Source organism: Ochotona curzoniae, unplaced genomic scaffold, assembly GCF_017591425.1.
Source record: "Ochotona curzoniae isolate NIBS_2020 unplaced genomic scaffold, NIBS_Ocur_1.0 contig_43, whole genome shotgun sequence".
NCBI classification, from domain to species: Eukaryota; Metazoa; Chordata; class Mammalia; order Lagomorpha; family Ochotonidae; genus Ochotona; species Ochotona curzoniae.
This window is the reverse complement of record NW_024466218.1, coordinates 10,877,967-11,002,036: the sequence shown is the minus strand read 5'-3', so window position 1 is coordinate 11,002,036 and position 124,070 is coordinate 10,877,967. Positions and strand designations below refer to the sequence as shown.

The window sequence follows — 124,070 nt, the reverse complement described above, 5'->3', positions numbered from 1 at the left end:
CCCGTTCCTGGCTGCTACAGCCATTTTGGAAAGTCAACAAATGGATGGAAAATTTCTTTAAGTCTTTTCTTCATTTGTTGCTTAGTGTTTCAAATAAATAAAAGCATGCATCAGGATCTAAACCTATGTTGTAGTTAATTTGGCACCTGATTGAAGAGCAAACATGTTTTCAATGAGACTAATTTCTAAAGCCTTTGGGAAAGATAGTAGTCCCATAATACTGTTCTTCAGTGATTATACCTGTTCCGTTTCAGATTGTATTTATTGAGTGTTCAACTAGAAAGTAAAGGACAAGGAAAGAAGCTGATGGAATATGGGAGCTGACCCATCGTCAAACAGGACACATACCTTGAGACAGGTTGAAAAGATTTTATCATATTCTGTCTGCTGGGAATGTGTAGACTATTTGTGTCCCAGTTCAAACAAAAAAACTTGAAATATTGTTGAGACAATTAGAATTTTGATATTTGAAATATGTAGGAGTTCTTACTAATACTTCTAGTTGTGATGATAATATTGTAATATTAAAAAGTGCTTGTTTTAAGAGACATACTGGAAGTTATATGGATAAAATGATATGCTATCAGGGATTTGTTTCAGGGTGACGTGGGCAAGGGGAAGTGGATAGGAACAGTGTTGAAACAAGATTGGCCATGAGTCAGTTATTGTTGAAATTGGGTGATAAGTAACGGCTCATTATTCTCAACTTTTGTAGGTGTTTGAATATATCAGAAATTTTTAGAGTATTGAATGTTTTTATGTGATAAAATTGGTACTCTGCCTTAACTTGAACTGACTTGTATACACTTAAAGATGCTCCTGAATGGTACGAGGTTGTGAATAGAAAAAAATACCCTGTAACTAAAGATGTTCATGAACAATAGATTAGAAGTTAGAAGGAAGACCCACAAGGCAGATGTTGTCCTTTACATGTTCTTAGTAGAGATCTCATTGTGTGTTTGTTGTCCTGGAGTGCTGTTGAATATTTATAAATATTTCCTGTGGAGAGGTTAAGTAGTAGGAGGAATAGGGAGATAAAAAACATCAGCTTTTGAGTTTCTTTTTGGGTGTAAATATATTGAACTGGGCCCAGTGTACTGGCTAAATTGATTAATACTCCTCTTGCAAGCACCAGGATCCCACATAAGCACCATACAGATGCAGGGTCCCAAGGCTTTGGCCCATCCTTGACTGCTTTCCCAGGCCTCATGCAGGAGCTAGATGGGTAGTGGGACCACTGGGACATGAACTGGCACCCACATGGGATCCCAGTATGGGCAAGGCAAGGCTACTGTGCCAGGCCCAGCATTGTGATGTCTAAACTCCTGTAGAGTGCACCAGGGAGAGGAAGAGATGGTAGATAACACCTACTGGCCCTTAAAAAATTGTCATTGCTCTCTACCTTCTTGGGTGTTCATCGTGTATAATACCATTGGTTGTTTCCTGCATAATAATAGGACATAAAAACTTTAGAAAAAGGTTTATTTTGGTTTAAGGGCTTAGTAGGGGAATGAGAAGTTGTTTCCCTAACCCGGTCTTGTTCCCCCAATTTGCACACGAACCACTCCTGAGTCCACCTGATTTCCTTCCATGACTCAGTGGCCTGTCCTCTGGTACTTCTGTTTCAACTGTGGACAAAGCCTTTCCTGGGAAGAGTCAGTATTTTCCTGGCCTACAGGATGCTGACTGCTGACAGGTGCACAGTGTGTACCAAACACTGCTCTCCCCAACTTGGGATCAGGAAGATGAGTCACATCCACCAGCCCCTGTGACCTGGAGCCTTGGATCTTTCCAGAACTGTGAGGGGGGCATGGCCTGGGGTTTTACAATGTGAAATAATGTGAAGGCTTTTTTTTTTTCAGAGATCTAGCCAAGGCCTTGGTGACTGATATCTGCCCTAATAACAACAGGGGAGGAAATTGCTAAGTTAGAGATAAAGATGAGAGTTTCTGATCTTTTCAAACAAAAAGTCCCTTCATAGTCAACATCAGACCCTGGAAAATGACAGTGTAAAAGTACAGATTTATACAGTTCTCCTTAATTCCTTGCTTGACTAACTGGAAGGCTAACCTAACAATAAATACCAACTCAACTGTTGTTTTGTTTTGTTTTGTTTTGTTTTGTTTTGTTTTAAGATGTGTTTTTAATGGAAAGGCAGATTTATGGAGAGAACAGGAGTGGCAGATCTTCTGTCCGCTAGTTCACCCCAAATAGCCATAATGGCCGAAGCTGAGCTGAACCAAAGTCAGGAGCTTTTTCTGCATCTCCCACATGGGTACAGGGTCCCATGGCTTTGGGCCATCCTCTATTGCTTGTTCAGGCCACAATCAGGAAGCTAGATGGGTAGTAGAGCAGCTGGAATACGAACTGGTGCCCATATGAGATCCCAGCAAATGCAAAGTAAGGATTTAGTCACTGAGCTACCATGCTCAGCTCAACTCAACTGTTTTCTGTGAAATGTGATGCTGCCATTTCTTTGCTTATGGAGTAGTAGAGCTCAGAAGTTTTAGGTTCAACCTCAAGCATGGCTACAAGAATGAGGAGAATAGCCAGGAAAGAATACTCCAGAAGGTACATGTTGAGGAGCACTTAAGGATACACTTGGACAAGAAGGGAAAAGCATGGTATCATTGCCAAGGCAAGGGTGTTCTCAGAGTTGGCTAAGATGCACATTTGCTTTCAGAAAGCATTTTCTGGGGCAGGTATACGACATAGAAACTAAAACTTGGGGTACCCACATCCAATATTGTAGTGATGGATCAAGTCCTGACTGGAGTTCTGGCTATTCACTTCCTGGCCATCTTCCTGCTATTGCATGTTGGAGGATAGCAGATGGTGACTCAAACACTGGAGCCCTTGCCACCCATGTGGGAGACCTGGGTGGAGTTCTAGGCTCTGGGTTTGGCCTGACCCTGCCCCAGCTATTATAGATATTCAGAGAGTGAACAAGCAGATGGAAGATTCCTTTTTCTGTCACTCTGCCTTGCAAGCAGATGAAAATAAATAAATAAACAAAAAGAATGTCCTAGACCTATAGTGAGGACCATTTTATTTGTAAGAAGCTTTAAAAATTATTTTCATCTTTTATCTTTCGTCTCTATTTAAGAGAATATAGAATAGAAATTTAAAGTCCAAAATATAAATGTCAGATTTAAAAGTGAAAAAAATCATCTGGAATGTTGCCAGATGATAACAAAAACAAAGCCATAAAGCTATAGATGAGCCCATTTTTGTAATTTAAAAAAAAAATCTTTAAGATAGAATGTGAAGGCTTGGTATTGTAGTGAGTTAAGCTGCCGTCTGGGACACCAGCATTCTGGATAAGCTCTTAGCCCCTGTCTTTGGCCTAGCTTAGGCTTGGCCACTGTAGCCTTTTGAGGAATGAACCCAGAAGGAATTCTCTCTCTCTCTCTTCCTCTTTCACTGCCTGTTTCCTTCTCTTAATGTAACTTTGCCTTTCAAATGGATAAATAGATCTTTAAAATAAATAAGTAAAGTTGAAAAATGAATGGATTCATGCCAGTTGATTGATAGTTGTCCTTTTTTGAGAAGGGAGCATAAGCATTTGCGAAATCTTGGAAAGAACAGAGTTCTGCGTTGACAGGATTGCTGTTAGTTTTCTATGGAACTTCAGCTCATCCTAGAAGTTGGGCCTCTTTTTGCTGCTGATTTCCCCAGGTTTCAAGGAAAGCCCACTGTATACCTTAGGACACAGGACCTTCTCTGTGCCTGCTCTCTACCAGGTACTCTAACAGCACACTGACTGTACCCAATAGGATACAAAGCACCCATGGACACCATTTCCCTCTAACATCAATACTAAGCCTATCAGGTAGACATGACAACATGCTCACTTTACACTGAAATAACCGAAGTTCCAGGACAAAACTGCATAGCTGCTTGGAGACATTGGGGGACAGATGCCAGAGTCCTCTCCACATGGGCAAGAGCCTTGCCTCCTCTGTAGAAGGTTGGCCTGAAACTACCTCAGAAGAGAGAGAAAGAGCACAGGAGCACTGCCTGCATGCACATGAAAACACGAAAATCAGTGTACAAAGGCGTCAGCCCCGTCACGTTCTCTGATTTTTATGCATCAGTTTAGCTGTGAGCGTAAGCTGGATGTTTGGTTAAATGTGTCTGGCTGTTGCTGTGGCGGTATTTTAAAGTTTCACATGGAAACCAGTAACACAGATTACAGCATGGGTGGACCTTATCTGTCGTGCCCACGTTTCTTATCGTCCCGCAATAAGACGCAGACGCGAGTGAAGTCTTCTGCGGTAATCTTTATTGCGCGCACCAAGATGAGGAGGGAAAAGGCTGCGACCCCGGCAGGCTGTCTGCTCTTATGTGCTGACTGGCCCCGCCTCCGCCGATGATAGGTCGGCGTCATGATTACGCAGGGTCCTGGGTGACTGGATTCGTCAGTCCCAGTGTTCATGCGCGGCCACGCCTCAGCTCACTGCGCATGTGCTAGGCGCCTGCGCAGTACCGTGAAAGCTACGTAACTCTCCATCAGGAACCAAGGTGTGGCTTTTCTGGCCAGCGCCATTTTGGGTACGGCATGTGGCCAGTACATACAGATGCGGCTGGCAACACTTATCTACTCAGTTGCAGGCCTTAAAGAAGGACTAATGTCACCTGAAAAGGAAGGAGTTCTGCCTTCTGCCTCCCTTCAGACTCACGTCTTCCCTGGTCTCCAGCTCACCAGCCTTCACTTTTCAGACTTACTGTCCCCTACAATCTCAGGAACCATTTTCACTAAATTCAAGGGGGCTTCAAAAAGCCCATTGAAGAGATACATAATGAAAATGTGATTTGTGGATTTTAAAAATGTATTAAGGATTTTAAAAATATGTAGATGTATCAGAATAGCGCCCTTTTATTTCCATTTCCCAGGAGCTTCTTGAGGTCTCTTCGTAAATACACATACCCTTCTGCTTCTGTTTCTTGGGAAAGTCCTGCCCAACTCAGTTGCTTAAGATCAAGAGCACACATTTAATCTAAGCTTCACTTTCTGTAACATTGCCACGCCCATCAGTGAACGCTACACATCTTGTGTCCTATGCAAATACTGAATGAAAACAGTGAGATTACAAGTGCTGTGTGACTTTGCCAAACACGATATGCATGTACAGTTGGGTTGCCTTATGAGTCATAGAATTGAATGGAAAGGAACAGAAATCTTGTTGATAAAATCAGAGAGGGTTGGGAATCAAGGGGGTGGTGAGGTACCTTGCATTTCTCAACATTCTGGGAGTATCCTCAATCCAGAAACTGTAGCTTCTGTTGTGTCTCTTAAATCGAAGTAAACGGGGTCTGGAAGGACAGAAGGGCAGTGCTGAGGCAGATACAGCCTACTCTCTCCAACCCTCCTGTACACATGCCACCAGGTGCTGCAAGCCTCATGCAAGCCACACCCTTCCTTAGCAAGGTGCCTGCTCCCATTCCGTCCTTTGGCACAAAAACCAGTTATTGGCCATTTTCATGGCCTGAGCCCTTTGTTGTTTAGCATCTGAGGCAAGAATTACTGCTGCTAAGTACACACACACAATTTTAAAGGCAGAGAGTTCTTACCTCCTTGTTCACTTCCCAGATTCCCTCAATGACTGGGACTGGGTGATGTAGAGAGCAGGGACCCAACTACTAGGTCATCATTTGCTACTTCGCAGCATGCACTTTAGTAGGAAGCTTATTTCAAATTTAGCAACTGGCGCAAAATATATCTTCCAAGTTTTTTAGTTATAGGTACCTTAAATATTAGATTGAATATGGCATGAGTCCAGGAGTCTGCTGTTTATACTTCAGATAAATAAGATCTACCTGGTCACAAAATGTATGGTCCGTTTAAGAGCTTCAAAATGACTGAGGGCCTGATGCAATAGCCTATTGGTTAAATCCTCATCTTGTGGGTGCCAGGACCCTATATGGGTGCCAGTTTGTATCTCAGTGGGCCCAGTTTCCATCCAGCTCCCTGCTTGTGGCCTGGGAAAGCAGTTGAGGAAGGCCCAAAGCCTTGGAACCATGCACCTGCATGGGAGATCTGGAAGAAACTCCTGGTTCCTGGCTTCGGGTCAGCTTATCACTGACCATTGTGGCCTCTTAAGGCATGAACCAGTGGATGGAAGACCTTTCTCTCTCTGTCCTTCTCTCTGTAAATCTGACTTTCCAATAGAAATAATAAATAAATCATGTAAAAAAAAAAAAAAAACAAAATGACCAGGTTGAGGTTCTTTGCTTGGCATCATATTGACCACCTATTTTCTTCCTCTCATTCATTCCTGCCTCAGGAGGGTTTAAAGGGTGGTCAAGGAGACAAGAAGATGCCTCGTGGGAATGAGAAGCCCAGGAGTGCAGCAAATAGCAGACTGAAGCATAAACCACCGTAGGCTTTTGATCCAAATGGTATGTGAAGAGACAAGGAAAACTGGGTAAGAAGCCACTTGTAAATAATGTAATTAAAAATGAAACCCAACAGGGATGACATAGGCAAGGTTAAGAATGGAAATTTTTTCCTTGAATAATGTAGTCATTCCCCATGGGCAATACATATAAATCTGTGGTGTTTTCGGAGAAGAAAAGGACAAGCAAAAGATTGAAAGGACAGAGGCCTGGTCCCTAAGTCAAGTGAGAGGCAAAGCAGCCCTGGCCCAGAGCGATGACTCAGACCGGAGGAATGTGGCTCAGGCTGCTGCAGCTGTGATAAGCAGGACAGGATGCCCTGTAGAGGACATCCTAAAGCTGCCTGGGGACTTTCCACGCAGAAGCACACATGGAAACCCAGAGCCTGAGAACCTTCTGGCCTGTGTAACAGGCAGCGACCTTGAACATGAGCAGAATGAATGGAAATACTGTTTGTCACCAAGGTACAGTGGGCTTTGGAGACAGGCATGACTGTCTACTTGTGCTGCCCACCCAGTGTTATAATCGAGTGGCTGGTTCCTACCATCCTAGCCCAGCAGCCCTGGAGCTGTGCCCTTTCCAAGAGAGCCTGAAATGTGTCCATGTCCTGTAGCTCCTGACCCATGGATTCGTATCTCAGGCACTTTTCTCCTACCAGTTTGGTTTGTGCCATGCCTGTGTGATGCTTGTACCTTACAATGTAAAGGTTGTCCTACATAATTGACTTAGCATATTGTCTTCAGTGGACTCACAGCTTAAGTTTAACCTAATTTAAATTATGACTTCCTCCAGAACCACCACAACTGCTACCCTACATGAGTCCTGAGCTTCCTTGCAGTATAGATCAAACTATTTCTGGGCATCCATTTGCCAGACAACAGGCAGGAGGGGTAGCAAGGTACGTCCTTTCTCCTTGGGTTTAGTCTCAGTTCAGCAAGTTATTCAATGAGATATCGTGGAAGAATGTCTTTCTTATGAATCCTGTCATCTTTCAAGCTAGAGGCAGAATAAAAGTGCCAGCTAGTTTCCAAGTAAGGACTCACCCCTTGACCCATATTTGTAATTGCTGTTTTAAATATCTATTATACAGTTTGCAAGCATCTTCATTAGTATATACTTTACAATTCTCGATTTTATTTCTGATTCAAAAAGTAACATGTTTACCTGGTGGAAAGAAGAAATTATTGTCCAACTATCTCTACCCTGTAAATAGTGTTATTTGCAGAATGTCCCTTAAAATAATTTTTGGAAGTGAATCAGAATGCCCATTCACCCGACCTCATTCCACGTTGCAGGTATTGTGATAATGAAGCAGTAATTTCCAGTGATAGTTATGTGCAGTAAACCCCACCAAGCAGATTCTGTGTCTTCCTGTGACCTGCGAGTCTAGCTCCTTCTTCCCTGCAGTGGTTTGTGAGGTTATAAATATATGTTCCTCTGATTGTCACCCATCATGTTTTTAATGTTGCTCTCGTTTTTTGGGAAGATGGGGAATTTGCAAAGAGATTATCAGGTGGAGGGTCAGGAAGACCAGTTTTGAATCTGCACATCCTAGTTTGTTTTACCTGCTATCTCTCTAGCTCTGCTCTCCAACTTTTTCCACCCCAATCCTGGCACCTTGTTTTCTACCCTTTGACAACATCCTTCTGGTTTCATGGTCTGCCCTGTCAGTAAACAAAACCTTGGGTTTTCCTAAAGCCTCAATGTTTCCTTGACTGCTTATCCAGGACCAAGGCACATTGGGTTAGGCAAATGTGTCGGGTTGATTCCATCAGCATAGTATAAATCCTGCCAAACACTGTTTGCACGTGTGTTTGCACATGGATCCACCCAGCAACACCCCTCCCACCTCGCTAAGCCCCAACCCCCCCATACTAATGAAGCCATGTTAATGAAAGGATAAGGGAGAGGAAGGGAGAGAGGAGAAAGATCTTGCATCTGCTGCTTCACTCCTCAGCAGCGAGAAGGCCCTTTCTTGATGTGGGTGCCATGCTCTCGGCTCCCAGCTCAATAAACCTAAATGTTACTTTATAAAGAAAAAATAAATACTCGGTCTGTGGTATTCACTGATAGCCACAGGAAACTGATTAACACAGCAAGCTTAGGTACTGTTCAGGCGGTTTTAGAATTGTTAATTCTGTCATGACATTCAAAAGATCACCGTTCATGCCTTTAGTGCCTGAAATTTGACTACCAATTGAATGTCAGAAGGAGAGTAGAGAAAACCATGGCAAATTGATATTTGCAAAAATGTCATTAAAGGTGTAGGATTTTTTGTCAGGCAAGAACATTTTTGAATTGGTCAGAGCCACATTTCATCCTTTACAACTTGCCAATCACTCCATCTAACAGAGAGAAGAGATGGGTAGATGTTGACAAGGTCTTTTAAGTGATCTAAACCTTAGGAGTGGGAGAGTGGTCAGATGTACTACTAAATAGACTGTGGTAGTCCTCAGGGCTGTTCATGCTTCTCTTTCTCTAAACGGTATCTTTGGATGAGCTGAATTTTAATTTCGTGCCCTTTGGAAATCACTTTAAGAATCGCACTGTTACTGTTTTTGATGTCCTGTTCAAGAAATCTTTACCTGTCACAGTTATGAAGATATTCTTTTATGGTATCTTACATTTGCTGGGTTTTTTTTTTTTCATTTTCATTTGAAAAGTTGAAAAGAACATGGAGAAGGAGGGAAAGTTATCTTCTGTCTGTTTTCGTTCCCTAATAATTTGTCATTGCTAGTGCTGGGATTCTATGGGAGTGGCAAGGACCTAGCCAGCTCCATGAGCCATCCCCCTGCAGGGTATCCATTAGCAGGAAGCTGATACGAAATGCCCCCATAAGGTACCAGGCAGAGTCATAACCATCTTCCAGATCTCCCATGTGGGTCCTGGGTCCCAAGGCTTTGGGCCTTCCTCGACTGCTTTCCCAGGCCACAAGCAGGGAGCTGGATGAGAAATGGAACTGCCGGGATTAGAACCAGCACCCATGTGGGATCCTGGCGCGTTCAAGATGAGGACTTCAGCCACTAGGCCACTGCCCAGCATATACTTTTTAAGGCTTATCCATACTTCATTCTATAATAGTACTTCAATCTTGTATATGATAAAATAATATTCCATGGTATAGATAAGCCATATTTTGTTTATTTGCTCATCAGTGTACACTTGAGTTGTTGCCACTAGTTGGCTATTGTAAATAAAGCTTCTGTAAACATTTTTGCCCAAGTTTTTGTTTGAATACTTGTTTTTGTTTCTTATGATTCTGTTTCTAGGAATGGAATTCTTGAATCATATGAAAATTCTATGTTCAATTTTTTCAAGCATCAATAAATTGTATTCCACAGCAATGGAACTAATTTGCATTCCACCAGCAATGTATGAAGGTTCCAATTTTTCTATAAATTTGCTGGTGCTTGTTTATTTTGGTTTTATTTTTATTATAGCCATCCTAATGGGTTTGAAGTAGTATCCCATTATGGTTTTGATTTACATGTCTCCAATGATTAATGGCATCAAACATCGTTTCATGTGCTTGTGGACTGTGTAAATATCTGTTAGGGAAATGTTTGTTCCAGTCCATTGGCCACTTTAGAATTGGATTGTTTGTCTTTAAGTTATTAGTTTGTAAACTTTTTAAATATGCAGGATACTAGACCTTTTGCAGGTGTCTGATTTGTATATATTTTCTTCTGTAAGTTATTCTTTCAGTCTCTGGGTAGTATCCCTATTCTTAAAAAAAAATTAATTTTTTTAATTGAAAAGTCAGATTTTCAGAGAGACAGATCTTCCAATTGTTGATTCACTCCCCAAGCTGCAATGGCTGGAGCTGAGTCAATCTGAAGCTGGGAATCTGGAGCTTCTTCCAGGTCTCCCATGCAGGTGCAGGGTCCCAAGGCTTTGGGCCATTCTCAATTGCTTTCCCAGGCCACAAGCAGGGAGCTGGATGGGAAGTGGAGCTGCCAGGATTAGAACTGGTGCCTATATGGGATCCCAGTATGTGCAATGCATGGACTTTAGCAGCTAGGTTACTGCGTCTAGCCCAGTTTTGTAGTATTATCTTTTATGCTTCAATCTGAAATTCATTTTTTCTTAATTTTTATATGCGACGTTAGATACGGTTCCCGCTTAATTCTTTCACATATGGATACCCTGTCTTTTTTTTTTTTTTTTTTTTTGCTCAGCATTTGTTATAATGTTATACTTTCTAAATTAAGTTGTCTTTGCACTCTTGTCACAAATCAAATTTATTTCTGAGCTTACTATTCCATTCCATTGGTCTGTATCTGTTCTCATGCCAGTACCACACTGTTTTGACTACTATAGATTTTTAATATGTTTTGAAATCAGGAAGTATGAACTTGAGTTCTCCAATTTTGTTCTTTCAAGCTTACTTGGCTATTTGTGGATCTCTGAACATTTCTTTTAATTTCAGAATGCCTTTGATGTTCAATGGGAGTTGTTTTCAGGCTGTAAGTTGCTTTGGGTAGTATTATCACATTACTAATGTTAAGTCTCACAGTGCAACCCAGGAAAATGGAATATCCTTCTATTTGTTTACATCTTATTTCAATTCTTTCAACAATGTTTCTGTAATTTATAGCATACCAGTCTTTTCCCCCACATGATGAAGTTTATTTCTAAGTATGTTCTTATTTTTGATAGCATTGCAATGGAATTATCTTCTTAATTTAATTTACAGAGCATGCATAATCACCACCATAAAGCTATTCTGACAGTCCACCAAAGAATTCCCTCTATTGAATCTTTGTAGTCAAATGGTATTTTAAAATTTTAATTTTCCTTTTATTTGTTGATAGCATATAGAAATACAACTAGTATTTATACATAAATTTCATAAAACCCATTCATTCATCCTAGAAAGTTTCATTTTTTCCTGTTTTTACGCCTTTGTATCACCTTTTTTTGTTTTTTGGCTCTATTATTCTAGTGAGTGGCTTTAAAGGAAGTAGTAAAAGGGATGTTCTTGCTTCATTCTCATCTTAAGGTAAATTTTTCAGTATTTATTTTGTATTTCTTGAAATGTCCTTTACCATGTTGAGCAGTGCCCTTTCTATCCTCAGTGTGTTAAGAACTTCTATTATGACGAAGTATTAAATTTTTTTCAGGTACAACTATGGAAATGATTGCATTTTTGTCTTTTATTATGATAATATGATGAAATACATTGGTAGGTTGATATTGAAATGAGAAAAAAAACCTTGCATTCCTAGGAAAACTTCAGTTAGTCTTGTTGTGTTATCCTTCTTTTAAAAAATGCTGGAATCAATTTGCTAATATTTTTTAGAGAATTCTTGTGTCTATTCATGAGGGATGTTGGTCTGTGGCCTTCTTTCCTGGCAATGTCTTTGTCTGGTTTTGGTATTAGAGTTGTGGCATCAAAAATTTATAAAATTGGTAAGTGCTTTCTTTCTCTTCTAGTCTCTGAAAATATGAACATGGTTGTTATAAAGTCTTTATTGCGAGTTTGATAAAAATTTATGTGAAGCCATCCATACCTGAAATTTTTTTGCAGGGAGCTGTACCTTCAAGTTTTTTAAAGATTTACTTATTTTTATTGAAAAGTCAGATTTACAGGGAGAAGGAGACAGAGAGAAAGCTCTTACATCCATTGGTTCATTCCCCAAGTAATCACAACAGCTGTTGCTGAGCCGCTCAAAAGACAGGAGCTAGGAAACTTCTGGTTCTCCACACAGGTGTAGGGTCCCGGCTTTGGGCCGTCATTGACTGCTTTCCCAGGCCACAAGCAGGGAACTAGGTGGGACGTGGGACCACTGGGATAAGAACCAGTGCCTGTATGGGATCCTAGTGCTTGCAAGTTGAGGAATTTAGCCCCTGGGCTACCACACCAGGCCCTAAGTGTTATCAGATTTTTTAATGTAGCTGCCTCCATGGCCTTCATTTTCAGTCCTGACATAAATAGTTGCCATAATTTATCATTTTCCCTGTAGTTAAAAACTTGCCTGCCTCATTCAATTGGTTGTGACATAATTCACCTGTTCCTTATTCCACCTACCTAAAATGTAACACACTCAATAGACTGTGATAAAACCTAATGGACAACCTTGGAGTCAAGTTAATAAGCTCTCACCTTTACTGGTGGGTTCTTTCTTTCTTTTTAAAGTTTATTTATTTGAATAACAGTGTTTCAGAGAGAGAGGTTCCCCCCCCACCCTCCCCCCCACCACACACACACACACACTGAGAAGGAGAGGGAGAAATTGGAGATAGAGGGATTCATTCATTGGCTTATTACCTAAATGACTCAATAGCCAGTGGTGGGGCAGGCTGAAACTGACCCAAGCACTGCATCCTTGTTTCCCATGTGGGTGGCAGGGGTCCAAGGACTCAGGCCATTCTCTGCTGTCTTCCCAGGCACGTTTATTAGCAGAGAGCTTGGTTAGATTAGGTGTGGTAGCCTAATGGTTAAAGTCCTTGCCTTGCATACGCCAGGATCCCTTATGGGCGTTGGTTCACATATCAGATGCTTTACTTCCCTTCCAACTCCCTGCTTGTAGCCTACGAAAGCAGTAGAGAGCAATCCCAAACCTTGGGACCCTGCACTTGTGTGAGAGACCCAGAGGAGGCTCCTGCATCCTGGATTCAGATTGGCTCAACTATGGCTTTTGCGGCCACATGGGGAGTGAATCAGTGGATGGAAGATGTTTCTGTAGGTCTGAGTTTCCAGTAGAGATATGTAAATCTTAAAAAAAAAGTTGAAACAGCCAGGACTCTAACCAGCACTCATAAGGACTAGTATACAACCACCTCTTATTCTTGATATTTGGAATTTGTATTTTCCTTCTTGTTGACTTGCTCAGATACCACTTCCTACCAGCCTTAAGGATTTTGTTTAACACTTATATTGTGAATCTATTAATAGAGATGAGTCTTTCTATTTCTTTATCCCGAAGTATTTATTTTGTCATATTTCTTTATTTGTTGTATTAATATTTGCAAGATATTTTCAAGAAGGAAAGTACTACTCCATTCATTCTGCTTATGACTTACTCAGCTTCTTGGGTCTGTAGATCTAAGTCTGTCTTCTTTTGCCTAATCATAGTCTGTCATTGAAAACTTTGGTGCTTCCATTTATGTGATCATCCTCTATTGCAGGCCTGTTCTTCTACCATCCTGTACCAGACTAGATGCTTTCCTTGACTAGGGCTTTTGATTCAACCATGAAGGGATCATCCCAACCTGGGATTCAGTTCATCGGGCTTCCTTCCATCTGCTGTTCACTGACCAAACAGAAAAATGTGATTTTTTAAAAAATTATTTATTTGAAAGGCAGAGGAAGAGAAAGAGAGAGATATCTGCACTTGGCTTATTCACTCCCCAGTGGGCACAAGAGCCAGATCTCCTAATGGTGGCAGGGGCTCAAGTACCTGCGGCATCTTGGTCTGCCTTTCCTGATGCATTAGCAGGAATGCTGGATCAGAAAGAAAATAGCTGAAACTTGAACCAGCGTGCTGATGCCAGCATCGCAAGAGGCCAATTAGTTACTGTGCCACAATATCAGCCCCAGGACAGTATGATTTTTATTTTTTCTAGATTTATCTTGTTACCATGGTAGTGGAGGCTTTTTGTGTTCATCTTCAGCCTAGTCTTGAAGCAGAGTGCAAAGTGTTTATTCTTGTTTCCCTCATTCTGTCTGTGTGGAGAGATTGTTCTTCATGCCTACAGAATTACATGTGGCATGAGGCTTGATTGGCCGGTGAAATGAGAAGGGAATGAAGGTGCTGCTTCTGAGGAGAGTACTTGAGCTTTGCATGTGATTGGAATGCTGTCACTTCTCTCTATGTGAGATGCTTAATACCCACACTGAGGCTGTTGTAGCATAGTGGATAAAGTTGCTGCCTATAACACTGGCATTCCTTATGGACACCTATTGGTGTCCCAACTGCTCCATTTTCAACCCAATTCTCTGCTAATGTCCTGGGAAAAGCAGCAGACAATGGTCCAAATACTTTGGCCCATACACCCATGTGGCAGACCTGGTGAAGCTCCTGGTTTTGGTGTGACCTTGCTCTGGTCATTATAGCCATTAGGGAATGAGCAGTAGAAGAAAGACATGTGTGTGTGTGTGTGTGTGTGTGTGTGTGTGTGTCTGCCTTTCTCTGTATCTTTGTCTTTCAAATAAATAAGTGGGTTTGTTTTTTTTTAATGTTAGTTGCCTCCATCTTAATCCCTAGAACCTGTAAGCATGGTGCCTTTTTTGGCATAAAGCAGATGACAGTTGTGTCCTACATCAAGGATTTTGAGACCGGATTATCTTGGAGTATCCAAATGGATCCCTGTCATCACATGTGTCTTCATAGAAGGAAGCAGAAAGATCAGAGATGTGGTTTTGATTGCAGAGATGAGAGAGAGATTTGATTATTCTGTGTTGCTGGCTCTGAAGATGGAGGGGAGCGGCCTTGAAAAAAGGAAAACAAAAGCCCTCTAGGGGTGGAAAGGGCAGAGAAATGGGATCTCCCCTAGAGGTCTTAGAAAGACAGCAATCTGACAAGTTGACTAGCAGGTGAGACCCATTTCCAACTCGGATCTCTAGAGCTCTAAGATAATGAGTGTATGTTATTTTAAACTGCCTAAATTGCACTGATTTGTTACAGCAGTGATGGGAAACTAATGTGGACTGTCTGGTTGGGGTTGAAAGGAGGCATGTATGTCAGCCTGCATTGCTGCATTAGAGTGATACAGAGCAAAGCAGGAAGCTTCCAGCTGACCCCAATGGACCCAGAGTCTGAGCAAGAAACAGGACATGCAAGCAGCTGAAATCCTGTTGGTGTTTGCTTTTACAGCCTTGCTACATGTTTGGGCAAATACCACGTAAAGATTTTAGCCTGTTCATCTTGGTTGTGGGACTTCAAAATTGTTTTCAGTGAGCTCTGGAAGTGATGAAGCATTGAGCTGTTCTGACAGGAATTTGAGAAGCTGTTTCTGATGAGTTCAGCAAGTTTGTTGAAACCTGATGAATGGTCACTCCTTGGTACTGCAGAGGATCCATAAACATTACAGAGATCTGTGGTGTTCTGCTTCTTCCCTGAGAGATAACAGTCTGCTTAGAGGGAGAGTCTGTGCCAGGATGAAGCCAGTGACTGTGTCACATGTTTATGAAGTATGCTAGAGGGCTTTGGTAACAGTGGGGAAGATTGACTAGGGGAGAAACCTTGATCAGAGAAGATAGCTTCTTGAAAAAAAATCATTAATGAATTTGAAAAGCAGGGTGGCAAAGAGGAGAGCATGGGGAGGGAGGAAAGGAGAGAGAAAGAAAGAGAGATTTTCCATCTGTTGATTTACTCCCCAAATGACTGCAATAGCCATGGCTGGACCAAGCCAAAGCCAGGAGCCAGAGACCCCATCTGGCTGTCCTACATGAGTGGCAGGGGCCCAAGTATTTTGGTCATCTTTTGCTGCCTTCCTAGAAGCATTGGCAAGAAGGAGAGTTGGAAACAGAGCAGCTGGGACTTGACATTTTTCTCTTCAGTGCGATGCTGGGGTTGTAAACAACAGTTGAACCTACTGTGCCATGTTGTTGGCCATACATAGCCTCTTTGAATAGTGATAAGTTTCATTGAATATTGTTATTCTTTGGGGCAGAGGGTGCAATCTTTTCATTTGATTTTTTGAACACAAAACAGGTGACAAAAACAAGAATTCAACCTGAAAGCAAAGGCCTCTGGGAGCAGGTATGTTTTAAGGTATGCATGTAACTGTGTATCTCATTTGCTTACCTGTGAACGAGGGCATTCCAGAGAGTGACCCAAGCATGTTAGCACATACTGGTAATTAGGACTCTGCCATTTGCAGAAAGATAGAATGTGTCCATTGGACAATCCAAATGCAGTAAGGAGTACATTTTGTTGTGACAGATATACCTTAAAATTGTGGGGGCAGATCTTGAATTTATCTAAGCAATCATGAAGCCTAGTACCCTGTTGGGGACACAGAGTTCAGGACAGTTGATTCTCTGGATTCTGAAGAATATGATTTTAAGGGCTTGCCTGGGCTGGGGAGATGCAGGCAACCTCGAGGAGTGTAACTGGAGACAGAGTAAGCCAGAGATTGGTCATGGGCTTTTGCCATTGTGATAAAGCTTGCCTCCACATGGTGATGGCTACATAAATATGAGCAGGCCTGGGGCTTGTGCAACTAGTAGATAAGTGAACTTCCTGAGTATCACAAGGTGGAAGACCCTATAGATAGCCATCCTCTTTCCATTTTCTTTGCTGGGAAGACTAGCCATGAGCTGCACTTACCTTTCTCAAGGTCTTTGCATTGGCTCTTGTTTCTGCTTGGAAAGCTCTTACCCCAAATATCCACTCAGCTCACGCCTGCCCTTCTTTCACAGTTGTAACCTACCCCACCTTCCCCACCACTGCCCTTCTTTTACTTTTTCCATGGCTTGTAGCCAACCCTCTGGCACACAGTGTAATTTTTTTTTTTTTTACTTCTTTTTATTATCCACACAGTGTAATTTTACTTCCTCACTCTGTTGGTGGCTCATTGCCTGTCTCCTCCCACTTAAGTACATGTTTCATTGGGTGGGGACTCAGGTCTGGTTTACTCTAGTGCTGGCCCTTCACCCAGGCACGTCTGGGGTCTCAACAGATGACTGCAGAATGGGTGAAATGAACATTTCCTAATATCATCCTGTTGAGACCAGCAGATTTCATGAGCAGTTTAGGTAACTAAGGAGTTAGTGTGCTTCAAATAATACAAATTAGGGCTGCCAATAGTACACGAGAGACTCCTGACACAAACTGTCAGCATCCAGCTCCATGGATCCTTTCAACAGAGTCCTCTTGGTGCCTCATACCTGAAGTGGAAGTAGGCATTCCACCCCCATAGCTAGAGGTGCTGGCTCAAAGCCTGGCATCTTTAGAAGAGTGAAGGTTATGGGTCTCTGTTTAGGCTTCTTCTTAGGTTCCCCTCCTAGAGGAGCAAGAAGGATCAGGGTTACTGTATCACCCCCACCCCGCCCCCTCTCATTCATATGCAGTTGTGAGCTCTAGGGATCTGCTGCCTTGATAGCTGCCACAGTGTGTGTCACTACTGGCGCTCCATGGCTCCCACAGTTTCTCTGACATACCACAGACACCATAACTCCTGTCCCATCCACATTTAATGGCATTGTCCTAGACCCAGGCTGTGTGGTCCTTTGAGAACAGTGAAACCCGAAGCTGGATCTTAGCGTCAGTTTGAGACACATTTCCAGCCTCCCAGGGTCATGGCTGACTGATAAAATGACTCATGGTCACAGCCTTTGTTTCCAATACACACCCCCCACATATCACCTTTCCTGAGGCAGGTGGCCCTCCTTCTGGTGCATGACAGTTGCACCGTCCAAGCTGCCCTGAGCTTCCTGCCTGCATTCTACTTTGCTGTTTGACTAGCAGAAGCAAGGGCAGCAGCCTGCCTCCCATTTTGTTCACCAGGCATATGGGGGCTCTTTCAGAGTGTAGGTGTAGGGACAGAAATCAGTAAGTCATAGTGCTAGAAATATGGCAGCAGAAGCTCCCAGCTAGAGCAAGCTTCCCCACTGGTGCCCTGACAAGATGAGGAGCCCTGGCTCCTTAATGCCTCTGCCCCTCAAGACTCCTCCCTCTGTTCCAAGGGCTCCATGTACAGGGGCTCGTGCAAGTGCCACAGCCACATGCAACGTACAATGTTTGTGGCATTACAACCACGGCATATGTAAAGGAAGGGGCCTGGTTTTCTCACATAGAGGCCTTGGGCTGCACACAATACCCTGTGCCTGACTCCACCCCTCCTCGCTGTTCTCTGCTGTCAAGACTGAGGGCCAGCAGACAGCTACCACTTCTTTTGCACATCAGCTTGATTTGGTGGGAACTTACATAATATTACTGCCCACATTTTCAACTGGGCACTTGAGGTACTGTAGCTCATTTATGTCCCTTTGCCCCACACATAGCAGTAAGCCATTGCTCAGCATGCTTCCCTGGGCAGATCCTAACAAACTGGTGATACCTGGGAATCCCTGGCCTTCTTCCACTAAGGAAGAAGTCACACCCCCGATTAAAGCTAAGTAAGGTCATAAAGACAGAGTGCTGATCTGATAGAATTCGTATCCTTAGAAGAAACACCACAAAACTCTGTCCCTGTACCTCTCTCCTCTTCTGCCGTGCACAGGAACCAAGGGAAGTCATATGAGGACATAAGAAGACAGTTGTCAACAAGTCAGGAAACCAGCCCTGGATCCTTCATCATAAACCAATCTGCTCCATCTTTCATTTTGGATGTTTTTGACTCCAGAAATGTTTCTGTTGTTTAAGGCACCCTGTGGGTAATACTTTGTTACAGCAGCCAGAGCAGACTAATAGAGGAGCAGAATGGCCTGGCTTATGAATTCAGATTCTAGCACCTCTGGTGGATTCTGAGGACCTTGGGCCCCATTATGGTTACCTGACTTGAGGCTATGGATTTGAAAAGGCACCTACCTTTCTTCCCATCTATGCATGCACTGCTCACCGTGTAGTTTTAGTTTAGTCTTTGGAGATTCCTTGGAAGTAGATTCTGATTTCCTCTCACAAGCTGATAATCTTCCCCACATTGGAATCCCACTATTGAATCTTCTTCCTCAGACCCTCACCCTCCACCCCAAAGCACTGTTAGAGACAAGAGTGAGTGTCCCCTTTAGTTGCTGTGCTACAGTGCGGGGCTGGGGGAACCGGGGCTGCCAGGACAGGTTCCATATGGTTCTTGGTATGGAAAGGACCTGGGCAGGGGCAGGTTGGGATGGCTTGGAAGGCAACTCAGAGCTGCACCTTGGCATAAGTCACTCCTGGGTGCCCAGATACCTTCTCTTTCTTCTGTTGCCAGTACTAAGGGCCTGTGGGTTGGGATTTGGGCCCTTTGCTGAGGACAGCAGTTTATTACATTGAGCCTGCTGCTCCACCTCCATGACGGAGGCTGGAGCTTCAGGGCTGAGACCTAATTTACTTAGTTGGTTTAGCTTAGGATAAGAGGGGAAAGGAAAGGAAATGCAAGGATAAAAGGTAAGCAGTAAAAGAAGAGGGAAGGAAAGTAGGAAACAGGAGTAAAAGCACTTTGGTCTTCAAATCCCACAGGGCCATTTGGAGAAGGGACCTAGATACTATACACAGCCGTGTACCAGCAAGCTTGCCTGCCAGTCGCTGCTCTCCTCTTCATAGCCTGGGGCATGGGAGTCCCCAACATCCATAGCTGCTGAACCCTCCACAGGCACCACACCAAATTAGGCTTAGTACCCAAAGGCTGCACGGTGAGGCCCGTGTTGTAGACAGGAGGTGTGTTTATGGAGTAAAAAGCTTCTCCAAACCTTGGCTCATTTTAAATCATCAATGAGGTTTTCTTCAGTCTAGTATGTTTCTGAAAAAGCAGCACAATAGTGAGACTGACATCATCTGGTGCTAGTGAGAATGTTATAAACATTCGCATTTTAAGTCGGGCCAAGACATTAGTTTATGACATAATTTCTTCCAGTATTCACCCAGTGAGTACAAATGTCAAGTGAAGCTCAAAGGAAAAAATAAAACAGTATCTTAATAAATAAATGAATTTGTGGTAATAGTAACCACCACCACCTCCCCTGCCCCCGGGCAGCCCAAGTGCATAAAGTTCTGGATTCTTTCCAGGGGCTTCCACAGAGCTCAGGAATGCTTTCTCCATCTACTCACAGCTGAGCTGGCCCCGTGCCCTGACAGGGAGCTTTGTTTATTTGGTTTTCGCTTTTGAGCATGAAATACAGGCCTGTCTTAATTCTCCTTCCTCCAGGGCTCTTGAAATGTCTCTAAGTAGAGTCCTTTCTGCTCATTTGTAAAGCGACTCCCTCCCCCGGGACTGGTGGGTGCCTGGAAACTGATGGGGAGACCTAGTTCTAGTTGGACTACAGCTCTGCTTGGTCAGCTCGTAAATCAGGAGAGTCTCTGAGTTAAACTTTCCCGCAGTCCTAAGTATAATGCAGGGATAGTGCTGATTTGGCTTTTGAGTGCAGTGTGACTCTTGTAAACCCAGTGGGCTGCTTCTTCTGGGGAGTTCGTGCACAGGGGCTCCATCTGGCCATCGACAGCACATTACGAGGCTTGCGGGCCTGCTGGCCTTGGCGTGCCCTGATGATCCTGAGGAAGTGTTGACCTGCTGAAGAATGCTGATCAGGGTTGTGTCTGCGCCAGTTCTCCTGAAAGGTAGCTAAGGGACCAGGTGTCTGATGTTTGGGGTGCTGGTGGGTAGGAGACATGCAGGTTACAGTTCCAAATAAAATAGCGAGAGAAATGGAAACTTGTGTTCCCTTGAAAACCTACATATGGATTTTCATAGCAGCTCTATTTGTAGCAGCCCCAAACAGGAAACAACCTTGCTGTCTTTTGATGAGAGAATGACTCAATACACTGAGGTACAAAAAAGAATAAACTATTGATACACACAAAAGCCTGATGAACCTTCTGGTAATTATTCTGAATGAAAACATTGGATATCCAAAGGTTACATTCTACATGGCTCCATTTATGTAACATTCTTATAAAGGACACAATCATAAAAACAGTGAACAGAAGAGGGCTTATCGTAAGTTATGGAGGAAGTGGGAAATGAGGGAAGTGTATATGGCTATAAATGGGCAACACAAGGGGTCCTTGGGCTGTAGAAATGCTTGTTATCTATCTGGGTGAACCAGCTCAGTTTCCTGGTTATACTGTTGGATGAAACTGGGTAAAGGGTACAGGGAACTTTTCTGTGTTCTTACAATTGCATGTGGAGCTACAGTTATCTTACAGACAGTTCAATTAGAAAGATAAGGTAGCCAGAGTAGGCAAATAAAAAAGGTGAAATTTGAACTAAAACTTGGAAGAGGTCAAAAAGGCATTCAAAGATTTTCCTGGAGAGACTCTGTCTCTAGCAGAGGCCAGAGTGCTGCAGGCTCAAAGACACGTGGTGGTCAGTATGCTGAGCCCAGGAGATAAACGGGAGAGGTTGTCTGGGGCCTAAAGAAGTTCTGAGAAGGTCCAAGGCCTTTTACAGTTGACTCTGAGTGATAGATTGATGTGGGCCAACCTCCATTTCAACAGGCCCTTCTGGCTGCTGAGTGGCGGAGTACAATGTAGAGGCCGGAGTGGACATGGGTAGACAGTGAGGAGACTACAGTCACTTCGCTGCAGGCTGCCCCTGTGTACAGTCTCCCAGGCCTGGATGTGCTTAGAGCTTTGATAATGTGTGTGAGAGTTTCAGGAATAAGCCTTGACCGCTAAAGCTGAGAGTCTATACTGATGACCATAGAGCACAGCAGGGCAGTGGAGGATGAAGGTCTTAAAAGTGGAGGAGAGGAATCACCCAAGGACCAGAATCTTAAGCTGCAACTTACTTAGGCTGGTGGGCTGCCATTCTGAAAGTGGCCAGGATAGTGTAAATGCCCTCAGGAGTGTGTCAAGTGTGTGTGTCACTTAGCCTTTGCAAGCAGAAATCCATTCTGTGGGAGTTCTGAGTTTTCACTGTACTGGGAACTGGTGCTCGGTGTCAGGAGTGCCATGGGGATAGAGGAGGAGGTGGCTGTCACACTCTGAAAGCTCCATGACAAGGGAGCAGACAGGTTAAACACTAAGAAGTCATTGTGAACATGGTGACAGAATCAAGGAATGGAGTGGGAGACGGGAGGGACATAGTGCTTTCTGAAGTCAGAAAGGGTCACTTAGGCTCTCCCAAAGTGGGAGAGCGAGTGGGTTAGAGTGCTTGTGCAATGTCCCAGAACGGGGTAAGAGGCAAGACAGGGCCCAGAGATGTGGACTAGGCACCATTGGCACCAGCCAGCTGTGCCTGATCTCCCTTTCCCAGGGACAGACAACACTTTGCATCCATGCCACCAGCCTCACACTGCTGTCACTTGTCTTATGGAGTCTTGGGGGGCCAAGGCCCCCCAGTTCCTCACTAGAGACCAGGAAATGGCTGTGACTCTACAGTGAGCATGGGAATGTGAGAAAATGTAGGAAATATGAAGTACAAGTTTAGCCGATGTGCCTATTTTTCAAAACCTCTAACCCACAAGTGATGGGATGCCAAAATAAACATTCCATTCCATTCCATGAACTTTTTGAAGTACCCATGTATGTGTAAAGTATTTACCAATTTTCTAGAGCTGACAAACAAGATGCCACCAATCAAAGGACTTAAAGTACCAGAGTCATTCTTTCACATTTCTGGAGGCCAACGGTCCAAATCAGGGTCCTCACCTTGAACATGCCAGGATCCCATATGGTCACTGGTTCTAATCCTGGCGGCCCTGCTTCCCATCCAGCTCCCTGCTTGTGGCCTGGGAAAGCAGTTGAGGACGGCCCAATGCTTTGGGACCCTGCGCCCGCATGGGAGACCTGGAAGAGCTCCTGGCTCCTGACTTCGGATCAGCATAGCTCCAGCCATTCCTCTCTTTGCATCTGCCTTTCCAATAAAAGTAAATAAATCTTTTTTAAAAAAAAAAAAAAAGAAAGAAAGAAAGAAAGAAAGAAAGAAAGAAAGAAAGAAAGAAAGAAAGAAAGAAAGAAAGAAAGAAAGAAAGAAAAAGAAAGAAGCCCAGTGTGAGCTCCCAGAGAGACTCCAGACATGTGTTCCAGGTCTGGCCCCAGGGTCACCACCTGTCACAGCAGTACTTGGAACCCAACTCTCCTGGGGCCACGGGGGCTCCTTTTGACATACTTTGACAGTAGTTTGGGGAAGAAACAAAGCCATTTCTGCTGCCTTTCTGTCCCAATTCCTTCCCACGAATAGATGCTCCTGCCTACTGCCACCCTGTGTCCTGCCTTACATCTGTGCTCTGACCTGCTGCAGAGTTGAGATACCTCATGAATTTAGGTCTGCATGTGTGAGCGCCTCTGTAGGAGACACAAAATTTGTATGACTTGGGCAAGCCTGATTTGTTTGGCCTTTAAGCCTCCCTCCATGTCCCCTAACGTTTATCCTCATGTCATCATTTTCGTCTGAATTGTGAGAAGTTGGTGATGCGGTGGCGACTTTAAATGCAGTAGTGACCAGGTCAACTCAAAAGAGTGTTTACCAGAGATCAGGAACAGGGACCCAAGCAGGTCAAGCCCATTTCTTCCTTCTGCTAGGATCTTTGGGACTACTGAAGATGAGAGCTGGGTGCTTTTCTGGATTGTGGGGCCACCAAGAAGGGAGCTCCTTCTGAGCTCTTAAGTGTCTCTCATGGTATTAGAAAAATAAATCTGTACAACAAATTAGTGGCAACAAGTGAGAAAAGCTTGTTCCAAATCTTAACACATTCCCCAACTAAACACATCCATAAGTAGAGCACGGTCGTTTACCACAACCTCTGATCCTTTACTGAGGGACCATTAAGTTATGCAGACTCAGAGACTGCGTCTAAGAAACCAGTCCCTGCTCCAAAGGTACAAATAGTAGCTTTTCAAAAACTAAGTAGAGAGGGCCCAGCACGGTAGCCTAGCAGCTGAAATCCTAACCTTTCATGTGCTGGGATCCCATATGGGTAGCAGTTCTAATCCCAGCAACCCCACTCCCCATCCAGCTCCCTGCCTAAGGCCTTGGAAAGCAGTTGAGGGTGGCCCAAAGCCTTGTGTCCCTGTACCTGCATTGGAGACCCAGACGAGGCTCTGGTTCCTGGCTTCAGGTTGGCTCAGTTCCAGCCATTGCAGCCATTTGGGGGGTGAAACATGGATAGAAGATCTTCTTTGTCTCTCCTCTTCTCTGTAATCTGACTTTCCAATAAAAATTTTAAAAATAAATAAATAAACTGAGACTTCGACAAATGCACTTTGCAGGATTGCAATTTCTTAAGAGAGTGTCTGGGAAAGTAACAGACAAATAAAAAGTAGCATCAAGCAAGACTTGCTTGATGAATAAAGAATAAAAAGAAAACTGATTCTAGAGTTGTTATATTTTCTGAAATGCTCAGTTTTCAACAAAAATTTACGAGTTGGTGCTAAAAACAGGAGTACGTGATTCTTATTTGGGGAGAAGAGGCGGTGAAGACTGACTTTGAGGGAGTTAGACACCCAAGGTTAAACAGACTTCAAAGCTGTTATTTTAAATATTCTGAAAAAGTTGAATAAATCCATGTTTCAGGAATTTTAGGAATATATGAAAATGACTCAACAAGTAGGAATACCAATAAATAAATGTTTTTTAAAAATAACCAAATTAAAATTCTGGAGTGAAGAATTACAGTGACAAAATTGAAAATTGATTATATGTGGGGATGGTGCAATGGCTCAGCTGGCTGATTCTCTACCTATAAGCATCAACATTCTACATGGGCACTGATTTGTGTCCGGGCTACTCCACTTCCCATCCAGCTCCCTGCTTGTGGCCTTGGGAAGCAGTGGAGGATGACCCAAACCTTGGGACCCTGCATCCACATGGGACCCAAAAGAAGCTCCTGGCTCTTTAGCTTAGGATTGTCTCAGCTATGGCTGTTGCAGCCATTTGGGGAGCAAACCAGCGAACCAGTCCCTCTGTCTTATCTCTGTAAATCTCTTTTTCCAATTAAAAAAAAACTTTAAAAAAATTAGAAATGAAAAGTGATAGTATATGATCAGCAGTATTTATCAGAAGAAACAATCAGGGCCCGGCGCAGTGGCGCAAGTGGTTAAAGGTCCTCGCCTTGCACGCCCGGGATCCCATATGGGCGCCGGTTCTAATCCCGGCAGCCCTGCTTCCCTTCCAGCTCCCTGCCTGTGGCCTGGGAAGGCAGTCGAGGACGGCCCAAAGCTTTGGGACCCTGCACCCGCGTGGGAGACCCGGAAGAGGCTCCTGGCTTCGGATCGGCATAGTATCGGCCCGTTGCGCTCACTTGGGGAGTGAATCATCGGACGGAAGATCTTCCTCTCTGTATATCCACCTTTCCAATAAAAAAATAATAAAAATAAATCTTAAAAAAAAAAAAAAGAAACAATCAGTGAATCTGAAACAGAATGTTATTTGATCAAAAGAACAGAGAAGAAAGATTGAAGCAAAGTGAACAAACCCTCGAAGACCAGTGGTATAACAGTAAGCATATCAGCTACATAATGAAAGGTCCAGAAGAAAGAGAAAATGGGTGGGGAAAAATTGTTGAATATATAATTGCCGAAACTTCCCAATTTGATGAAAAACATTAATTTATAAATCCAAGAATTATAATAAACAACAAGCAGGAAAACAGTATCTTCATTTAGTCACAGCAAAGTGTTGAAAAAAGGGCCGGTGTGGTGATCTTACAGACAGTCTTCTGCCTGCAGCATCAACGTCCCATATGGGTGCCAGTTCAAGTACTGGCTTTCCCACCTCCAATCCTGCTCTGTTTATAGCCTGCAAAGGCAGTAGAGGATGATCCAAGGCCTTGGACCCTACACCCATGTGGAAGACCTGGAGGAAAAACCCAACCAGTGTGCACTAACTGTGGCTTATGCATGTACCAATGGATATTGTCACTTAGCTGAGCCTAGCTATTCCCCTAACCCAGCTCACATGGGAGCTGATGGATTCTGTAGCCCTGCCTAGCCTGGTGTACTCCCAGGCCCGTTCCTAGCTCTCATGCTCACCAGCAGGAGCAGTGGCCTAATGGGGGAGGTCTCACTTGTGCTAGAGGGAGCTAAAGCCCAGACTGACATGACTTGCTTCACCTCTGCATCCACCAGCAGGTACTACAGTCTGGCTTGGCCCAGGCTGCCCCCAGTGCCAGCTGGCAAGTGCTGCAGCCTCACTCAGCCCAGTCAGCCCCCAGTCCCAGCCTAATGTGAACTGGCTGGTATTGCAGACCAGTCCCGTCTGTCCCAAAACCTGTCCTGGTTCTCACATCTGCCAATAAGTTTTATGAACTGGCCAAGCTTGGACCACCCCCAGACCTGACCCACATATATGCCGCCTGGTACTGTAACCTAGTTTGGTCTAGGTTGCTTCAAGCCTTGGTTCTTGCTCTCACCAGTGAGAACTGCAAACTAACAGTGTAGTTCCCCAAGCTCCTCTATCAGGTCACCTCCCAGTGACAGATCTTACTCATACCAGTAGGTCCTTGGCCCAGCCTAACTTGACTTACCTCCCATTCTGGCTGGAACAATGACCTTACCAGACCAGTCCACACCTATTCTGGCTCTTACTTTTGGGTGCTACAGCCCAGCCACTCCTGGTCCACCCTCAGATCCAGTTCTTGTGTGATTCAGTAGGTGCAGAGACATAGCCCAGCCTGTCCTACACCTACCCTGGCTCTTGTGAGCATCAGTGGGTGCTGGATCCTAGTCCAGTCTGGCACATCCCTGACCCAGTCCAAAGTATACTGCCATCATGTCCAGCCCATTTTGCTGTCCCCATTCTAGCTCTCATGCTCACTATTGGGAGCATGAGAAGCTCCCAGAAGCATGTTGCAGCCCAGAAGGCATCCCCTTAGCTCCCCAACCAAGCTCACTCCCAGCCACAGATCTTGTGCATGCCAATGGTTGCTCTAGCCCAGTCCAGCATAACCCATCACCAGCTTTGTCTTTGCCATCAGATGCTGCAGCCTGGCCTGGTGTGGCCCACCCCCAGTCCCAACTCTCACCCTGCCCGGGCTGCCACCAACCTTGGCTTTCATGCATACTTTTAGGTGTGATAACCTAGCCTAGTTTGGCATGACCCACACCCCATCCTGGCTCCTGCACATATCAGTTTACTGTGATTTTGCCTGGCCCTGCCCACCAGCCCCTACAGAGCCAACCCACTGCTGACAAGTGGAGCAGCCCTGCCTGGCCTGACCAACACTCAGGCCTAATTCACATGTTCACTGGCAGGAGTGATAGTCCACCAGGGGAGCTCCCCAGGTTTCCCCTCCAGGCCCACTCCCAGACCCAGATCTCACACGTGCCAGTGGGTGCTAGGTCCTTATCTGGCAGTTTTCCCCCAGTGTCAACCTTTGTGTGTGCTGCTGGATGTTATGGCCCAGCCTGCCCCACACCCTGTGGGTGCTACAGCCTGAACTAGTCTGACCTGTTCCCAACCCCAATACCCATGAATATTGTTGAGTTCCATCATCACCCCAGCCCTTGAGCAACCCAACCAGTATGGCAATCCCACAACGGTGAATCTATGAGCCCTCACAGAATCTGTTCTCAAACCCAATTCTCTCGTGTGCTGGTTAATGTCATGGCCCAGCCTAACATGGTCCACCACCTGCCTCAGCACTCACTGGCAGGTACTGTGGTTGAGCCCTGCCAGGTAGGACCCCCAGCCATGGCTTTTCTGTGTGCCAGGAGGCAATGGTTGATGGCTAACAATCACAGTTCAGATCTTCCACATGGGTGGATGTATTGGTTTGTCCCCAAAAGGTCATCTGGTTTTCCTCCTCTAAACCACTTGGTCACGGTCGCCTCATTTACAGTACAGTACAGTAGCCAGGTTGGTGGAAGTCTTCCAGAAGTCAGTCCTCATCTGTCACATTCTCCCTCAGCAATCCTCCTTTCCCCACATCTCCAGCCCCACTTTCCTTAGCAATTCCCAGCCTCCTGTGCCCTCTGGCGCTATGTCATGCCTGCCTGGGACCCTGCCTGCCTACTCGGGGCCTATATATACTCCTGCACCAGTCCCCAGACCCTGTCTGTTGATGTGCTGATATATGCCCCTCACATATCTTAAAAAAAAAAAAATAGACTAGGCGACTGCGGCACAGTGGTGTAGTTAACACAAATTTGGCATTAACCAGGCCCAGGATGCTCACCAGCTATTAGCTGCTCTTCTCCTAGCGGTGTAACACTTACCTAAGTGTAATAAACCTAGGCCATTGCCTACATCTGGGAAGAAGTCACAATTGTATAATCTGTCTGTTTCTGGCTCTCATAGTGTTCTGTCCCTGTACAGGCTGTACCCTTTTCAGGGGCATTCTCAAAGCACATTTTCAGGGCACATTATCTGAGCCTCCTTCACCCAATGGGTCAAAGTCTCTCCAACGCTGGTCTATCCTAGCCTCTCAGTCATCTCTTCATCTTCCTCCCTCAGCCCAACAATATCCCAAGGATCAATGGCTCAGATGCCCAGCCTGTCATTCCTCACAAATCATCTCCCTTGATTAAGACTCCTCTCATCTGTGTCTCTCTGAAATACAAAGATCATCCTGACATGACTTTTAAAAGAGAAGATAGGAAGAGAAATGAGAACACTTTGACCTAGTGCCAATGCTAGGACTTGTAAAAACCAGTGAAAAACCACAGTAGCCAAGGAGGAGGGAGAACTGTGGTTCACTGAGTTTTGATGAAAAGAAAGAATTTCTCTTGTGGAGCAACTTGCTTGGAAATAGAAGAAGCTGAAGTTGAGACATATGATTCTCATTACCAGCTACATCCTTTCAGACAGGAGGCAGAAATAATTGGATCCATTTCTATTTAATTATCTCTTTGACTTTATAGAAATCACCAGTGGAAATCTGCAAGCCACTACAAACGCTGCCACTTCAAATTCTCCGGATTTCAATGTGGCCTGGCTTTCCTTCAGCAGGGCTGAGGCTACCTAATGTTTTTCCCAAAGAAGGACGAACTGATTGATTTCCCTCTCTCTCTCTCCCCCTACCTCCCAGCCCACTCTCTTCCTTGTGTTATTTTTCCTTTCAAAAGAAACCATTAAAATGTTGGCAACTCTCCTTCACATACACACACAGATGAGAAAGAACAGAGGCTTTGTGATGCATGAGAGCCGAGCACAGGCACATGGCACTCTCTTTTCTCTCCCCCTTAGGTGTCCAGAGGGGTCCTTCCTCACGTCTCTAAAATCACAATTCCAGAAACAGTCACAGAGCCCTGAAAAGTATGTGAAGTCGGAGGACAGGCTGCTGGTGAAATGAGCTGGAACCTCGTGGAGTCATTAGCACCCACATCCTCCCATGAGTCTCTGCCTCAAGCTATTCTTCATAGAATCGGAAGGGAATCCCAGCACGATGGATACCAGCCAGTGCCCAAGGCAGGGGAAGCAGTGGCCACATGGCCCGCAAGAGGATTCCCAGTGTTCCAGTGAGAAAACTTGTACGTGTCTGTGGCCCCACTGGTAGTGATGGCTTGTAGAACACAGCCTGCAGGGAGCAAAGGGGGAACTAGTGTTTCTTTTGAAGTGAAGAGAAGACTGTAAGGAGCACAGTCAGTGCTGTAACCGCTGTTGTCTGTTTTAAATTAAAATTCAGATAAAACAGTTATGATCCTGTTCTAGCATTTTACGTACTGTAATTTGCCCTATATTCAAATATCTTACCCAGATTCACTATAATCTCTTCAGCATGGAGGTAGTACAATATTTGCTCTGTTGGTTCCTTTATGTACATCTGCAAATAAAAGAACATGTGTGAACATATACAGGCACACTCCAAGAAATACAAATAGCAAGGCATTATTGTGTAGGAAAACTGAACGTGAATATAACACCACATTAGTAGTATAAATCAAAGAAACAGAAAATGCATGAGAAAGAGCAAAATGTTGGTATTTAGAAGTAGTTTCCAAATTATCTCCCTCATCGTGAGGTTTGAACAAATGCAGAAGAGGCACCCAGCAGTAAGTGTAGATTCCCGTGAGGGTATGTGTGTAGCAACAGTTTCTGGCAGTCGGCTCTCTTTAAACAAGAAAGGCTTGGAGATAAACCCTGGTTTGCAGAAAGGCAGTTCGTGTCTGGAAATGAAGCCCATGAGACCTTTGTGAGTCAACCAAGTGTTTTCGTCTTTAGTTTTTCCCTCCTGCATCCATCCCCTAATAAATGTGAATAAATTGAGTCTGACATTTTCTAATATTTCACAGAGGAATTAAATTGAAGTCATAAAACACCTTGCTCAACACTATTCTTCAGTTTGTTCTGAATTGGTATGATTCATACCTGAGTCAATGTGGCCTCAGGTAAACTGACCCCCCCAGAAGGGATCCTGGGGCCCCTCTATTCATGCTAACCATCCCTGCCCCCTCTCTCTGGGCCTCTGGACCTTTCCAGCAAAAGCCCCCTCAGCACTGCATGCCAGCCTCCTCATTGTCTGAGCCCCAGGCTTTCTGTCTTCACTTGAGGTAACTTTCCTGTAACTTAATAAAATTCCACAGTGCCTTTTCCCATCATTTCCCTCCATGTGGCATGATGACTAAATCTGCTTTAAAAAAAAGGAAGAGTTTATATCCATTCTCCTAACACTGAATATGGCTTAGGCTGGCAGAGCATACAAAAGAGTTTCCCAATATTCTGTGCATCTTGTGTTTCATTTATATGAAAATTGTGAGACTATCCCCTGAAGATTCTTAGGTAAACTCAAATACCTCTTCTCTTGGCTTTCTAGATCCTCTTGTTTTCTTCTGCTTCCCCCAACCCTGTGCCTAAAATTCTGGGTAATTGAGGAAGGGACAGACAGTACCCCCTCAAGATGTTCACACCATAATTTCTTAGAACCTTGTGTCAATTTTTCTAGTGAACCGGAGTGAAGGTTGCCAATGCAATGAAGGTTGCTTAGTAAGCTGACCCTGAAATAGGGAAACTTTTCTGGGTTTTTCCATGTGGCCCCTTTGTTGCAAGTGAAAGAGGAAGGCAGCCATGAAAGGGCAGAGAAGGAAGATTGAGTTACCCAAACAAGCAGGGCAAGCAGAGGGATGCCAGGTTTCCAACTATGCATATGGAGGAAGGGACCCTGAACCAACGAATATATGCAAGCTGTAGAGGCTGGAGAAGCCAGGGAAAGAGACTATCCCCAGGAACCTCCAGAAGGAAGCTGACTTTCTGCCACCTTGCCTTCAACCCACTGGGACTGGCTTTGGACTTTGGACCTCCAAATCTGTAACATACATTGTTGTAAACTGCTGAGTTTGTGGCAGTTTGTTACAGCAACAGTGGACTAGTAGAGGAGTGAACACTCCCCTGGTAGCCTTTCTGCTCTAACAACACTGTGCAGTCTCATGTCTGACGGTCCTCCTCAAGCTATTTGTTGTTTTGTTAGGTGTGGTAATGCCATGGGAATCATTTTTTAAAATACCCTTGTATGGTGAACATTTCCATTCAAGTGTTTATAGATGAAACCACATACTGTGTGAGATTTGGTTGAGAACACTTCCATACAACAGCCACGCTGGGGAGACAGATGAAAACTATATTTTCACTGGTGGTTGTTAGAGTTGGACAATGGATAAATGGAATCTCATGATGTTAATCTCTGTATTTTTTGTGTATGTTTGAATATTTCCATAATAAGTTGGAAAAAATGGAGATGGAAGAAAACTTAAAATGTCCACCTTCATAAATAGCTGCTTTGCTCTAAGCAATCTAATTGGTTTTTCAAAACATTTTTTCTCACAATTTAGCTTACAGGACTCTACTAGCTTCACTTGTGCCAAAGAGACTGACTCTGATTCTAGGTCCCTGTTTGTTGTTGTTGTTGTTGCTGTCGTTGTTGTTTTAAGACTTATATGTTTTATTTGACAGTGAGACTTACAGACAGGAAGAGACAGAGAGGGAGAGATCTTTCATCCTCCGGTTAACTCTCCAGATTGCCACAGCAGCCAGGGCTGGTCCAGACCAAAGTCAGGAGCCAGGAGATTCTTCTAGATCTTCCATGTGGATGGCAGAGACCCATGAACTTGAGCCATCTTCCACTGCTTTCCCAAGCACTTTAGGAAGAAGCTGGATCAAAAGCGGAGCAGCTGGTCTTGAACAGGCAGCCATATGAGATGCTGGCATTGAATTAACATCTTTATCTCTACTCCACAATGCTGGCCCCTGGGCCCTTGATTTTAGTCATGTTCTTGAGATATTGGAAGAAAATATACTAAACCTAATACACACAGTAGGTGCAGTATACCAGCTTCCTCTGCTGGGTGAAAACGTGCTCAGAGCTTTGACATTTGGAGGAGGGAAAATGGGAATGAAGAAGTGTCGGGGGCAGGTGGATGGACTGTTCTTAGGGCCCAGAATCACTCAAATTATTCCTGGCATGATTTGCTTCTCCTTTTCAGGGCTTTGTTTGGTCCTGGAGCTTACACAGAATTTCATCATTTTAAAAACCCACATCTTAGTATCTGTGGAGGGATGTGTCCTATAATCTGTGAGGCTTGTAACTGGGTGACATCTGATACATGCATGTTTCTTGTGCTCAGATGATGTCCAGGATGATGTACATCAGGCTCACTTCTGCTTATACTCCCATCAGTTTGCTCACTCTGCCTGACATTCTTGTAAGATACGATAGTAGTTTATGTTGCTGCCACCCTAGATCATCACACACTTTCTGGCTTGAAACAGCAATTACAAATTTTGATAGTTCTGGAAGACAGAGGCCTACTTGGATCTCACTGAGCTAAATTCAAACAGCTCTCTGGAGATTCTAAGGGAGGATTCCAGTTGTTTGCAGAATTAATTCCTTGGGATTGTAGGACTGAGGTCCCCATTTTCTTGCTGGTTGTAAGCAAAGTTTTTTGCCAGTTTCTATTTGGTACCCTATTCCTTGGCTTGAGGACCCTTCTTCTGTCTTCAGAGCTCAGAAAAGTGAGCTCTTATTGGCATACATACACTATAGACTGTCCAATATTGTGTTCCTCCATCCCTTCATCCCCAAAAGCCTCTCATTTCTGCAGCATCACTGTGTGCCGTAGGCAATGCAAGAATATTGTGTCACTACTAAGACCCAATGTGCCCATGCTCCTGCTTTACCAACACAAACCCCGTGAAAGGCATGAGGGGCAGGGAAAGGACACAAAGGCACACATCTCTGCTTCTGTTAGTTGGAACCTGAATGTACCTGGAACCCACCCTGGGCAGGGCTCCATTCCCATCCCCTATTGTCCTTGCCTCTGGCAGTTTAATGCTTCATAATAAGTTCTCCAAGAACAAACTGATGAATGATTCTGAGTTTTTCATGATTTTATGATTGGATGTTTCCTTCAGGTGCAGATTCTATTTTGCCAAGGGGTCAGTTACTGGCCTCACCAGTCTTGTAATGGGAGTTACAACCCTGCCTGTAGGCAGGGCTTAATAGCATAGTGTCATCATTCTTCTCTAAAAAAAGAGTTTATATCTTGACTTCATTAGGCATAATTGAAAACAGAAAATATGACACTCCAGGGAGTGCGCAGGCAGCCCCAAACAAGACAGCCATCAGACTTTGTCAATAGAAAGTACTAATGGAGAGGATGATGGGGTGATATTTTTAAAGGTATTTTCTAGAACAAGAGAATTGGATCAGAATATTAGCATTTAGGGCCCGGCATGGTGGCCTAGCAGCTAATGTCCTCGCCTTGAACGCTCCAGGATCCCATATGGGTGCCAGTTCTAATCCTGGCAGCTCCACTTTCCATCCAGCTTCCTGCTTGTGGCCTGGGAAAACAGTTAAGGACGGCCCAAAGCCTTAGGACTCTGCACCCGCGTGCGAGACCTGTAGGAAGTTCCTGGCTCCTGGCTTCAGATTGGCGGAGCACCAGCCCTTGCGGCTCACTTGGGGAGTGAATCATCAGACAGAAGATCTTCCTCTCTGTCTCTCCTCTGTGTATATCTGCCTTTCCAATAAAAATAAATAAATCTTTTTAGAAAAAGAATATTGGCATTTAATTTTAGAGTGATATGGAGATATCCTTAGATATATAGTCTCAAAGAATTCTAGCAAGAAGATAAATGAATACAAAGCACTTTGGAATAAGGGCTGTAAAGGTGAGTTCACAATTTGGTCAAGTTTATTGCAAATATAAAATTTACTATTGTGTAACTAGGCAAGAGCTATAAATGTTTACCCCTGAGTATCAATGAGAAACCATGAATCACATTATAAAAGAAGAAAGCCTTTAACATGAAATATAGAAATCAAATAAACAATTAGAAAAGGAGACTTTTCAAACTAAGGTAATGTGAAAAGCAGAAGAAAGTGTTTAACAATAAAGATTCTCACTAGATGCCATATTAACCCATTGAATAAGAATAAGGGATATAAAAAGAAGCACCTAATAAAAAAAGATCTTTTGGAAATTAAAAAAACAGCAGACGTTAAAAATTCAACAGGAGAGTTAAAAGATAAAACTGAGGAAGTCTTTGAGAAAGTAGAGCCATAAATGAAAAACAGGGAAAAATTATAGAATTAAGGGATTAGTTTAGGAATTTCTGCATTCAGATAGCAATTACTCCAGAAAAGGGAACAGAGAAAACAGAGACAAGGGAAATGCCAAAGAGCCTAGTCCAGGATGTATGAGAAATTTACAGAGATTATTTAAAATCTCAAGAAAACAGGAAGAGGCCTCCGCCTACACTCAAGTTGGGATGACAAAACCCAGATTATCTCCTGTCTCAAACAGAGATAAAATACTTGCAATGATGAACTTTAAGACATTAGACATCAGACTATTATAAAGATTAATTGCCAGAGATGAGAGAGAAATGAAGTGCCCCCCTAGGGAGGCTCCACCTTACTGTCTTGAGAGTTCCCAGGCTGCAGTGCTGCTGGAGAGAATGCAGGCGGACTCCAGAAGTGCCTCTAAGTGAGAGCCAGAGCACAATCCCAGTGAGACCAAGGAGACCAAGACAGAACCTCAGACACTTGCAGATGGTCAAAGTGAAAAACTATCGGAATGGTTTAGGGACTCCTGGCTGGTATTACTGCCTAGCCGGGGCCAGTGCCTGCTTCCACCTGCCAGGCAGGAAGAACTCACAAGTGCAGAGCATGGGGTAGGATTCTCAAGGAAGCTTCGCATCCATAATGGGAAATGCTTAGCCTTAGACTAAGCAGTTTCCAGACTCCCTGGGATCATAAACAGAAAACTTGGAAGGATCAAATTAACTATCCCAGAACAAACGTCAAGAAAAAGAACAACAATAACAATGAGATGAAATTCACATTATTTGGCATCAAAATAAAGATCATCATACAATAAAACAAGCAGGAAAATATGATTTGCAATGAGAAGAATAATGAACCAATAGAAGCTGAGCCTGATACGCAGAAAGAAACATTAGGACAGTTATTAAACCACTATCACAAATTTTCCAAAAAGTTAAGAAAAGGCATGTGAAATTTTTTAAAAAGACATATATCAGACTTTTAAAGATGAAAATTATGGTGGCTGAGTATGAAGGAAAAAGGAGAATAGGTTAGCAAAATATTTTTGAGAACATAATAGCTAAATATTTTCCAACATTTTTGCAAGGATTCAAGAAAGTTAATGAATCATATGAATTAGAAACATGAGCAAAATTATACCAAGACACATAACAATCAAATTCTCAAAGTCAACAGAAAATCTCAAACACAGCCATAGGGGAAACATGAAGACTCAAACGTAAAAGCAATAGATTTCCCATTGGAAACAACAGAAGCAGAAGGACACGGAGCAAAGTCTTTAAAACAGTGGGAAAAAAAATATGATCAACCTTGGGTTCTGTATCCAGAGAAAGTATCTTTCAAAAATGAGAACAAAACATAAGTTTTCCTGACATACAGAAGCTGAAGGGTTCTTTATCATTTTATCACTATAAAAAGTACAAAAAAAAACAGGTAAAGGGAAAATGGTATCAGGGGAATCTGATTTTTTGACTAAAGAATATAGAGTGCTAGAGGGGCTGACATTGTGGTGCAGGAAGTGCTGTCTGGGACACCAGCATTCCAGAAATTGCATCTTTGCAAGTTTGTCAGTTCAGGCCAGTTCATTTGCAAAGTCAATCAGTGGATGAGAGATTTTCTCTCTCTCTCTCTCTCTCTCTCTCTCTCTCTCTCTCTCTCTCCTCTCTTTAACTTTCACACTAATAAATAAATCTTTAAAAAAAAAATGAGGTAGAAATGGTGGTGACGAACAGGGGTATACATATACATACCTGTTTTCCTCTTGTTTAAACCTTCAGGGCTACGGGCCCGGCGCAGTGGCGCAGTGGTTAAGGTCCTCACCTTGCACGCCCGGGATCCCATATGGGCACCGGTTCTATCCCAGCAGCCCCTCTTCCCTTCCAGCTCCCTGCCTGTGGCCCGGGAAAGCAGTCGAGGACGGCCCAAAGCTTTGGGACCCTGCACCCGCGTGGGAGACCTGGAAAAGGCTCCTGGCTTCGGATCAGCATAGCATCGGCCCGTTGCGCTCACTTGGGGAGTGAATCATCGGACGGAAGATCTTCCCCTCTGTCTCTCCTCTCTGTATATCAGCCTTTCCAATAAAAAAAATAAAAATAAATCTTCAAAACAAAACAAAACAAAACAAACCTTCAGGGCTAGCGTTGTGGCACAGTGAGTTCTGCCACCACCTGCAATGCAGGCATCCCATATGAGCACCTGTTCAAGTGATAGGTATTCCACTTCCTAGCCAGCTCCCTAGCTAATGTGCCTGGGAGAGCAGCAGAAGATGACTGCTTGGGAGACCTGAGTGGAGTTCCAGGCTTCTGGCTTTGACCTGGCCCAACCTCAGTCATGGTAGCCATTTGGGGAATGAACCAGAGACAAGTTCTCTCCCTCTCTCTGTAATTCTGCCTTTCAGATGAATAAATAACTCTTAATATACATAAACCTCTTCTCAATGACTGTTAAGAAAAGTGTTAACATTTTATTATGAAACGTATAGAAATGTGCATAATTAACATAAATGTTAGGAAAGTATTATGAAGTTCTTACGTATGAAGTGCTTCAACATTGCTTGAAGATAATTTGTAATAAGTTAGAGATGTAGAATATAAACTCCAAAGTAAATACTTGAGAATGGCCCCAAATGGTCCAAATATGATGGAAATTACAGCCCCACAAACATAAGCAGCTCAATAAAACTCAAGCACAAAAAAGTAAAGAAGTCACACCAAGGAGTGTTATGATCAAATTTCTCAGCTGGTGACAGGGAAAATCCTAAAAGTAGCCAGAAGGTGAAGAAAGGACACAGTACCTGGAGACAAAACTGACAACAGATTTCTCATTGGGGAAAATAAATATCTAAGCTGAAAGATGGGCTGGCAATATCTGAAACTACCAGGGGGCAAATCTGTGAAACTAAAAGTCTTTACTCACCAAAAATATATATATTTTTAAAAAGAAGAGCAAAATAAAGTATTTTCCAGATAAACAAAAGCTGTAGCAGTCCATTCCCTGTGGATGATACTTCAAAATACGTTGCTGGAAGTCCTGCAGGCACAGTGATGCCACGTAGGAGACGGTATTTACTCCAAGACATGAAGAGCACCAAAGCAGAGATTTTGTGGGTAAATACATAGACTTCTAAAATTCTTCAAATCACATTACAATATAATTTACTGTTTAAGGCAAAAAAAAAAAAAAACCCTCTAATGTAGTACGAGGTTTAGAAGTAAAATATGTAACAGCAGTACCACAAAGTCCTGGAGGGGACAGATGAAACCTTGCTTTAAGGTTCTTGTCATATATATAAATAAGACAGAATGCAATCACTTGATAACATTAACAATATGTACTTTAAATCAAGCACTAAAATAACATGACAAATAATAGAAACTAGTAAGGCAACAAATTAGATAATATGAAGTAATCAGAAATAACTACAAAGGGGGAAGTAAAGGAGGAACAAAGAACAGATGGAGCAAATAGAAAACATGCCAAGATGAGACACTTAAACATAACCACATCCATAACCACATTAAATATGAATGTTCAGGTTATCAGAATGGATGGAAATGCAAGACCCAATGATATGCTGCCTACAAGAAATGCAGCTTAAATATAAAGGTAAATTGTAAATTAAAGCAATGGAAAAAGATAAACCAGCTGTGTCAACACCAAAATAGATTTCAGAATAGAATAAAGAATATTACAAGGGATAATGCCACAGAATAAACTAATCAAAAGGGCATGCTCATCCTAAGTCTTTTTGTCCCTAATATGGAGCTTTAAACTACACAAAGCAAGAGCCCAGCATTATAGGCTAGCATCTGAAGTCCTCGCCTTGCATGCATCAGGATCCCATATGGGCACTGGTTCTAATCCAGGTGGCCTGGGAAAGCAGTTGAGGATTGTTCAAAGCCTTGGGATCCTACACCCATGTGGGAAACCCAGAGGAGGCTCCAGGCTCCTGGCTTTAGATCGGCTAAACTCTGGCTGTCACGGCTGCTTAGGGAGTGAACCAGTGGACAGAAGATCTTCCTCTCTGTCTCTCCTTCTCCCTGTGTGTCTGTCTTTCCAATAAAAAATAAAATAAATCTTAAAAAAAAAAAATAAAGTACACAAAGCAAAACTGACCTAAAAGTGGAAACAGACAAGTCAGCAATTTTGTGTACATATTTCAATATCCTTTTTAAATAATAGTTAAGACCGGAGTCCAGGAAATCAGCAAGGATAGAATCTACTTGAGCAGCACTATCAACCTGACCTAGTTTTCATCCAAGAACAGCAGAATGCACATTCCTGTCAAGTGTACATGGGACATTTTCCAAAGACAGGCCATATTCTCTGTCATAATGAACTAACTTTTGATAAGAGCTTATTTATTTTTATTTATTTGAAAGACTGAAAGAGAAATCTTCCACCTGCTGACTCACTCTCCAAATGCCTGCCACAGCCTAGGCCGGTTGGGCGGAAGTCAGCAGGCTGGAACTCTACCCAGGTCTCCCACACGGGTGGCAGACAACCATGGACTTCCGCCACAGGCTGCTGCGTCCCAGGATGCGTTAGCAGGGAAGCTGGCTTAGCAGCAGTGTCTCCTGGATTTGAATTGACTCTCCGCTGTGGGATGCAGGAATCCCAAGCAATGGTTTCAATCACTGTGCCACAGTTCCTGCCCCATCACAATAAGTTGAAAAGGAGTCAAGCCATTCTACATATGATCTCTAATCAAACTGGAATTTTGTTAGAAATCAATAGCAGAATTATCTCTGGAAAACCCCAAATATTTTGAAACTAATAACACAATTCTACATGAATCAAAAATAATTTTTAAAAAGAAAATTCGAATTTTGAAGGAATGAAAATGAAAGCATAACACTTAAGAATTCGTGAGCTGCAACTTTCTGAGATTAATAGCACTAAACACCTGCATTAGATAAAGAAAGGTCTAGCGACACCATCAGGAGACCGTCAGACCTGTGTCTTGCTCAACAGTGTTTGAACGAACAGGCCCGTGGACTCCCTTTCACCAACTTCAACTGCCTTTCCATCTCTTCTCTTTCTTTTTTAAATATTTATTTGTTTTTATTGCATAATCAGTTATAGAGAGGAGGAGAGGCAGAGAGGAAGGTCTTCCATCCAATAATTCACTTCCCAAGTGGCCGAAATGGCTGGAGCTGAGCCAATACGAAGCCAGGAGCCTGGAGCATCTTCCAGGTCTCCCACATGGGTGCAGAGTCCCAAGGCTTTTGGCCGTCCTCGACTGCTTTTTCAGCTCACAAGCAGGGAGCTGGATGGGAAGCGGGACCCACCCAATCCATATGGGACATGGATTAGAACCAGTGCCCATATGGGATCCTGGAGCATTCAAGGCAAGGACTTTAATTGCTACACTATTATGCCAGGCCCTAAAATGAGATATTTTTATGTAGAATTTTTCATGCTGCAACATGAGAAACTCAGTACATTAAAGTTCAGTATCCTTCAGACTTGTCATGTATGGGTACTTGGAAACAGCTGCAGCTCTCACTAGCTGGGGACACAAAGCCCATCAGCATTAGACATGCTGTAAAGGCATAGCTTTACAAATAATGGTATTCACTTCTTTTTTAAGATTTATTTTGTTTTTATTGGAAAGGCAGATATACAGAGAGGAGGAGAGACTGAGAGGAAGATCTTCCGCCCGATGGCTCACTCCCCAAGCAGTGTACAACAACCTGACATTAGTGCAATCCTTGGTGTCTAGAGGAGTAAAGACATCTTCAGAAAGTTCAGGGAAAATGTGCATAACGGGAAAAAAGCATGAGCTTCCAAATTTTTGCACCAAATTAAATTTATTTTAAAATTCATTTCTCATGAACTTTTGTGACACTTTTATGTATGCTTAGAAAATAGCATGTGACAGCAATTACAAGCTGAACACTGAATTAAATTTACAGCATAAATTTGAAGTCAGCAGAAGTGAAAATTGAAGTGTCTTTCAGGAAGTAGATAATATCACAATCAGAAATGCCAAGTGATGCAAATGAAAGGGAAGATTAGAAAAATTAGAATTTCAGTTTCGTCAGTCAAGTTATGAGATCCTAAATGCGTGATGTGATTCGATGTAACTTAAAACATGTAAAGAGCACCAGAGAGTGTTTAAGATTCATGAGTGATGCAAGGACACACCCAGGCATATCACAGTCAGAATCTGGACAAGCAAGCCAGCAGGAGTCACACTCAGAGACGGCCAAGGCATGGCTGAAGATGACATGAATGTGTAGACAGACAGAACGAAAAGATCATGGTGGTGAGAGAGAAAATAAACCAAAAGGTCATTCTGGTGAACATAGCTTGGAGCGAGCTTCCTTATTTTCTGTTCCTTCCCTAATCTAAAGTCTCATTCTGGCTCCAGAGGAGAAAACGAACGAGGAAATGAGATTTATTGCAATTAGATTCTTTAAAAATGGAAATTCAATAATGTTTCCTCTCAAGGGAATGAAAGTACAGTGCAGACTGAGCCTGGCATTTATCTAAATTTCATTCCACTTGAGGTAAAATAGCCAGAGATAGCATGATTTATACCTGTACCAGGAAAATGTGAGGATGTCTTTGACTAGTGATGTCTTACCAAGAAACAAGGCAAGGATGAGATCACTAAATAAGGAAATAAATAATCTTAAGTTTCAAAATTTCCTATCACTGGTAGAAGGAGATTTACCCTACCTCTTATTGCAACTGGCTCCACTCCTACTTATGGGATCCAGCTTCACCCGAGCAAACTGATTCAGTCCGTGTTCCACCAGTAGACCTTGGGACTTCCCAGCCTCGCACCTGGGAAACCCCACTTAGTAATTACCCGTAGTAGCCTGCTGGGTGGTGAGCCATCGCCAACGACCCTTTTGTTATCTCTCCTGTCCTAAGTAAATGTTCTGTCATTCGGACTACACTGTTCACTGAATAGCTTTATTTTCTTTCAGTGTTTTGGAAACATCCTACTGTCTTTCAGATTCCATTGTTTCTGCCTAGAAGTCAGCTGTGAATTTATGGCTGAGTATCTTTGACCGATTTTTCAGAAGTCTCAACTATTATTAACTCTCAAATCCTGCCTATGTCTCTTCCCTCTGCTGTCCTTCTCTGGCTCCTTTCTATAACTTCTTTCTCACCTCTCCTTTTGTGTTTTCTGTTTTTTAATCTACCAATACTATATTTTGGATATTGTCTTCTAAGTCTTTGGTCCACAGACGCCCATGAATTCTCTCTAAAGCTGTCTATTTTTTGAAACCCATCTACTAAAGTGCTAATTTTGATATCTGTATTTACATTTCTACATTTTGCATGTGTGTGTGTGTGTATACACAGTTTCCCTGTTGAATTCCCAGCCTCATCTTCATTTCTCAGTGAACTTAACAAGGATAATTATTTTAAGGTCAGAATCTTCTAACTGTATTCTGTAGATCTCCTGTGAGTCTACCGGTTTTTGTTGATTTTTTTTTTTTTTTATGTTGTCTCATTCCAAAGTCTGGTTAGTTTTCTTTTTTCTTTCTTCCTTTTTTTTTTTTTTAGGTGAAACCCACTTAGCAAAAACAGCCATTTAAAAACACACAGACCTGTGGCATTTCATAATTTAGTGTTGTGCAATCACTGTGTCTGTTTAGTTGCAAAATCTTTTCTTCACCCCAGAAGAAAACTGTCCTCATTAGCCAGTCACTTTCTATCACTTTCTATCCTCCCAGAGTCCCATGTAAACACCAATTTTCATTCTGTCTTCATATTTGAAATGAGCTTCTTGGAGGCAGCATGTAATTGAATGTTGCCTTTCCTGAGTCCCCTGAACTGTTGCTTGAAAACTTTCACAGCAGTAAACGGGGGCAATCATTTGTTTCTCTTATCCTGAAGACCGCTGTTCTTTGTTCCCTGATGTTTAGTATCTTGGACATCATTTTTTCATACATTTTGTCCCATTTTCTTTCTTTGCTTGTTCCAGATGTTAGGGCAAATAAGGTTACTGTGTTACTGCGGCTTAGTTAGGAACAGCAGTCTGCTGCCCCTTTAAAATGTAATTAACTACTAGAAAAAATGTAATTAACCAGTTTAGCAGTTAAATTCATTCTATCCCATTTTCATCATAGCTTTTTTTTTTTTTTTTGGTAGCTGCATGGTGGCATTTTATTACATTTCAATGAAGATTTTGACCATCCTGAAATATTTTCCTGGTAGCTTGCACTGTTAATCTCCTATGTCACCAGCAAATGCCAGTGTCCAGTTGCTGTTATCTCCTGTGTTTATGAAATGCTGAAGATGTCCCCAGTCATCTGGTGTACTGTGACTGTCATGGGTCCTCCCATCCATCCTGGCACCACCAGTGTGTGCCCATAAACCCAGCATTGTTGGTTTTTAGGTGTTTGTAGATTTCTAAAAACCATCTGCACCTACATGAAGATACTTCTTTCTCTGATTTATTTTTTTTTTTTAAATCTTGCCTCAGCTTATAGGCTTCTCAATGCCCCAGAGGCTGTTTGTGCCCAGATTCCCTTGGAGTGGGACTTTGAGAACCACTGGTATATATGTGTCCAGAGGCCATCAATCATCTTGTCAGAGGCAAACATCAGAATAAGTTTCTGCCAGGCTAGACATCGCCTGCCAGACTAGACATCACCCTGACTTTAGCTATCACCAATGAGCATTTAAACAGCAAGTGGGCTTTTTGTCAAGCTCCAGCCTCACCCATCACAAAACACCTGCTCTGTCATTGCCCCATCCCTCCCTGCCCTTTCTCTGTCAATTCTTGAAAGGGTTGTCTACACTTGCTCTCGCTAAGCCCTGCCACCTGGCCTGATGGCAATCTGGCTTCTACACCCCACCCTAGACTCCCAGAGCATCTCTCACCAGCTCCTGTGATCACCCTTCAGGTCTCACCACACTTGCCCTGGCAGTATCTGAAGTTGCAGTCCCAGCTTCTTTCCTTCACGGGTCTCTGCCTGTCCTTGCCAAGACCTCCTGTGTAGAGGATGGTCACTGCCCTGGATGGAGGCATAGAGGTGAAGAAGAAAGAGACTTGATGTGGCTGGTCTTTGAGCAGACCCTGACAGGTTTGCTGAAGAAATCACTAGATTGACTGGAAGATAATGGGGACACCGAGGACATACCTGTCACTTCTAGGTGTGGCACCACAACACTAACAAGTCAGTGGCACTGGTATATCAACACTAGACATGTAAAATATGCAAGTCAAGAGATTCCCACATATAACTTATTTTCTCATCTGACACTTTGTACAAGTTCAGAGCAATCTCAAACTGGAACACTAAGACTTGTGCCAAATGTCCAAGGGGCGTGTGATCGTCTTTAACGTGTTGACGCTGCCATCTGGGGGCAGAGAGCTGCTCAGTTTGCTTTGCTTTGTGCTTGTGATCCAGAGGGGCCAGGGAAGACAAGCTGGGTCTCAGCAGCAGGACCTGCCAACCAGTCCGTCCAATTGCCAGTCTCAGCATGGACACCTCCCTTCCTGTCCTCCTTCTCAGCTGAGCTAGAAGCTGCCTTGCCAGGAAGTCATCCTCCACCCCTTGCTGTCCCTTAGGTGTAAACCTCATTTTACTGTGACTTGGGGACTCACAAAGGCTTCTTTCTTCAGATGGTCTGGAGGTTTCTCATAGGCAGGGCCAGCCGCTGCGGGCATCTGGCAGAGCATTTGTAAAGTGAGGTTTGTCTGGGGGTTCCTGCAGACTGCTGGGCAGGGCGGTGGCCACTCACTCCATGTCTGCCAGCCATGGAATGCTGCTGAAGAACCCTGAAGTCACACCAAGCAAGGAGTTCTCTACTCTGAAGGAAGGAAGGAGAGGAGAGAAGGCTGTGGGAAAAGACCTCAGTCCACACACGTGCCTTTCCCAGGAGGCCTTGGAGGGCCACAGTGATGTGGGAGACAGGAAGGGAGTCAGTCCGGCCAGGCCAAGTGACAGTCCAGCCTGGGTCAGCTTAGTCTGTGTGTGAGAGAAAGAGACAGAGAGAGACAGAGACCAATCTAAGGGGTGGGCACCCTGCAGCATCCAGCCACCCAAATCTCTTTTGAATCTGTTCCCTGCCCCTTTGAATTGAGCTTTCTGAAGGCTTCGTGCCCAGCACTCTGACTAAGCTCACCCTCACTCACCTTCCCCTTTCTGTGGAGACTATTGCACCTGCCTGACCTTCTCCTGACCCTCAAAACAGCAGACGAGCCACCACATTGCCTTGGTTCTTCATCATCTCCGTATCTGTCCTCTCACTCCATACCTCGGGTCCTGAAACCCACATCTTGCTGCCACCAGTAAAGATACCACCTCAAAAGTTTACTGTCTGTCCCCACTGTCTCCTCAGGTGTCTGTCCCCTTTCAGAATCCCTGATCCAACATCCCTCCTCAGGGTGTGGTCTCCCAGGCCAGGGTCTCCCTTCCTTCCTCGTTGGACTACCGAAGCCTCCTCGTTCCTTTTGGTAGCTTGCACCCTTTTCCTTCCTAGGAAAGAAACCTGGTGTGGTGAACCAGAACCATCCATTTGTCACACCAGAAGAGACAAGAACATCTGTCTTTCCTTCCAGAAGTCTCAGATGGGCACAGCCCCGCCAGGCAGGCTTACCATGTTCCCTGACTAGTTCCCATTCGCTCTCCCAAGCAGTCCATGTTATATTGCCATGGCTAGAAGGTTTTATCATCCTACCTCAACCCCACCCCCAAGGATGCGTGTATTGGATGCTAGGTCTCCAAGGTGGAGATTTTGGAATATTTAAAGGAAAGTCCGTGGGCCACTGGAGGCATTGCCCTCAAGAAGAGATTAAGCTATTCTCAGGGGGCATCTTGCTCTTTCCCAAGAGAATGTTGGTATAAGGATCATGTCTGACCCCTCCCTCACTGTCTCCCTCTCTGGCTTCCTGTATCAAGATGTAATCTTAGGGGTGGGTTTAGCGGCTGTTTCTGTAGGGAATTTGCGGGCTTGCTTCTGTGGAACTGCACCATCTACTGGTTTGTGTGAGAGCTAAGGGTGAAGATAGGCTGAGCCAGGCAGGACCTGGGGACTCACCTAACACTTGCAGAAGCCAGACTTGGAGGAGCACGGGCTGGTCCAGGCTGTAGCACCTGCTGGCACATGCAAAGATCAGGAGTGTAGATAGACCACGCCAAGCAGGGCTACAGAACCCGTAGGCATGAGTGAGATCTGGGGATGGAAGCAGACCTGGTAGGGAATCTTGGAGAACTCCCCTGCTAGGCTGTAGCTCCTGTTGGGGAACATGAATAGCCAGGGTTTGGGGCAGGCAAGGCCAGGCAAGGGTGCAATACTGGCCAGCATATGTGTGAACTGGGTCTAGAGGCAGACCAAGCTGAGCCAGGCCAGTTCCCACTGGCACATGTGAGAACCAGGATGGGGTGTGGACCATTCCAGGCTGAGCTAGGCTGCAAAACTCATTTGCAAGAGCTAAGACTGGGGGCAGGCCATGCCAGACTAGGTCAAAGCACCTACCAGCATGTGAAAAATCCAGGGTCACAGAGCCTGGTAGGGAAACTCTGGGGACTCTCCTGTTGGGCTGAAGCTCCCATTGATGAGTTCAAGAGCCAGGGATGCAGAGAGGGGACAAAGGAAGTGGGGGGAGGGGGGAACCTGGCTGGGCAAGGATGCAGCACCCATCAACATACACAAATGCTGGATTTGGGGGTGTTCCAGACTGAGCTGGGCCCCAGTACTTGCTGGGACTTGCAAGGACCAGAATGGCTGAAAGGCAGGCTGTATGAGGCAGTAGCACCCTTTGACATACATGTGGGCTGGGTCTGGGAGTGGGTTTGGCTGAAATAAGCTGCAGTACCCATGGCTATGCATGAGAGCCAGATGGGATGTCAGATGGGCCAACACAGGCCAGCATATGCAGAAACCAGGGCAGTAAATGGGAACAGGATTTATTTAAATTGAAAGAATGCATTCAGGCATCAGTACAATCTCAGAGAGCTGCCCATGAACAGCGTAGGAAGGGAGGGAAGTATAATTGTCTTCTTAGAGTTGCATCTACAAAAATCTATGAAATCTGCTCACTTTATATTAACATTATTGAAATGAAACAAAACAAAAAGATAAGAGGAAAAGGGCCATCCCCAGATACAGTGATCACCTTTATAGGGTAGGGATGATGTCCTAATTGAATGTGCAGCTCAAGTGGAATTTAAGTGGGGTTGAGCTCAGTGAGATCCTCTGTGAAAATTTTATAGCACCCATGTGGAACTCAGTGTAAACATGCTCGTTATGGCATCTTCTTTCTGGTGTAGGAAAGACTTGGGAGTATCATGGGAAATTAGGAAACTGGTTTGGCATGTAGGGTGGAGTTAAAGCACAAGGCTAGAGACAGAAATTGTGGGAAAATCTTCCAGCTCATTCCTCCCCCTAATTCTCTGCCTATTTTGAGCCCATTATCATTATTGCAGAAAGAGGTTGGAAAGGCAAAGTCAGAAAAAGGAGAGACAGAGAAATCTTCCATCTACTATTTCATTCCCCCCAAACGGCCAAAATGGCCAAAGCTGAGCTAATCTGAGGCCAGGAGCTTTTCTGGGTCTCCCACATGGGTGCAGGGACCCAAGGATTTAGGTCATTCTCCACTACTTTTCCAGACTGTAAGGCAGAAACTGGATTGGAAGTAGAGCAGCTGGGACTCAAACCAATGCTCGTATGGGATACAGGCCCTGAAGGCAGAGGTTTAACTTGCTACTCTACTGTACCAGTACTGTGGGGTCTGCTTTTTATTCCAGATCCTTGCCTGCTACCCAGTAAAACATTCTTTTAAAAAAAAAAGATTTATTGGGCCCGGCGCGGTGGCGCAAGTGGCTAAGTCCTCGCCTAGCACGCCCGGGATCCCATATGGGCGCCGGTTCTAATCCCGGAAGCCCCGCTTCCCTTCCAGCTCCCTGCCTGTGGCCTGGGAAAGCAGTCGAGGACGGCCCAAAGCTTTGGGAACCTGCACCCGCGCGGGAGACCCGGAAGAGGCTCCTGGCTTCGGATCGGCATAGTATCGGCCCGTTGCGCTCACTTGGGGAGTGAATCATCGGACGGAAGATCTTCCTCTCTGTCTCTCCTCTCTGTATATCCGCCTTTCCAATGAAAAAATAATAAAAATAAATCTTTAAAAAAAAAAAAAAAAAAAAGATTTATTTGTTTTTATTGGAAAGGCAGATAGACAGAAAGGAGGAAAGACAGAGAGGAAGATCTTCTATCCACTGGTTCACTCCCCAAGTGGCTGTAACAGCTAGAGCTAAGCCTATCTAAAACCAGGAAGCAGGAGCTTCTTCCAGGTTTCCCACATGGGTGCAGGGTCCCAAGGCTTTGGGCCATCCTCAACTGCTTTCCCAGGCCACAAGCAGGAAGCTGGATGGGAAGCCAGGCATCTGGGACAAACTGGTGCCCATATGGGATCCCGGTACATGCAAGGTGAAGACTTTAGCAACTAGACTATGAGACATTCTAAGTACAGGTACATATATATGCATAAAATGATAATGTTTATTTTAAAAATAAGAAAGCAAACATATATACATGGACATAGGTGAGGAATGGAGTGGGCCAGTGGGAAGAAAGGGGTAAGGGAGGAGAGAGAAAGAAAAAGAGCAGTTCAGCACTTCCTTTGGTTTTGGACTTTCAGTTCAGTGGGGTAAGTACCCCCACACCCCCTTTTATGAGGTAGTGTAGTCACTGGGAGTTTTATGATATATCCATAAAATTCCATGTGAAGCTTAGTACATGTTTTTACATGGTGACTTTTCCCAGGTCCCTACTTAAAACAAGGCATCCTGGGAAAGTGGGTGTTCTGACTGACAAGTAGAGTTAGGATCACATGCCCTCCCATTCAGCTAGCTGCCTTACCCTTTACGAGAACCAGGTGAGGACCTGCAAGAATGCCTGCACCCACTTTCCCACTCCTTAAGCTGAGCAGAACCATTACTCAGAATATACTTGTGGTGTTTGATGGAAATCCCAAAGGTAGAGTGTGGAGACAAATCTTGAAAAGGAAAAACAGATGCAGAGGTCAGTCAGCTTCCAGCTGTTAGATAAGGTGAGCTCCCAGGCAGGAGGTATGAGATCCTATGGTGAGGCGGAGACAACGAGCTCAAGAGAGGAAGGAAGGCTGGAGACCATGGTGCTCCAGCTGAGACCAGGAGAGAGACCTGATCAGAGGCAGCCTGCACCTGCTGTTTCAGATGGGCGGGACCAGAGCAAGCTGCCAGAGAGAAGAGATCAGTGCATTCAAAAGGGGTGTTTAGGAAGTTCAAGAAGATTTAAGAGACCTCAAAATCTGTCCAGTATTTGCCAGGCAGTCTTGGCTAAGAAAGTTTTTGCATCTTTCATCTCTCTCTCCACAAGTCTAGTGTGCTACTTACTTCCTGTATTCTCCTCCCAGCCCCCCAAGTGTGACTGGACTGATTGAGTTTCCCATGTACAGTCTGCTTCATCCGAATGAATCCTGGCTCTTGCTTCCAGGTGCGTACCCCTTCTTGGGTCAGCCCTCCCTAATGCAGCCTGTCCGCAGGAACACCCCCAACCATTATCTGCCGAGGGACTCCTTGGGCCCATTATGTCCTCCCAGTGTGGTGTGCTTGACGTCTATGGCCGCATGAGACTGTGGGCAATTTGTGTTGTACTGTATCCTTGACTTCAAGAAGGCTTTTTACTTGGGGGCAGAAAGAGTTGATATCTTTCCTCAGCTGTCATAAAAGTTACAGCCAGAGCTCCTAATAACAAACAGCAGGTTAACAAGGGCCACGCAGAGCAAATTCTATGTGAAATGGGGGCATTCAGAAACGAAAACCCAAAGACCCAGGGAAAATATTTTTATGCCCGGGTGCTATGAAGAATGAACAGGTAATATACCACATAATACACCATGGTAATACAGCAGGGAGGGGCTGGAGGGGAGGTGGGGTGGAAAGGCCCAACAAGGTCTGTCTGTCCAGATTCTTTGCCTCTTTTGGTTCCTTTCTCCAAGGTGTGGGGCAGAATCCCTCTGAAATTAGTGTTTTCAAGTTCAGTGAACAACAGAGATGGGAGTGGATCTAGTTCTTAGGGTCTGGTGTTTGTGATTGTCTCCGCAGGAGGAAGTGGGAAGGAAGACAGGAGAGTGGGTCAGACAGAGGCTTTGCTCCCGAGGGCTTCCTTTTTTCTTGTTCAAAGTCCTCAACACATCCTTGTCATTCTTTGGTGTATTGTTTTCTGAGCCCAACAATTCGATATTAATGATTGTCAGCTCTCCCCAAATAAAAGTAGATTGTCTGCAGGAGGTAGTCAGAGGCCAACTGGATGTTCAAAATCAAGTTGAAAATCCTGTTCCTCTTGCGCCCTCTTCTGGAAAGCGGGACAAAGAACACTACACGTGTTCACTACCTTGGAAAATGGAGATTTCATTTTTTCCTTGCCTCCTCCTCATCCTCTAAATCCCATCATAACAACCAGTCTTTACCATGTTATATTTTGTAAATAGTTTCTTAGATGAACTAGGCCTTTATAATTTTTCTCTCCAGTAATACCATGCATTTTTGCTCCTTGGAAACACCCAGGCACTTTTCATGAGGTTGGATTGAAGCAGAGCAGTTGGAAATCTTAGTAGCATTCTGATATGAGATGCCAGCAAAACAAGGTAGCTTAGTCCCCTGTGCCACAACAGGGGCTCAAAATTCTTTGTTTTTCTTTTTCATAAGTAGGTCTACTGTTAAGTTCGAAATTATTTTTGTATGTGGTATGGAGAAAGGGTTAATTATTGTTTTGTTGTGTTTGTGTATAGACACCTACTTAATCCAGCATTATTTATTGAAAAGATCATCTTTCTTTTGGTATCCTGCAGAAGAATGCTTGTTACATGTCAAGAATTTGTATATGAGTTTATTCCTCGAGATTTTTTTTAAAAGATTTATTCAAACTATGTCAGTGTTCATCCTTTGTTTGGGTCCCTTTAACCTATGAATTTCCTGTCTTTCAGTTCTGGGGATTTTTTTTTCTGGAAAAATAATAATAGCATCCATGTTTTAGTACACTTATATAACAATCCTATGTAACTTCAACTAGATTTGCACCCAATAATAGCACCAAAGATTTCTATAACGAAGTGTATGTGGGTTTTCCTCCAGACACAAACACACACCTGAGCAGCAGACAACAGTTAAATGTCCTCTGATTCAATTTTGATGCCTTCTAGAGACAGGGTCAGAGTTCACAAGTAGAGAGCTTGGGCCCCAAGAATGCCCCCTCACTTCTGGTGCCATTCATAAACCCTAGGCTGTTTCACCTGTGCTTCTGACCAATAAAGCAGGGTTCTCATCCAGCTCCGTGCTTGTGGCCTGAGAAAGCAGCAGAGGACGGCCTAAAGCCTTGGAACCCTGCAAGCATGTGGGAGATGTAGAAAAAGCCTTTGGTTCCTGGCTTTGGATTGGCTCAGCTCCAGCCTTTGCAACCATCTGGGGGGGGGGTGAACCAGCAGATGGAAAATCTTTATCTCTGTATCTCACTCTCTCTGTAAATCTGCATTTTCAATAAAAATAAGTAAATCTTAAAAATCAGGGTTCTCATAACCCCCTCATTAGTCTTAATATAGATAGAATGGCTCAAGTACCCAGGGAAACAGAATTTGCTGGTTTGTTACTGTTTGTCAATTCAAACTCCATCAGTTCCAGGTCTAAAACACCTTTGAAGGCAGGTTAGAATGAAATCCGAGGAAAGCACCTCACAGGAAACAGCCCTGCATTCGTGTTATCCATGTGATGGAAACTTTAGCCCAAATCTCAGTCTTTCTTCTTTACCAGAAAACTCATACAGAAAGCAAGCAAACAAAAAGCCTCACAAATTAGTGATGCCACTGTGGAAAGAAACAAGGCAGGTTGAAGGTGGAAAAGCCTTTAGAACATAGGTGAACACGGACTGGGAAAACATGGTGCTATGGCATGAACAGTTTTCTACAAAGCTCAGATTGACATGTAATCGCCATTGTGCTAGTATCAAGAGGTGGAGCTTTTTTTTATACACAAATATCACTATTATCTTTACACATTAGGAACACAACGGTGGAGCTTTTACAGTGATTGGATCATGGGGGTGAGGTGTTCTTGGGGTTTTAACATTGTTCTCATGGGAGTGTGTTAATTATTACAAGAGCAGGTTATAAAACACCTGCTTCCCCTGGCCTTCTAGATTTCAGGTGCTCTTGCCAAGCTGACAGCCTTTCTGAGACAGTGGGAGTGAGAGGGACCTCATAATTGCTGCTCCTAAAGGACCTTGGACTTCTCAGCATTCAGAACCATATGGCAAATAAACCTCTATTCTTTTTTTTTTTAAACATTTATTTTTTATTTTTATTGGAAAGGCGGGTGTACAGAGAGGAGAGACAGGGAGAAAGATCTTCCGTACGATGATTCACTCCCCAAGCGGCCACAACAGCTGGAGCTGAGCCAATCCAAAGCCAGGAGCCTCTTCCGGATCTCCCACGCGGGTGCAGGGTCCCAAAGCTTTGGGCCATCCTCGACTGCTTTCCTGGGCCATAGGCAGGGAGCTGGATGGGAAGCGGGGCTGCTGGGATTAGAACCAGCGCCCATATGGGATCCCGGGCGTGCAAGGTGAGGACCTTAATCACTGCACCATCACGCCGGGCCCTAAACCTCTATTCTTTACAAACAGTTGAATTCAAATGGTTGTAGCAACAGAAAATAGATGGAGACACCCTGTGACCGTGATGTTGAGAGCGCAACATTGCCTCTGCGTCCACAGGAGAGAAGCCCTACCTGGAATCCAGACCCTGCAAGCTTTATAGGCTGTCAGCCCGTACTAGTCACCAGGTGACTCATACTGGGGAGAAGTTCTCTGAAAGTGCTTTGTGGATAGCCTATTCTTAAGACACCTCCTAAGACATATTATTCCACCCATATCTTAAGCACTCACTATGTCAGTAATTATTTACTGCAAGAGAATACTTAACGAGAAGCTACTTCATGGTATAATTTTTAGAAGACTCCATTTGTTCATCAGCCATCAGAAGAGCTGAAGTGAAGAGATGGGAAAGCCTCACCATGTCCACCTTACTTGATAGTAAAACTGTCCTGTATTTTCACAATCAGAGAAACCCCAAACATAATAATGTATTTATGGGTGTGTGTCATTTTCATCTGTATGGCAACCTAATAAATGGCTGTTTAAATCATAAAAATTGTCAATTAAGGCCTGTAAAGGCATCATAGCTATGGCATTTTTCTTAAAAGCAGTAATACAGAAGCAATTCAGAAGGTTAACTTAACCACTTTTATGCTAAAATACATATACAACAGAACTAGCATTGGTTTGTAATATATCAAATATTAGTTGGATGAGTGGAAAATTTTTCTTGCCACAGCTTGGTTTATCTCTCGGTTTCATTACTAATGGTAACTCTTTTTATCCTGTATTTTTCTCTAACTTGATAAAACACAAGCATGCTGTGAAAGAAAGAAAGAAAGAAAGAAAGAAAGAAAGAAAGAAAGAAAGAAAGAAAGAAAGAAAGAAAGAAAGAAAGAAATGTACAATATCACCAACTACAGCCACAAAGATGGGAATTTCAGGGCACTTTCTGAGTTCATGTTTATTCCCCATACCCCAGGGATATGGAATCATTTTCAGGTTGTTTATTAAGTGCTTTTGGCTGACACCTCAGAGACATAGCCACGTTGGCAATTAAAAACCTCACCCACATCTGGGCAATCATTAAAGTAAGTTTTAATTGGTACATACTCACTGTTAACTCACTGTTAACATACTCACTGTTAAACACCGAAGAAGCCATATTAAAGATGAGGAAAGAGGCTTCACTTACCAATAGGATAGTGCTGTAACTTGGGTGATATTCAAAGAACCTTTTTGGCAGCTTCACTTGACTCTCCAATAAGTTATTCTTGAGAATACATAAAGTCATGGTTTCTTGGTAGACAGATGCCATGAGCTGGCTCCTAGATCCAACCAGAGGCTCGCTGCTGAAAGCATTATTATTTGGGAAAGTGTTAGAAATATAAAAACTCAGGCCTGACACGGTAGCCTAATGGCTAAAGTCCTCGTCTTGCACATGCCAGGATCCCATACGGTCACCAGTTCTAATCCCAGTGGCCCTGCTTCCCATCCAGCTCCCTGCTTGTGGCCTGGGAAAGCAGTTGAGGTTGGCCCAATGCCTTGGGATCCTGCACTGTGTGGGAGACCCAGAAGAAACTCCTGGTCCCTGGCTTTGGATCAGCTCAGCTGCAGCTGTTGTGGCCACTTGGGGAGTGAATCATCAGATGAAAGATCTTCCTCTCTGTCTCTTCTCCTCTCTATATATCTGACTTTGCAATAAAAAAAAAAGAAATATAAAAACTCCATTCTACTTAAAGCCTTTTGGATAGAATGTACATTTAAACAAGACACCCAAGGGATTTGTAAACACACTGAAGTTGCACAGGAAGTGATCTGGGTCATAGACATCTTTGAGAATCTGATGGAAGATGAGATCGCAAGTCCAGCTACCTGTAGGAGCTAGGCAGCTGATGGAAGTTGGAAGTAGGTGCGGACTTGGACAAACCTGGAAAACATGCTCAGCCTAAAGCAGGCATATGAAATTTTGTCCTAAGTATCTGTCCTAGGGAAATGCAGGCCCAGTATTCCTAGGTGTTTGCATTTTCTAAGCTATGTGAGGAAGGCAGGTTTGAATGAATGATTTCTATGTTTGAGAGGCAGAGAGATAGAGCCAGAGAGGCTTCCATTCATAGGTTCACTCCCCAGTGCTACACTCTGTGGAGCGCCCACACGGAACTGGGAGCCACTGTGTCCCTACTGTGGGCGCCTCGCAGGGCAGGCACTGGCACTAAGCTAGAAACAGGAGCAGAGCCAGGACTCTAACCCAGCACTCAGAGGTGGCGTGTGGGCATCCTAATTGGTGTCTTCACTACTGTAGGCCAAGCACCCACCCCTAGATTAAAAAAAAAAAGTAAGAAACTAAAATTGCCATAGTGAGAATTAATTCAGTTTAAAATATTAGATCAACTAAAATACCAACAGAGTCCTCTCCTCCACATTGGAATGTGGGTTTGAGTTCCAGCAACTTTGTTTTGTATTCCATTGCCTAACCAATCCACCTGGGAAAGTAGTGGACTATGAGTCAAATAACTGGGCCCTGTTCCCAGGCTGGAGAGGCCAACACACACACACAGGTCCAGGCCCTTGGTTTAGGACAGGGTCAGCTCCTGCCGTTGCATGCATTGGAGAGTGAACCAGTGTATGCGAGATCACTCCCTGTTTCTTTGTCTCTCTCCCTTTCAAGTTAATAAACACTATCTGAGGAAATACAAGCATATGTATTGGTGACAAAAATCTATATGTGGGATCTTCAGGCAACCCCACGAAAGAACGTGGAGTTGAAGTATGCCACACATGTTCCTTTAAACGTCAATATCTGGCACCCTGTTATCAAAGAAAAACTGTACCCAAGGTGGGAAGTGCACCCCTCTTCCCTCTTTGCCATTTGCCATGGTGGGCAACTGACTTTTTTTTTTTTTTTTTTTTGACTTATGTGAGATGGAGTAACTTTACGGGGTTAAAGAAAATTAACAAAATACTGTATGTAAAAGCACTTTTGAAAAGTATCAAGGCTGGCGAATTGAACCAGGGCAGCCAGCAGCTGGGTTCCCGTCTGCCCGGGGCTGACCCCAGCCCCCTCCCTTCGCCGGCGCGTCTCCATGGCAACCGCTCCTGCGCCGGGGCCCTCGTCCCTGCCAGGACCGGAAGCGACTTCCAGCCGTTCACTTTTCCTGGGACTGCGCAGGGTCCGTCCTTCCAGATCGGAAGGTGAGAATCCAGGCCTCGTTAGGGCCCCTAGGCCGTCGGCAGAAGTGGCGGCCTGTGGGGACGGAACGAGGGTGCGGGGGACGGCCTTGGACCTCGGCACCCGGTGACCCGCTCCACCTGTCCCCTCCGCTGGCCAAGGCCCGTCCCCCGACCCGCCGGCCCGCAGAGGCCTCGGCCACCCTCTAGAGCGGCCTGTCTGCGGAGCAGGAGGGCTGGTGAAACGCCCGGGCCTCTTCTCAGCTACCTGCTGGAGACCTCTCATTCCTGGGGGACGTGCCGAGTAGCGGGAGCGCAGGTATGGGGTCGCACAGTTTGTGCTGCTGGTGTCCACAAGGCTGCTTTGGCTTCAGACTCCCTCCCACGTCCTCCAGGCACGCCTTGGGCTCCAGCAGAAATTCCGGGTTCTCGGTTGGTCCCCAGTGTGTGTCTGGCCTGCTTGAGCAGGCAGGGCACTGAACAGGGGCCGGCAGAGAGGTCTCACCTGTCTCTGGCCTCTCGCCCTACAGCCTGGACTGGCTGCAGCCATGCCCACCCTGTTCTTGGTCACCACAGTGACCACTGTGTTGGCAAGGATTCGTTATCACAATATGGGGATAAGAATAAACCCCATGGCTTTTATGAAGACCTCTTGGGGCTCTTATTAATGTCTAGAATAGTGCTTGATACCACATAAATGTTATATGTTTTCCTGCTGTGTGCATCATAGCGCATGGCTGGCTAAGATGGTGTCACTCGGTAACGTGAGTGTTCTGAAGGCACAGGCTTTATTCTGGTTACCCAGTATCAACAGTGCCTGGTGAAGAGAGAAAATATCCAATCGCAAGCTGCATAACAAGGAAAACTTAGGTCCGAGATGAGCTTTTAAAATGATCATTTGTTGAACTTGTACTAATGTATTAAGTACCATGGCCCAAGTTTAAATGTTTGATTGCCATCATTACTAGTGATACATATGATTAACAGGGAGTGCTAATAAGCTAATCGGTGGGTATGTCATTCCCCTGATACATCACTGTGTTGCTGTTAGCATTGTGAATTCAGGCCCGGCGCCATGGCCCAGCGGCTAAAATCCTCGCCTTGAATGCGCCGGGATCCCATATGGTCGCTGGTTCTAATCCCAGCAGCCCCACTCCCCTTCCAGCTCCCTGCTTGTGGCCTGGGAAAGCAGTCAAGGACGGCTCAGGGCCTTGGGACTCTGCACCCACATGGGAGACCTGGAGGAGCTCCTGGCTCCTGGCTCTGGATCGGTGCAGCACCGGCCGTTGCGGTCACTTGAGGAGTGAATCATCAGACGGGAGATCTTTCTCTCTGTCTCTCCTTCTCTCTGTATATCTGACTTTGCAATAAAAATAAATAAATCTTTTTAAAAAAACATTGTGAATTGATACCCTTTTTTGTGTGATTTTTTAAAATGTACTTATTTATTTGAAAAGCAGAATTTGAGAGGAAGAGACATCTTCCATTTGGTGGTTCACTGTCTAAATGACTACAACAGCTTGACCAGGCCAAGCCAGGAGCCTGGAACTCCATCTGGGTTTCCCCATGGGTGTCAGGGGCCCATGCACTAGGACTGTCTCCTGATTCCCCAGGAACGTTAGCAGGGAGCTGGATCAGAACAGTAGCAGCCAGGACTGGAAGAAGTGGGCACATTGGATGCCAGCCACAAGCCCTCCACTCCCTCTTTTTTTTTTTTTTTTTGCAATTAAGTTGATAGCATATAACAAGATAAAACTGGCCAGTCTCCTTTGACCCCATTAAGCAGAGACCTTAAAAACATGCCTGTAGGAGAAAACAGGTGTCATTCATGCAAATGTGCCATCTAGTGGCGTTGTAATAGTGAAAATCAGAAACCGCCCCAAAATGATTCAAGTATAGATATTACAGATTGGAAGTAGAAGGAAGTGGAAAAACAGGAATCACTGGGACCTGACACAGCACCAGGGTGCCATAGAGGTGCTGGTTTGTGTCCCGGCAGCCCCGCTTCCCATCCAGCTCTCTGCTTGTAGCATGGGAAAGCAGTCGAGAACGGCCCAAGGCTTTGGGACCCTGCCCAATGTAGGAGACCTGGTAGAAGCTCCTGGCTTCGGATCGGCTCAGCTCTGGGCACTGTGGCCACTTGGGGAGTGAACCACTGGACAGAAGATGTTTGTCTCTCCTCTCTGTGGATCTGACTTTCCAAAAATAAATAAATAAAATTAGGAATCATTAAGATGGAGAAATATGCCACTGCTTTTGGTTTTGAATTATTCCTTTAATATCCAAGAATACAATTTCAACAGTGAACATTGAAAAGAATTCTTCACAAAAGTACTTCTCTCACGAGGGTATTTCTTTGCCTGCTTTGTTGCCAACTAGATAGAACCTACTCCATGGTTGTGGCTTCCCTCGGGCTCCCCTCTTTTCTGTTCTCTGAGAGCTTCTGGCTCCTGTTTAGTTAGTCTCACGGGTGTGGTGTGCAGAATAAACTGGAAATCACTCGTGCATAATGAGCACATGAGCTTCAGCTTTCTGGTTCTCTTAGAGGAAGCTATCCTCAAAGGGGGGTCTGATCTGGACATGCTCTCTCCCATTGTATCCTCCCCTCCCCAGATACAAAAAGAACATGTGTAAACAATGGTCTTGCCCACTTTCCCCTGATCCTTGATCCTTCCCACCCGGATCAACTATGTAAACATAATTGAAATAACAATTGTGAAAAAGAAAGGGTGATGTATGTTTAGATTAATGCTGGTGCTTTTTCTACAGCCATGTGTTGTTCTTAGTCATTTTGTTCTAAGAAGCATTGGTCCTTTATCTCTTCCATTTGTTTCACTGTGTTTAAGGCGTGTCCATCAGGAGAGCGCCACCACCTGGTGGGTTAGAGGTTAGCAGTCTTGTGCTACTGTCCGTCAAAATGTCTGCAAAAAGGAAACAGTCGACAGTCCTCCCTCTGCAGACTTCCCAAGAGCCCGATGGGGGTCTGGTGGTGAAAATGGAAGAGGAGGAAGAGCTGGCCTGTGAGCCCGAGTCTGGACTTCCCCGCAGCAGCTACAGTCCAGACACCTTCCGCCAGCACTTCAGGCAGTTTGCTTACTCCGACTCCACAGGGCCCCGGGAGGCTCTGGGCCGGCTCCGCGAGCTCTGCCAGCGCTGGCTGAGGCCCGAGGTGCACACCAAGGAGCAGATCCTGGAGCTGCTGGTGCTGGAGCAGTTCCTGGCCATCCTGCCGGAGGAGCTGCAGAGCTGGGTGCACGAGCGTCAGCCAGCCAGTGGAGAGGAGGCCGTGACCCTGCTGGAGGAAGTGGAGAGAGAGTTTGACAGGCAGACGGAGCAGGTAAGGAGGTGTCTGTGGGCGATGAACAACCAACTGGGCCAGGTGAAGAGCAGGTGTGCACCAGCAAGGGTGGGACTTCCCGCAGTGCATTCCCACGTGGCGCAGCCGAAGGTATACCTTGGTAACCATAGCTCTGGGTGCCCCCGGGTACTCTTACTTGTGTTTCCTGCATCCAGGATGTTTTCTGTACAGTGTCCTCTTTGTGATAGTATCCTCAAGTTCCCTTCTTCAGCCTTGGTGATTTTTATTTCCAGGTCTTACTTTTTGGACAAAGGAAGGACCTGACTGGAGAGGAGCCGGTGCCTTGGGAAGCCCCTGTGCAGTTCCCAAGTGGCCGGCTGGAGTCTGGGAGGCAGAAGCTCCCGTGGGCCGCATGGGAAGTGCAGTCCTTCAGACAAAATGGTGAGGCGCACAGTTCCGGTCCTGTGGGAGAGGGGCCTCAGCCCGGCACGGGACTCGCCATCTCCCCTCTCTCCTCCTCCTGACTGTGGGAAATTCCACTCTGACTTACTGTGTTTCCTTGATATAGAGTCTTACAAAGTCTTCAGCTGTTTTAAAATCCTGACATCATCCACATCAGGGTTTTCAAACCTTTTTCCTCCAATAAAGTCTTGTGTGGAGTCCCAATACATAAACAGAAAACACACCCACACTGAAGCAGCAGCAGAGGCCTCACCCACGGGCCTCTGGCTCAGCCTCAGGCGTGCCTCCTCTGTTCCGCAGCCCGTTCTGTGGGGCTGCAAGCATAGACTGGAGACCACTGCTCTGTCATTTTCCGTGGAACTGCTCAGTGACTGTGGGGACCCCACAGCAAAACGACTCACTTTGTTGCTGCGATGACTTTGCCTTGTCTGATGTGCTTTGAATATGGTTTCCTATTCTTCATACCTTGAGTTGGCCCCTGTTGATGTCTCAGCTTTTATAAAAGCACTGCAAAATGGCTGGCATAGCCATCTGTCTGACTGCAGATACTAAGAAATATGTGCCGGGGAAAATTTAAAAATAAAAACCAGAGAATCGGAGGCTGGGGACAGGATCTCCTGTGTAGAGTAGTGAAGGCCTCCCTTATTCTAGATGATCATCCAGGATGAGATGGGAGCAGCACTTAAGAAGGAAATCTCACTTGCAAAGCTCTTTGTTCTGCATAGCATCAATTCTCAGTTTCAGGGTTGGCTGGTTAGCCTATCAAGGTCAGAGTTTTTCCACAGATATGCTGATAAGAAGCTATAGGAAAGACAAGCACAGAAACCGAAAGATACTTATAAAACTCTTACTTGACAAATACCTACTCCCCTGAGGCTTGTACCAAGAATTTAACGCCTCCAGCTTAGAAATGTCTTGGCGTATGTAGGAGAAAAGTGGAGAAGTCGTTTTACACTCCATCGGGGGTGGAAGGAAACCATCCCAGCTCACCAGCTGGTGACTACCAAAGTGATCAGCCTTCAAGTCTGGTTTTGGAGTGCTGGTGTGGACAAGAACCACGATCCAGTTGCGGATATTGCCAGAGTCCCAACTGTTTTTAAAAGAGAAAATTGAAACAAATCCAAAAGCCCAGGATCTTGTAATACAGGGCAAACAGAACCAGAATTTTATGATAGTGTAACAACCATTTTTCAAGACTACAACACAATGTGGCACTGAAATACATTTTCCTAAAAGATTTATTTCATTTTATTTGAAAGGCAAACTTAGAAAGAAAGATCTTCAACTCACTGGTTCACTTCCTAAATGGCAGCAACAGCCAGGGCTGGGCCTGGCCAAACCCAGGAGCCAGGAGTTGCTTCTGGGTCTTCCACACGGGTGTAGGGGCCCCAAAACTTAGACCACTGTCTGCTGCTTTCCCAGGTACATTAGCAGGAAGCTGGATTAGAAGTAAAGTATCTGGGACTCAAACTGGTGCCCTTATGGGATGCCAGAGGTACTCTCTATCACCAGGGTTTTGATGCTAGTGATTCAGCATTAAATCACTTTAGACTATGAGCTATCAAAAAATGGATTTTAGAGAGCAGACATTTAAACAGTGGTTAAGCTACCACATCCCTTGGCAGACTGCCAGGAATCAAGTGCCAGCTCCATTCCTGATCCCAGAAGCTTGCCAATATACACCTGCCAGCATCGCAGAGCACCTGTGATGGCTCAAATGCTTGAGTCCTTGCCACCTTCCTGGGAAACCTGGATTGTGTGATCCTTGCCTCAGCCTTTCCCAGTTTGGGCTGTTGCAGGCATGAGGGGAGTCAACCACTGTCTGTTTCTCCCTGCCTTTCAAATAAAATTAAAAATATTTCCAATGAATTTGAGTAACAAGCATTTTGCCTAGTGGTTGCAACGTCTGCCTCCTTCATTAGAGTACCGAGTTCCATCTGGCTTTGGCTTCCGACCCTGAGAGACAGAGGTGATGGCTCAAGTAATTCAGTTCCTGCCATTGATATGGGAGATCGGAAATGCATTCCTGGCTCCCAGCTTCAGCCTGGCCTGGCACAGCCCGGGCTGCTGCAGGCATTTGGCAAATGAACCAACACATCAGAGCATTCTTTCTTTCCTTCTCCCTCTCCCTCTCTTTCTCTGCTTTTCAAATAAAAGACCTTTGAAAAAAAATGAGAATCCTTACTATATAGTTTATATTTAAACCAATACTGACTGATAAATGATTGTCATATATGAACAAATGTTAGAATTAGTTTTATTTTATTGTTTGGTAACTATTTAAATCGTTTAAATTTTAAATGTAAAATCCTTTTTTTAAAGCCTATAGTTTCTTGATATCCTATTTAATTACTAGCTGTTCTTTGTCATCTCCTTGACTATGCCTTGAGAGGGCCACCGGATCGCTTGTCGTTAGTCCCTCTGTGGGTCCCTTCATTTCTGTCATTTCTTCAGGTAGAACAGTATCCCCAGTAGTTATAGTCAGTCCTAGCTAACTTATTTCCTCAGTCATATCCAAAACTGCTGTGCTTTTTTCTTTTTTTTAAGATTTATTTGTTTATCTGGAAGGCAGAGTTAGAGAGAGAGAAAAAGATCTTCCATCTGCTGATTCACTCCCCAGAGAGCAAGGGCCAGAGCTGGGCCGGTCTGAAGTCAGGAGCTTCTTTCAGGTCCCCCATGTGGGTCATAGGGGCCGGAGTGAGCACTTGGACCATCTGCTGCCTTGCCTGGTACATTAGCGGGGAGTTGGATCAGAAGCACAGCAATTGGAACCTGAGGCAGCACTCCATTATGGGATGGTGACATTGGTTTTTTATTTATTATTTCAGATGAAGACACCGGAAGTGTAAGTGTGATAACGGCTTCAAGGCAGAAGACCATTCCTTCAGGCCGAGAACCGTACTGTGGTGTTTCTAACAGTCTCCCTGTGACTGCCTCCTGGAGTCCTAGGGGTAGAGAAACCTGTGAACAAAATGGCGGATTTGAAAGCAAACAAGAAAACCCCTCTCGAAAAAAACAACACAAGTGCAATGAATGTGGCAAAGTCTTCAGCCAGAGCTCAGCCCTTATTTTACATCAGAGAATCCACAGTGGAGAGAAACCCTACACATGTGACGAGTGTGCGAAAGCTTTCAGCCGAAGTGCAGTTCTGATCCAACATCGAAGAACTCACACCGGGGAAAAGCCCTTCCAGTGTCGTGAGTGTGGCAAAGCCTTCAGTCAGAGCTCGAACCTTTTCAGACACAGGAAGCGTCACACTAAAGAGAGGTCTCGTCTGTGTCACCAGGGAACCGAAGCACTTAGCTAAAGCTTTCTCAGCAACGTGAGGCGCTAGCAACCCTGGGGTTTTCTTTCAAGGGTCATAAAAGCTGGAGAAGAAAATGTAGACTATTTCTTGTCAGCATCATTGCCATTCTGCTTAGCAGTGTGGTGTCAGTTCATCCCTCAAAGCTTACGTCAGACTTCTACCCATACGCATCCCCGACAACCTCAGCATAGCAAGTGTCCATCATTACTAGAAATAATCAACTACATATCCCTTTTTAGATGAATGCTTTTCCCTAGAGAGAGAAAATATGTAATGTGAAAACAGATACTGCCTCCCATTTTATAATTTGAGCACCAAAATTACAAAGGCTAAACATTTAAGTACTTACATAAAACCCCCACTTGTCTCCTGTTAGCAGATTCAGAATATGAAGAGGAAGACTGAGGATCCCACGACACTGTCCCTCAAGCCCAAGGTCATTGTTAGGAAGCTGTTGAAGAAGGGACAGCATCTCATGAAAGCTCACAAGAAGCCTGCTCACGGCTCAGGACAATTTTATATGTTGGAAAAAGTCTTTATAATTTTAAAATAACGGAAGCATTAAGAACTTCCTACATGTATTTAAAGGATGATAAGCTAAATATAAGGAATGTTTTCATAATAAACAGGGCTGTTCTGTGGGTACTTGTATAAACTTAATGATTCAAGACCAATGGAACATGTAAGATTGGCAGGTGCAGTGTGTAGCTGTCAGGTGCGGGCCAGCATACCTAGAAAAGGAGGTCCTGAACCATGGTAACCACAGTTCAGTGGTTCCCACATTCCCATTCTGCTTAAGCCAGCCCTGAATACAGGTCAGGCGTCACGAGACTTTAGATTCTGATGCTGTTGTACACATGAGAAGATCACTAAGGGTCAAGCTGACGATTCTGCCACAGTCAGTTATAAGCAGTTGTTGACATAACCATCATGGTCTGTAGGTTCTATGTCCAGATTCTCACTATAGGGTATGAGTTGTTAAAAGTATGACCACAGGTTCAGTCAGACTTGTATGTCACTAAAATTATTCTGACAGGTACAACAAAATGTCCTCTTTCCAGGGATTTTTGCTAGAACCTGTCATTACTGTGTTTGCCGTCATGGTACAGTCACCTGCAGGGGAGGCTAGTGGCAGAGGTGGAAGTCATCAGAGGAAGGGAAGAAGTGGCTCATAGACCATGTTTTTGTCTAGCATCCAACTGTATCTAGTGTGTAAAGCAATTCCAGAAACAAATGTGGAATTTCTGTGTTCTACTTAACTGATAAATACTATAGAGGGACAAATGAGTACAAATATTACTATGGAATTTTTCTCATAGTAATTAGCTTGTAACTCCAGAAAATAAGAATACATCTGGAGTTTTGTGTATTTTCAGGTATAAAAAACATGTGAGTCTTTGTGGCTCATTCTTTTTGTAACTAAAGACAGGAATGATCCGTCTATTGAAGCATCTGAGGTATCTGCTAGGTGTTGAGAGGTGTACGTATTATGGATTAGTGCTTAGTAATGGAAAGAATGTCTTAGTCTCTTACAGGGCAGAGTCAAAGTCAGATATTCTGAGGGAAGTCTCTTTAGCTGCTGCCATGAACGTTGTATGTTTGCATTCTGTATCACTGTGAATAATCTGAGCTCCACCAGTAAGCTATTTAAATTGCATATAATGGATATTTAAGGGGTGTCTCTGTGTGCTTTGATTTATTTACACTCACATCATTCTAAGGGACAGGGCTAGCTTTTCTAAAAAAATTACTCTGCATTGAGCTAATATTGAAAGAAATGTACAGGTATTAGCACCGCCACTAGACTGGCTAATTTCCAGAGAAAAAGGAAGTATTCCAAGTGAAATTAGATGTTGTTTTTAGAATTCCACTTCATCTGTGCTTACAATATTACCAGGTAAGATGGTCTTTGAGTTTCAATGGTTTGACTTAGAATTCTTTTACTTCCAGTGATGTAAAAATAACATGCCGTTTACTTCTAATTCTGATCTTTGCCTTGCTAGTGATATGCAGTATTGAAAACCACATCTCTGAAAAGGATATGAGGATGCTATAACATGATATTATAAAATGATTCTGTAAAAAGTTCATGGCAAATGAAATCACATGTGAGCTTATTACGGTTTCCCCCAAATTTGAAATCCACAAAATGTCTTTCAAATGTGCTTTCCATGAACTTTTTCAAGACTCCCTCGCAAAAATCATGGTTTCAAAAATTTTCTGCACCAAAATAAACTTATTTTCTAATTCCATTTCTATAAAGTTTTCAAAGTACTCTGCACAAAGAATTCCTAGAATCCACTAATGCAAATCAACAATTCGTGTCCCATGAGTCTTAGTCTGTTGTAAGTGGCTTGGCTCTTGGAATGGCCGCATCACTAAGCCAGGCCACTGAGACATGATGTAAAAAACCTGCTTCTGGGAAAAGTTTGCTTTCTTCTAAAAACTAAAGCCTACAGTGGAGATGATACTTCCTACCAATATGTTCCTGTGAGTGGATGCTACACCATGAAGCAACACATGAAAAGGTAAGTGAAACTGAACATGTACATCAGAAGGGGACGGGAAGTGTTAGAAATGAGTTATCTAATTGTCACCTTAAAAAGTTATGGGAGAGCCTGACACAGTAGCCTAGTGGCTAAAGTTCTTGTCTTGCGTGTGCCAGGATCCCATATGGGCACCGGTTCTAATCCCAGCAGCTCCACTTCCCATCCTGCTCCCTGCTTGTGGCCTGGGAAAGCAGTCGAGGATAGCCCAAAGCCTTGGGACCCTGCACCCACGTGGGAGACCTGGATGGGGCAGCAGGCTCCTGGCTTCGGATTGGCTCAGCTCCAGCCGTTGCGGCCGCTTGGGTAGTGAATCAATGGATGGGAGATCTTCCTCTCTGTCTTCTCTCTGTATATCTGGCTTTCCAATAAAAATAAAATAAATCTTTTTGAAAAAAAGTTATGGGGAAAATAAAAGAGAAACTTAAGCAGAAGGAGTAATTAAAAACAAAAATTGGAGAGGCTTTGGTTCCAGGTAAGGAGATGTAAGCTTTCTCTGCCCTCTAACACCCACTGAGAAAAAGATAAACCCCAAAGCGTATGAGCGATTCACTGAGTTGTCTTTTTCTTCCTGTTGTCTCCTACGCTTGAGTAAGTTCATCTGAAACCCAGCAGCACACATAGTGCTATATGACAAGTGGTCTGTTATGGCCCTGGGAGTAGGAAAGTGGGCTCCACAGAGTCCAGGGGAATGGGAGAAATCCCATATAGCTTTCCCTTCATTTCCTTTTTAGCTAACCAACCTCCGATGATACTCTGGCAGCATCAGCAACAGCAGCCCAGTGGCAGCAATAGTAACAGAAAGCTGTAACCGAGAGGAAGGGCAGCCCTTTGCTCTGATAAGAACTGCTTTACTGCTAGGAGCATACTGTGAAAAGTCTCCCATGGCTTTTTATTATCTTGTCCTCTGGCTACTTGGACCAGGAGGCAGATGCCTTTGGAGAAGTTAATAGTACAGTGGGGAAGCTAAACCCCAGCTTTAAAGCTGAAAGATCAGTAAGGAAGCTCCAGGGAGCCAGCAAGCTTTAAAGCGCAAAGGGAATGGGGGTCAAGTGTGATCCCCTGCAGTTGTACATGAACTGTCTGAGTTGCCTGCAAACTGTGTGTACATTAGGCTGGCCCTGGAGCAGAGCACAGGCACTGAGCGTGGAGTTATCGGGTTGACCTCTGCTCAGGCCCTGGCCTGCCCGCTCGCTGTGTGGCACACCTGAAGGATAGACCCAAGATGCATGGGGAAAATTTTGAAAACCTTTACACTGGAACCACTTAATTCAGCTCTAGTGAAGGCCTCTTCCTATTTTGTAGCGGGAACCCTCTCACTGTATCCTCACATCACACACACACACACACACACATCATCATCATCATCATCATCATCATCATCAACTGTCTTGGATACCCCATTAGTTCCATATACTTCATTATCCAATTATCTTTCCAAAGTTCCACCCTCAAATTTCATTACATTAGGGTTTCAACACAAGGATGTTGGGGAGACATGAGCATTCAGTCTGTAGCAAAAGCTAGCACACAAAAATCAACTTACAAATATATACTGAAATGAACTGGAAATTAGATTTCTAAAATACCACTGAAGGAGCCGGTGCTGTGGTACAGTAAGTTAAGTCTTCGCTTGCAGTGCTAGTAACTCATATCGGCGCCAATTTGTGTCCCTGAAGCTCCACTTCTGACCCAGCCACCTGCTAATACGATTGGAAAAGCAGTGGAAGATAGCCCAGGTGCTTGTGCCCCTGCACCCATGTGGGAGACTCAAAAGATGCTCTTGGACCCTGGGTTCAACCTCGCTCAGTCCTGGCAGTTGTAGCCATTTGGAGAGTGAATTAGTAGATGGAAGATTCTCTGTCTTTCCCTCTCCCTTTCTGTAACTTTTTCGTAATAATAAGATTTTGAAAATATTATCAGCAACTTTATGTCAATAAATTAGACAAATGAAATTTTTAAAAAAAGAATTACCCATAGCCCATATTACCCATAGCCGGGTAATAATGTTGTTGCCTTCCTTTCCAAATCCCAAAGATCTGGGTATGTTAGCAGTTGAAAGGGAGAGCTTTACATGGGAGATGCCAACATCTGCCAGAGCTTTGTTTTCAGTTCCTGGCAACACAGATTCCTGGGGCAGTACATCTATTTGCTAAAATAGAAATGTTATAATGCTACATGCAAAGTGCCTAAAGGGAGATACTTCGTATCTGAAAGCTTGAGAATGCTAGGAAAGGTGGCTCACGGGTGGGCTTTGATAACTTCACATCTGAAGGTCTGCGCTTTTCTGCAGTATGCAAACTGTTCTCACCTCACTCCTCTGTCTTGGGTGCCTGCCTTCCCTCTCAGCTAACTACCTTATTTAAGTGCAGTAAATCTGCACGGTCTGCCTCTAGCAAGAAGGCAAAGTTAAGATAATTAGATCTTCATTTTATATGTATCAAGCTCTCTGGAGAGGTAGTTATCCATTGTTTGTTTGACCATTCATTAATGGGTGATAATTTTGGTAACATTGCAAGATTGAAAGACATAAGTGGGCTCAATGCAATGACCCAGCATCTAAATCCTTGCCTTGCACGTGCCAGAATACAATATGGGTGCTGGTTCCATGTTTGAGGTGTTCACTTCCCATCTAGCTCCCTGCTTGTGGCCTTAGAAGGCAGTAGAGGATGGCTCAAAGCCTTGGCAGCCTGCACCCATGTGGGAGACCCAAAGGAGGCTCCAGGCACTTGGTTTTGGATCAGCTCAGCTCTGGTCGTTGTAGCCACTTGGGGAGTGAACCAGAGGATGGAAGATCTTTCTATCTGCAGCTCCTTCTCTCCATAAATCTGCCTTTCAATAAAAATAAATCTTTAAGAAAAAAAGACATAGCCAGATGCCAGCTACTTGTGTGTGTGCTTTTGTCACACAACAAAATGACACCAAAACAACGTGGTCAGATGACTGCAACAAGAATTGCCAACTGTCAGGGTTACAGCCATATTGCAGGTAGGTCTTTCTGTGATCTACAACTGTGGTCTCGGGAGGGGGACCGAAAGCCTCACCAGAACCCAGGAAGCAGTGAGAAAGTGCCTCCTGTAAGCCCCCTTAGAAAACAGGGCCTGTTAGTAGCTGCTTGTAAGTCCCCCATGTTCTCAGGTTCCAGGGGGATTGCAAGGTGTTTTGTTAAGACTCAGGTCAGCTGCTGTTCAGGTCTGGCCTAGTCAATGCGGTGACACTTGTTCCCTACCCTGAGTTTGCCAACAGAATCATGAGGGTCTCGATTTAATATGGCAAGAAGGACCAACATTCAGGGAAATGCCCACCTAGTAGGGTTCAGAATGTTTAAAAGTGGGTGTTGTTTGTCCCTATGTTATAAAGAATACATCGGAGCCGTTGTGGCGTAGGGGTAAAGCTGCTGCCTGCAGTGCTGGGGTCCCATGTAGAGGTTCAATTCCTGCCTGCTCTGCTTCTCATTCAGCTCCCTGTAGTGTTTCCCAGGAAAGTAGTGTAAGGTGGACCAAGCGCCTGGGTTCCTTGACCCACACAGGAGACCCAGAGCCACCCAGAGCCCTGGCCACTGAGGCTCTCTGTAGAGTGAACCAGCAGGTGGAGCCCACTCACTCTGTGTCTTTCCCTTGGTCTCTATGACTCTTTCAAATAAATAAAACACATCATTTAAAAAAGCAAATTAATGGGCCTGGCACAATAGCACAATGGTTAAGGTCCTCATCTTGAACGTACCAGGATCCCATATGGGTGCCGGTTTTAATCCCGGCTGATCCAATTCCCATCCAGCTCCCTGCATGTGGCCTGGGAAGGCCGTCGAGGACGACCCAAAGCCTTGGGACCCTGCACCGGCACAGGAGACCCGGCAAGAAGTTCTTGGCTCCTGGCTGGATGGTGCAGCACTGGCCGTGGCGGCCACCTGGGGAGTGAACCATTGGATGGAAGATCTTCCTCTCTGTCTCTTCTCCTCTCTGTACATCTGCCTTTCCAATTAAATAAATAAATCTTAAAAAAAAAAAACAAATTAATGAGGACTGTCACATTGTGGACTACACTTACTATTTTAGAAAGAATAGTGAGAACAGAACAGGGAATCACAGGCCAAAGGTTTTGCAAATTTTTCAAACACTTTTAACTTCCTCAAGTATTTGTTTGCCTCTCCCCCCCCCCCCCAACGTTAATTAGATACAAAAACTTCAACCCTAAACCCAACCAAAACAAAAATGCCTTGAACTAGCCCTTTAGGGAAGGGGGAAGGGTTGGAACAGGGGCCAAGCAGGAGCATGGAAAGGCTGGGTTTCTGGTTGTCTCAAAGGATTAAAAAGCTTCAGCAGGGGGCTGGCAAAAACTGCTCTGGTCATGGTGAAAAGCAGCGCTGTACCACTTGCTCTCCAGTTCATGAATCCAGCGAGCGACACTTGACAGAGGGAGATGAAAGGCTGACGGGCCCTGAGATGCTTCTGGAAAGCCTGAAATAGCAAGGGTCCTGGGGGAGATCTCCTGTGTCCGACCTCGGAGCTAGCGTGGGCAGCAAGGCAGCCAGCAGGCCACACATTCCTAAACGTTCCAGAAAGATACTGAGTGCTCTCCGTGCAAGGCAGACGGCATCCCGGGACTAGGTGGGGACAGCGTGCTAAACGGGACATACAGGAGCCATGTCCTCATGGCCCTTACACACCAAGCCAGTACACAGCTCCTTACAACGACATGGCAGGGGTGGAGGGGAGAAGGCTCCCGTGAGGAGACCCGGGACTTTTGGGGCCACGAGACTGCGACCCGAGAGTTCAGAGTTGGGGACGCAGGCAGGCAACGCCAGTGTCCGTATGCTCCATGAGGTAACAGGACCTTTACAAAGGCGATCTGGTTGACGTTGTCATCACATGCACGCTGTTTTCTGGTGTAAAACAGCCAGCTTGGAGTTAGAAGATGACTACAGGTTCTGGCATCGCACTGCGACACCACCGCCAGGGCTCCTAACCTGTCATATTGATTTCCCTGAAATACCCTGGTCATAACAACGCTTTGTGGCAAGGCTGGTGAGAGCCAGAGGGACAGCCCTGGTATTGGTTTCAATTCTTGTTTACCAGCGAGGTACCGTGAAATATGAACACTACGGTACATACAGTGACAGGGACAGCAGCGGGCACAGTGTGGTAAAGCTTTCATAAATATCACTTCTATCACTTCTCGGCATTACTGTGTACACAGGAGGTAGTGCATGTGAAACGGCTTGCCCAACTAAGGCCGACCTTAGGGGTCCAGCCCTTTTCTTCCCGCTCCCGGTCTCTCCCGGAGCGGAGGCGCGGGGCCAAGCGCAGCCTCAAAGCGCCCATTGTCAGCAGACCCGCCCCGCCCCCGCGCAGGGCCCGTCTCCATGGCAACGCGGGGCTTGGCCTTCCTCCGCCTCCTCGGGCCTGCAGACCGGAAGCAGTTCGCGCTCGGGGTTTCTGGGAAAACGGGTCGGGAGCGGCGTTTCTGCGTCGACCGCGGACTGCGAAGCTACAGCGGTTCCTGAGCCAGAGGTCTGTGCGGGAGTCGGGGGACGGGGCTGAGGCGGGAGCGCCGAGCTACGGCCTGGGCCCTCCCGCGACGCAGAGCTTTCCTCCGCTTCCTGGGAGGTGCGGGCGGGGCAAAGGCCGCGCTCGCCGAGCCCGGGTGCTCAGGGGTGGCAAGGAGGAGCCGGGAAGCCGCCTTCGGGCCCCGACGGGCGCGGAGAGCCCTCCGTCCCCGATGTCCTCCGCGACCCTCCCCGACCCCTCCCCCACCGCCCGTTTTGTTCTATTTCGAGGCCCTGGCGTGTCGCGGAGGGTTCTGGGAGCCGTTTCGGGCAGAGGCGGGGCCTGGGCGGATCTTGCGCGGGGCTGTCGGGAGTTGTAGTCCCGTCGCAGCGGGCAGATAGGCCGCAGATCCCGGGACAGCCTGTGTGTAGTTCTCTGAAATCCGCTGCCTCGACAGGGATCTGGAGGACGTCGGGGCAGGAGTAGGGTACGTTGTGTGTGTCTGTGAGGTGAGGAGATCACTTAGGACCTGCCATCCGGCCTAGGCGCTCCCAGCGCCCTGCTTCCTGACGCTGGGACGTCAGACCAGAGGAAAAGACATGTCTTTGATACTCAGTTGTTTGAGGGGTTGATACAGTAAGGTTCTAGAATGGGAGCGAATGACACTGCTGGCCAGATGCGTTTATAAAGCCACCGCTGCTTAAGGTATTTAATTATGCTCCTGTGTATTCCCTAGTAAGGTGTTCGTTGATTGCTGTTGTCCCCCTTGATCGAATTACAGTAGAATGTATCTAAGTTAGTGCTGTTCAGATTCCTGGGGTCCTCAGGAAATGCAGAGAGGCGCTGCGTGGCGAAGAGGCAACGTTGGGACTGTGCGAATACTGAGGGCAGAACTTTCCCTCCGCGTAAGGACAAGATTCTGGACGACTGCAGAAACTTAAGGCGGTTACGAAAATGCTTTTTCTTAGTGGGATTTGCCATGATTAATGCCCACCATTATAAGTTCATACATGTTTGTGATGTAATACCTTCATACTGTACAGAATGTTTTTCAATATTAATTGATTTTAAAATGCTGTGATCTGTTAGGAGCAAGTGAATGTGTTTTCACGTGTATTTTAAGTCAAAGGAGTTTTGGAAATGCCTTCTAAGAAACACGTGGTCATTGATTGGGTTGATCTAAGTGTGTTGGAACCCCAGTCCTTACTTGCAAAGACAGTGTTCTGGGGCCACAGTGAGGGAGGTTGAGCTACTACTTTTATTTCTGTAAGCGTTTGTCCCTAAGAGTTTGGCCTAAGAGTTTGAAGTGGATGCGATGAGGCACAGCGGAAGCGCTAGGGTCCGTCAAAAGGAAAGAAGCAAGGGAAATCCTGGGCAAGAGCCTTTATTGTAGTTTCTTTTCAAAAAGATAGGGGGCAACAGACCTCCCGTCCACCAGTTACCACCCCAGATGTGCACAGCAGCTGGACTGGAGTTAGGCTTGAGCGGGAGCTTGGTCCTGGTCTCCCAGGGGAGGGTCAGGAGCCTCTTACAGGAACCCTCGGTGCTGCCTGCTGCCTCCCGGGGCCTGTGTTTGCAGGAAGCTGGAATCCGGAGTGAGCGTCACATCCAGCAGGAGATGTGGGTGTCTTAGCCACTGTGCTGGTTGCTTGTTTCCATTCATTTGGTTGTTGAAATAGGGCTTGTTGAACTTGCAGCTTTTTCTGTGCTGGGACAGTTAGTAACTATTAGGCCGTTCAGGCCTATTCTCTTTTCTGTTGAAATTACTTGGTTCTGCCAGCTCTACTGTTGTAATGTGAATCATGAACAAATAAAATTATTTCTGGACATGGGCATTTTAATTTCCTGTCATTTTCATATAATGAAATATTTTAAAAATATGAAAAATATTCTTGGTACAAGCATTATTACAGAAGTAGAAGGCTGGTTTTGGCCATGAGCTGTGGTTTCAGGTTCCTGGTGTAAGTTACTGATTAAAATGTTAATTCAGTTAAAGAGCAAGCATCGTTTACTTCTTTTTTAAGTCCAGATTCTCAGGCTTTTTGGTCATTTTTTGTATCTTTTATTTCTTGTGCTTCAGGGGTGCCTGTGAAGAGGCTCATCTCTTGCCTTGATTGTCTTAAAGTATTGTAAATCAGAATGTCAGCACAGTCCGTGGAAGAAGACGCCATACTTATCATCCCAAACCCAGATGAAGAGGAAAAAATTCTGCGAGTGAAGTTGGAGGAGGACCCCGCTGGTGAAGAGGGCTCGAGCATCCCCTGGGGCCATCTCCCTGAGCCCGAGGTTTTCCGACAGCGATTCCGGCAGTTCGGATACCAGGATTCCCCAGGGCCCCGTGAAGCCGTGAGCCAGCTTCGAGAACTTTGCCGCTTGTGGCTGAGGCCAGAGACGCACACGAAAGAACAGATCTTGGAGCTGGTCGTGCTGGAGCAGTTTGTGGCCATCCTGCCCAAGGAGCTCCAGACGTGGGTTCGAGAGCATCATCCCGAGAATGGGGAGGAGGCAGTGACGGTGCTGGAGGAGTTGGAGAGTGAACTCGATGACCCTGGGCAGCCGGTGAGCCTCAGGCCACGTCGCTGGGTTAGAAGTGCTGGCATTGTAGTAGGCGAATCTGCTAAATTGATTTTTTTTCAATCAGACTTAGGTTGATGCCTTCTCCCCTCTCCCTGCTGCTTCCTGTTATTTGTGCTGTTTTGCAATTAGATGTTTCAGAATGGAAAATGATAGTTTTATGTTGGTGCCAGTTTTGCAATTAGAAGATGTTTCAGAATGGAAAATGATAGTTTTATGTTGGTGCCAGTTTTGCAATCTGTGTGTATGAGGGGTCATCAAAAAGTTCATGGGAATTTGAATGGATTTCAAAGAAAGTGCCTTTTAATTATATTTTCCATTAAAAAGTGTGTAAGAGGTAGAGAGAGACCCAGAGCCCCCATCCAGCAGTTTACTTAACTGAATGCTTGCGATGAGGGCTGGGAGCCCAGGGCTCAGTGCGGTTCCCTCACCTGGGTGGCAGGGTCCCAACTGGAGCCGTCGTCACTTGCAGCCTTGGAGGGTACATGTTAGCAGGAAGCTGAGATGGAGAGCAGAGCTGAAACAGGTAGTTAGAGCAGGGATGTGGGAACTGTACCTCTGGACCAAATGCCAACCCCTTTCCCCCACAAGCTTTAATTTGCGTGCATAGGTTTTGCGTGGTTTCTTACATGTGTTTTGTTCCGATTCTCATCAAAATTGCTTTTCAGCTGAACCAAATCTTCCCTGCAGGTTTCTCTTCGGCGGCGCAAGCGGGAAGTGCTGGTAGAGGAAATAGTGTCTCCAGAAGAAGCTCCAGGATTACCCAGCTCTGAGCTTGACGCTGTGGAGAACCAGCTCAAGTGGGCGTCCTGGGAGCTGCATTCGCTCAGGCACTGTGGTGAGAAGTGGCCAGTGCTGTGCTGTGGGCTGTTCTCATCATGGTGCTGTTGGGGGGCAGGATTCTCTTAACCTAAGTCCCTAGACACAGCAGTTCATTTGCTTACTTTAATTTTTAAGATTTATTTTTGCTTGGAACAGTTGGGAGAGACAGAGAGATCTGTCTGCTGGTTCATTCTCCAGATGGCTGCAAGGGCCAGAGCTGGGTTGATCTGAAGCTGGGAGCTACAAGTTTCCTCCAGGTCTCCCATGTAGGTATAGGGGTCCAAGGCTTTGGACTATATTCCACTGCTTTGCCAGGCCGTTAGCAGGGAGCTGGATTGGAAGTGGAGCAGCTGGGACTTTACCAGTGCTCATATAAAAGTGCCGGTGCTGGAGGTGGAGCATTCGTATTGTGCCATCACGCTGGCCCCTTTTTCACTTCTTTTATTTTTTTCGGGGGGTGGGAGGGTTGTTTTGTTTTAATGTAAGAACAACAAACTGAAACAAGCAGAACTTTATTGCCTTTTTCCATCATTTTTCTGCGTACCAAGCATTACTGCAAACTTACAAGAAAATGAATATTTCTATATGTAAAAAGTTTCCAGTCTTCCTCATTCAAAATTACAGAATAAGTGAATGTCATATATATATAGACAATTTTTTTTTTATTTTACTACTTTTTATTATTATTACTATCATTTTATGATACAGTTCCCTAGGCCCTGGGATGTCCCTTACCCTCTCACCAAGTTCCACTATATTACTACTACAGTATCTTTCATTTTTTTTTCTTTTTAAGATTAATTTATTTTTATCGGAAAGACAGATATGAAAGGAGGACAGGCAGAGAGGAAGATCGTCCATCCAGTTATTCACTCCCCAAGTGACCACAACGGCCAGTGCTGTGCCAATCCGGAGCCAGGAGCCGGGAACTTTTTCCAGGTCTCCCACGCGGGTGCAGGGTCCCGAGGCTTTGGGCTGTCCTCTGCTGCTTTCGCAGGCCACAAGCAGGAAGCTGGATGGGAAGTGGAGCTGCCGGGATTAGAACCGGCGCCCATTTGGGATCCCGGTGTGTTCAAGGCGAGGACTTTAGCCGCTAGGTCATGCCGCTGGACCCAGTCTTTCATTTCTTAGAGATTAGCATCTTTAGCCTTTTCTTCCCATTCAGACTTTTTGCAGACCTTGCCATGTCAGGCTGGCAGCTGCCTTGTTTTGAGAATGCATGTATGTAGATAGACCAGGTTCCTCTATATTGTGCATATATTATTGTTTATTTATCTTCTTTTACTTTCAGAATTCTGTCTGATCTACTGGTATAATTAGCTGATTTGAAGCCTCTCCTCTTAGTGTATTGTATATCACTGGAGATTCTCTGAATTTGTAGCTATTTTCAACTTTGCTTTTTTTTTTTTTTAAGTGTTTGAGTGGCAGAATAGTACAGAAAGAGGGAAAAGCAAGGAAAGAACTCCTCAGTCTGCTGGCTTCTGTCCCCAGTGGCCAGACTGGGCCAGGCCAGAGGGGACCTGGGCCTCTGTTTGGGTCCTTTAACTTAATTTCAGAATGAACATTACATTGCATGTTTTCCTGAGTCTCATTTCAGCAGTCTCTTCTTTGCCATCCTTTGGAAAAGTATGCCATTTGTTCCACTCACCCTTCATGCACACATCTCACGTTGCCAGGTTTCACAAATCCCCTTTCCCCGTGTGTGTCTGCTAGCTTTCTTCCCTAATATCCTTTTGTTAATCATTTACTCTGTCACTCTCCTGAGTGCTGGTGATTGCCTTGTGAACTGTACCTTCATTTGTTAAGGTTTGAGACTGCAGGAAATGTTTCAATGAGACTTGATTCTTACCTCTTCTTTTGGGTGGGTAGTGGTACCACATGTTGATAGTTCAGGCTTCTTTTTCCATCGATGTAGTACTTTTTTTTCTCAGTGTTATGGCATTCCAAACAGAGCAGGTTGCATTTTATAGAAAATCTTTCTTACTCAGAATATGTTTGTGATATGTCTTGAGTTAAAGAATGCTTCCAGCTTTGCTTTAGTTCTTTCTGATATGGATATTCAGTTTACAGTCTAATGTTGACTGTTTCTGCCTTATTTTACTCATTTCACAAATAGCGATTTTCTGGCAGATTCCTTACCATTTACATCAGCATTTTCTCCCTTTATCAAACCAAAATAACATTACAGCTGCTTCCTAATTTTTTCTTAGAAAGTTTGATCCAGATCTTGCTGTTTATAATCTTCTTGCTTATGTTTTATCTACAACCTTTTATACCAGTATGCTGTTATCTCAATAATCTCATAATTAGTCATTTCATTTTTTCCTGTGTCGATAGTAGGCAACTTACAGATTTTTCACAACGCTGTTGTAGGTGTTCCTAACATATTTTTAGTTCATTTTTTAAATGGTTCTTTTTCCCTGAAATAAGATACGAGTGATATTCACACTTTGTGTTTGTTTCAGATGATGATACTAGGACTGAAAATGGAGCACTAGCTCCCAAGCAGGAGATCCCTTCGGCAGCAGAGTCTCATGAAGTTCCTGGCGCTCTGAATATAGGCGTCCCTCAGATTTTTAAATATGGAGAAGCTTGTTTCCCCAAGGGCAGGTTTGAAAGAAAGAGAAATCCCTCTCGGAAAAAACAGCATATATGTGATGAATGTGGAAAACATTTCAGTCAGGGCTCGGCCCTCATTCTTCATCAAAGGATCCACAGTGGGGAGAAACCTTACGGATGTGTTGAGTGTGGGAAAGCCTTCAGCCGAAGCTCCATCCTTGTGCAGCACCAGAGGGTCCATACTGGTGAAAAACCGTACAAATGTCTTGAATGTGGGAAAGCCTTTAGCCAGAATTCTGGGCTTATTAACCATCAGAGAATCCATACTGGGGAGAAACCTTATGAATGTGTTCAGTGTGGGAAGTCATATAGTCAAAGCTCAAATCTTTTTCGACATCAGAGAAGACACAATGCGGAGAAACTTCTGAATGTTGTGAAAGTTTAAGAAATTAAAAAAATAAAAATCAGCACTCAGGTCTTTTTCTTCAGAAATGAAGACAAAAATTTAAAACGTGAAATATTACTTATTAGTTTTTTTCCTTATTGACTGTCAGAAAATCTGCTTGGAAATGTTAAAAATCTTTACTCACCATTACTATTTTATCTTAATGAAGTGGTGTCATACTTACCTAGAAACTGAAATTCAATCTAATTCAGGTGTTAATAACTAAATTTTCCACATGATGTTTATGTTCTCTTTTGCAGATAATGAACTGCCTGATGCTTTGTCCCTTTCTTCAAAGTTTTCTTTTTTAGACAGTAGGTTGTGTTGATTGTTGAAATGTTTTTTGTAAGGATACATTCCCTTCTACATTGATAAGCAAGCAGCATAGAAGAACTAAAAAATCTGAAATCCATCTGAAACTTACTTTTTAAACTGTCTTTTAAGAATTGACCCTGTTCCTTTTTACATAATTTATGCATTTAAGAAAATAGAAGATAAAAGATGACTAAAAACTTCAAAAAAAAAATGAGCCTTAAGATCTCAGGTAAGAAATGGTGTTGATAAAACATCAAAAAGTGTTTGGGACATCTAGATTGGGGAAGATACTGCAAATACTTTGATCGGTTTTTATCTAAATGTAGTCATTCACCTGTAGGAAAACTCTCTTCATTTGTAATTTGGAGGCATCCAATTAATGAAGATAAATATTTCTCTAGGTATTACTAAAGGGTAGTCTAAACAATTGTAAAATTAGAAAGATAGAAGTGTAACACTTGTAAAGAATTTGTAACGAATATAGTGTAAAGGGCAAATATAAAAGTAACAGTCTGGGCTATTTTTCCTTCTTTGTTAAGCATAAAATTCATTGACAGGTGGGCAACAAATAATCAGGTTTACTGTTATTTCTTTGGTACGGAAGCATTGCACACTAGATTAAAGGCACTGTGCTAAGTTACTGTATCCTACTTAGGTAGGTGTTTCTTCCATATAACAGTGTTTGGTGCAAAGTTGTAGGGCATGAGTAGCCTCTTCTCCCTGTCTGAACTGGGGAAAGTCTCTTCTGAGATTTCCAGAGCTAAAGTTCTCGCACCAGTAGGTTGCATTGAGGTGGGATGGGCGCCACTTACAGAGCTCACCGCCAACTCTCCCACACTTTTTCAGAGGTGAGGCCAAGATAGTTCTCTTTCAGTAGTTTGGAGGTTTGTAAATTTTAAGACAACTAATCAAACTCAAGTAGCATTGAGGTTGTACCTACATGTTAAGTTAAATGGACTGTTCCATATAAGAAATAAGCTAGACTATTAACAACTAGTTTATTAACTGCCAGAATTGATCGAACAGTTTTTTAAACTTTTCAATCTTAACACATTTTTTTAAAAAATGTACTGAAGTAATTTGTAGTAGTAGGATTATTTACCTCTTTGCTGGTAATCCCAAGTACTGTGGTTCTACTGTTTAGTGGAAAACTCTGGAAGGTAAAATATAGAGTATGAGAAAAGGTTTTTACATATCTATATATATACAATGGGCCATGTGTGGGAAATGAGCCATGTGAATACAAATACTACGTAGTTCCAGAGATATTGGTTATATCTGGTACTTGGATCAAATTGAAAAATGGAAGGTGGGAGATGCATGAGCCTATTAAATAAAGCATAGTAATAACTGCAAGGCCAGTGGTGGAGATGTGAGGCAGAAGGGAGCTTGTTTATAGATTTTCTGATAATTATAAGAAATGTGCTTTATAGATTAAGATATATTGAAGTATAAATATGTAGTAATGATATGTATTTTAAGTTATACAAGAAATGTAGGGACTTTTTGTTTGGGTCTTTTCCTCTTGTGGCTGAGAGAAAACAAGTCAGTGTCCAATAAAGCTATAAACTCCTCTGCGTAAGGTAAAATGATCTTGGGTTGATTATTTATGTATGACTGACTTCTTTCCAAGTAGGTTTTAAGGTGGCATATTTGGAAGACTCCTGGGATGACAGAATTTTTATATCCAAGTGGGTAAGAAAGGAGCACCCTCTGGGTGGGATTTCATGCTACGTAAGATCTATCTTTACATAACAAAACATCCATGTTATTAAATTGTCATAAATGCCAAAGGTATTTGGTAATGTGAGAACATAGAAAAAATATGAAAGTTGGCAAGTCTCTCTCCTTTTTTGTCTTTCCAGTGCTGATAGGTGTGCATTGTTCAGAAAGAATTCTTCGGCTTAGGCAAGACTGTGAGGAAAGGGACTAGAACCCCCACCTCTTGAAAACTGGATGGTGGAACACAGGCAAAGGAAGTGATGGGGCGTTTACTGATCATCTGTTAGGTTTAAGTCTACTGTAAAAATTGAAAAAATAATTGCTTAGTGATCTGATTCCCAGACATTTATTTGTACCCCTTCAGATAATCCATAGTTTTGGGGAGTTCCAGCCTTTCATGAATTGGTAGTGGGGAGTTTCCATGCCATGGTATAACCACCACCCTTCTGTGGCCAGCAGATGAGCACTTGTGTAATGCTGTGTAGGTTATGAAACAGTCTTACCAGAAAATGATAATTTGGTTTGTTCTTCCAGATCTAGATATGCACATATATGTATATTTTTAAATAATTGTACCCTTGTAGGCTCAAGTCAGGATTCAAGGATTACAAGTATGTGTGTGTATATATATATATATATATATATTTAAAGATTTAAAAATTTTTTTGAAGATTAATTATTATTGGACAGTCATACACAGGGAGGAAGAGAGACAGGAGGATCTTCCCTCCAATGATTCACTCCCCAAGCCGCCACAAAGGCTGGAGCTGAGCCAATCTGAAGCCAGGAGCCAGGAGCTTCTTCCGGGTCTCCCATGTGGGTGCAGGGTCCCAAGGCTTTGAGCCGTCCTCCACTGCTTTCCCAGGCCACAAGCAGGGAGCTGGATGGGAAGCAGGGCCGCCGGAATAAGAACTGGCACTCATATGAGATCCTGGCATGTTCAAGGCAAGGACTTTAGCTGCTATGCTATTGTACTGTGCCCAGGATTTATTTTATTTTTTATTAGAAAGATAGATAGATAGGAGAGACAGGAAGATTTTTCCATCCATGGATTCACTCCGCAAGTGGCCGCAACAGCTGGATCTGCGCCGATCTCAAGCCAGGAGCCTCTTTCTGGTCTCCCACATGGGTGCAGGCTCCCAAGGCTTTAGGCCGTCCTCCACTGCTTTCCCAGACCACAGCAGGGAGCTGGATGGGAAGCTGCATGGGCACTGGGACCAAAATCTGTGCCCATATGGGATCCCGGCGCATGCAAGGCAAGGACTTTATCTGCTAGGCTACCTTACCAGACCCTAAATGTGCACATATTATAAGCAAAAATATGTTACTGACTGTTGCACAGGCACTGTTTGAAGTGTTTTTACCATGGATTCATTTTTAATCCTCAGTTATGATAGGTATGTATATCCATTTTACAAGTGCTGCGTTGAAGTTTGCCTCCCACACAGTGGGTGTTTTCGCCAGCTGTGTACTATTCCATTGCATGACTATTTAAGCAAACCATATTGATGGATAATTAGTTTTTTATGAATAAAAACATGGTTAACATACACATATTTTGCTCTGCGGGTATCTGTGTAGGATACATAGCTGGAAAAGGATTAACTAGGTCACAGAGAATGTACATTTGAGATTTGAAAAATGCCGCCAAAACGACTGTACCGATTTACAACTCCACAGATAGTGCCTGCTTTCCCACGCTCGCCACCACGGCTGAATCCGTAAGACGTTTCTGCCTGTCTGGAAGGGAGAATGCTTCATTCTCATTGGTTATTAGGAGGAACATTTTCCTACCTCTTCTAATTTGCATTTTGTGTTGTGAGTGGGCTTTTGCCATTTTCTATATTTAAATTATGAAATGATGACTACGTTTTCATTACATGAAACAGATTATTTGATGCACAGGTATAAAAGCAGATTTCTCCATGCTTCCAGTTGTGTTCCACTTGCCACAGTTTAGTATGTGCCTGTCTGGTTCCTTTCCCATGTATTTGCAGCATATAATTACAAGTGATTCTACATAAGTAAGACCTTACATGCGAATGGTCCTGTAGCTTATTTTTTGGGAGGAAGGATGCAAACAGATTCTGAGATCATTAAAAATGTTTATCTTGATGGCTGAGTAGGGTAGAAAATTCCATTGTTTTAACTTAAGTATGCCCCACTCCCTTTGTCCTGTTACACTGACAACATAAATTCCTTGACCAGGTGTGTGTGTTCATTTGCTAATGTGTATGTTGAAGGCTAGGGTTCACTCCCTTTAACTTTTATTTTCACTTACTGTTCACAAAGTGCTCGTTCCCCCTTATAGCTTTACTTATACTTTTTCATCTGTTGGGTATAAAAGAAGGAAGAATCCTTCCTTATTTTACATTCCCTTGACTAATGGTGAGGTTGGGGTTTTCGTGTGTATGGCCATTAATAGTTTTACCATGGGTTGACTGTATCTTTGCCAGCTTTTCTGTTAGGTTATATACAGATATCTATTGTTCCTTTTGTCCAATATGTTTTTCCCCCATTGTGTGAAAACAACCTTTACTTATTGTTGGGAACCCATTCCTTGTGGCTTAGGTGAGCACACGACCAGGTATAGTCTCCTGAGTTGTACAGCTTTCAAGCCACAGCAGGTGAAGAATGGGCATGTGACTTTAGCCAGGCTAAGGAGCGTCCTCAACAGAACTTGTGGAACTACTTGAAAGAAGCTGCTTTATGGAGATCCCAGGAACCAAGAACCATGTAACCCAGAATTGAGGAGAAATTTAAAGAGGCTAGCACAAGTGGAAAAAGATCTAAGTTCTGATTTATTTTTTTCCTGGAGGCCCTCAATCCAGCTGTGCCTAAAGCCTGCCCTACCTCCGGACTTTAAAGTTTTGTGAGCCAATAAAGTCCCTTTCTTGTTTAAAATAATTGAATTGGGTTTCTGTCCTGGTTAACATAGGTTATTTGTATTTTCTTATTGATTTGTAGAAAACCTTTGTAATTTTAAATTCTAGACTTAAACACTAAATGCACTATATACATTAATAAAATTAGCATGGCCTTCTAGAATTGCCTTGTCAACCTCTGGCATTTGTTACTTCAGTCTCCCTGTGCCACACACATACTTCACCTTCCAGCAGTGACTCAGCATTGATATTAAAGTAGCTACAGTACTTTCACAGTTAATTCTTAGGTAGTTTTATTTCCATCCTTCCTCTAGACTGATTAGACTCAGACTCAGAATTGGCTTTTAAACTGGTGAGACCTGCCCTCCATTCCTAACATTTTTTATCTATTCAATCATAGCAGTTCTAGTAAAAATTGCAACAGATGCTTCTATGAATATTGATAAAGTGATTGTAAAATTTATAATGTAAAAGCAGATGTCTCAGAATAGCTAACATAAAGAACAAGCTGGAGAATTGGAATTGTTGAACTTCAAGAACATATCAGTGACCAAACTAGTTGAAAAACAGACATAACACAGTCAACTGAGTTTTGGTAAAAGGAATGAATGTGATGGAAAAAAAGATGTTTTCAAGAAATTGTGTTTGTACAGCTGGACATCTACAGGAAAAAGAATCTAGACAGTCTTAACTTTCACAGTAATATTAAAAATGAATCAGATGGGGCACAGTGTGGTGGCCTAGCTGCTAAAGTCCTTGCCGTGAACACACCGGGATCCCATATCAGCGCCAGTTCTAATCCCGGCAGCTCCAGTTCCTTTCTTGTGGCCTGGGAAGGCAGTTGAGCATGGCTCAAAGCCTTGGGACCCTGCACCCATTAGGAGACCTGGTGGAGGTTCCTGGCTCCTTGCTTTATATTGGCACAGCACTGGCTGTTGTGGCCACTTGGGGAGTGAATCATTGGAGGGATGGAAGATTTTCCTCCCTGTCTCTCTTCCTTTCTGTATATCTGACTTTCCACTAAAAAATAAGTCTTAAAAAAAACAAACACCTAAAAATGAGACAAAACTATGAAGCTCTGAGAATACAACCAAAAAAAAAAAATTGAGATGACTTAAAAGTTTGAAAATGACTTAGGTATAACACTGTGAAGGCAAGATTCATAAAAGAATTATACTGGAATTTGTTAAAACCAAAACTGAACAAAGATGGTTTTCAAGAGAATAAAAAGGCATAAATAGGAAAAGAGAACTGGTAAAGGACTCATTAGAAATACAAAAAGAGTGCTCGCTTTGGCAGCAACATATACTAAAATTGGAACGATACAGAGATTAGCATGTCCCCTGCACAAAGAAATACACAAAAAAACTCTTAAGACAATTAGCAGCAACCTGATGTTTAAAATATGTCAAGGACCTTGTTAGATACCTCAATAAAGAAAATCTGTTACACAGATGACAAGCATTTGAAAAGATGGTCCACATAATATGTTTTTTTTTTTAAAGATTTATTTTTATTATTATTATTTTTAATTGGAAAGGCGGATATACAGAGAGGAGAGACAGAGAGGAAGATCTTCCATCCGATGATTCACTCCCCAAGTGAGCACAACGGGCCGATACTATGCCGATCCGAAGCCAGGAGCCTCCTCTGGGTCTCCCACGCGGGTGCAGGTTCCCAAAGCTTTGGGCTGTCCTCGACTGCTTTCCCAGGCCACAGGCAGGGAGCTGGAAGGGAAGCGGGGCTGCCGGGACTAGAACCGGCGCCCATATGGGATCCCAGGCGTGCAAGGCGAGGACCTTTAACCACTTGCGCCACCACGCTGGGCCCAGGTCCACATAATATGTTAAGGAAATTCAAACAAGGATGAGATTACAGTACAAACCTACTAAAATGTCCAAATTCTAAAACTAATTTTTGAATTATTTGTAATGATTTTTGCAGAGTGATAGAATGAGATCATCATTTCCACATTTTTTCCCCCTTCAAATATCTGAGGGAAGGGGGAAAGCAAGCAGAGAGGCCATATCCAGCCTCCCAGACACCTCTGAACCCTGGGATGGAGGGCAGCCACCCAACACCACCCCGGGGTCCCCGATGTGGGATGTGCTCTGAGGGTCCTGCTCATGAGGTTTTGATAATTCAAGAAGTCAGAATTACTGCTGACCTCACCACTCCAGTACAATGAAATCTCTCCATAATCCACTGGTTTACATAGTCCATGTTAAGAGTCTTTGTCCAGATATTCACTGCCAACACTTGGCTGAGGTAGTTGATCAATTTGTTCTGTCCTCTGTTGTGGTACCAGGTATCCTATGCAGGGTCCAGTGTACTGCCATATTCTCCAGCTGTACCTGGATATGCTGTCCACTGCTCCAAGTCACTAAGAAGGCCCAGCTCTGACACATGCACTCCACAAACCGTGGAACCTGCAATTCTCTCCATGGTTGGGGTTCTGAGTCCAGCAATTCTGTTGGGGGATCCCTAGAGAAACTTCATATGAGGTGATCCCAGACTTGATTTTTTGTGTGCTTGCCAATACAGGGTCTGGCATAGTTTGTCACCTCAACAGCTAATGCACATTTTGGTGGTTGCAGTTGCTGGGTCAGTTGTTTCCAGCCCTGTCTTCTACACAAACTAATAGGTGTTGCAGCCCAGCCTGATCCTGCCCACCACATGCTTGGCCTTTGTGTACACCAGTGGGAGCTGCAGCCTAGTTGGAGTGACCTACAATAACCCCCACCATGCCCACCCTCTGTCCGGGTTCCAGTACTTGTCAGTATGTACAGCAGGCTGGTCCAGTCTGATCCACATCCTATTCAGCTCTCTTACATGTCAATGGGCATTGAAGCTTAGTTTAACCATATCAGCCCTACTATCCAGCCCACATACCTGCTGGCAGGTGCCATTCTCTGTCTAACCATGCTTGCCCCAGTTGTGGTTCTCATGCTCACCAGTTGGAGTGGCAACCCAAGAGAGAAGTGTGCAATGTTTCCCTCCTGGGCCTACTCCCACTCCTTGATCTTGCACTCTCCAGGTGCTTCTGCAGTTTAACTTGAGAAAATGTGTGCCCTGTGCCAGCATCTGCCAGCTGGTGCTGTGGCAAAGCCCAACCAACCCACGCTCTGATGTTTGCATGCACCAGTAGGTACAGTCAACCCAGCCTGACTTTCCTCTGATCCTGCTCACATGAGGCCAACAGGTATTTCAGCCTTGCCCGGCCTGGTTTGTCCCCATCTCAGCTCTCAGGCTCTCCAGTGGGAGTAGTGGTCCAGCAGGGGAGCCCCATGCCCCTCTACTGGCTTTTCCCCCTTCACTCTTAGGCCTCATGTGCTGGTTAGATGCTTGCAGCCCAGTCTGGCATGGCCTGCTTCACCATGCCCGTGGGTGCTGTAGCCTGGCTGAGTCCAGCCCACCCTAATTCCAGCTCACACTGGTGGGGGCTACAGCCTTGCCCAGCCCAGCTGACCCTAATGTGAACTGGCTTGTGTTGTGACCCAACCTGGCCCAACCCATACTCCATTCTGGTGCTCAGAATTGCCAGCAGGTGATATGAACTGGCCCAGCCTGTCTTGCTCCTGACCTGTGTCAAATGTATGCTGCTGGGTACCATTCCCTGGCCTGGGCCAGGTTGCTCCTTATCATGGTTCTTGCGATCACATGTAGGGGATGTGTCCTGACAGAAGAGTTGCCGAGTTCCTCATCAGAACCTCTCCTATTGACAGATCTCACACACACTGATGGCTCCATGAGCCAGTCCTACTCAGTACACCTCCTGTTCTAGCAGGAACAGTGGCCTTTCCTGCCTGGCCTTTACCCATTCTGGTTTTTACTCTTGGGTGTTACAGTTCAGCCAAACCTGGTCCACACCCAGGCATAGCTCACACATGGCTAAGCAGGGGCAGAAGTGTAGCCTAGCATCTCAACACCTACCCTGGTTCTTGCGAGCACCAGTGGGTGTGGGAGTCTAGCCCAGGCTGATACATCCGAGGCCCAGTCCACACCATGCTGCGGGACACTGCAGCCATGTCCAGACCAGACCACAGCCTCCCACTCCAGCCCCCGCACTCACCAGTGGGAACCACAACCCAGTCAGGGCATCTCCTTAGCTCCCCAAACAGGCCTGTTCCCAGAGACAGATCTTGCAAGTGGCAGTGGCTGCGCTGGCCCAGCTTGGCATAGTCCCTTACCTGTCTTGGCTTTTGCTTTTAACACTGTAGCCTGGCTTGACCCAGCCTGCCCCCAGTCCCAACTCACTGGTGGGGGCTGTAACCTGGCCCTGCTCAGTGTGCTCCCATCCCTGGCTCATGCAAACCGGTAGGCATGATAACCTAGCCTGGCATAACCTACACTCCTGCCTCATTTCTGCACTTGCTGGTGAGCTTAGGTTTGCTTGGCCCTGTCTAGTCCACACCCTTCTAAAACCAACCCACACATTTGCCAGTGGTTGGAACTACCTTGCCCAGTTTGCCCAACCTCCAGGTATAGGGGTATAGGCCACGTGATCACCAGCAGGAGCTATGACCCACTATTAGAGTTGCCCACATACTCTCATTTGGCCCACTCCCAGACCCAGATTTCACACATGTCAGCAAGTGCTAGGCCTTTGCCCAGCATAGCCTACCCCTCCATCTTGGCCTTATATGAGCTGGTGAATGTTGTGGTCCAGCCTGCCCCACACCCAGTTTTAGGATGCACATGCTGGTGCTGCTGCCTAGACCTGCCTTGACTATTCTCAGTTTAATACCCTTGACATCATAATCCTGGAAGCATGTGAAACAACAGTTCCTGGAGGAAATGCAAAATGACCTGGTATGGAAAATAATTTAGTATTTTTCTTAAAATTAATACAATCTGATTGAGCAACTTGTTTAATGTTTCTTTTTTCTATCTATATTCACTGTTCATCTCATCTAATTGTATGTCCTTAGATATATAATCCCTAAAGATTATATATCCCCAAAGATTTCCTAACAGATCTCTGAACTTCAGACTCCTATTGCTTTGTCTGCTAGGTGTTGTTTAGATGTCTACATTCTGAATTTTTGAGAGAACAGAACCTAGGACAAAATATTATTGCTAACAAATTACAAAAGAGATGCATCTCTAAACGATTACTAAGAATAAGTGGGAGGTGAAGCATTGAAAGAGAAAATGTGCATAGGTTTAACTGAGCTCTTTGGGTCCCCAAAGGATGTCTGGGTGTTTGCTTGTTCTCACAGCACATCTCTTGAACATAAAGGGTATTAGCCACTGCGTGTTATGCTTCCATGGTTGTGGAAGAGAGTAAAGATTTTTCTGTAGATTGACCTTTCACTTTCTGGTTAGAACTTCCACCACACAATATCAACTCCATACCCCAGATTGCACCATTCAGCTGCTCTAGCAGCAATCACCACAGCAACAGCACAGAATCAATCTAAGGCCAGCAGTCAGGTGGGAGGCAGCAAGCACAGGGTCAGAAGTTGCCAGGCAATGTTAGATGGTCAGAGGGAGACTAGTATTAGAACATTTTGAACTTACAAGTAAAAGACTTAGAAACCAGGTTTGGCACAACTAATTAGACATCTGAAACCTGACACACCCTAAGGCAAACATTTAATTTTCCATCTAAGCATGTTCTTCATTTTCAGCATCCTAGAAACTGCGAGGGTTTTCCTTCCAGTTACTCAAGCCAATAGCTTTTTCTTGCTTACCCTGTTTCACCCATATCTAAAAATAGCACCTACATTTGTTCAGATGTGGAGACAAAGTGCAGTATGCCTCTATACATCCAGGCCAACGATGGACTCCCAGCAAAACAGCTGAAATGATCCTAACAGTAGGATGGCGGACTCTGCCCACAATGTTTGGAAACACCTCAAGAACATGATGGACTTCGAACTTTTCATGAAGGATCACTCACTGTAATACTAAAGGGGAAATCAACGGGGGTGGGGGAGGGAACTTGGGGAAGGGGACAGGAAATCCCAGAGCCTGTAGAATTGTATCAAAACAATAAAGAAAAGTTTTTACTGAGTAACATACATTTTGGTGTTTGAAATGGATTTGTTATGAATAACAGAATACACTCTTCACCATAGTTGCTCTATCACTAAGTAAATCACAAGGGTTTTAGGAGTTCTGTCCCAGGAGATGAGGGAAAAATGCAGCAGTTCCCCATTTGTATTTTCACATCATGATCTAAAAATATCTAATAGAAAATTCTGTAAATATAATTTGTTTTAAATCATGGACCATTCTGTGTTGCTCTGTTCTGCCACGGATGGTTGAGTTGTCTTTATATGCTACCTTCCCACTAGTTACTTAGCAGGACTCTTTGAGTTATTGTAGTATTGTGGAGCTTACGCTCAAGTAACCCTTGTGGATTTTTTAGTGATGGTTCCAACATGAAAAGATAGTATGCTGGCAATTCAGATATGCAAGAGAAACTGAAAAATGCTTCTTTTAAGTGAAAACGGAATATTGTTATATATTTCTTACATTTACAATTGTACACTGATAGATCGTCTAAATAAGATCAGAGTTTTTCTTACTTTTATGGCAGACACTTCCATTGCTGCTACTGATATTAAGTAAAAATTTAATTCATGCTGAAGGTTTTTCCATAATGTATAGTCTTTCCCACATTAACAAAGACATTTACTTGAAAGAGAGACATAGAGACAGTTCATCCACCCATTGGCTCACTCCCCAAATCTTCCCAATAGCCATGGTTGGGGCAAGCTAAATCTAGGAACTTAATATTTTAAGTGGCCCATAAGTGGCAAGGACCTAAAAGTGAGCCCTCACCTTCTGCTACTCCAGTGCTCTTTACCAGGAAGCTGGGACAGGAAACACTGACAGCACTTGAACCTAGCCACTCTGACATGGGACATTTCAAGTGGCAACCTGATACCACACCACTCACTTGCCCAATTTTTCTTTATTTTATGGCTCCAAGTAGAATTTGCACTACAAAAACTGAAGTGTTCTCTATGTGGGTTTTCTTTTTAATGAATGTGTTGAATATTAATTAAAACCTTATTTCATACTAAATAGCATTTGTAAGATTTGTTCTGATATCATGTCTCCAGTACTGCATCAAGTTGGTGTATACACAAAAGGTTTTCCTACATTGATTGCATTTAGGCTGCCTTCACCAAAATGGACCTTCTCATGGTCAGTAAGCTCAGAGGGTTGGCTAAAACTTTGGGTGCACTGAATATACTGGCAGGGTTTCCTCCCAGTGTGGTTTCTGTGGTATTCACTAAGATCTGTGCACATGCTGAAGGCATTCCCATACACATATTTACATGGTCTTTCACCAGTGTGGGGTTTTCTGATGGTGAATGAGATCAATTTTCCCTACAGCGAACACAGGAATATGGCTTCTCTCCAGTGTGGATTCTCTGATGCAGGATCAGAGTAGAGCACCGGCTGGAAGCCTTTCCACACTCAGTGCATTTATAGGGTTTTTCCCCAGTGTGAACTCTCTGGTGTTTGGTGAGGTCTGAATTCTGACGGAAACATCTGCTGCAGTGTGTGCATGGGTATGGTTTTTCTCCAGTGTGAATTCTCTGATGAGGAATAAGGTCAGAACTGACTGGAGGCTTTCACACAGCTGTCACAATAATAGGGTTTTTCGTCAAGAGTGCACTCTCTGATGTTTAGTGAGGTCTGAGCTTTGGCTAAAACTTTTATTGCACTGCTTACATGTGTATGGTTTCTCCCCAGTGTGGACTCTTTGATGTTTAACGAGATCTGAGCGGCGACTAAAGCTTTTAGCACAATGACTGCAAGGATAAGGCTTCTCTCCTGTGTGAATCCTCTGATGCAGGATAAGATTGGAACTCTGACTAAAGGTTTTTCCACACTCCTCACATTCATAGGGTTTCTCACCTGTGTGAATTCTGTAATGTTTAACAAGATCTGATCTTCTACTAAACATTTTACTGCACTGATTACAGGGGTAGGGCTTCTCTCCAGTGTGAATTCTTTGGTGATTAATAAGATCTGACAGCCTACTGAAGGTCTTGCTACACTGAGTACAAGGATAAGGTTTCTCTCCAGTGTGAATTCGTTGATGTAAAATCAGGACTGAGCTCTGATTAAAAGCTTTCCCGCATTCATTGCATTTGTAGGGTTTTTCTCCGGTGTGGATTCTTCGATGTTTAATAAGGTCTGAGTTTTGACTGAAACTTTTGCTGCACTGATTACATGGGTAGGGTTTCTCTCCAGTGTGGATTCTCTGATGTAGAATGAGATCTGAGCTCTGACTGAAGGCCTTCCCACACACATCACATTTATATGGTTTCTCCCCAGTATGGATCCTTTGATGTTTTATGACATCAGAACTCTGACTAAAATGTTTGTTACATTGGTTACACGAATAAGGCTTCTCTCCAGTGTGGATTCTCTGGTGTTTAACCAGATCTGAGCGCTGGCTGAAGCTTTTACTACAATGATTACACTGATAGGGTTTCTCTCCCGTATGGATTCGCTGATGGATAATGAGATCCGAGCTCTGACTGAAGGCTTTACCACATTCATCACATTTATAAGGCTTCTCTCCAGTGTGGGTTCTTTGATGTTTAATAAGATCTGAGCTCCTACTGAAACTTTTCATACACCAGCCACAAGGATAGGGCTTCTCTCCAGTGTGGATTCTCTGATGCAGAACCAAGGCTGAGCTCACACGAAAGGCCTTTCCACATTTATCACATTCATAGGGTTTCTCCCAATGGGTTCTCTGATGCCTAATGAGGCCAGTACTCCAAGCAAAGCTTTGTCCACACTCTTCACAAATGTATTCCCTTCTTTCAAAGAGATTCTGATGCATTTCATTTAATTCATCCCCAAATTCATAGAATTCTCTGTCTTCAGAATCCTGTAGAACATCCTTTTGGGGGCTGTCAGAGCCTCCATTTTTTGCTATAATTTCCTTTTCGGAAGCTGCTTCTTCAATCTTGTGCTTAGTCTCACCATCTGGAAAGATAAACAAAATCCAAATGGGATGTGTTCTCCACACTGTAAGAAGTTTCAGCTGAAACATCAGTGCAGAGCTATAAAATACCAGCACGATTTGGAAACGCTCCTAAACACTGGAAATCACCCTGAGAGGAAAATAAGCAATGGATCTCATTCACCATTGATAAAATGCCTTCCTTGATATGCTCTATGTGTTTGTCACAGAAGATCTGGAAATGATAACAGCTAGTCCTGTGATTAGAAAAGTGTGACTGAATCAAGTTATCAGAGAATTAATTTATTGAGAATATACCTCAACCCTTCCCACCCTAATCAATTACGAAATCATCGAAAATAAAATGAAAAAAAAATTCAATAAACACACACACACATACACACAAAGTAGGTAGTTTGAGTCTAAAACAAACAAACAAATAAATAAAATGGAAAAGCTGTTCCATGTCAGCAGTGCTCTGCAAACGGTGAATATTTTGAAAACCTGCTGGACCTTCGTTAAGAAGTATGTCAAGCGCCACCCCTCAAAGCGGCACAATGGAGAGGGTAAAAATCCTCTCCGTGCCAAGGAAAGCCACATTACAGCAGGAAGCAGAATGGCTAGGGTGGCCAGAAGAGGCTGGTTTTCCAGAAAAAGGCTGAAACTACAAAGAAGATTGTGCTGAGGCCTGAGTGTGTGGAGCCCACAGCATTCTCGAGGGAGAATGCTGCCTGGCAAGAGAGATGAAGATTTCAAACTGGGAGGAGATTTAAGAAGAGAAAGGGCCAGGGGACGCAGCCCTCCATCTTTTGTTTCGTTATGAAGACAATACAATGTTAAAGTAACTGCAAATTTCTTTTTTTTTTTTAAGATTTATTTTTATTACAAAGTCAGATATACAGAGAGGAGGAAAGACAGAAGAAGATCTTTCGTCCGATGATTCACTCCCCAAGTGACCTCAATGGCCAGAGTTGAGCCAAGCTGAAGCCAGGAGCCAGGAGCTCTTCCGGGTCTCCCACGCGGGTGCAGGGTCCCAAGGCTTTGGGCCATCCTTGACTGCTTTCCCAGGCCACAGGCAGGGAGCTGGAAGGGAAGCGGGGCTGCCGGGATTAGAACTGGCGCCCATATGGGATCCCGGGCGTGCAAGGTGAGGACCTTTAACCACTTGCGCCACAGCGCCGGGCCCCATTTTCTACTTCTGAGGAAGACATTACCACTACACCAAAGTAAAATTCTTCAATTAAGGAATAAATGACCTACATTTATATAATGGTTGAATAAAAATTAATTTAGCTGCAGTTTGGTTAAGAGAGCGGGAAAGGTCTCTAAGCTTCAGAATTCATATTTTGCAGGCATCACTTACTTCACAGTCACAAAATCCATCAACCTTTAACTTCCAGGTAAGGAACACATTTGGAAAGAACAAGTTTAAAAGAACCCAGATTGTGACAATTTGCAATCTGGGGACTTTTCAGAAGACATACTGCTTATTGGTAACTCTCTTATTGTATTCCCTAGCAACCCATCATGGATATAGCCAAACCTCTGGACAGGCTTTCAGCACCAATCTCAATTCATTCCAAACAACTTGTGTAATAAGGCCAACTGAATATTGTTGGAAACAAGTTACTTCACCTTACCACATTTTTCCTCCTTTTCCCTTTATAAACATAGTCTTCCGTTCCTTGACTGAACATGCGTTTGTTTACTAACTAAACTCTTGATTTGCAAATCTATTTTGGAGCTGAACAAAAGCAATCTTTTTTTTTTTTTTAAGATTTATTTTTATTAGAAAGGCAGATTTATGGAGGAGATTCCCTCCTCAAGTGGCCACCACAGCCAGAGCTGAGTTGATCCGAAGCCAGGAGTCAGGAACATCTTCCCGGTCTCCCACTGGGTTCACAAATCATTTTAACCTGATTTCTTGGTTTACAAAGGCAATTTGTAGTGTCAAGCAAAAGACCACAAAGTGGTAACACAGATGGCTCTGAAATTTGTTATGAGGGTGAACAACTAAGAATTCATCCCCTTTTCTGTAAGGAATACATCTGGACACGTTGATAGGCATTTTGTATGGGAAGTACAGGAGCTAGGGTGATCTGCTTTTAATGAAGACACCGCAGTAAAATTAAAAGAATGGTATGTTCAAACTATAACCAGAGCTATCTGACAGGAGATGCCAGGCCCAAGTCACTGGGATTGGAGAAACTTGTGAGAGTCTTGCCGGAGCATTATCTTTTGCACAGTGGTGACTGAAGACAGTATTTGCTACTCCATTGTCATGCTAACATTGCTTAATTCTTGCTTGGTTAACATAAAGGCTAAGGGACTTACCAATATGACAGGACTGGATCTTGAGGATTTATCTAATTCTCTCATATGCAGTTGGTCATGTCCACAGCACTATAAACCCAACCCAGAGCTCTAACAGCGTGCTTGCTAGTTAAGCCTCATCTACGGTCATGCACAGGAGTACTCTTCTGTCTGAAATTCTCCCTCCCAGAATGCCCAAGTTCCTCTGTGCTACTGTCATCTCCAAATGGACCTATGGATGGCATGACAGACCACAGGACTGAGTAGTAAGATGCACAGCTATTTCTACTCTTCCTTAAGCATCACACACCCAAAGTTCTTAACAGTTCACCTGGCTTCTGTCCACACTGATCAAAGATTCCCCTCTGTGCTCACTATAAATACATGTTTCTCCAACTGTCACTTAAAGGGAGTGGGAACTTCTGCGTACCCAAGATGATCTTAATTCTTAGTCCTTACAATGCGATGAACCTGAAGCTGATCACTTAACTGGTGAGATGTTCCCTTACCGGGGAGTTTGTAGCAACCAGAGGACAATTTGGACAGCTGTCTCTGAACATGTATTTTGCCTTTGGCCTGCAACCACTTCTCAAATTCTTATCAACACACACTAGAGAAATATACATTGCTCAGTGGACCATGTAATTTGGTTAACATTCTTGCCATTGATTGCTAGGGACTTCTGTAATATCTGATAAGTACTCTGTAAGACCCTGACTTCTTCTTTAAGATTTTCTTCTTTAAGATTTTCTTCTTTCTTTTTAAGATTAAAAAAAAATCTTTAAACTCACAGCTAGTGCTGTGGTGTTGTGGGTGAAGCTCCAGATTCTTGCTGTATACATAGGAAAGCAGTGGAAGCCAGCCCATGTGCTTGGGCTTCTGTGCCCACTTGGGAGACCCAGAAGCAGCTCCTAACTTTGGAGTGGCCTGGCTCTGACTGTTGTGGTCACCTGGGGTGTGAACCACTGGATAGAAGACCCTCCTCTCTCCAATCCTGTCTTTCAAATAAGTAGATATTTATTTGTTAGAGTTATAGAGAGAGGACAGAAAGATTTTCAATCTGCTGATTCAATCCCCAAATGGCTGGAACACCAAAGCCCAGAACCAGGCGCTTCATCTGGGTCTCCTACGTGGAAGTGGGGGCCCAAGTGTTGGGTCATGTTCTCTTGCTTTCCTAGGTGCGTTAGCAGGGAGTTGGATAGAAAGTGGAACAGCCAGGATTCCAATCAGTGCTCATACGGAATGCTGCTGTTGCAGGTGCCAGCTTTACATGTTACGCCATCACAGAGGCCACCATACTTCCTCTTTCAGGAAGCCATGGTACTGTCATCATCCCATCCTTTTCGCCAAAACTTTCAGTAACTGAAAAATCTGGAATGTTATCCAATAACAAATTAGACAACTACACTGCCATGGGTACCGGCAGAAACCACAGACTCCCAAATGAGGGGTAAAGGATGCTTTATTATTCCCAGCAATAACACAAGACAGAGCAGCAGCATTTGCAGAGGTTTCTGAACTCCATGTCCATGAGGGTGACTCTCGCAGTAAGCTATGTTACAGGGCAGCGACACTTGATCCCAGCTCACCCAAATCTGTTACAATATGCACTAAACAGGACTGTGTTTTACTTTCAAGGGAGACGTTACTACTATTCAAAGATTGCTCATTATATGACATTCTTGAAAAGTAGTTCAAAACAAAGACAGACAATCCTGCTGCTTTTAAGATGTGCAGGAATATAAAAGATCATGGTAAGTTACTCCTGACTTCAACAGAAATGAGAGAATTCAGAAGAAAAAGGAATGCCTTCTTTCAACCATTGACACAAAGTGTGTGCCAACCTAGAATTACATTACTAGGAGAACATGCCTTAAAAAAGAAAGTTAGGGCCTGGCGCCATGGCCTAGCGGTGAAAGTCCTTGCCTTGAACATGCCAGGGTCCCGTATGGGCACCAGTTCTTATCCCGGCGGCCCCGCTTCCCATCCAGCTCCCTGCTTGTGGCCTGGGAAAGCAGTCGAGGACGGCTCAGGGTTTTGGGACCCTGCACCTGTGTGGGAGACTTGAAAGAGGTTCCTGGCTCCTGGCTTTCGATCAGTGCAGCAGAGGCCATTGCGGGCGCTTGGGAAGTGAATCATTGGATGGAAGATCTTTCTGTCTCTCCTTGTCTCTGTATATCTGACTTTGCAATAAAAATAAAATAAATCTTTAAAAAAGAGTTATAAAAAAAAAGTTAAATATGTTTTCAGCTACACAAAAATCAAGGACGGTTTTGGCCAACAGATCTGCATTGAAAGAAATAGCAAAGGGAATTCTTCAGCACAGAAAAGCCTTTCTGGTGCAAGGAAAGTAATGCAGCAACAAGGAGCACTGGATAAAGCATCTGGGAAGATCTACAGGTGTACTGACGGATTAGAGGAACCTGAACATCTCATGGAATTTACCAGAAAAGGAATTAAATCACAAAGCACGTGGGCATTTGGCACAGCAAGGTAAATTAGACCTCCACTTGAAATGCATGCATCCCCTTTGAGAACACCTGGGATTGAGTTCCGACTTTGTTCCTGACTCCAGCTTCCTGTCAGTGTGCATTCTGGGAAGCAGCAGCTGATGGCTCAAGTACCTGGCCCACAAGCTGGAGACCTGCCTTGGCTCTGGGCTAACCCCATCCTGGCTGTTGCAGGCACCCGTACTTGGGACGAAAATCACCACATTGGAGATGTTCTTGGTCTCTGTGCTTTCCAAATAAATAAAGGGTTTTAAAAGCATGGCAAAAACAGGGGCCAGGCGGCGTGGCCTAGCAGCTGAAGTGCTGGCCATGAATGCACCAGGATATGGGGCCAGTTCTAATCCCGGCAGTCCCACTTCCCATCCAGCTCCCTGCTTGTGGCCTGGGAAAGCAGTTGAGGATGGTCCAAAGCCTTGGGACCCTGCACCCGTGTGGGAGACCTAGAAGAGGCTCTGGACTCCTGGCTTTTGATTGGTTCATCCCCAGCCATGTGATTGCTTGGGGGAGTGAACCATTGGACATATCTTCCTCTCTCTCCTCTCTCTATATCTGACTTTCTAATAAAAATAAATAAATCAAATAGAAAAAAAAAAGCATGGAAAAAATAGTGCAAGAAGAACTAAAGTACAAGAGTATCAAAGAACTTATCTGGACAATAAGATGCTGGACTTTATGCTTGGTATATGCTTGCAATGAAAGAATCTCAACTGAACTTGAACTGTGGTTATGCAACAGATGGAGGAATTCACCATGGGGTGGGGTTTGGGGAGGGGTGAGGGAATTTCAGTGCCTATAAAACTGTGCTACATAATGCAATGTAATCAATTAAAAAATAATTTTATCAGGAAAAAAAGAGTACCAAAGAGTTGTTAGAAAAATTAAAGATGTCTTCTTCTGCAGAAAGTTCTGAGAACCATAGATAATTTTTTACAATATGCATGTTCCATGAATTCTCAGGAAATCCCTGGTATTATAAAGATTTTGCATTGTCCTAGAACTAATGAATAGAAATAAACAGTGATAGGCCTGGCACCATGGCTCAACTAGCCAATCCTCCCCTTGCAAGCGCCAGGATTCCACGTGGGCGCCAATTTGTGTCCTGGCTGCTCCACTTTTCCCATCCAGCTTCCAGCCTGTGGCTTGGGAAGGCAGTGAAGCACAGGCCAAGGCCTTGGGACCCTGCACCCGCGTGGGAGATCCAGAAGCAGCGTTTGGTTCCTGGCATGGGATCGGCTCGGTTCCAACCATTGTGGCCACTTGTGGAGTAAACTAGCAGATGGAAGATCTTTCTGTCTCTCCTTCTTTCTATAAATTTACCTTTCAAAAAAAAAAAATCCCAGATAAGACCTGGAAATACAAACCTTCCCAATTAAAAACCATCTCAAGCAGGATGACCCACAGAACTGTAGGAAATAGTGACTGAAGTTTTGGACCATTAAGTTTTGGATTCCATTACTCAGGAGTAATAGACACATTCTCAAAATACTCACTGAGGTATGGATAACTATAAAAGCAGCTGCAGAATTCTGAGTTAGTTACTTAAGCTAGTGTTAGAACGCAGGTTGTCAGACTCGGCACCTTTTCACCATGTGCCTGTGGTAGATAAGATGACCTGAAGAGATTTTAAAGGGAAGATACTAAACGCAGAGACGGCTAATGAGGTCATGGTAAAGGCAGAAATGGATTAACTCCGAAAAGAGAGACCTGCAAGCTAGAGTTGGAAAGGCAGCCAGGGCGTGGGCAGGAGGGGGTCCTGTGCAGCAGGTCGTGGGGGAGGCATCTCTTGGCATAATCAAGGCCTGTGTCGGCAAATCTAACAGCATCCTGTCAGCAGCTGCCAGGAGCACAGGGGTGCCACCTGGCCCTGGGGGCAACACACTGCTCCTCACCTGGCGGAGGCCGCATGTCCTGAGGCTTGCCATTGGACTGGGTCTCCATGGGCTGCAGCTGGTCACCTCAGGGCGCACGTGGAGAAACACCATTTCCTCTGGAGGCTTCCCTCCTGCACCCGGAGGCAACTGGGCACCACTGGGCGTAGAAGGGCGTCACCGCGCAGATTAGAGATGGCACGTTCTGAGAGCAGACCACCAGAGGCATACTCTGCTGTTACACGAAAAAGAAAACAAAAATCTCATAGTGTCCAAGGGCTTCCGTCCGTCACGCGGCAGTCTGACATGAGTACCCCACTCCGAGGCCAGACAGCTACCTCCAAGATTAGGGGTGCGCACGACAGCCAAACACGGCGGAGAGGCCGCTTTGGAGTGTGTCCTCGGGGATCACCCGCCGATCGTCACCACCTTTGTCTCCCTCCTTCGTTTCTCCCAACATTCACAAATCCAGGTTGCCGGCTGATTGGCGCGCCGTACTCCACGCTTCCGGACCCCACCTGCCCACGCCAGAGTCTCTGGCCTTCGTCCAGCGTTACCCTAAGCCCAGCCGACCAGGCCAGGCCAGATCACCCGAGTTCCTTGCCTTCCGCGAGTGGACATCACCCGTACCTGGACGCGGTCTCCGGATCGCTATCAAATACGCTCGCGGCTCATCAGCCGGGGTAGAAGGGGGCGGGCGTCCCCTCTAGGAACGCGGGAGGACGGCTCAGCTCTATGGCGAGTCTCTGCGCAGGCGCAGAGTGCAGGAGGGGGGGAAGGAGAGGGGGTGGGGAGGCCCCTGAGAATTAACCCCTTGACGCCCGCCTGCTGTCCCCAGCGGAGCCTCAGCGAGGGACCTGGCAGCAGCCCCCGCTGCCGGTTACTGAGGTGAATGCAGGACTCTTCCCAGGAGAGCGCTCTGCGACAAGGTAGATTGTCCACACAGGGAATCCTTCCGTTATGTATCTTTATAAGACACCCCCGGCCCCTTTTTCCCCACCCCCCGCATGGCTTGCAAAGATTCACAGGTGTGCTTCCATTCTAACTTTCTTCCTGTGCTTTTTTACCTGCCCTTCCCCGCCACGTGAAGTGCCCAGGAGTGCCCTGCCGGCGCTGGCGGACCCTCTGCCTGGGCTGGGGACTCCGTGCCCGGGAGGGCTGCCAGGGTCTCGCCATCGTGAGCCGGTCCCGGAGCCGCGCTGTCAGAGCCGCTGTCCTACCTGCTGGATGCGACCTTGGGGTTGCCGGGAGGCTGCGTCAGCCTCTGCTTGGCGATGGAGGAAGCGCTGGGGGACTATGGCTAAGAAGTCGCCTTGCCCTGCAGCTAGGGTCAGGGTGAGGAGGGGGTGAGGATGGGAGGGGACCCCAGGCAGGGCGAGATGTTCCTGCATCCTCGGAACCAGCTTGGGAAATGAGGAGAGCAGTGTGACAGGTGACTTGGGTTAAGAGGTCCCAGAACAGGCCTGAAGTGAGGGCTGGGGCCGGGAAGAGGTCCTCCTAGCCCTGTATTGTAGATGCCACAATTTGTTTATCTATTTTTTGGATAAGATTTATTTTTATTGGAAAGGCAGATTTACAGACAGAAGGAGAAATAGAAAGATCTTCCATCCACTGGTTCATTCCCCAAGTGACTTAGCTGATCTGAAGCCAGGAGCCAGGAGCTTCTTCTGGGTCTCCCACGTGGGTGCTGGTCCTAAGGTCCCTAGGCTTTGCGCTGTGACTGCTTTCCCAGGCTGCTAGCAGGGAGCTGGATGGGAAGCAGAGCCGCTGGGACACACTGGCATCCATGTGGGATCCCGCCTGTACGAGGCTAGGATTTAGTCACTGGGCCGCCACTCCAGGCCCAAGATGTTTGTCTGTTCAGCAGTTGACAGTCATTTGGAGTGTTTGTGTTTTTTTTTTTTTTAACTTCATGAACATTCATCTACAAATTTTTCAAGAATGTAAGCTTTTTTCCCTCTGGTAGTGGGTATGTGTTTAACATTTTACAAAACTGCCACACTGCTTACTTTCTGGTGGCAGGCAGTTCTACATTCCCACTGGCGGAGTGTGAAAGTTTCATTTGCTCCGTACTCAGCAGCTCACCACCAACCTCCCAGTGGCATCCGTTTGCATCTATTCCTCATGAGCAGCGGATTGAGCATTTTCTGTTTGCTTCTATGCCATGTGTAGATTCTACAGGGAAATGTTTGTGTAAAAAAAAAAAAAACAACTTCTGCCTGTGTGAACACAAACCTGTTATCGGACACATGCTTTGCAAATAGGCTGTGTTTTTCTTTTTTGATGAATTACATTCTGATGAATTACTCTCAGGTTCTCAGGATTTTTTTTTTAAAAGACCATGCTTTCACTGTCATGTATGCACAGTTTGTGGCCAGTCTAAGTTAGCAAGAGATACTATTTTTTTCTTCTTCTTCTAGAGATTACTTAGTGCTTTAGGTCTTACGTTAAGTCTGTAATCCATCTTGAGTTTATGGAAATGGACCCTGAGGTTTGGGGCAGAGTTCAGTTGTGTGTTTCTGTGTGTTGTGGTTGGTATGCCAAGGCTCATGTGTGGGAAGCTTGGTCCTTGTGTGACACTTGTGTTAAGAAATGGTGTCTTTCGGAAGTGTGACCTCCTGGGAGATTACAAGATGGGTGCAGCCAGGCACACACTCTTTGGACTTTTTCATCGTTCAAAACATGGAGCTCAAGGAGTCTCCTTTTGGAATAGATGCCACTCTGAGGTGTCTTGTGATTGATAACGGGCAATGACAGCACGGATCGGTCTTGGGCCCTGAGTTTCCTTCCGACCTCTGGCTGTGTGCCAGTCGCCCAGACCGGGTGAGCCTGTGTCTGCTTCTCTTTACTTTTCCTTTGCTCTGAGGGGCTCTAGGCTAACAGCACCCTGTCAGGAAAGCAGCTTTGTCGTAAAGCTTGAACTTCGCACTGTGAAACCTCTGAGCTTGCCTTAGTTTTGGCTGTTCTAGTTTGAATGTATTTCCATATGAATTTTCAACTTGCCAGTTTCTGACAAAAAGCTAGCTGAGGTTTTGGTTGACCCTGGAATGGATCTATAGTGCAAATTGAGGCAGAATTGGTGTCTTAGCAACACTGAGCACTTTGATCTATGCACACCATATGTGTTTCCATTGATTGAGATCTTTCAGCACCATTTTCTAGTTCTTTCCAGCATTTTGCATATCTTTTCATGACTTTGGGCAGATTTATTCTGCAGTATTTTATTTTTGGTGTTTTGGTAGTTTACAGCACACTCCTTCCTTTTGGTATGTTTGAATTACATGGATACACCTTATCTGAGTGGCTCTTCTAACCTCTCTCCCTCTTCCCCAAACTTCGGTACTGCACAGTTCCCTGCTTAATTAACACAAGTTTCTTTCCCCTGCCATTGTGGTCTAACGCCCTTTCCCATCAGCAATTTTCAGATGAAAACTTGGGAAATTCACACTTCTAACCACTTATTCTCTGGCTCTCATCTCTTCTGTCTGCTTTCTGCTTCTGCCTTAGATGCAGATTATAGAGAGAAGCAGAGACAAAGATCTTCTGTCTGCTGGTTCACTCCCCAAGTGGCCTCAACGGCTGGAGCTGAGCCAATCTGAACTCAGGAGCCAGGAGTTTTTTCCAAGTTTCCCATGTGGGTGCAGGGGCCCAAGCTTTGGGCATTCTCTATTGTTCTCGCAGGCATAAGCGGAGAGCTAGAAGCGAAGTGTAGTAGCTGGAACAGAAAGCCGCGGCCTTAAGGGATCCCAGTGCTCCCAAGGGAGGATTTAGCCACTGAGCCATCATCCGGGGCCTTTCACTACTATTTAATACACTCCTAGGTTCTAGACTGGGCATACGAAACTCCCCACAACTGAATTCACTCAACCCATTCCCTGTCGCCTCGGGGACCCTGGTCTCCTTCCCAAGTTGGTGATCTAGCCTGGATTTTTCTGCACAGGGCTCTGTCTCCCATGGGGGACACATCGGGCTGGCCTGGCTCTCCACATTCCTTGCCTCTGGACAAGGCTCACCTACAGCAGCGAACTGCACAGGGAAATGCTGACCACCGCCTGGCACTGCATGGCAGTATGGTCTTACACCTCATCTGGAGTTCGCCCTCCTGGGCCAGGATTCCTAGGCTCCTCTGGGATCTTGCACAGCCGGCAGGCAGGGAGTGTGATGAAGTTTTCCGCCTCCTAATGAGAAACTTTGGATTTTACTTTTTAATTCTCTTGTATACCCATCTGAGTGTAATATAGATTTATATGTAATATGCATCTGATTTATATAGACATAAACGTAAAGATAAATACAGACATAAAGAAACATGCATACATATGAACGTAAACAAACATAAAACAAATATACATAAACGTGAATGTAATTAAGGGTACTTCCCCTTTCAATCCTCAAGTTTGACTGCTTGGGCAGCAAGGCTGTACTGCCACTGAGTTGCAGTCCTCCAGGCTTCCTAGAGGGGAGCGTTTGAATCCGCCCTTTCCCCCCAACTTCCGGCATTGCAGCGGAAGCGGTCCTTCCCCGAGGTCGGCCGTAGTCAGCGGAGCGCAGGGTGAGTGGGGCAGTCCTTTCCCAAGCATCCCCTGGCGGTCTCAGCCTTGCTCCCCGGTCTTTGCTCGCCGCCCTCTACCTGCCTCTGCCGTGGCCGGAGCGTGCAGCCGTGCAGGCGTCCTTCCCGGCTCGCTGTCTTCCCCTGCCCCGTGTGCTCTCCTTTGGTGTGTGTGAACGGCAGCAGGGTGAGGTGCAGCCGAGGCACCTCAGTGCTCTTCCCAGGGCAGGGCGAGAGCCTTCATCACTGAGAACACTTCTGCTTACAGCTCGGCTAGGTGGTCATGAAGGCTTCCCGTTATTGGCCGTCTCTCTCCATTTTTAAGTGACAGAATGGCAAGGACCGGGTCTTATTCATCATCGAGTACATGGGTGCAACAGCAGGAGCTGAGCTGGTTAGGAGCCTGGCGCTTCTTCCTGGTCTCCCAACTGGGTGCAGGGTTGCAAGGACTGCAGGCTCCCCCTGGGACAGGAACCGATGACCTATGGATTACTGGTGCTGCAGGCAGTGGGTGACTTCCCTCCGGCCCCCACTCAGTAAATATTAAAAAAGCTTGTCAAAGGCACAGGCCCTCTTGGAAGGGCTGCTTTGATTTTGTGGTTACTGCACATGTGACAGGATGAACTCCAGTCCTGCCATCCAGCTTCAGAACAGCCCATATGACACCAGTTAAAATTCCTGAATTTATGCTACATAGAGCTATTAGTATAGAACATACTGTGGGTTGGCATGGTGGCTCAATTGGCTAGTCTGTCTGAAAGCGCTAGTATCTCATATGGGCTCTGGTTCTTTTCCCCGCTGGTCCACTTCACGTCCCAGCTTCCTGCTTGTGTCCTGGGAAAGTAGTAGAGAATGGCCCAAAGCCTTGGAACCCTGCAGCCACATGGGAGACGTGGAAGAAGCTCCTGGCTCCTGGCTTTAGCTCAGTCTCGGCTCTGGCCACTGCAGCCATTTGGGGGATTGAACTAGTGGGTGAAGACTTCTGTCTCTCCTCTGAACATCTGACTTTCCAATAAAAATAAATCTTTTAAAACAAAGATATTTGAATGAACACAGTTGCATCGGATACTGTGTTTTCTGTTGTGAGTAAGCAAGCAGCCTTAATCTGTCATATCACGTTATGATGTGTTCCAGTCAGCTGGGGCTGCAGCAGGCAGGGTTGCGCAGGAGTGTCTCAGAGGTTTGCTTTGTGCTGCTTGTTCTCTCACACCTAGAGCCAGTGAATTGCCTGTCCCCTGGGATCGCCTGGCACCTCAGCAGGCTCCAGAACGCCTCCCACAACTGAAACCCAAATCCAGACCTCTGGCCCAAAGCGTGGATTCTTTCTTGTGCTGACAAGGTGGCTTTCTCACTTTGGCATCCTCAGGAGGAAGTGGGCACTCAGCCCTGAAACATGGGGAATCCTCTCCTCAGATCTTTCTCTGGACTGAGAGGAAAATCGGGATTCCTGCTTTCTTTGACTGGCCCCTCCCTGGCAAATTGATCCAGTAATCCCTGTGTGAGAACCCATGTTTTGGATATAGAGTTCACCCTTTCCTTGCCCCGTGTCATTCACTGGATTCCTATGCTGGGCCAACTTCCTTTAAAATGTAGGTTTAATTGTCAAGGATGGTGAGATCAGACCACTGAAAAGGTGGTTTGTTACCGTTTCCCATACCAGGAGGCCTAGGGAGTGAGGGGAAAGTGGGCAGTTAGCTGTGTTGTGGTTTCCAAGTGAAGGGATGGTTGAGAAGGGGTAAGGAGGTTTAGGATGGGTTAGTTTGACTCACTTGCTTTGGCTGTGAAGTGTAGGGCTTGTCCCTGACTGTTTCGTGTCTGGTCCTGGGCGTAAGGGTCTGATGGAGGAGGTGGGTAGGGGTGTGGGTTCTGGATTGGTTGGTTTGCACAGGAATGGCACACTTACCCTTGAACTGTTCACTGTCTCCAGGAACTGGCTAGCTCTGGATGGCACAGCCCCTCTGGTGTCCTTGAGGTCTCAGAGGTCACAAAATCAGAATGAAAACACACCAAGCAGCCCTACTCAGATGCTTATGTGGCTTCCAGGAGTTAATATGTTAACTCCTTTTTTTAGGAGCAGAAATGGAAGCTCAGAGATTCCCTCTCCCTAGGATGACTGAAGTCACACAGTAAGAGGCTGTCCTCGGATTCTAAACTAGGTCCCCAGATTCCAGAGCTGGACCCCTTGTCCAATCACCCCTTTAAAAAAAAAAATTAATGATTTACTTCTTGGGCTTGGCATGATAGTGTAGCAGCTAAAGTGCTTGCCTTGAACATGCCAGGATCCCATATGGGCGCTGGTTCTAATTCCAGCAGCCCCACTTCCCATCCAGCTCCCTGCTGTGGCCTGGGAAAGCAGTCCAGGACGGCCCAAAGTTTTGAAACCCTGCACCGGCGTGGGAGATCCAGAAGAGGCTCTTGGTTCCTGGCTTTGGATTAGCTCAGCTCTAGCCTTTGCGGACACTTGGGGAGTGAATCATTGGATGGAAGATCTTCCTCTGTCTCTCCTCCTCTCTGTATGTCTGCCTTTCCAATAGAAATAAATAAATCTTAAAAGAAAAAAAAAAGATTTACTTCTTATGTTTATTGGAGAAGCAGATTTACAGAGAGAAAGAGAAAGATCTTTCATTCACAGGTTCACTCCTTAAGTGGCTGGCTGCAATGGCTATAGCTGAGCTGATCCGAAGCCAGGAGCCAGGAGCTTCTTCTGGGTCTCCCACGTGGGTACAGGGTTCCAAGGCTTTGGGTCATTCTCTGTTGCTCTTCCAGGCTACTAGCAGGGAGCTTGGGATGGGATGTGGAGCAGGTGGGATATGAACCAATGCCTATATGGGATGCTGGCAAGTGCAAGGCGAGGATCTACCCACTGAGTCATTGCAGTGGACCCTGGTGCACTTTTTAAAAATTTTATTTGTTTTTATTCAAACTCAGATATACAGAGAGGAGGACAGGCAGAGAGGAAGATCTTCTGTCTGATGATTCACTCCCCAAGTGAACTGCAATGGCCGATGCTATGCCGATCCGAAGCCAGGAGCCAGGAACTTCTTCCAGGTCTCCCACACACGAGTGCAGAGTCCTAAGGCTTTGGACCATCCTCAGCTGTTTTCCCAGGCCACAAGCAGGGAGCTGGATGGGAAGTGGAGCTGCCAGGATTAGAACTGGTGCCCATATGGGATCCTAGTGTGTTTAAGGCGAGGACTTTAGCTGCTAGCCCACAGCACCAGGCCCCCTACTTTCAATGTGCTGGATCCCCTCTGTGGTAGGGAAAGTTCTAAGGGGACATTTTTACTATGTATTTGATGATATTGATCACTGCCTCCTTGAAATTCTTGTTTTACTGCGGTGACACTGTTTTTTTTTTTTTTTTTTTTTTTTTAAATCAGTGTCATGTACCCTGTGCTCTGCAAGGCTTAAGTGATGAAATTACAGTAGATTGGTGAACCTTGTAGTCTAATCATGGACAGGACAAGCATTAATCAGAATAATAATCCCCCTAAAATTTCTGACAAAGATAAATATTCTGACAAAGTGAGAAAAATGCTCTTGGGGGAAGTGAGTGTGTTGTGGTTCAGTCGGTTAAGCTGCTGATTCACCCAGTCTATGATAACAAAGGCGAATGCTTTAGAACTGGGAAACGTTGGGCTCTTCTGGTGAGCATGCTAGCATGCTAGTGTCCAAGCTAGGGCCTAGGAAGCATTATGGGACTCTCAGGAAGCTCAGATTCCTTATCTGTGAAATGGGATGCTAGCCACCTCAACGTGTAATTGTCCAGACCCAGGCAAATACATGGTCCAGTAGGTTAAGCCTTTGCCTGTGGCTTGAACCAACACCCCAGATAGGTGCTGATTTAAGGCCTAGCCTCTCCATTTCTGATCCAGCTCCCTACAAATCAATATCCCTGGGAAAATAGCAAAAAGTGATCCAAATCCTTGGGCCCCTCCACCCATGTGAGAAGCCTGGAAGAAGCTCCATGCTGCCAGCAGGTCTTGATTTTGAACCAGTGCAGCTCTAGCTGTTAGGGCCATTCGGCGAATGAACCAGCGGGTGAAAGATAATTTCCTCTGTCTCTTTGTAACTGCCTTTCAAATCAATCAATCAATCAATCAATCAATCCTGTAAGAAAATAGTATTTGCCAAGTGCCTGGCTCACAGTAGGGATTTAGTATGACTTCCCTTCTTTGGGGAATCCTTGTTACCTAGCTTGGGTCTGTGACTGACTGGCTGTGCATCTCATTTGGACATAGCCTCATTTTGCAAGTGAACATGATTATGATTGTTCTTAATCGAGTTGTTAGGAATATTCTATAATATTTAAATATCTAGCTACTACTTAATGAGATCATAGTTGTTATTCTGACACATCATAATACATTCAGTGTTTTTCCAGCTTTCTGTGAGCACCATTTACTATCTCAAATGTTTTGTAACATCAGTACTAAAAGATTAATTTTGACCATGCTAATTTTTATTTTTATTTTTATTATTATTTTTTTTATTGGAAAGGCGGATATACAGAGAGGAGAGACAGAGAGGAAGATCTTCCATCCGATGATTTACTCCCCAAGTGAGCGCAACGGCCGATACTATGCCGATCCAAAGCCAGGAGCCTCTTCTGGGTCTCCCACGCGGGTGCAGGGTCCCAAAGCTTTGGGCTGTCCTCGACTGCCTTCCCGGGCCACAGGCAGGGAGCTGGAAGGGAAGCGGGGCTGCCGGGATTAGAACCGGCGCCCATATGGGATCCCGGGGCGTGCAAGGTGAGGACCTTAACCACTGCGCCACCGCGCCAGGCCCAACCATGCTAATTTTAAAGGTTTATTTTTATTTGGAAGGCAGAGAGAGAGAGCAAGAGCCAAAGAGAGCAATCTTCCATCTGCTGGTTCATTTCCCAAATGTGGCCATGGCTCCAATGGCTGGAGCTGGGGTGGTCTAAGGCCAGAAGCCAGGATCATCTTCCTGGTCTTCCACATGGGTACAGGGAAACCAAGACATGGATCCTCCTCCTCCATCCTTTCCCAGGCCACAAGCAGGGAGCTGCACGGGAAGTGGAGTAGTGGGGACACTACCAGTGCCCACAGGTGAAAGCTTAGCCTGCTATACCACGGAACTACTATACCACGGAAACAGCCCTCATGTTAATATTTTCTATTTCACATCCTGAAAATACCCTGAATCATGTATAAATCTGTATGCAGTCAGTTTTCTTTGGTGTCACTTTTTCTGGCAATTGACCTTCTAAAATCTGTATTTAAATTCCAAGCACTTGCATTGTGTAACCTGAGCCCTGACCCCCTCAGGCACACCCTGAAGAGTTGAAATTCCAGTGGAAGCAATTGCTGGGACAACAGCCTCTATTTCCTGCCTGCCTCCACTGGGCAGCCTTCTCAGACTCTGGACCCACAATGTCGGGTGAGGCCACAATTGTGGCCTGCCATGCTCCAAAAGAACTAGATGGATTTAGAATTGTGAAGGTGGAAGAAGAGAAATATGTTTGGGAGCAGGACTTTGGTGTTCAAGGAAACTGCTGGAGCCAGGATACCTTCCGCCAGCACTTCAGGCAGTTTGCTTACTCCGACTCCACAGGGCCCCGGGAGGCTCTGGGCCGGCTCCGCGAGCTCTGCCAGCGCTGGCTGAGGCCCGAGGTGCACACCAAGGAGCAGATCCTGGAGCTGCTGGTGCTGGAGCAGTTCCTGGCCATCCTGCCGGAGGAGCTGCAGAGCTGGGTGCACGAGCGTCAGCCGGCCAGTGGAGAGGAGGCCGTGACCCTGCTGGAGGAGCTGGAGAAAGAACTGGATGAGCCGAGGCAGCAGGTGAGAAGTAGGCTTCTTTGTTGGTTGAGATGCTGAGGGTCAGTAATTTGGCTCTCAGGATTCTGTGCAAGTTGGGTCTCTAGGGCTTTTGTTCCTGCTATTTTCTAACCATCTAAATGAATTTCTCATTGCTTCTGTTCCTGCTTTGTTACTCTAGGGGTTTTCCTCTTGTGTATCCTCAGAATCACAGTGCTCGTACTTGATTACTCCTAGGATGCAGCTTGTGGCCAGGAAATGGCCTGGAAGGAAGTGATATCCCTGGGAGCACTGAAGCCTCTGGGTAGCCCACAGCAGGCCCTGGACAGCGGGGAGCCCCAGGCTGGCCGATCCAGAGGTGAGGAGCCCAAGCTGTCTGGGCTTGCGGGTGGAGGGGAGGGCTACCATCTGGGCCATGGTTCTCCAGGACAGATACTTAATGGCGGACACCCAGGGATGGTCCCGAACCTAGAAATATTCCTCCATTTGTTCTGCCACAAATCTGAAATTCTAGAGTATCATTAAGAATTAAGCTATTTAATAGAATTGTCTACCAATATCCATAATATTCAAAGACCAATATTCACCTTTTTTTTAAAAAAAGATTTTTTATTGGAAAGGTAGAGTTGCAGAGAGAAGGAGAAATAAAGATATTCTGTCCACTGATTTACTCTCCAAGCGGCTGCAGTGGCTGAAGCTGATCTGAAGCCAGGAGCCAGGAGCTTCTTCCAGGTCTCCCATGTGGGTCAGGGTCCCAAGGCTTTGAACCATTCCCTACTGCTCTCTCAGGCCACAAGGAGGGAGCTGGATGGGAATCTGGAGAGCATCTGGGATACAAACCGGTGCCCTTATGGGATCCCGGGGTGTCGCTGTCCTGCAGCGACGGACTTGGTGCATGGAGCCGATAATAACACGCGTGGACCCTGACTGATGGTTAAAGCCGAAGTTTATTAGGGGCATCAGACTTTATACACTGAGAGTCGGTACTGTTTCCCTCTCTTGATTGGAATTCCTTTTGTTTTGTATATTACACCAGGTGTTCTCATTTACATGCTGTTTATACCAAAGGTAGCCATTTGGTTATTGTCATGCAAATACTGTCCAATGAACTGCAAACCTGTGCTCGCTGGCCTTCCAGGCTCACAATGTCCTCCTACGGGGGGGGGGGGGGGGGGGGGGGCCACATACAAGGCGAGGATTTGAGCCACTAGGCCATGGCACCGGGTCTGATATTCTACTTTTTAATTTTTTGTGACCTATGAGGCAGGGTAGCTCCTAAGATGGAGAAGGATATTGTAGCAGTAACAGCAACTAAAGGAGAACTTAAACAGTGAAAGTTTAATATTAAGAATCATAAACTATGACATGGAATTTACTACTCAGTGGTATATCAAAAAGCCAAAGCATTATTTTGTATAGATCCAAGGAGTGTCTAGAGTGAAGGGAAAACAACTAAGAAAGGAACATGGCTGCAAACCTTGCCATCCCTGGCCAAGGCTGCGATCCAGGTCTTGTTGGAAAGGGCGTAGCCACGGCCACCGACTACCGACTGGTGGTGTACACTGAAGGACTGAGGGGCTGAACTCACCGAGGAGCCACTCTCCAGGGAGATGGGAGCCCCCATGGAGAGGGGAGGCGGCCTCGAGCTTGCCGTGACACCAGTGGTGGAGATGGAGTCTCGGAAGCCCCCCAGGGTATACACTGCTGGATTTCTCAGGTGCTGTGAGAACCAGTGGGAGGAGCATGGCATACGCAAGGTGAGGACTTTAGCCACTAGGCTACTGAACCAGGCCTATAAGTACATTTTCATTTGGTTTATTTCTGTCTGCTACAACAATTTCCTTTGTTTTAGCCCGAATAAATGACACTGCATTTTCTATTCATATTTTTAGATGATGAGATGGTGGCTGACAAAGTGTTGCCAGCACAACGAGAAACTGTTGAATGTGTAGCATCAGCAGCTGTGACATCTTTAGGAAGACTTCCTGGGGAAACTTCAGGGCAGATTGGAGAGGAAGTTTTGGGAAATGCTGCGAGGAGCAAGATGAGTTTATTCACCTCCCAGGAACAAAAATTCAGCCTGGAAACTTTCTATCAGAAAATCCCCACGGAGCAGAGCATCACTGAGAGTAAGAAGAGTAAAGGGAATCTCGGTCTGAACTCAGACAGACACCCGAGAACTCACACTGGGGAGAAGCTCTATGCATGCTTTGAATGTGGGAAAGCCTTTGGCCAGAGCTCAAAGCTGATCAGACATCAGAGAATTCATACTGGAGAGAGACCTTATGCATGTAAAGAATGTGGCAAAGCCTTCAGTTTGAGCTCAGATCTTGTTAGACATCAAAGAATCCACAGTGGTGAAAAACCCTATAAATGTTGTGAGTGTGGAAGAGCTTTCAGGGGCAGCTCAGAGCTCGTTCGGCACCGGAGAATTCACACGGGAGAGAAACCTTATGAATGTAGTGAATGTGGAAGAGCTTTCAGCCGGAACTCGGCTCTTATTCAGCATAAGAAGATTCACACTGGGGACAAAGGCTATGAGTGTTTTGAATGTGGTAAGGCTTTCGGTAGGAGCTCTATCCTTATTGAACATCAGCGAATTCACACTGGAGAAAAACCTTACGAATGTAATGAATGTGGCAAATGCTTCAATCAGAGCTCGGCTCTCACGCAACACCAGAGAATCCACACTGGGGAGAAGCCTTATGAATGCACTGAGTGCATGAAAACATTCAGGCATAGGTCAGGCCTTATGCAGCATCAAAGAACACACACCCGAGTTTAAGCCTCTGGGTCAGAGTTGTGTCATGGTGAAATGCAGAGTTCATGGTGAGGCTGAGACTGCACAGAAGACAGGATTTTCCTGAGAGTGGGATTTCTATCTCCAGCCAGGTCAGTATTATAGGAAAAGAAACACAAAGAGATACTTGGGACTGTCGAATGGAAGAAAAGAATTGTTTTTAGATGTATTTAATTGAAAGTCAGGGTGATGGAGACCATGAAATTGTGCTTCTGCTGGTTCACTCCCCAGATGACTGCAACAGCTAGGGCTGGGCCAGGCCAAAGCCAGGAGCCTGGAACTCTATCCTAGTGTCCCCTACGGGTGGCAGGGGGTCTAGCACTTGGGCCGTCTTTCACTGCTTTTCCAGGGGCACTAACTGAAAGCTGGAATTGGAAGCAGAGCAGCTTGGAACTCAGACTGACCCTTTGCTCCAAATGATGTCAAAAGTGGCGGCTTAACTCATGGTACCACAGTGCTAACCCCAACGGAAGAGAATTTCCACCCAGGTCTTTTTTTCTAAAGAATGGTAGGTGTTTCCTGGAAATGTCCAGCCCATTTCTGGATGATTCTCATCATTATTCCTTTGACTCCTCTCCCTACCCCGATATATCTGCCAACCTGTACCTTCCCAGTGAGTCTAAGAATGCTGCAGATTCTGAAGGAACTCTCACAGGAGGAATCCTGATGGGGTTACTCAACTCCCTAAAAGTTGTCAGGCTGTAAAATGTTGAATTATACCTCAGATCAGTTTAATAGTACCTGACGGAGATTAATAATATGAAGGATGGTGGCTCATTATGCCCTCTTGCCACTTGTCTCCTAGCCCTGAGCTGTCTACTGAGATCAATACAGGTCTGTTTATTTGTTGAGCACCTGACATGTGCTAGCCATTTGACAGACACAGTAAGGGCTCATGGGGTGTGTGTGTGTGTGTGTATACACGTATATTATATATACATACTGTTAATTGCAGTAGAGGATGATGTATTTTTTGGTTAGATAAATCGGCCTTCTGTTCAAGTATGTGGCAGGGTACCTAATTGATCCGCCAGGCAGTGAAGACTTCTTGGATGAAATGACCGATCAGTTGATAGCTAAAAGGTAGAAGTTGGCCAGGTCAGGAGCAGTGGAGAGGCAGATTATGGCACAATAGCACAGGGATAAGAGAGGACCTTGTGGCCTCTCTTTATCAGGATTGCTTTCCTTTGCAGTGTGAATTACTTGTCATATACCTGGGCTCAGAGGCTAGCACGTTGTTTTCTCCCTTCCTACCAAGTTGGGAACATCACCCCACATCTCAAGTGATCTGTAAGACCTTGAAGTACTCAGAATTAGTGTGGAGAAAAACTAATAGTTACACCATATGCAAACAGATACATGTGCACACCAAGGAGAGAATATGTTGGAGGACACAGAGACAGTGGGGACTGTAATGTTTTGTCCCAGGTTCCTGTGCTCCAGGCAATGGGACACTTACCAAAATAGTGATGGGAGGGATCCCTTCTAGGCCCGTGATTCCCCATTCCGTCCCTGGCCTTTCCAGACTTGCAGGCCCTACGCAACTTCAGGGAAATAAATATTGGTTGACTTATCCCCAGATTCCTCAAAACTACTCTCCTGATTTTTATTTTGGCAGTTTTAATTAACCCACAATTGCTGAAGGCAATTAATACCTAAGATTCCTGAAGACTTGGTGATCATATCTATTGTGAGTAAATGGGGAGGCGAGATGGGGAGGGAAAGACTGTGTCCAAAGGTTGTGTGATTGAGATCATCATACCAGTCACCTAATGTCCTGTGGGTGTCATTCAGATGACTTAGTGTTTTAGACATTGTTTTTTCCCTAGACTGTGTATTAATTATAACTGTTGCTAGTAGTGCAGAAGATATGTCACCTTACAGTTGCATTACCCATAGAAATGTTAATATTTTAGAGTACTTTATCAGTGTTTCTTTTTCCCCTCAAACCTAATATTTTTGGTAAAATTCTAAGTAATTTTTATTAACTAGTTTTACATTTATACTTTGAGTTTACACTTTAGTAATATAATGTAATACAAAATGTATTGTAATAAAATTTGAGTTTTGTTTTGCTTTAAAATTTTTCATTCAGGATCAGGGGGCATAATAAGATGAGTGGGGGATGGAAAGGGATTGTGGGAAGAAGTCAGATAATTGATGTTCAGTTTCTTTTCCCTGGGCCAGAAAGCACCAGGAAATACTTAACAGCCAGTCTCTAGGGCTGCAGGTCACCCAGTGGGCACCTGCGGTTGAGTTGAAAAACCATGGGAATGACCAAGGATACTCTGCATACATACATGGCCTATCCCATCCGGAGCTAGGATTCCCTGTGCTACTTTTGGTGGAAGTGGTGGTGTGTGTGGGGGAACCCTCAGGTATGACCTTGGAATCCTCAGCACAAGCTGCTGGGGAGGGTCGAGAGCGCCCTCTTCCTTAGTTGTTCCTTAACAGAAATGTGAGCTTCTCAGACAGTATTAGCTGCAGGGCTGACATGAGAAGTAGGGAAATATTAAGCACTTTACCTAAATTGCACATTTATTTTTCAATCTTCCTAATATAAAAGATATTTTAAAGTCTGCATATCTGGTTGATGCAGACAATGCTTTGCCCCAGGAATGTTCCTCTATACAAAGAGAAACATGTCAGCCCAGAGCAGAAGGGAAATGCATGAATCACTTCCAGGGAAGGTAGTAAAGGGAAAAGCAACTTCCTTGACATTCACCTTATCTGAGTGCCCCCTGCGTTTTATGAGAACAGAACCCTGAAGCTCTGACTGTACATCACCTACTTTAGCGCCTTTAAAGCAAGGTCTAGAAGTGACTTGCTTATGACCGCAGAATTCATGGAAAAGAACTAACAGTCCAAAGTCACCACTTGCACGTTATCGCACTTGTAAGTCTACAGGCAAGCAACTTCACTTTGTCCAGGGATTCCTAACTGATGGCCATCTCTGTGGGTTGTTTTCCCCAGTTGACTAAACGTTCTAAAATCTCTAGCTGGAGCATGACAAGGCTTCAAACTATTTTTTAACATTTAAAAAAAATTTTTAAAATAATTATTTTAATATACAGTTCCATAGGAACTTGGGAGTCCATCTTTTTCTAAAGACTTATTTTTAAAAATTTTAATGGGAAAGTCAGATATACAGAGAGGAAAGACAGAGGAAGATTCTGTGATGATTCACTCCTTAAGTGGCCACAATGGCCAGAGCTGAGCTGATCTAAAGCCAGGAGCCAGGAACCTCTCCGGGTTTCCCACACGGATGCAGAGTCCCAAGACCTTGGGCATCCCTGACTGCTTTCCGAGGCCACAAGCAGGGAGCTGGATGGGAAACAGGGCCCCAGGATACAAACCAGCACCATGGGATACCAGAGCCTGCAAGGCAAGGACTTTAACTGCTATGCTACCGCACCGGACCCAAGACCTCAAACTATTTTAAAATTATGGCAATGCACAGTCAAAGTAGACCCAAGCATGCAAGAGGCTTGCTTTACAGGCAGTTTTTTTTTTTTTTTTTTTTTTTTAAAGATTTATTTATTTTATTGGAAAGGCAGATATACAGAGAGGAAGAGAGAGAGGAAGATATTCTGTCTGTCTGGTGATTCACTCCCCAAGTGGCTGCAATGGCTGGCGCTGTGCCAATCCGAAGCCAGGAACCAGGAACTTCTTTCCAGGTCTCCCACATGGGTGCAGGGTCCCAAGGCTCTGGGTCGTCCTTGCCTGCTTTCCCAGGCCGCAAGCAGGGAGCTGGATGGGCAGTGAAGCGGCCGAGATTAGAACCAGTGCCCATAAGGGATCCTGGTGTTTTCAAGGCGAGGACCTTAACCATTATGCTATTGCGCTGGGCCCTCTCCCATAACTTTTTAAATAGCATGTATACAGACCCAGCACAGTAGCCTAAAGTCCTTGTACGCACCAAGATCCCATGTTCGATGGTTCTAATCCCAGTGGCACCCCTTCCCATTCAGCTCTCTGCTTGTGGCCTAGGAAAGCAGTTGAGGACAGCCCAAGACCTTGGGGCCCTGTGCCCATGTGGGATACCCAAAAGAGGCTTTGGGCTTTGGATTGGCTCAGCTCCGACCATTGCGGGGCCACTGGGGAGTGAATCATTGGATGGAAGATCTTCCTCTGTCTCTTCTCCTCTCTGTGTATCTTACTTTGCAATAAAAATAAATATTAAAAAAAATAGCATGTATGCTGTGGCCTGCCTAGTCTGTCATGTTGCTTTACTAATGATGAAACCGAGGATCATACTTAAGTTAGCTAATGAACTGAGGTATAGGAGGGACAGAGGTTATGGAAAATAAGTGCTCTGTGTAATATTTTCTCAGCTATCCTGGGCTTTAATTCACTTTTCCCTGTAATGATAAGAGTACTGTGTGTGTGTAAGTAGTGGACAAAACTGGAAAATACAGAAAAGCACAAGAAATTGCCTGAAACTTCACACTCAGACATAATCAGCGTAGCACTACGGGATCATACATTTCCAGTATTTTTAATAAGTATTTTACACAATATATTGTACATACTTTTAATATATTTAGCAATATACCATGAAGGCTTCATTTAATATTAACATTAGTTTTACAGCTGTTAAAGACTGTACATTGATGATGGTTTCTGTAGTGTACATTTCCAGGTAGATTTCAAAGTCAAAATCAACGCTTGCTTAAGGCTTCTGGTACTGACTTGCACATATAGTACGGATTTCCACATCAGCAGCAGCACTGAATTCCAATTTCCCTGAATCTTAGAAGTTCCAGCTTCTGTAACTCTGCTCTAACGTATGGTTTAGCCACCTAGTGTCCATTGGTGCTTATCCTTTTGTATGCATCTATTGAAATGCCCGTTTTTCCACTGGGATGTTTCCCTCACAGGGTGACAGTGTAGAGAACTGGCTCCTCGGGAGGGTTCTGCCTTGCCTGGCTCAAAGTCTGAGCTCATCACCATCTATCATATAGCTACAGATCTTTACCTATGTAATCTTTAGCCTTCATTATTTTTGCAAAATATGGGCTGCAGTGAGAAGGCACATATACATACAAAGCCTGAGCAAGTACCTATTACATTGCTTATACACACTGTTCTTTGTATGGAGTAATTTCTCTTAGGCAACATACCAATTCCTAATGTCTTTTCAGGTTATTTGGACCATTCTCTGTGGATAAGGAATAAGCTCTTACTATATACTTTAGCACATTTACTATCTTTCCCAAATGATTTTACCCTCTTTTTCCAGCCTTCCTCCAAATTTGGGCAGTTAGCCCTCCTGCTGTTTACAAAGGTCAGCACCTACCTTCCCATGTGTGCCCCAATATAAGCATTACTTCTCTTTGCTGCTGTTTATCCTCGTGGAAATCCCTTTTCTATTCTCAAGATTCTACACAGACTTCTTTGCTTAAGGTGTGTTATTCTTCCATCTTATTAGGTTTTCTGCATGGCAACTTTCTGGATCATCTGTGAAACTTTCTCTATTGCACACCACATATTAGCCCACTTTTCCTACTGGGCCCCTCAGGAAAGGGGAAGTCTTCACTGGCCAGGACTGCTGCTTTGAATACTTAGCAATGTCTTTAACAAAGTTTGCAAAGGTTTCTGTGAAAAACTGTTACCAAACAGACAAAACTGAACCTGTGCAAGGTGCCTGCACAGTAAGTCACAGACCCTGAAACAAACGCAGTGGGAGCTTCACAGCCTTGGGGACGGGGGGATCTGTCAGTAGCTCTGTAGGGTCGTTTCTGGGATATACTCCATGAGCCTCTTCAAGCTGGGCTCTTTCCACCACTATACTGACAGACGTTCTAGCTTAGCTCACATGTGAACCCACCTATTAGCCCTTTTCTGGGGTCACATCAGTCATGACAGAGCTCCCCACTATCTTGGGGTCCAAGGGACCTAGGTGCTATGAGCAGAGAGTTCTCCTTTGCTTCTTATCTTGCAATAGGCAGTGCTTGGGAGACTCTGGCTGCACTGGTCCTTCTAAAGCTATGAGGCCTCTTCAAAACATACAGTACACACGTCCTACAGTTTGTTCATGCTTTTTGCGGCTTCCCTTACCGGGGTCATTCGCTCTGGTCTGCCTGTGGCCAACTCTTCCTCATATTGCAGGTGTTCGACCCCATCTCTTTGTGTGAGGCTGATACAGTCACATAGTGTGGACTGGACAATGTCACTGCCTCTGCCTATCAGCTGTAGAGGTGACATCTTATGTTGCATTGTGACCCCCTGGCACAAAAAAGTACAAAAAAACTTGGATAAATTAATTTATGGCTTTTCTTTTCCTACTTACTTCTGACCCATCATAGACATACATCATTGATGTAACCACTCAGTTTTCTTACTGTTCTTCCTGGCCAGTACAATTTTTTTGGACTCGTGAGACAAAAAGTCCCTCACACTGTCTACCCCAGCCCTCAGGCCTGACTGACAGATGCAGTGGCACTGGCTGGATTGCTATACCCTCTTCGTGACATTCTCAAAGAAAATGAGGTTTCACTTACACTTCTCCTTTTGAGATTTCCTGAGTATTCCCAATGGTAAACAAAACAAACCTGGAAGGAATTATTCTCCTGCCTTACTAGTCATAGGAAAAGTTTTCAAGGGACAATTTGTACTAGCATTGGGAAGAGCTGCATAAAGCTGTTAGATGACCCCATATAATAACCTAGTAACTGACACCCTTTATGGGGTCTTATTCCAAAGTAAACCCTTCTAACAAAGACAACACTCTGACCTCAGTAGTTGCAATATTCACTGTATTCACAAGTCTACAGTGTGGACTCTCTGGTGGCGCATAAGGACGGATCTGTGCCTGAACGCCTTTCCACATTCATTACATATGTATGCTTCATCCCCAGAGTGGATTCTCTGATGCTGAACCAGGGCTGAGCTCCTTCTGAAGGTTTTGCCACATTCATTACACTGATAGGGCTCCTCTCCACTATGAATTCTCTGATGTCTAATGAGGTTTGAGCTCAAACTGAAGGCTTTCCCACATTCATTACATTCATAGGGTTTCTCTCCACTGTGGATTCTCTGGTGGGTAATCAGCTCAGAGCTCTGCCTGAAAGCTTTTCCACACTCATTGCATTCATAGGGTCTCTCTCCTGTATGAATGCGCTGGTGTCTAATAAGCTTTGAGCTCTGGCTAAATGTTTTCCCACACTCGTTACACTCGTAAGGCTTCTCACCAGTGTGAATTCTTTGATGTATAATAAGATATGAACTTTGACTGAATGCTTTGCCACATTCGTTACACTTACAAGCTTTCTCACCAGTGTGAATCTTCCGGTGTCTAATGAGGGCTGAGCTCTGGTTGAAGGCTTTCCCACATTCACTACACTCATACGCTTTCTCACCACTATGAATTCTCTGGTGAATAATGAGATATGACCTCAAGCTGAAGGCCTTGCCACACTGGTTACATTTGTAAGGCTTTTCTCCAGTGTGGATTCTCTGATGCTGTGTCAGAGAGGAATGCTGCTTGAAGCTGTGCCCACATGTATCACACCTGTAAGGTCGCTCTTCTATGGGAACTTTCTGACATGTCAGAGAGTTTGTACTGAGAATCACACATCTTTGGGGGTCATCAAGATGGTCTATCTTTACTGGAGATTTGTTTGTGAAGAACATTGCACTAAAACTGCCCCCTTGGGAAGGGGATCTTCTCGATTTTTCTCCTAACGTGCGTCCCTGCTGCCATTCTAAACTGTTTTCATGCTCACAGATTCCTTCAAACGAAGGTCCCAGAGGAGATGCCCGTGATTTCTCTCCTGAAATGTCCTCTTCCATTGCTGTCTTGTTCTCACAATCTGAAATGAAAAACAGCAAAAAGAAAAAAAAGGAACAGTGTTTCTTCAGTTTATCTTGGTATTCAGTTTATGGGTCAAAATGGAAGCGTGTAGCTACAAGCTCTCACTGTGCACTGGTGTCTCTTCAGCTGGTCAGAGTGGAGTGCCTGCACCTTCCCAGTGCTGAGCCTGCATCCACTCTGAGGATTCCTTTGAGATTTCAACTCGTCAATTAACCACAATTCTTTTCCTATTATTTTTAACTTCTTGCTGGAGTTCTATTCACCACAGTAAGTTCAAGTCTCTCTCATTTTTCTTTTTAAAGATTTATTTTTATTAGAAAGTCAGATATACAGAGAGGAAGATCCTCCATCTGCTGATTCACTCCCCAAGCAGCTGCAAGCCAGAGCTGAGCTGATCTGAAGCCAGGAGCCCGAAGCCTCTTCTGGGTGTCACACGTGGGCACAGGGTTCCAAGGCCTTGGGCCGTCCTTGACTGCCTTCCCAGGCCACTACCAAGAAGCTGGATGGGAAGTGGGGCCATCAGGACCAGAAGTGGCACCCATATGGGATTCTGGCGTGTCAAGGTGGTGACTCAAGTCACTAGGCTACTGCACCGGGCCCAGTCTCATTTTAACATCAAGCTCCTTGCTTACATGTCTCTCTCAAGAAACCTTGTCCATTCCTTTCATAGTAAAACATCTGGAAGGGTTTCTGTATACTCATCCCCATTTCACCACCTGCTTTCTGCCCAATTCCTAACTCTCTCCCTTCCCCCCAAGCAGCTTCCTCCGGTGCTCCTCCCATCAGGATCATCCACTTCCCTGCTGTAGTGTCTAGGTATTGTATGACTCAGCTGGCCTTTCTGTAGCACCTTCCTTCTTTTACTCCCGTTAGGAGACAGGTTCTTTTACTCCTGTTAGCCTAATTTCTGTGGTTGTTCCTTCTTAGGCTCTAAGGTTAGTCACTCAAACACTAGTGTTTCTCCTGGGCTCTCATGAATCTTCACTCTAAAAATTCTGTCCACCAGGCTTCAACTACTGCTTACACTGTGAGCTGTATCTTCCCAGATCGCTAATCATGTCATGCTCTAGAGTCAAATCCAACTGCTAGCTGGGCGTTTGACTCGTGACAGGCACCAGAGTGGCCCGAACTAGACACACCAGCGGAGTATTTGTTCTTCCTTATATTTTATTGTTTGCAGGAATAGCACCCCACTAATAACCACGCTGTTCAAGACTGAAACTTGAGTATCATCCTCCTGTCCTCTCCCTTGTATCCTAGTACAATGAACATGAGTCAGCTTTGATTTTCTTTACCTTCTACAGTAACACTGATTGACCCACTTAAGCTACTTGGATCATAACAAGTCTCTAAAAGGCCTCTACTCTTGCCTTCCTCAAATCCACCTGCTACTCTGTAGACAAGTTCTGAACCACAAGCCCAATCATGTCACTCTTGTGCAAAACCCTTCAACTGTATGCCACTGTACTTAAGAAACTGTACAAGTCCACTGGCATGACATACACTTGTGTCCCATATGTTAATTCATTTTTTGCTACTCCTCTTGTATCAATTCTTTAGTCACGTCAAACTGAGTCCCTACAATTTCCAGAATGGGTTGCATTCTGTGGCCTTTGCTTAGGATAATCCTTTTCTAATCTACTTACCTGGCTTTCTCCCACTCATATTTTTGATTGTTAGCTGAGAAGTTTCTTCTTCTTGGATATATCCCTTTAACCTCTAGTAAGAGTTGGCTAGTGCTGTTTATGTGTTGCCATAGCACCCAATGCTTACTTTCATTTAGTAATTTACTAACACATTGCATTGGTCTTTCATTTTTCCACCAGCCACCTAGATCTGAAAGCTCCCCGGAGGTAGAGATCCAGTGCCTACAACAGCACTGGACATGTACGAATACCCCGCAGTTCTAAACGCATAGAATAAGCAAATGCAGGACAGGAAGACTGACAGAAGGAGGGCTGACTGCAGTTCCACAAAGATGCAGAGCACAAAGCCACTGTGGAGGGCACCTCTGCTTAGACACCATGCAGGTGGCGTTCCCAGGTGGCACACGCAAGTCATTCTGCATCGTGACAACCAGGGGCCCAGTGCTGTGTTCCCAGAGGAGTGTCTGTTCCTCACCACGCTTGGGGGAAAGGCAAGGGTTCCACGAGTGCAGCTGCTGCTTCAAGGGTTGGCACTGGATGTTTGATGATTCCTGGGATGTTACAAGGCATGTCATGTCCTTCCATGGCACTGCTGGTCCCTGTGGATTAGCTGAGACCTGAAATCAGTAAAATACAATTAGCTGTGTGAGAAAACCCCTAAGGAAGGGCTTACTAAAGCAGGCTACCTGGAAGGGTGGGGGGGCGGTGGCAGGTGTGACCCTGTCTGGCTCAGGTTCAGTGAAGACATACAAAATCGCATCCTGTTGTTACGATATCACATGGTCCAGGTTTTAAACTCCTTTTCCTTTCTCTGTACCTACCTGCTGCCCTGGTTCATCAAACTCCCTTTCCAGCTCCTCCAGCAGGGTCACGGCCTCCTCTCCACTGGCCGGCTGACGCTCGTGCACCCAGCTCTGCAGCTCCTCCGGCAGGATGGCCAGGAACTGCTCCAGCACCAGCAGCTCCAGGATCTGCTCCTTGGTGTGCACCTCGGGCCTCAGCCAGCGCTGGCAGAGCTCGCGGAGCCGGCCCAGAGCCTCCCGGGGCCCTGTGGACTCATGATAGGAAAACCTTCGGAACTGCTGGCGGAAGGTGTCTTGGCAGGACTGAGTGCTCCTACTGGGTTTACATTTCTGGCCCCAGGGGAGGGTGTCTTCTACTTTCACTAGTATCAGTCCTTGGTCGTGTAGATCTTGGGATATCACAGCTGAAACTGCTCTGGATTCCATATCCATTCTGGGCTGAACCAACGCAGCCAAAAAGCCAAAACTGGGTTCTAAACTTCAGCAAGTTTCTTTGCGTAATCTCTTCTCTCCTGAAGAATATGAAAATGCTGTTAACTATGGCAAGGAGAAAAAACCAAGAATTTGTAATAGTAAAGATCAGGCACTTCAGGAACATATGAAAAGGGAACAAGTTTGAGACTATAAATAAAACTGCCCCCATATGACAAAACCCCAAACCATTCACTTCATTGTTTTTCATTATGTAGTATTCCTGGCACTAACCTAAGAAATTGCTTTACAAAGCACTATTAAAATTAATCCTTTTCAATACTTCCAGTCTTAGGGCACCAGGGAGGTAGGGGGCATTACCCTTGCCAGGATCTTATGCTGGCCTTAATAAGTAGGTTTAACACTAACATAAAGACTTGACACTCATACTTGCAACAGTAACAGTATCTAGGGAGAATGTAACAGCTACTTCCTAAGTGGAACTGATAATGTGGACTTTCATTAAAGGTAGTAAATAAAACCTTATGAATTTAAGTAACCATGCTACGGAGTGTTTGCTATTGGATCACATTCGGTATTCGCTGAATCTCTTCCTCAGTGAGGCGCTTCCAGCGGGCTCCGTCTGAACTGTTCACGGTTCCAACAGTTTGTACTCTTTAGTGAGGAATTAACCACTGAGGATCTGAACATGTTTACTGCCAGGGACACAACAGCCCAAAAGGGCAACCTCAGTGCTCGAAAAAGCCTAGGATATGCAGGGAAGAAATTATTTTAGAAACAAAATCTGGTGGTGGGTAGCGAACTGTTTCCTGTATCAACAGACAAGGTCTGATCTGGGGGCGGGGACAACTCGAGTGCGCGTCCTTGAGTTGGACAGGATGGTAACATGGCATCCCAAACCTAAACTTGGGAGATTCAATTCCTAGGCTGCCGGCTCGGCCGCGCTAAGGAGACCTGATGACCTGTTCTTCCATGGCGGTTAAACCAGGGACCTGGCAGACTCGTGGGGCGGGGTCGGCGGCTTTGCCTGGCGAGCCGGGGCGGCACGGCTGCCCTCCGCGCCCCCAGCCGCGGGACCCCAGCACGAGCCGCCCCCGCAGCGGCGTCGCTCCGTCCCCCGGCCGCCTGCAGGGCCCGGCGCCCACCCCGTCCCCCCTCCGCCTCAGGGCCCGCGTCCCTCACCGCCAAGCCCAGCAGCGGCCTGGACGCCAGCCGCCCACCCCGAGCGCCGAGCCACAAAGACCGGAAGTGCGCGCCTGGTGCTTCCGCCCGTACGCCCCGTCCGCACCGCCCCCTGCTCCCGGGCAGCCAATCAGCGCTCGGTCTTCCTGGTCCCTCAGCCTGGCCGGGTGGCTGCCTGCTGCCCACTTCCCGCTCTCCGGGACTTGGGGTTTGGAAGTCGGGGCGCTGTTAGTGGGCGGCCGGGAGGCCTGGGGAGGACGGCCCCCGCTCGGAAGGCGCGGTCGCGGGGCCTCGCAGCCTCTCATCGTGGTCTTCTGACGCTTCTCCCATCGTCTTGAGTAGGGCGGTATTCCCGATCCGTTCTAGAAAGTACGCCGGTGTTCCAGCAAATCTGGTAGTTTTGTAGGAGCTCCGAGAACCGTAAATGCCTTGCTGAGCGGGTTACACAACAGAAAGCACTCGGGTCACTCCTGTCTGTGTGTCGTCCTGAGTCTCACGGCTGTCCCTGTGACCAGACCCTCCCAAGTCCCCAGGGTTGAGGAGGCTCTGGGGTCCCAGGCAGGGTCTCCCCGGGTTTCCCCGGAGCTCAGATGGGGTGAAGTCACTGCTTATAATTTTTAGGCTGTTCATGAGGTGAACAGTAGTGCCTCATGTTTTACCGTCCTGAGCTTGAGATTAAGATAGTTCCTCCTCGCGTTGGTTGGCTGTTTAAAATGCTTCTTCAGCAAAAATGGCTTTTCCCTTTTTTAGAAACAGAAGTTGTATATTAATGTGTGTGTGTGTGTTTACTTAACAAGGATTTCAACTGTTATATTTTCTCATTTATTTAAAAAAAAAGTTAGCACATAGGCTAATAAGGTAATACATTTATAGAAAAAAATGCTGCTTTCTTTGGCGCCCGTGCTGAGGCCCGTAAGCTGCACCTGCGCCTCTGGCATCCTGGTGGCTCCACCGCCAACGCAGCTTTCTGCCCAGGTGCCTGGGAAAGCAGTGGGAGACGGCCCGAGTGCCCGGGGCCTGCCACCCCGTGACACACTTGGATGCACTTTCTTTTCCCTGCCTTCTATAGCCATATAGTAAGTCAGTGGATGGAAGATGCCCCCGTCACTCTTTTTGAATAAATGTATCTTAAAACAAACAAACGAGGCCTGGTGAGATAGCCTAATGGTTAAGGTCCTGGCCTTGAACATGCCGGGATCCCATATGGGCGCCAGTTCTGATCCCGGCAGCTCCGCTTCCCATCCAGCTCCCTGCTTGTGGCCTGGGAAAGCAGTCGAGGACGGCCCAAGGCCTTGGGACTCTGAAAGTTATTTTTATTGCAAAGTCAGATATACAGAGAGAGGAGGAGTGACCGCAACGGCCAGTGCTGCACCGATCCGAAGCCAGGAGTCAGAAACCTCCTCCAAGTCTTCTACCCGGGTGCAGGGTCCAGAGGCCCTGTGCCATCTTTGACTGTTTTCCCAGGCTACAAGCAGAGAGTTGGACGGGAAGTGGAGCTGCCAGAATTAGAACTGTAGCCCAAATGGGATCCTGGCACGTTCAAGGCGAAGAATTTAGCTGCTATGCCACTGTGCTGGGCCCAATAAAACCATTTTTAAAAGTAAATGGAAAAGGGCCCAGGGATGCCATATGGGGGCCAATTCATGTCCTGGCTGCTCCTAGTGCATGGGGCTCACAGACCCGGCACCCACCATGCAGGTGGGCCCAAGGGCTTTGATTTCTTAACAAACCATAACTAATAGCATCATCCTTGCCATCTTTACCTTGACACTATTTGGCAAGTGCCTAGACTGCTTTCATGTAACTGAGGTTGGTTC

At 45.1% G+C, this 124,070-nt stretch overlaps 3 protein-coding genes and 1 pseudogene across 5 annotated transcripts; 2 read left to right on the top strand and 2 right to left on the bottom strand.

The window, feature by feature from the left end:
- The first annotated feature begins 58,046 nt into the window (after positions 1 to 58,046).
- On the top strand, positions 58,047 to 112,457 carry ZSCAN30 (zinc finger and SCAN domain containing 30). Of its 3 annotated transcripts, XM_040984884.1 has the most exons (6): positions 58,047 to 58,526; positions 58,781 to 58,928; positions 61,778 to 62,216; positions 65,581 to 65,584; positions 76,332 to 76,638; positions 109,746 to 112,457. In XM_040984884.1, the coding sequence occupies exons 1-6, from the start codon at positions 58,107 to 58,109 to the stop codon at positions 110,357 to 110,359; spliced, it is 1,932 nt and encodes a 643-aa protein (XP_040840818.1). In that variant the 5' UTR covers positions 58,047 to 58,106; the 3' UTR covers positions 110,360 to 112,457. The 3 variants fall into 3 exon arrangements, with proteins under 3 accessions (XP_040840818.1, XP_040840820.1, XP_040840819.1); XM_040984886.1 differs by lacking the exons at positions 58,047 to 58,526; positions 58,781 to 58,928; positions 61,778 to 62,216; positions 65,581 to 65,584; positions 76,332 to 76,638 and adding exons at positions 98,069 to 98,174; positions 107,086 to 107,598; positions 107,812 to 107,932 and having other exon boundaries at positions 109,467 to 112,457; XM_040984885.1 differs by lacking the exons at positions 58,047 to 58,526; positions 58,781 to 58,928; positions 61,778 to 62,216; positions 65,581 to 65,584; positions 76,332 to 76,638 and adding exons at positions 101,761 to 101,797; positions 107,086 to 107,598; positions 107,812 to 107,932 and having other exon boundaries at positions 109,467 to 112,457.
- Positions 82,894 to 82,992, top strand: LOC121159793 (annotated as a pseudogene).
- Positions 87,895 to 97,972, bottom strand: LOC121159640 (zinc finger protein 271-like). Its single transcript, XM_040984887.1, is given in 5 exon segments — positions 87,895 to 88,819; positions 88,969 to 89,191; positions 89,193 to 89,239; positions 89,241 to 90,577; positions 97,267 to 97,972. Coding segments are annotated over 5 exon segments (1,782 nt in total). The 5' UTR covers positions 97,316 to 97,972; the 3' UTR covers positions 87,895 to 88,693.
- A 3,684-nt stretch (positions 112,458 to 116,141) lies between the features above and the next one.
- ZNF397 (zinc finger protein 397) lies at positions 116,142 to 122,305 on the bottom strand. The gene is made up of 4 exons (XM_040984888.1): positions 122,254 to 122,305; positions 120,658 to 121,151; positions 120,312 to 120,453; positions 116,142 to 118,188 (listed from the first exon to the last, which is right to left on the bottom strand). The coding sequence occupies exons 2-4, from the start codon at positions 121,069 to 121,071 to the stop codon at positions 117,137 to 117,139; spliced, it is 1,608 nt and encodes a 535-aa protein (XP_040840822.1). The 5' UTR covers positions 121,072 to 121,151; positions 122,254 to 122,305; the 3' UTR covers positions 116,142 to 117,136.
- Positions 122,306 to 124,070: the final 1,765 nt, after the last annotated feature.

Bases quoted from the DNA above. Each gene is read 5' to 3' on its own strand.
- ZNF397 (XM_040984888.1), bottom strand. From the start codon at position 121,071: ATGGATATGGAATCCAGAGCAGTTTCAGCTGTGATATCCCAAGATCTA. The intron at 120,454-120,657 runs GTAGGTACAGAG...TACTGATTTCAG, and splicing joins TTGATGAACCAGGGCAGCAG to GTCTCAGCTAATCCACAGGG. The intron at 118,189-120,311 runs GTGAGGAACAGA...TTTTCATTTCAG, and splicing joins TTGCCTTTCCCCCAAGCGTG to ATTGTGAGAACAAGACAGCA.
- ZSCAN30 (XM_040984884.1), top strand. From the start codon at position 58,107: ATGTCTGCAAAAAGGAAACAGTCGACAGTCCTCCCTCTGCAGACTTCC. The intron at 58,527-58,780 runs GTAAGGAGGTGT...TTTTATTTCCAG, and splicing joins TTGACAGGCAGACGGAGCAG to GTCTTACTTTTTGGACAAAG. The intron at 76,639-109,745 runs ATCAGAGAAGAC...ACTCAGACAGAC, and splicing joins AAGCTCAAATCTTTTTCGAC to ACCCGAGAACTCACACTGGG.